General features: G+C 31.7%; 5 protein-coding genes and 1 long non-coding RNA gene across 29 annotated transcripts; all 6 read left to right on the top strand.

Moving 5' to 3' along the window:
* The first annotated feature begins 2,942 nt into the window (after positions 1-2,942).
* LOC141451348 (venom protease-like) lies at positions 2,943-8,532 on the top strand. 2 transcript variants are annotated; one of them, XM_074122655.1, is made up of 8 exons: positions 2,943-3,087; positions 3,194-3,580; positions 3,830-4,066; positions 4,212-4,333; positions 5,033-5,142; positions 5,745-6,004; positions 6,162-6,328; positions 8,094-8,532. In XM_074122655.1, the coding sequence occupies exons 2-8, from the start codon at positions 3,502-3,504 to the stop codon at positions 8,259-8,261; spliced, it is 1,143 nt and encodes a 380-aa protein (XP_073978756.1). In that variant the 5' UTR covers positions 2,943-3,087; positions 3,194-3,501; the 3' UTR covers positions 8,262-8,532. The 2 variants fall into 2 exon arrangements, with proteins under 2 accessions (XP_073978756.1, XP_073978755.1); XM_074122654.1 differs by having other exon boundaries at positions 2,969-3,580.
* Positions 8,533-10,987: 2,455 nt separating this feature from the next.
* LOC141451344 (venom protease-like) lies at positions 10,988-22,499 on the top strand. Of its 4 annotated transcripts, none has more exons than XM_074122644.1 (7): positions 10,989-11,177; positions 14,643-14,849; positions 18,148-18,263; positions 19,410-19,519; positions 19,595-19,854; positions 20,796-20,962; positions 22,100-22,499. In XM_074122644.1, exons 1-7 carry the CDS (start codon positions 11,096-11,098, stop codon positions 22,265-22,267), a joined length of 1,110 nt encoding a protein of 369 aa, XP_073978745.1. In that variant the 5' UTR covers positions 10,989-11,095; the 3' UTR covers positions 22,268-22,499. The 4 variants fall into 4 exon arrangements, with proteins under 4 accessions (XP_073978746.1, XP_073978745.1, XP_073978744.1 ...); XM_074122643.1 differs by lacking the exon at positions 18,148-18,263 and adding an exon at positions 16,306-16,427; XM_074122642.1 differs by lacking the exon at positions 18,148-18,263 and adding an exon at positions 16,751-16,965 and having other exon boundaries at positions 10,990-11,177.
* A 1,604-nt stretch (positions 22,500-24,103) lies between these two features.
* Positions 24,104-47,599, top strand: LOC141451346 (serine protease snk-like). 8 transcript variants are annotated; one of them, XM_074122648.1, is made up of 7 exons: positions 24,104-24,241; positions 24,747-24,947; positions 34,163-34,281; positions 36,596-36,705; positions 41,403-41,662; positions 44,569-44,735; positions 46,308-47,599. In XM_074122648.1, the coding sequence occupies exons 1-7, from the start codon at positions 24,160-24,162 to the stop codon at positions 46,476-46,478; spliced, it is 1,110 nt and encodes a 369-aa protein (XP_073978749.1). In that variant the 5' UTR covers positions 24,104-24,159; the 3' UTR covers positions 46,479-47,599. The 8 variants fall into 8 exon arrangements, with proteins under 8 accessions (XP_073978749.1, XP_073978752.1, XP_073978751.1 ...); XM_074122651.1 differs by lacking the exon at positions 34,163-34,281 and adding an exon at positions 32,250-32,359; XM_074122650.1 differs by lacking the exon at positions 34,163-34,281 and adding an exon at positions 30,920-31,035.
* A 3,124-nt stretch (positions 47,600-50,723) lies between these two features.
* On the top strand, positions 50,724-72,289 carry LOC141451343 (odorant receptor 82a-like). 2 transcript variants are annotated; one of them, XR_012456698.1, is made up of 8 exons: positions 50,724-55,723; positions 56,917-57,208; positions 58,856-59,054; positions 63,344-63,443; positions 66,703-66,807; positions 68,438-68,593; positions 69,322-70,760; positions 70,837-72,289. XR_012456698.1 is itself a non-coding variant. In XM_074122641.1 (7 exons), exons 1-7 carry the CDS (start codon positions 55,457-55,459, stop codon positions 69,385-69,387), a joined length of 1,185 nt encoding a protein of 394 aa, XP_073978742.1. In that variant the 5' UTR covers positions 50,724-55,456; the 3' UTR covers positions 69,388-72,289. The 2 variants fall into 2 exon arrangements, 1 of the variants encoding a protein (XP_073978742.1); XM_074122641.1 differs by having other exon boundaries at positions 69,322-72,289.
* A 2,574-nt stretch (positions 72,290-74,863) lies between these two features.
* On the top strand, positions 74,864-76,287 carry LOC141450620 (uncharacterized). Its single transcript, XR_012456193.1, has 3 exons — positions 74,864-75,394; positions 75,534-75,661; positions 75,729-76,287. It is a non-coding gene; the product is annotated as an uncharacterized lncRNA (long non-coding RNA).
* A 5,044-nt stretch (positions 76,288-81,331) lies between these two features.
* On the top strand, positions 81,332-123,070 carry LOC141451340 (venom protease-like). 12 transcript variants are annotated; one of them, XM_074122630.1, is made up of 13 exons: positions 90,448-90,731; positions 90,816-90,916; positions 91,019-91,287; positions 92,625-92,849; positions 94,907-95,032; positions 102,165-102,383; positions 105,803-105,886; positions 108,897-109,178; positions 109,707-109,810; positions 111,651-111,760; positions 114,839-115,098; positions 119,816-119,982; positions 120,379-123,070. In XM_074122630.1, exons 6-13 carry the CDS (start codon positions 102,194-102,196, stop codon positions 120,538-120,540), a joined length of 1,359 nt encoding a protein of 452 aa, XP_073978731.1. In that variant the 5' UTR covers positions 90,448-90,731; positions 90,816-90,916; positions 91,019-91,287; positions 92,625-92,849; positions 94,907-95,032; positions 102,165-102,193; the 3' UTR covers positions 120,541-123,070. The 12 variants fall into 12 exon arrangements, with proteins under 12 accessions (XP_073978739.1, XP_073978730.1, XP_073978741.1 ...); XM_074122632.1 differs by having other exon boundaries at positions 90,810-90,916; XM_074122634.1 differs by having other exon boundaries at positions 90,802-90,916.
* Positions 123,071-136,973: the final 13,903 nt, after the last annotated feature.

Genomic DNA, 136,973 nt, shown 5'->3' with positions numbered 1-136,973 from the left:
TTTAGTAAGCTAGGAAGGTTGGAACAGTAATTTTGTGTGGTGGGGCAGTGCACAGAACCCTGGTAATGGGATATTTTTTACTTTTATAAAGAAGATACTACATTTTTGTGACCGGTCTGGTAAATAGAGCGGTGCATTAGAAGGGACTTTGACTTTCGTGACAACCTTATTTGTCGGTTCTTTAAATGTTAAGGTATTAAAGGAATCTTCTGAACAAAATAAAAGAGAAAAAATTAAAAGATCGCGATCTTCTCCTGAATTTGGTTAGATAATATTAAAATAAGAAAACGCTCTGTTAGTAAAATACTTTATAATACGGAAAGTGAACTGGATGTTGGTAAAATTACCTTGTGTAAATTATTGGCAGAATTTAGTGCTAAGATTGATGGTAAGAGGCTTATATTAGCAATTCGCATTCCGCCTTCCAAACAACCAGTCAACCAGAAAAATAGAAAACAATAAGGGAAACAACAGGCAACCCTGTCTGACACCAATAGATATCCGAAAAATCTCAGAGACCCCATTATTCCCTCTTATGGCAGATACAGTTTCAGCGTACAAGGATTTCAGAATAGTAAACATATTAGTGGACACGCCTAAATTATATAACTTCAAAAATAATGCCCTACGGTTAACACGATCAAAGGCAGCCGAAAAGTAAACAAAAAAGCTAAACACCTTTTGATCTCGTTTTAAAAATTTTAATTTGTCAATACTAGAGAGAACAAACACAAATAAAGGGAACACATTAGTTCTACTAAATGAAGGGAGGTTACACCAGTTTGATAAATATAATTAAGGTATGACAGTAGGCTCTCAAACAAAACATCAGGGGCATTTTTAGAATTTCGAGGCAATACGATCAAAACTAGGATCTTTTTCTATAGTTCTACTACTGCCATCATTTATAAAAAAAAAAAAAAATACAAATAAAAAATAGCCTAGAGTGTGTTTTAATTTTGTGACAAATGTGTAAAGTCGAGAAGTTCGGATTTATTTACCGCCCTCTGGGAAATCAAACTAAGTCTGAATGTTTTTTGTTATTTGTTTTCCCTATTTTTCCCCATTTAATTCTTATTTTCATTGTACATAAATTTACATGCACAAATAGATATTTGCAAATAGATTAAGGAATTATTGTGATAAATTCGGTATTAAATCTACTAATCATAAAGAATAATCATTGTATAATGATTCCCATCCATGATAATTTACATCAAAAGGAGCTAGAACTTTCGAACATTAGATTTGTGTACATTACTTTGGTAAAATTAGAAATGTAAGTACACATACAGACGTTATGAAATTAATCCAAATGATTTGAGGTTAGTCAAATGATTCGTAGATGGTCTGCAAGCAATGAACTTCGCACAGTTTTAATAATTAGATACAGCCTTAAAGTTTTACTAAGTAAAGCTATTGAAGCCATTAATAAATGATCATGCAATGACCTTCAATTTATCCAAGCTACAGTTCCCAATATTGAATTTTTGAAACCAACATTGAACAGAACTCTATCATATCATGTTTCTCAAGCCAAAGTAACTAATACTAGTTTGAAATCGTGGTATAATGAAGTCTCTCAAAACTTGAATGAAGAAGGAATTGCAGATTCCTTAAAGGTTTGGACGTAATTAAAATTCTCCGGTAGGACAGATGTATAAGGGTTGATCGTAAAACACTTCATGAAAAAGCCTAATTTTGAAAAACATTACATTATTTAGGAATGCCAATTTAAAAACCGATTGCAAGACTGATTTTTGTTATAAATCAAATTGGAGAAGTGATTTAGATATTTTTAATCATACCTAATGTCGTTTCGTCAATATACTTGTTTGACTTGTTTTACACAGAGTACCCCCAAAAATTTGATGTCAATCTCCGGGTCACTGACTTACTACAAAAAAATCATTTTTGGTTTACATAAAGATCGACTTTACTGCTATTTAAATATTAATAATTCATAATACATCCTCGAATTCTTTCTTAAACTGTCAATTACCGGTCCCTTCAGCCTACAATATTGAACTGTAAAGCATAAAGATTCATTTATAAGTAAAGATGAAAATGATTTTGGGCTGCTAGGTTAGTTCGAGAAGAGTAATGCGGTCATTTATACGCGTAGAATATGAACCGAGATTGAAAGTTGTGGGAAGTACCTCCCGGGAAATCAGCAATACATTCATGGTATGTATATTCAACTCACTCTCAGTTAGATACTCATCCATTGCTACCTCCTTTCTCATACTGGGTTTGTGGTCCATGTTCTTATACCACATACTCACACTAATTACACTATATTTATTGTTGGAAACAGTTCGTGATTAGGTCTAGTTTCTTAATGAAGATTCAAAATGTCTGATTCTCAAACCAACTTTATTTAAAAAATAAAAACCTTTCAATAAAGAAATCTAGGTTGATAATATAGCAAGGATAAATTAGATAAAAACTAAACTTTCATGTATCGATACTTGTAAGACAGATGTACTTTTACTATCAGAAGTGTGCTGCAAGAATGGTATGAAGAGTTTATGTAGGAGATATGTACTAGGAGACTTGAAGAAGACATATATTCTACTCTTATCACAATTGATGGTGATACCTTTGAAGAATCCAAACTAAAATGGGTCGAAATACCTTTTACCTCAGGCAACTCATAACCTTCAATGATAGTGTTCAAGGACATAAAAGACTCATTGGCACAAGCTTACAAAAGGTTTTGGATCTTAAATTTATATTTAAAAGCAAAATGAGCACCCATCTAAATGTCTGATTTTCGAAGCTTGTCTGCCTGATGGAGCCTAAATCTGGGATCTGTCGAGAATTAAAAATTGACTTGAAGCAATTAAGCGTTCGATTGATCGATTTTGGCCAAAGTTTATTGTCACTTTTTTAATTTTTCCACTATCTGTTATTTCCCGTTTTTGGGATATTATGCTGACTGCATGTACAAATTTGTAAAAACTGCTTTTCGAATGCGACAAAAACATGTACTTCCCTACATCGGGAAGTTGTGATTAGAAGAATTATAAATAAGGTCATTTTTAAACGTAAAGAGTAATTAATCACAGATAGTCAACAAGGAAGGTGGGGCAATATTACTAGCTTAGTAGTGCTTGGAAATGGTGAAACGAGGTATTTCAACTTATTCAAACAAGTCGAAGAGTAATTGACAAAATGTACTTTTTTTTAGCTAAAAAAAATGGGAACACACTGATATCATGTGGTATAAGTGATGTAAAGACAGTTGGTATTTTATGTTTCACATTCAAAGGATTCCCTGAAAATATTTATCTAACAAATGATCATCGCTAGAAGAGTAATTATCTCAAAAGAGTGGGACCTGTGAATAACTGGGAATAAAACTGGAGATGACTCCTGTGTACTTCCAAATGGCTTCCCAGATGACTCCAACCTCTGTAATATAATATAAGAAAGTGGTAACCTTATATTCTATATCATCAGTTGCCTCACTGGCGCCGTGAAGTTGCATCAGATACAATGTTGCTTCTAATCTGTTTTATTCTAATACATATGGTCACCCTTATTAATAGCCAGTCAACTCTGGGACTTGGAAAAGGTACGTCATGTTAATGTTAATTTTCTTCTAATGTTCAAACAAATTTTACGCTGTTATTCACAATCTTTTTCAATAAGTTAAACTGTAAAACAATATTTTTCTTCAGTTAATGCCATGTTTTATTTGGGTTGCTCAAAAAACTATGAATTAAATATCCAATTTATTGTTATTTACTGAGTTTGAAAAAGAACAGTCAGTTTTTAAACCTAGAAAATTATTGATTTTCTAATAATGCTATCCTACTTTCAGGTGCCGTATGCAAAGGTCGAGGAAAGAACGCTTGGAAATGTAAACTTACATTGGATTGTCCACAAATTGGAGATTTTAAAAAGAAAAACCATAGTATTTGCAATTTTGAAGGTATAGATCCGATTATCTGTTGTCCGCCGCCTTCTCGAAATTTTAATAAACGTAAACAGAATAAAAATTCTAGAAAAAATCGCAATAAAGCGTTAAAAATTGTTTCCAATGGAAATGCTAAAATCAGTAAGTATACACTTTTAAATTAGTGATTCTTCTCAGTTTGCTGCCAACAGTTCAGAGTTGTTGAACAATTCAGAAATGATGTTGCGAGTATTTCCTAGATACCGCGATTAATTATGGTGAAAATACATGTAAATTGCTTGTTTAGAGTGTCTACTGTATAACAGGAATCATTGTGGAAATTACTTAAGAGTTCGCAGAAGTATCTGGAGGTCCATACCTGTAGTAGTCGGCGGTAGAACAGCAAAACCTAAAGAACACAAAGCAATGGTATGTCTGAGCAAGTTATGTTTTTTACATAAAAAAAAATTTGTTTCTATTCCCAGCAAGATTGAAAGTATAGCGTTGAAATTGTGTATGCCTCTTATTGGTACTTCTTCAGGCGCTACATATCTCATGTTCGAATGTTCTAATTTCAAAAAGTCTAAAATTTATTCACTTTGACTGAAGATCATCTGTACCTACCTACCTGCCTGCCGCTTATTTATTACGTACAATCTATTCGGAGTTAGAGTAAGCTGTTCAGGGGAAAGAAACTGCTAAGGAGTCTGCCTTTTTGGTTATTCTGCCACATGATCGTTTATTTCCCGAACTGACTCGCTCTTCAAGAAGAAAATTAGAGTATATGAGAATTTATTGATTGACAGCTTCACTTAACATACAATAAATTTGAAATTAAAGTACTAATAAATACATGTGAGTATTAAAAGTGCTGCAGGAATAATAATATAAATATAAACAGACTTTAAAGCATACTCTTGATTAGACACAGGCACTTAAACTGTTATGTTGAAAAATAAATAGAATTTAGGGAGTCGTTTATTACTTCCATTAAAACTGTAAACCTTGTAGTTCGTCTGTTTGATTATTGAATTAATTTCGTAGTTTATATCTTGTGCTCTTCTCAATACAAATATTTAAAATGAAACAATTTATAATGATCACGTTATTTATTTTATTTTTTTCTAGGTAGTGATAGGTTATGGCAGTGCGATATCCAAAAGTTGGGATTGTGGTGGAAGTTTGATTGCTGAGAGATGGGTATTGAGTGCTGCGCATTGTGCACAATCACAGACACAGTTAGTTTCTTTTAGATTTTCTAAACTTTTTAACTTTATGTTGTTAACAACGAAAACATTCCCAGGCTATTATAGTCTTCTTCTTACTTTTGGCAATAGGAAATATTGTGATCGTGTTTTACTAGAAACGTATGTAATAAGGTGCGCTGAATTTTTATAAAATGGACTGTTGTGCTCGAAATGACACAAAAATTCAAATAAATCGCTGAGAACCTATTTTAAAACCATTAGGTTAAAACCGAGACGCCGTCCCCTACACATCAAGCAAACTTTCATTTGAAAGCACCAGCTTATTCAGTGGATTTGTTTCAAGCTATTATCGTATGTGATTCCTACGATTTCCTTTAATCATTGCTATTCTTTACATCCATAACTTGTATTTCAAACATTTATACCAGGAAAATTTAATAAGAAAGTTGCGACGGGTATTTTGTACTTGTTTTTAAAGTGCTATGCATGGTATGGTACTAACGAACAGTTTCATTTTAGTACTAAGTTTTACAAGGAAATCAAACTTTTTGGAAATATATAAAATACCTGGGCATTGTAGTAAAAGAAGTTTGTGTATACATCATACCAATTTAATTTTTTTTTTTTTTCAGAGGACCAGCTAGATGGGCTAGAGTTGGCGATTTAGATATATCCAGTACAAATGAAGATGCCCGTCCGCAAGAGAAAATAATTATGGATAGAATAATACATCCAAATTATAAAGAACCGGCCGTTTATAATGACATAGCTCTGTTCAAACTGAATTCAGATGTTTTATTTAATGATTGGGTAGCACCAATTTGTTTGCATACTGAAACGAATATTAATGCACCTAAAGCAATCGTTACTGGCTGGGGTAGATTAGATTTTGGTAAGATTTTATCACTGTTCCAAAGGACTAAATTATTTTACACAAATCTTTTTTGTCATAGAAAGAAAACACTAAATCTATTTTTAAAAGTTTTTAGAGCAAAGATTGCAAATTTTAAGAAAAGGATAATATAAGTTTTTATTTATCTTTCTTAAAGCTGGCGATGTAAGTGCTAAGTTGCAAGAGGTACAGATTACACTAGTCAATGGATCAGAATGCAAACGATTATACTCCAGCAGCCATGACAGGAAAATTCCTCGCGGTATTAACATAGAGAGTATGATATGCGCTGGGGAAAAGGAAGGTGGAAAAGATGCTTGTTCTGTAAGTATTTCTTATTCTAATGTTTTATCAAATAGAAATCTAAACTAATAGACAATTAAAATAAAGTTATCAAAGTTTTTTTCTCATTTTTAATGCAAGGCAGCGATATCAATTTTAAATTTTAAAAAACAAAGAAGACCAATTCTTTGCACAAGGTGCTACTACAACTAAAAGAAAAGCGCATAAAAAAAACTAATATCGATATAAGAGGTCTAAAATTGATTAGATCTAAAGTAGATTGTGGAACCGATTTTTTGTTTGGAAAACTTTTTAAAGGTTCTTAACTTAATCGATTCTCTGGTAGTATCGCCCGGCAATATTCTTTGACAGCACTGTAGACGGAAAAATCTTGGAGTAGAATTTCTTTGTGATGATACAATGAGGTCCAGTAACAGTATATTTCAAAAAAAGAATTTGTTGAAATACTGGAAGATTCTTTTAGGCCAGCTCGTGAAAAGAATTGAATTCCTCTAAAAGGCGTGTTCTACCCCTTCACTACTTTAGTTTAATAAATTGCTCGAAGAGCATGAGACTTTTACAAGACAATTGATAAGAACTTCGAAGGTTCTTCAAATGATTCTCTAAAGTGTATTTTAATACTTTTCTTTTCCCATATATTTCTGAACTGAGACCTTACAAGCTTAGTAAATAGTTCAGTGTGGAATAAAATCCTAAATAGAAAGAGAGGGCCAAAAGACCCCACAGTTACCTCGAACCAAATAAAAGAGCCCAGCAGAAATAAATGGAATAGGTGTATACTTAATTGCCCCGAAATTCGAGGATGCATTATCACTCTTCTTTTAATAGAGATTCAGTACTTGCAAGAGCACTGCTTATTTCTTTGCTAAATGGAACGTGTAGTTGTCGACCTCTCATTAAATATGCTCGCCATGCCTGGTCTTATCGTTATCAGCTGGTTCAAGAAGTTAATTTTTAATAATTTATAATTCTGTTATGTATCGGTTATTTCGTTTTATTTCTAGTTCAGATATTTATTTTTATTTTTTACTTTTCTTTTTTTTCTTTCTGTATGTATACGTATTATATTTTTGTAGAAACATCAATTCCGGCTGACGGATTTTCCAAGCCGTACAATATTTGCATTTTGTAATTTGTGTTTTCTAAGAACAATAAATATTATTATTATTATTTTTTTGCGCATCAACAGCTGAGGTTATTAGCGCCCGGAGCTTTTTCCAGTGTACTGCCGGCCTCCGGGCAGTGTTCTCTCGTTACAGACAACACTGTCCATCACCGGACAGTGAGCTGTAAGAAGCTCCTAGGAAGAGAAAATCTAAGGGTCAGCTGCTGGATTCGAACCCGGGACCTCCGCGTGGGAGTCCAGTATGCTAACCTCATAGCTAATCCCTTCCCTTATTTTTTTTTTTTTTTTTTTTTTTTTTTTTTTTTTTTTTTTTTTTTTTGGCGCATCAACAGCTGAGGTCATTAGCGCCCGGAGCTTTTTCCAGTGCACTGCCGGCCTCCGGACAGTGTTCTCTCGTTACAGACAACACTGTCCATCACCGGACAGTGAGCTGTAAGAAGCTCCTAGGAAGAGAAAATCTAAGGGTCAGCTGCTGGATTCGAACCCGGGACCTCCGCGTGGGAGTCCAGTATGCTAACCTCATAGCTAATCCCTTCCCTATCCCTTCCCTTATTATTATTAGTTCTCAGGCTGGTCGATTTAACTACAATTTATATGAACTAATTTTAAAGAGTTTATTAAATGTTCACTAAAATAACATCTAAATAATGTTCTTTACAGGGAGACTCTGGAGGTCCATTAGTGATAGAAGTACTTGGGAATTGTCTTAAAACACAAATCGGAATAACTTCTTTTGGCAAAGAATGTGGATTGCCAAACACACCTGGAGTGTACACGATGGTATCGCATTTTATACCATGGATTGAATCTATTGTTTGGCCAAACTAATATATTTTTTATATATTTTTTACTGAAAAAGTCTGTTTAAGTAAATATTATCTAGCATTAATTAGTAGTTCTGTTTTGTTAAATTATACAGATAGCATTTAAAAATTATTTCTAAGTTTGTTGAGATTTAATATTGAAAGGAAATTTCATCTTTATACACTTTAAATTTTAACAGTAATTTTAAAATTATTTCATTTATCTGAATGTGTTTGTATTTGTTTTTTACAGAGTAAATTTTTATTAATTTTTTTTCTTTATTCTATAAAGTTCTAATACAACATTTATTTACCTTCTTACTACTAGATTATCATTTTGTTTTTGTTCACGTTTTGAGATTCCCTGAGCAAAAAAGGTTTTTCAAATTTCTTTTGCCTATCGTTTAGGATGTGTGTGTACGGGGGTCGTTTGAAAAGTGCGTGCAAAAATAAAAACTATTTAATTTTTTGGGGTGAACCTTTTTTATTTTTCAACATAGTCTCCTTTTAGGCTTATACACTTCGTCCAACGCTGCTCTAGTTTGTTGATCCCTTCCGAATAATAGGATTTGTCCAAGTCTGAAAAATAGCCATTCGTTTCTGCAATCACCTCCTCGTTTGAATAAAATCTTTTTCCCGCCAGCCATTTCTTCATATTGGGGAACAAATAGTAGTCCGAGGGAGCCAAGTCTGGAGAATAGGGGGGATGTGAAACGAGTTGGAACCCTATTTCCATTAATTTTGCGACCACAACTGCTGAGGTGTCAGCTGGTGCGTTGTCGTGATGGAAAAGGACTTTTTGTGGGCCAATCGTGGGCGTTTTTCTTGCAGCTCGGTTTTCAAACGGTCCAATAACGATGAATAATATGCACCTGTAATAGTTTTACCCTTTTCCAGATAGTCGATGAGGATTATTCCTTGCGAATCCCAAAAGACAGTCGCCATAATCTTTCCGGCCGAAGGAACGGTCTTCGCCTTTTTTGGCGCAGATTCCCCCTTGGTAACCAATTGTTTAGATTGTTCTTTGGTCTCAGGAGTGTAGTGATGTATCCATGTTTCATCCACAGTGACGAAACGACGCTTAAAGTCCTGCGGATTCTTCTGGAACAGCTGCAAACCGTCCTTGCAACACTTCACACGATTTCGTTTTTGGTCAAGCGTGTGCAATCGCGGCACCCATCTTGCGGATAGCTTTGTCATGTCCAAATGTTGATGCAAAATATTATGTACCCGTTCATTCGAGATGCCCACAGCACTAGCAATCTCACGCACCTTCACTTTTCTGTCATCCATCACCATATCATGGATTTTATCAATGATTTCTGGAGTAGTAACCTCAACAGGGCGTCCAGAACGTTCAGCGTCACTTGTGCCCATATGGCCACTCCGAAAATTTTGAAACCACTTATAAACTGTTCTAATCGAAGGTGCAGAGTCACCATAATGTTTATCAAGCTTCTCTTTAGTCTCCTGAGGCGTTTTGCCTTTCATAAAGTAGTGTTTAATCAACACACGAAATTCTTTTTCGTCCATTTTTTGAAAATCACTCGACTTCCTCGATTCAAACGAATGCTAAACACAAAGAAATAGACCGATCTGGCTGAAACTTGGTGTGTGTTCTTCCAAGAGATGCTACTAACTAAACATAACCTCGATACGCGCCAGTGGTGCTATCTCTCTGACTTTGCACGGACTTTTCAAACGACCCTCGTATTAATGTAGATATCTCAAAAACGAAAAGTCTGCCCATTCACGTTGTATTAAAATGTTAATCAGACAATCTAACCAATAATTACTTTCTTTAATACCTGTAATTTACTCACCTAAGTACTTTTCATATTTTTATTTTTAAAAGGTTTCTCCAGAAAAATATTTTTTTGAGTTTTAACTTCAAGCTCGTCCGCTAAACATGCATATCATGTCAACCGTCTGTAGTATTAAGTAATTGTTGTTCATTCTTTTTGGTGACTGATTCATAGTTTCAATGGGATTGAAAAAAATAACTGCCATTTCAGTCTAGTAAAATTTATTTTGCCGAGCTTTCGACCTAGGAACTAGGTCATCTTCAGGGCTAGTTTAGAAAGTAATACTATTACATTTCAGGTTTGGTGTGTCTTCTGTCTTGTCTGTTCATGGACCGAATTCATTCATAGAATTCATACTTTAAGAAAAAGTAACTAGCTAAAAGTTAACTTAAAAAAATCCATGTTGAATCTGTCACTGAATGCTGGAAAACAAAGAAAGTATTTTCTGTAATAGTATATTGATGGAACATATTGACCGGTTTCAGATTTTCAGTTGTCATCAGATAGTATCAGTTCTGTGTAGAGAATTTCGACTTCCATTTATGTTAAGTTTCTGTCACTTGTCATAGTAATTGACTGTCTGAGCTGCCCAGATCTAAAACACGTTAAGAGGATTAAAATATTTGCTCCGAAAAATTTATGTTTTTAGATTATATTTGTACGTTATAATTATTATTTTTAGATCGTGAAGTATTGTATATGTAACCCTACACAAAGAAATGAGAAATAAAACTAATAAATGCTCCTCAAGAAGAAAAAATAATATTTGAAATAAAGATTATTATTATTATTATTTTCAAGAAGTCATTCATTAGAATGTTATATAATTCTTCGCAACATTGGTATTCCCAAACAAATTTGTTTGAGTAAAAATTGGAGAGTCCGCCGCGTAATTAATGCATAACCCCTTCCTTGTGTGTAGGTGCTTGTTAGAGTGGCAGATCGCTGTAGTTTACATTATGACTGGTTAGTTAGGCAGGCGGTTGTGAAGTGGATTGGAGAGATGTTAACCTTTTACTAAAGACCAGTTCTTAGCAAGTGTTCAGCGCATTTAATGATGTTGCTACAAGTATTTTTTGTGTTGATCTTTACCATCTCTTTTATAAATGGTCAATCAACTCTTGGCCTAAGACAAGGTATTTTTAATTAAATAAATATTTAAATTTTTAAAAATATTTTGTACAAGTTTTTCTCTGCTCTAATTTTTTCTTTAAGCTCTTTGCATATGAGTTGTTTGTGAGAGAAAAAGATAAAATTGAATTTAGCGCAGATTTGGTAAGCTAATAGCTACTACGCTCTCTCTACGAGCTTTGAAAAGTTATTTTCTGTATTGAGTTCTCACTCCATTAGAAAATGTGGTTTTCAGAAAATGATGAGAGTGCTTAGTTATGTATTCGAACGCTCAAGTTCAAAATGGGAAAATCGCAGTAAGCTCAAACCATTTCAAGTTTTGTTTGTTAACTTTTGTTGGACAACTCTTATGAACAAAATCCCACAACTGGCAATAATATTAACTTAAAACTTGAAAGGCTCATGAGCACGCATGCAGATCTAAATTGTTTTTTGATATTTTTTTTTTTAGAGAAAAATACGATTTCCAGCTCTTTTGAAGCAGGGGTAGCATTTAAATTTTATTATAATAATATTTATTTTTGCTTCTTTCTGGTAAGCTCGCATATTTCAATGGAATGAATCTCTGCAATCTTCACCAAGAGTGGAAGGATATTTAACCAGAATTTTTTGGTGCTAAACTTACCATCTTACTCCAGCTAGAGGTCTGAATTCAGAACCCCCAACTTTGCCTTTTGTAGAGATACATATATCCATCAGCGTTTATCACTAAACCTTGGTAGTCGAATGTGAAGCAACATTTCATAACTTTATCTAGATATTTTAACTTTTAGATTTCATTTAATGTAAACTGCAATAAGTTTTCTTATCATGTATTTTATATCGTCTGTACACCATATCGTCCCTCTATGAAAAATAGAACTGGTCATCGCAACTGGATCATATAACCACCATTCAATTTTATTTCTGTCTTTTTATTGTTATGAAGTAAAAGCCCCACTAAGAATTTACAAAAGCTAAAAACTTCATTAAATTATAGAACATTTGTTGTTAAAATGTTCAGCATTTAAACTTGTATTTAAAAGTAGGCATACAATTATACCTATGTACAAAAAGTACAGAATTACCATACAATTCGGATTAAATTTATTTGTGTCCAAATCACATTGAAATCAACTAGTGTGAAATCATTAGTCGGTACAAAAACATGTGATTTCCATTAAAGCTGAGTATAAAGTAATTAAAATTGAAATAGAGGACACCTGTGACTCGGTTTAACAGTTGATGGCAGTAAGTTTTGAACTTTTTAGTCAGATAATTTAAATATTGTATTTATAATAAATTCAAATTTTTTACTTTTTGTTTTTTGAATGTGCTGTGAAAGATTAACTCAAAAGTTTCGCATCTCTCTCCAACATTCATTCCCATATTTTGTCATTTTTGAAAAAAAGTTTTTTACCCAGATTTGATGATGATTTAAGCTGATGTAAATCTTAATCCTCTTATCACAGATCATTTAAAGGGGCTCTCTTTTAGATAGCCTTTGACTCCCAATTCCTAAACCTCTTACAAAATGCTCCTTACGAGTATTCAACTCTAGAATCTATTGTACAGAGCTTGCTTGAACTAGATTAAGGTATACCGTTTCCTTCGCTCCTTCTTTGCAGTAAAAATATCAATTTAAAAAAAATAATTAGGAAAGAAAAAGAGGAACCATTATGATTTCTTGCAAGCCAATACTCTTAACACACCTGCGATCAAATGAACCATGATTTTTACTTCCAATTTTAAATGAAAACGAAATAAAAATTATATTTAGACCCGCAAATGGACCTTCTGAGATCAGTTTTCATTTCTCAGTCAGCTAGCAGAAATTTTCATGCTATTGTATTGGCCAATTATGGAAATTTTCCCCAGAAAAGTGCTTTTAAATTGGTTGGATGAATTTATCTCGGTACAACGAACTGAGTGAAGTGTGAAAGCCAGTTTGAGAGGTATTAGTCTGTTACTAGATAACCTGCAATCTACCGCCAATATTATTGAGAGTATAACATATCGTTTGTGTTCGGTTATTTTGTTTAGTGTTAATTTAGGTATAATCACATCAACGTTCTATAGATAAAATTACTATTTTGTCGTTCATTGATTCTCATTGATTTTCTACATTTTGTGATGCTTTCTTTAAATTTTGACGTCTACATGTTAATTGAACAAAATTATTATTGGACGTTTCCAACCACTCTATTTTTCTGTTTCATACTTTTTTAAACTCTACTTTTTACTTTTCTTTTTTCAATTTTCTACTTTTCCTAGAAGCTCAGCGTTCAGTTATTCTGATGTTCGAATAACTTTAAAAACTCAAAAAGACCCATTCACCTAGCCTCAAATCTTCTAAGCGTCTTAAAAGAAAGATCTCTTCTACTTAGTACAGTTATGTGGAGGAAACATCTGGTCTTTCTTGTAACTGTTCTAAAAACTTTAATTCTTCTGTTCGTCCCATCCTGACAATCCTCCACGTCGTCTAAAGCGGCGTTGGCCACGTGACCTCATTGCCTCCTAAACCCCAACAAGTTCCTAGAGAGTTCCAGCGCTGGCTGGTTTCTCTCATCCCGTCATCCTGGTTGTGGCACTGAGCCCGCTCTGTGACACAATCAAATGTTTATCTGTAAATACACATTTGCTAGATGTATATTTTGTACAGTTGCAAATAAATAAATAAAAAAAAATTCTTCTGTTGTTGATGCTATTCCATATCCATTCGCAATCAAAAGGAAATATCCATTACAAGTGTTTTCTTGGAATTTAATTTGAATATGGAAACTCACTGAAAATTTACATTGGAGTTTGGAGAGAAAAGGTTAAACTGCTTACTATTAAGAGAATTGCGAGAAATATTTACTCCTGCAGTAAATTTTGGTGAGTGTATGTTGAGAAGAATGATAGCATTATGTAACTATGTATGTTCTAATATCACGGTAGAATGTTTGTTGGATGGTGAATGCATGAATGAAGTGGCAACTTCTATGTAAATAATCGAGTGCCACTTAATTAAGACTGGAGGGCCTGAGTCGAGATTGGAACCCCGGTGAATGAAGATTAAGTTAGTGTATGTAGTGTTTGTAACACTGAAAACACACCTATCCTTACTTCTTGCACCTTTAGGTTATTAGATTGAACATTAACTATTAATTTTTTTAAACTTTTCAAAAAAAAAAAACAAAAGTACAATTTTTTGCTACAAATTGAGTACAAAAAATGTGATATTGATTTCTGGTAAGAACAAATTTTGAAATAAGGACTAGAGCTATTGGGAAACCTTGAGCTTGAACAAAATTTATCTATTTGGAAGAGGCTGTAAATACTCATGAACGTATTAGACAACTTCAGACTTTTTGATGTGTTACTAATTTAAGATATCTTTAATTTAAAAAAGTATTAAGAAAACAAATCCAAACAAATAATTCGTCAAGATATTACGGCTGTTATCTGAACTAATAATTCTCAATAATATTATATGTTTCTGCATTTAGGAGATACTTGCAAAGGCGTGGGTCAGAAAGCATGGAAGTGCGAATTCATACCAAACTGTCCACAAATTGGAGATTTTAAGAGGAATAGACCTTCTATTTGCAGCTTTCAAGGCATTGATCCAATTGTTTGCTGCCCACCACCTCTGCCAAATATTGATAATAATAATGCAGGTCCGGTGATTGTTTCGAAAGGTCGCGCTGAAGAAGGTAAGAGTTTTAAAATTACAATTTAGAATTAATCATGTTTTTACGTTGAAAACAACATTAGAAGTAGATACTTCAACTTATTTCTTGTTTGTATGAATTCACCTTAATATGGCGTTTCTCGAAAGAGAACTGGAAAAAAAATAGTACCATATTAAATCAAAACCAATTGTTGAAACTATTTATTACCACGCTAATTTAAAATACATTTTAAAAATAATCAAAATGAGCAAACTGTGGCTACAAATGGACGTTGCATAGCCAACGTTCAATGGCATTTAATTGAAACTAAACAGTAACTAGAAAATTTATTAAAACCATAATTAAGTTAAGCCATAATGGAATGAATTTCGCCGAAATTTCGATGTATTTTATTTCTCTTCATTAGCGCTAAAAAATAACGATTATTGTACTATAAAATGATTTTCCTCTTGGGTAACAGGCTTTTGCATTAATTTATGTAAAAATTTTATATTGTAGTCCATATTATAAACCTTATTTCTGCCAGTTGTTGGATCCATATTATATAGTACGTATACCATTTTTGGCTAATAATTAAAAAAAAAAAAAATCTTGTACAGATTATTAAATTTTCTCCCGTTTTGGAAATATATTATTAACCAAATGGGGGTGGTCAATAATCCTGGACCGAAAGCTTGGCAAAAAATAATAAACAAATTATGTCTGAAATTGGTGATAATTTTTCTTCGTGTTTTAAATGTGATTGGTCGGTTCGAGTCCGCATGCAATGACTAAAATTTGAACCAGTTGTAAGAGGATAATTTGCTTTCTCCCTACGAACAAATAACAACATTTGCAATCGAAGTATTTAATATTAAAAAATTAAAACATAACAAATTAAATTTATAAAATAAAGGCGCAAAATGAATCGTCTGTTCAATACTTATAAATAAAAATTCAATGATAATAATTCTTTGATTCTTGTTGCAAATTTCCTTGACCTGCTGAGACAAAGATAGCTAATTGTTTCCTAGTAAAACATATATTAACTCAGCTAATTCTTTATCACCGTACCACAAATCCAACGACCTACTTTCAAAATTTAAGTTTTAATCGTTTTCTAACGCAAAACTTAAACCTTTATATAAAATAAAAACATGAATCTTAAATTTTTTTATTTATTTTGTGGGTTTTTCTTTTTACGTTTTTATCTTTCAATTTTACATTTACGTGATCTATTCTTGATTTAGAGTTTTCCACCTATTTACTGTATGTCTAATGGCTAAATACGTTTTTTCTTAACTTTACGTTTTCTACACTGAAGTTTACTGTTTGATGTAATTCCTGTAAAAATTAATAAATAAACTGCGATTTGTAGGGGGAAAAAAATTTGTATTAACATTTGTTTAGGTTTTTGTCGTTTTTAAAGTATACTTCTGTAAAATGGACTATGTTCACTATGTTTCCAAATATTAAAAACAAAATCGGATTATTATAGTTTGCAGAATCATGGTGAAAAATATATGTTACCTAAATATAACTGTGGACGTGCAAACTGAAGTTCCTATCTTCGCTGTTTACGGTGGGAAAGCTGCACTTCCAAGAATGCACAAATACATGGTAATGAGAGTGAAACAATTGTTATGGAATGAATGATGCCATCAGCTTCATTTTACAAAGAACACTTAAACTTTTGGTGAAGGTATTTTCGATTAATGCGATCAAGCTTTCTATAATTATTCTTTCTTCTTTTATTTTCAAGAGTTTCTAGTTTCTACTATTTGACCAAATTATAATCAGACTCCAAAATTCAGTTCTAGCTTCCGAAGGAGAAATTGTGGCAAAAGAATGGCTATCAAGTGATTCTTTAATTTTTGTAAAATTAACGTAATATAAAATAAAAAGTGGGAAAGAATATTGTTAAAGCTAATTACACATTACAGTGTGCAGAAATAACATAATCACAAAGTGTACATCATACACTGGTCCTATATACGTAACGGTTTCAAATCAAACAATTACACAACTAAATAGAACACGTCGTGATGATTTGAGCTCAACTCTGGAACGGTTAAAGGAGCAGCCAGAAGAAGATAAGCAATTTGGTATAACAGTTGTTGGAGGAAAACCATCAGCACCAAAGGAGCATAAATACATGGTAAAGTAAATCTAAAATTGAAAAATCATTCTGAAACTTCAGTGTTGGATTGGATGCCTTTTTAAAATCTTTTAAAATGACGGTTAAAAAATTATTTCTGGTATAGAATATTTCCTGTGTCTTTCTAGCATTGCTCATTCACGCAATTCTAATCCATAAATTTTGCTTTTATGTAAGTGGCTTTCACTATACTAAACAATTTAGTTGCTAATTTCTTTTCTAGTTAGTTGCTGGAATCCCTTTGTTAAATATCATAGCTCTTCTGGGCTTGTTCTAAGTTAATTATTTTGGGCAAATGTTTTGTTTTTATAAAAGTTATAGATTTTCTCGTACGCGTACGTGGAACTAAGTTTACAAAAATTCGTCAGAGCTGTTTACACAAATTTCAGAAATGAGAAAAATCCGCTCCCTAAAATGGTACTTTCGACTGAGAAATTTTGTTCGCTCAGAACTAGGTTCCATGTAGAACACAAACATAAATACACTGTGCAAAATTTTTTACTCTTTCAAGACTGCCATTTTCTAAAAACCCGTTCTTATAGACTCAAGAGAACATTAAACTCGATATTGGAATTTAGATATAATCGCAGTACATCCTCTCACCTGCAGTAAGAGAAATTTAAAAAATTAGAATAATGGAAAAAGATTTACAGAAATTGTTCGTTCAATTACTTATTAAATATTTTATATTGTGTACAATTTTCAATAGTCTATTTTACTTACAGCATTGTTTTTTCTTTTCTTTTTTTAAAAAAAACAATTATCACATGAAATAAAATTGAAGGCCGACCGAAAATCGTGAATCCACCTCCACAACACATCTTAGCTAAAGATGTATTTTGCGCTGCCAAACCTCGGATGATGTAGCGCCATAACTATGTGCTTATTTGTATTGAGTGCCTGGGATCTCCATCTAAAAAATTATAATTATTTTTGTTTAATAGAAACATGTCCCATTTCTTCATGAACTTTCAAGACTACATTATAATAAACGCAGCTTAATTGTCTTTGTAGAAAAAAAAGTTATGTTTTGTACAACTACAGATATTGGTAGATTTTTTTTTTTTAATTAAAAAGATAAAAAAGTAGATTCATGCGAAAATAAAAATGTTGGATATTTGTGGAACAACATAACTGATTGAAACTTAACTGAGAAGAATTATGAACACCTTGTTTGTTCAGTTTGTCGCCAGTATAGTATGCAAAATTGCAAACAAATCATCAGACGTAGAAGAGAACTTTTTAAACCTGAAGTTGCTGGGGGTATACCATCTAAACCTAGAAAGCACAGAGCAATGGTAAGTGTTTTTGGTACGGTGAAATGATTTTCCAACTTAGCATTGATTTTAACAAAGTAGTGCTTTAAGCTTATTACGTTCTAGTTGCTGATTTCTCTATTATTATCTAACCATTTGTTATCCTATCTTTATCATCCCCTCCTTGCGCTAGTCATAATTTCTTATTAAACTACGTCCAAAAATATCAACGGAATTTCATCCAATGAAATAACATAAATGTTAATCAAAATTACATTATTTGATTAGACAATTGCTACTTTCTGCTGTCTTAGAAATCAATATTGCTTATATTAATATTCAGAAAAGCAGATGAAAACTTCTTTTTCAAATGAGAGAGAGGTTTTGAAAGATTAATAATTATTTATAGGCTAATTACCAACATCTTGCCTCGGCTAAAAAAATTAAAGTAATTGCATATTTTTTTCAGGCGGGCTTTACGTCTAACTAACAATTTGGTGTTGTGGACGGAGGCGACTAGCAAACATACTTTACTGTAAACTTCTTTTATTAACCATTAAATAAAATCCAAGGCCCTAAGGCCGGGAATCGAACCCAGTACCACAAAATACATGTTAGCTTTACAGGTCTCGCCTCTAACCGCTCGGCTACCGTGGCGCCTGCCTCGGCTAAGTTTTAGGTTTGTGCACCGTTAGTTGTGCGGTGACATGCTGAGAGAAGCAATACTTCTTTTGACACCGAAATTAGCAGTAAACTAAAGTTAAAAAAGAGCTGAAGTGAATTTGAATTTTTTGTGTACAATTAAATTTATTAATTATGAACGCTATAAACTCCAATAAAGTGAAAATTAGATATCTCTCAACCAATTTTGTTTGGCAGTAACCTAGTAACTCCTGCAGGCTTGAATTTCTAATCTCTTGGGACAAACATAAAGAAATCAGCTGAAGTGATCTTTTACGTTCTCAAAATGAAATACCGGAGAAATTTCAAAATAAAAAATTCACGATGTTGCTATTTCTCTTTAAAAATAAAAAATAAATAAATAAAATAATCCTTCAATATCTTCTTTTTGTAGAATTTTAATTTGAGAGTAACAAGCTTTGCTGATTATTCCGAAATTTGCCATTTTTTTTAAAGAGCAAGAGTTGAAAGTTAAATTCATTTTGTACTGATGCTATTGTTGATTAGGTACAGATTGGCTATGGCAGTGTGGAGAGGAAAAGTTGGGAATGTGGTGGAAGTTTATTAACCGAAAGATGGGTACTCAGTGCTGCGCATTGTGCTAAGTCATATTTTCTGTAAGTTCTGTGTTACTTGAATTCAATTTACTTTATGAACAACTTTTAGGAAAGCCGTTTTTACTATTATTACAGAGGCCCAGCAAGATGGGCAAGAGTTGGCGATTTAGATATATCCACCAGCAACGATGATGCCCGTCCACAAGAGAAAAGGATTATAGAAAGAATTCTACATCCAGATTACAAAGAGCCGGCCGTTTATAATGATATAGCTCTATTCAAACTGGATTCTAATGTTTTATTAAATGAGTGGGTAGCGCCAATTTGTTTACATACTAAAGAAGAAATCAGTGTAGCCAAAGCAACTGTTACCGGCTGGGGTAGATTAGATTTTGGTAAGAATTGACAACATTCATGTTTCTAAATGTTCCCAAGTAGGATATTGCTAAATGTGATGTACAACTTTATCTTTTCAGTATGCTAAACAATTCGCAACTGACATTCAATCAAAGTCGATTACTAATTTATCCAATATTTTATTTTTATTAAATATTCTAGGCAGCAAGGATTTACTCTTAAAAAACTTAAATTGAATTAGTTTTTTTTACATGGATGGTTATTGTGATAATAATTTATAAAGTACTTACGAAAGAGCAGGGATTTCTTATTTCAAAATTCAGCATTCCCTTTGTTTTTAGAACGTGCTATTTTATGTGCTTATTTAAAATATAATAAAGCCAAAAGGGGATAAGCTATCTGCAACGCTGTAGAAGGTTTAAATAATTTTAAAAGAGATAAATAACTTTTGAGTTATTAGAGTTTATCTAGTTAGCTAGATGAGTAGAAGTTCTGATTTTATTATCTCTTGTGGAAATTTGAATGACCAACAAATTTTTTAATTCTTAAGAAAAGTGGATTTTTCCTTATATAAATCCGGGAGAAAATTTTCACAGTATTTAATAAAAACTTATTTACAGTTAAACGCTAAAAAAAAAAATGTTCAGAAAATTGAATCCATACAAAGTTTAAGCTTGTTGTGTGGACGTTATTAGTTTTATTCAACCATGGCTTCGCTTAAGCAGTTAATAAAGCAATTTTATGAAGTATAAAGTTATAAATCATCTCCAGTTACAGCTTTCCAAGTTTTCATTCCTCCCTTGATTAAATAACTAATTTAATTTGCTTTTAAATTATATAATATTCTTAAACAAAATAAATAAGTAATAGAAGATTCTATGACCTTTGACCCTATTAGAGAGTCTAAAAGTTTTCTTAGAAGCATCATAGAATTTAAATAAGGCTATTTAAACAACTTTTCTTTCCTTTTTTTTTTAAGCTGGCGATGTAAGCGTTAAACTTCAGGAAGCGGAGGTCACCTTAGTTAATGGAACTGAATGCAGACGATTATATTCTCAGGATGTTGGCAGCAAAATTCCTAATGGCATTAACGTGCAGAGTATGATTTGCGCTGGTGAACGAGAAGGTGGAAAAGATGCTTGTTCAGTAAGTTTTTTTTTTTTTTATAAATCTTCATTTATTCATTAAAGCTGCATGTTCTTTCATTAAAAATAAAAGTGTAATAAAGAATAAAGTAAAATAAAGGCAAGTTGATATGATTAACACAAAAGCTGTCCATTAACATTTCTGGCAAAATAGAGATCACGATGATTATGTACCAGATTAAACGTAACAATAAAAAAGAGTGCTGGATGTTGTCTAGCTAAAAGAAGGCGAGCGTGATATAATAAAGAAGCAGTTACAGCAAATGAAACAAGTAATATACGTCTTGAAGTTTTGAAGGATTTCACTAAATATACCTACATTAACTCGAAGCAGGGCAACAAATGAATCTCCATTTAAAATGTGAAATTTTGAGTAAATTACTTGTTAAATTTTTTGTAATGTAAGTGAATTCTCCTCTGAACTTAGGAAATTCTGATTTCTCTTCTAAACTCAAATTTAATTTTTTTTTTTTTTTAAATTGAAGGTGCTTCATCATCTGAGGTTATTGGCGCCCTGAGCTTTTTTTAATTTTAGTGTTGTTCTCTTATTACAGACAATTCTGTCCATTACCGGACAGTGAGCTGTGTGGAGCTCCTAGGAAGAGAAAATCTAAGGGCCAGCAGCTGGATTCGAACCCATGATCTCCGCGTTGTATTCGCTAACCACTCAGCTAATCCATTCTCTCACAAATGCTATTTTTCTTATTTTTATTCAGCTTGGTTAGGATATAAATTTAGCAATCCTCCCGAAATCCATCAAATGTCGAGTAAAATTGTTCAAGACAGAAAAACACATCACTCCTCAAGCTTATGTATTGTGTTTCTCCGTGTAACGTTTAAATACGATTGCCAAGATTCAAGTAGATATATTCTGTTAAAGGGTGACTAATTGCCGGCCATTCATGGATAGTAATTAGACCTTTCGAAAATAATTGAAGGTAATGAACGAGGGGTTGCTAAAGGTACTGACAGATGGTTATCACTTAGCGACTATCCTTCCTCGCTACTGATTTAATCTCATAAACATTTACATTTCAAGTGTGTCCGTATTGTTCTTACAGATATCTTTCTCCAGGAAACTGGGAAAAGAATCTTCAAAATTAAATGAACGTATTAACTTAAAAAGTATTCTTTTCAGGGAGATTCTGGAGGACCTTTAGTAATCGAAGTACCAGGTAATTGCCTCAAAGTTCAGGTTGGAGTGACTTCTTTTGGTAAAGAATGTGGACTAGCGAATTCACCTGGGGTATATACCAAGGTGTCAAATTATATTCCATGGATTGAAAACATTGTTTGGCCTTACTGAAGATAGTAATTAAAGAAAAAAAGTTAATAAATTAGTAGAAAGTACAAAATGTTCATTATGTGTTTAAATGCAATAATTTCTAGACATAGACTATCTAAAAGTGAATTTTGAAACTATCGCATGGAATACGGTATTTTTTTTGTGGATTTATAATTGAAAAATTGTGATATACTAAAAAAAATAACTAAAGAGTTTTTCAAAATTTATTAATAAAACAGTTTTGTACCTGATATTTAATACTCTTATTTTTTTAAATTTAAAACCTGAATTTCTTTATTCTTTATTGATAACTGATTTAATTGAATATCTTAGAGAGAACAGGAAGAATATAAATACGTGAAAATATCTTAAGATTGCCTACGCTCTAGGATTTGATCAAAATTTGAGAAGAAAAAGACTGACTGGTTTTGCTCATAGAACTAATATGAAACTCTTTTTAGTTTCTGGACTTATCGGGATAGAAGGCAATGAGAAGTAGGCGAATTGGCTTACATGGCCCAACATGGGTTCCTGCCCACTGGGTCGTAGTGGCGTAGGGTTTCCGATCAACTACCATGTAATGTCATAGCTTGGAATAATTAATGTGAGATCCTCTACACAATTCTGAAGTCCTTAACAACCAGTATTGTGATAAAATAAGGTAATTAGTTAGAACAATAAGTAAGATTAAATACCAGTACACGCTTTTGCGAACAATTCCCGCAAGCAGTTATTTTCAGTTTGTCTTGCAGCTATAAATCCAGTTTATGCTTGACAAACCAAGACTCAGAGCAAATATAGAGAATGGCACCGGAGAAATTTGTTCAAGATTGTGAACGCACACATCATGCAACCAAATTATCAAGAAGTTTCATTAAATAAAGAAGTGCAATAGGTTGGTTCAGTTTCTGAGTCTTTATATCCAAATGATGACATTTTTGTGCAAACGGACCCCAAAAATCTTGTTTTGCCTACATCTTTGAAGTGCTTCAAAGGGATGTTTCTAAGGGGTTGAACTCCAATCCCCGAAAATATAAAACAAAATAAACGTTTTTCTACAAAATACTGTAAAAAAAAAAAGTATTTGTAACGGAGACTACATTACGTTATTTTAGAAATTCCTGCTCTAAGACAACGGTAATTGGCTTAACTCTCCTAAGTCTGTATAGAAAGATGAATCTATCTGAGCCTCAATTTAAATATAATTCCATAATCTAAAAATTAACCAAACCCACTTCTACCTGTTCCAAACCTATCCAGTCTTGTCTCGTACATTTAGATGTCTAGAGAGAATTTTCCGGACTTGAAAAAAACTGGAAAGAGTTTTTCTTTTTCAAACTTTCAACTGAACATTCTTTTCACTCTTTCAAACTCAACATATACTGGACAATTTCTTTTTCATTCCGTTAATTCTGTAAAGGCTATTCGTTGACATGCCCATGCGTTGCATGTGTTTACTTAGCGGTATACAACGATCTTCTAATTGCCTCCCGGCCTTGTTGGAGTAGTGCTATAGTGAACATACTCAAGAGGAAATATTGGAATTTTTCTTCTGCCTCAGTACATATTATTGAAATTAATATGTATTAATATAATCTAAACATTAGTAAAATTACATATCCAAACACTTCCCAACTGTGTAAATTTATTGAATCGAATCAAGATTTCTCATCAATCGGTGACTCACTCAAAAGATTTGTAAAATGTATACTAAGTAAAAGAATAATAATACATAAAATATAAAGTAAATTTAGCAAATAAACATGAGTATAAAACATTGTGACCTCCTATTGGATGACGTAGGTGAATAGAAGGCGACTCTTGACTTCAAGGACCTTGGTGTTTGCAGACACATTAATACAAACAGTCGTGACTCTTCAGGAAATCAGTAGTGATCAGACGTTTCCACAGCCATGTTTGCCATTCAGTGTATAGTATATTTAATTTCCATATTTATTAATGTACAAGGACAAAGAATGCTCAATCTAGTACTTGGTTGGTACATTTTATTATCTTTCTTTCTCTCTCCCCATATATTTATTTTTATATCAATTTTGAACGATCAAGAGGTTGCATTTGTACGTCTGCTTGAAAACGTACTGGATATTTTCTTTTCAAAATTCAGGGCGCGACATATCTTAAATCGTTGGCTCCCTTAACTCTCTCAGTTCAAAACCTACTCCCTGACTCCCTTTTTTTTGCTATAGATATTCAATTGTTGGATATGTGGTGGTGCATAGACTCTTTAAAAGATTAGTTATTTTCAATATTTTCTTTAATTACGAATATACTCTCCTGTGCTCTCTTCCTCGGCAATCATCCTCTGCCGCGTTAGAATTAAGTCGATTAGAATTAAGTTAAATCGATTAAGTACTTGTATTCGATGTTTTACACAGCCATTATGTAGGAAATGTTTAAGGTATTTGTGGAGAAAATAAATAAAGTTAAAAAAAAACTCATTTTTGAATTCAATATTTTAAAATAAGATATTTATGAATAGGTGATAATTGCAACAGTACGGGTGCCACAGCATGGAAATGTCAACATTTAAAGGATTGTCCACAAATTGGAGATTTTAGGAGCAATCGTCCATCAATTTGCACTTTCCAAGGTATTGACCCAATCATCTGTTGTCCACCAGCACCAATCCGGCGCAATGATGATCGTGCTCTTCTTGTCACTAATGGGAACGCTGCCAAGAGTAAGTATTAGTAGAGTTTATTTCTTAATTGTAAGTATTGTCATCGTTAATTCATTTTCTTGTTCAAACTTTTATCAACAAAAAAACGAAAGAAGATTTCACCTATTGAGACATGAAGGAAAGACTAACAAAAAGAAAATCGTAAATATTAAAAATAAAAAGGGATAACCGCGAGTATATGCAGCAAACTTTTGATAACATAGTGATGGGTAATTCAATAATAGCAAATTATAGGCAGTAGATAAGCGAATCTAGGTTAGATAAATACTGACAACATATTGAATACAAAATTAGAATAGCAATATTTATAAAGAACTAAGAGTATCCTTTGAAAGTTGATTCGAGTTACTGGTTTTGAAATGAATAGTTTCTAGCCCTCTTTACTTGCTTGCCGTAATTTGGGTACTAAAATATAAACAACAGCACCTCTCGGCTAAGAAGATGATTCGTTTTTTAATCTTATTTATCAACCGAAGGTTTCTATAGAATATCGTTTAATTCGTTATTAATGTTGTTCACTAATTAAAATAAGTTACATAAACATAAAATATTAGGATCAACATTGTAAAGGAGCAAAAAACTTAGAAAAGTCTAAGATGAAAGCCAAGTTGGAGCTAGGAGATTAGAATGCTTTTCGAGATCTAAACATTTCTTAACAGTTTCTAAAGTTCAGACTTCAGTTCAAACAAAGAAGAAAAACACGTTTCTCATCAAATGTGTTGTCTGTCTATAAAATCAAGATATCTTAAGGGTTGGCGTCCATCAAAATTTCTTTATAGCAAGAGAAAGAGATGCTTGAATAATTTTAATAATGAATAGAAAACAAATTATTTTATTATTGCAAAATTATATAAGTATTGATTAATAATTAAATTCAAAAGGTAAAAGAATCGAAAATGAATTATATGACATTCTTTCAGAGTGTGCGATTATGATTTCGTGGAAATGTAATACTATCCGAAGTTCGTTTGGTAGACCACGTATTACATATTTAGTGAGAGGTGGAAAGGTTTCAAAACCACGTGTACACGTCTACATGGTAATGGTTTACGATCGTACACTTTGGTGTTGGAGTAGTTTCATTGGCTTGGACTAAATTTGCTTCAATAATTTTTATGTGTTTCAATATTTTAAGAACAGATTGTAAAATACTGAAGTTCAAAGTAACAAGAAATGTAGGTAATTAGCATTTATAGTTCATAATAATGCATGCGCTGCATTGAAGTCGAGTTGGTGCCCTACTTATTACAGATTTTGTCTATAACTTTACTGTAAATAGCAATTCGAACTGCGAAATTTCGTCCACTAGGCATTTACTACAGCTTTTATATTGATGCATCTAAGTGAGAGTTCTACCTTTGAGTTTATAAACTCGAAGAATTTGATGTTAATGTTCTAATGAAAGTTAGTTTACATATATTTATTTAGTTAATGAAAATAAGCGTTTGCCATTTCTAAACGGTGTTCACTTATTCTCTCAAATATTTCCTAGAAATTCCCATGATGTCTTCACATAATTTTGTTTTTGAAGACAAACAATTTTCTGGCTGAAGATCTTTGGAAATGTTTACGAACCGTACATCTCCAGAGAGCTTCGCGTGCTATACGTTTTAGAGTGCGCGAATTGGTGCCCTTTCTAAGATAGGTAGAAGTTGTACCTGTAACTTTTCATGATTATGTACTGCTTTAAAAGAAGGAAGGTTTGCTTTCCTGCTAAATTTGGAAATTTGTTTCACAGAAAATTAAAGAGAGAGCCTTTTCTTGTTGGTTATTGTTTTAAAATGCTTGACCAATCGAAAGTTGATTTCGAAATGTTTTTGAAAAGTTTCGTGATTAAACCCTGGAATACATTAAACCCTTTAGGTTCTAATTCTTACAAGAATTTTGAGATTTTCTCAAAAAAGGTTTTTTTTTTTTATGGGCAACTACTAGTTCCATGATTCACCCATTTACAGATATTTTTACAATGTATAAAATTCGGTTAAATATTCATAAATCAATCCTGTCGATAATTGATTAACGTTAATTTAATGTTAATTTTGTGCAGTGAGTTCAGAAACAGTACTTTAGAAATTTGTACTCATTAAAGCTTTTTATTTTTGGATTACAATCTAAGTTTAAATACAAGCACTGATCAGCCTGGTATTCACAAGAACCAAGCTCTGGAGGTTTCAATCTTTGTTTTTTTTAAAATATAAATTCATTTTTTAATATTTTCACTATTTGAAGCAATTAAAATTTTTGTTTTTATAGAGTGATCAAATTTCGGTACTTCACAAAATGATTACATAATTCTTTTCTATCTTTTGGGTTATCTTGAGGCCAATTAATCTAGTGACCGAACGACCTGTTTCAGTTTTAATATTATTGTTTTTAATCTGAGTGTAAATAAAATATAAAATATTGCCATTTAAATAAATTGATTATGAATTTAGTGCCCTCAATAATAATTTTCAACGTGAGATTAATTATCAGTCACACTGCAATTCTTTTACAATTATATCTTCTTTTTATTAAAAATTTAATATAAAATATGAAATTTGATTACTTGTATTGAATAGTTTGCAGCAAGCAGTCGGTTAACTTGTGTCCTTGGTATTCCTTGGATATACCGCCTCCTCCGGTGGTCGGTGGAAGGCCAGCTTCTGCAAGAAAACATAAGTTTATGGTAATTCTTTTAAGGGGAACAATGGGGTTTTTGTTTTTGCTTAGTTAATTGCATGTAAGGATAAATAGCTGGAAAATTTCTTCAGTGTAACTTTCTTTCAATGCACCTAAATTTTATAAACAATTCATTATTCTTTATCTAACATTTTAATCACAATAGGTGACCGTAAACTTTTATTTGAACTGCTCGGATGAAGTGGTTGCGTTGATTGATGATAGATTATTGGCTCCAGTTTGTTATTGAATTTTTATAATTGTGTTAGTCAAGTTTTTAGATTTCTGTTTTCCATTTGGATCATTTTATGGGCCCAAAGTGGCTTGGTATCTTTTAAAGTGAGCCTTCTCACGGACGATCAGTAAAATTGTATAATTATATGGGTAGTTTAAATATTTTGGAAAAATAGCTTTCTTGTTCGGTCAAAGGAATCGTAAATCTAGAGATTGTTAAATGTGATTATTCACTTGAAGAGAAAATCGAGTGAAATCGAAAGGGGACCTCTGAATTTCCCCAAATCCAAATCTTGTTTAGTTACTTGACAGGCGACATCCTGAGGTTAGACTCGCAGGCCCGGGACTAGAGTTCCACTCTAGATTCGGTTAGTTTCTGTTGTTTGTTTTTTGAGGTAGTTTTCTTATGGGCTTGGAGTGCTTTTAAATAGCGTAGGATTTCCTTCCCAAGTGACAAATAGTAATAATATGAGACTCGATGACGGATTAATTAATCATTTAAATTTCTTTACCAAAATAAGACTCGGCCAGCGGATTAAAGCATTCTTATTTTTAAGACTTTCCTCTCTCACTAAATGATATTTTGTTTGTTGTTAGATAAGAGTGTCTATATTTTTCTGTTAACATAACCAACACTTATTTTTTTATACTTGTTCTAATTAAATTTATCATCTTTCATTAAATTTCATAAAACTTATTGTACAGAATGTCTTTACTTTGACGCCTCTAACTGTTTATCATTATTAAAAAAAAGATCACCAGACACCATAAATAATGACATTGGTGAATCAAAAGTCTTCGGCGGACGAAATGCTAAGGCCAAAGAGCATAAACACATGGTAAGAAATAGTTGAGCATAAAAACATTGCAGGCATGTTCTTAGTTCAGTTGGATTAGTGAAGGTTCCTTTTGTTTGTTTATTACTCGATTCTAAATCTGGTTAATAATAAAATATAACACAATTAAAAAAACATAAGAAAACATGGTAACCATTTGTTATAGTTAATTATATACATACTTCTGTTATAGTTTTCGTTTTTTACCTGTGAAATCAAATGTGTACAGTTACCGTTGTTTGATTTTTTTTGGCCATACATTATCGAATGCTCTATGGTGTCATGTATATTTTAATATTTCAATATGCAACTAAACCCTGTACACAGATTGCGAAGAGTATTTGGGCGTAATCTGCTGGCTGGCCGTTCGTGAGGCACGGGATGTTAGCACGCAGAAAAAAGTTACTCCAGAAATTAAATACGTAATGGGTGGAAATGACGCATTGCCACAAGTACATAGACATATGGTGAGAGATCTCTGGCATGGTTCTAGTTTTTAAATATATTTCCGTTTAATTAATTCATTCAATAATTTGATTTTTTTTTTTGTATCTTGTAAATTTATACTTTATATGAATACAAGTATAACACAAAGAAATATAAATTTTGGGTTTCTCAAGGGCGTTTTATGAGAAAAAAAAGATTCAATTATTTGTAACATTGTTTGGAAATGCAGGGAATTTAAAATGAATTCGGCTGTTGTAAAATAAGTTACTAATTTGGGTTTATTCATATTGGTTCAGCTTAAAATGGTATCCTCGATGTTAAGCCCTGATACACTTTGTATACTAATCCTTAATTCTTATTAACCTACTGTTGCATCCCCTTCATTCGAGGATAGAGTGTTAAGATGTGTTTTATCCCGTTACACAAGTTAAGCAAAACAGTGGTTACAACTTATTTTCATTTCAGCACAAATTGATTTTAATGACGTTCTGGTACAGCTGTGTCGTCAGTATTCTTTCAATAAATTGATAATGATTTTATTACAATAAACTTGTACAGTATTGAACTTAAACTTCTGTAATAAAAAGTGCGTGTTCAACAATTTTACTTTATTTTTCGCTACTTACGGAAAAAGGCTATTTTTATTTATATTTTTTCGTATGTTTATACAAATCAGTACTATTTGGAAAACGTTTAATAACTCAACTTTATCACACATGTCTACTAGGTTGTCCAGGTTATACATTTTAAAAAGTACTGTGAAGAATTGTTGTGAAGATCGTTGAAAAGGGATCGTAAAAACGAAAATGATGCTATCTAAAAGATTTATTTAGGCTCCTTAAAGAGTGACCGTTTGCTTATTCTGTCAAAATTACAACATGTAAATAGGAATGAAAAGTAAAGTAAAGTAAAAAAACAAGTAGTAATGCCTATTTTTTCAGGAGAACTAATTAATTTATTTATATTAACCATTAAATAAAATTCAAGGCTTAGATCGGAAAGCGAACCCAGTGCCACAATACATATCTTGTGAGCCGCGTCTCTAATCTTAAATCTATCATGGGTGCTTTGTAAATAGGAATGAGTGCGTGATATCTCGTTGACGGATTATTAATCATTTAAATTTCTTTACTAAAATAAGGCTCAATCAGCGCAGCAAAGCATTCTTATCTTTAATATTTTCCTCGATCACTAAATGCTATTTTGTTTGTTGTTAAATAAGAATTGCTTCTATTATAACTAACGACCATTTTTTGAACTTGTCCTAATTAAATTTAGCATCTTTCAGAAAATTACATGAAACTTATTGTACAGTATGTCTTTAATTTGATGCCTCAGCTAGAGCATGCCCGTGAGTTGGCTAACTCTAAGAGTTAAACACATCATCTACCTCGGCAGGCACTATTACAGTTTCTTGTAATATATCTTATATAATTAATATACATATAAATAAATTACATCTTCTGCACAAACAATCTTTGTGCCTGCAAAGCGAAATTTGATGCTCCTAAGTTTTGACAGCAGAATCCTCTAAAACAAATTTGTGGGTGAACTAGTTTCAGAACCGAGAAGGGTACTTGTTTTACCCAAAAACTCATGCAACGTTTTTGATTAAAAAAAAAAAGAAGATTATTTCTCATTACTGAAAATTAAAAACTTACTCCTTCAAAATTACTGATATTCTTGCATGCCATTTTATCCAATTTATAAGCGGACAAAACTAAAGTCTTGTTCTTTTCTTATTTATTATGAATTAATTAGTTATATTTTGGGATAACTACTAACATTTATCAGGATGCAAGAGGTGGGTGGCAGTGCGATGTAAACCAAGAAGAATTATGCAAAGGCTGAGAAGAACTATTATTGTTGTAGGCGGAGAAGATGCACCTTCAAGAATTTTTACTTACATGGTGAGACATTCCCCTGCAAGCCAACCTCTTCAATAACTATTTTGCCATAAATAACCCAGGGATGTAAGTTTCTCCTTTGCATGAAATTTTATTTTTCCATTTAGCCTATCATCTGTTAAAAAAGGAAAACTGTACTTTGAGAAGCCCCAATCGCCAATCGGGTGTCTTCTAAGACTGTATTAAAGAAACTAAATCCATCGTTCAGTTTGTAGACTACTTTTTTTTCCAAAACACTTACTCTATCATCTATTTATAACGCTTAGTGCTAGTAACATTGTACAGAATATAATTTTTAAGCACTGTCAAAGTTTAAACGTTTGTCTATTAAAAAATTTCTTCAGAACGTTAAAAAAAGCGGCTCTTCCACAAAAAATAGAACTTTTTTTTGAGAGAGAGAGGGCGAAATTGTAACTATTTTATAAAGGCGTATATTTGAACGATTGTAGCAAGTATCTTTCAGCCTTCATGACAAAGAGAGCATTTTCACAAAAAAAAATTTCAAGGCAATGCAAACATGATTGAAGTTAGATATACTCATCACATTAATACTAGACCGCTTAGTATAGGAAAAAAAAGAAGAAATTAATGGTTTTTTTGGTTTCACGTTACGAAAACAACAAAATAGAATGGTATCTTGAAAGTTTTATTACAACATTCTGTGCGTTTTTCCCTTTACAAATAAAATAAGGTTTGCACTGCTAACCAGAAATACTAACCATATCTATATCTTAAACTATCTTCTGTATCTTAAACCACTTCAAAACTCACAGTTTGGTGTCATTGCTTTACTTTATTTTACTACGTAAAAACTTGGCTATGGAATAGAACTGTTGGTATTTGGAGGGCTGAAAGCTGCGGTAAGAGCAAAACTCAAAATTTAAACCTAGAAGTAGGTTAAGTTTTATTTGCAGCCTGAACATGTGAGAAGGCTTCTTTTTTTTTTCTCTCGGTTTTCGAAAGAGGGATATTTGTTTCTCTTCGAAGATTTCGAAGCCCAGTACAAGGATCATTTGTTCTAAACTGACGAAATAAATCTTTTTTTCATTGTAACAATTCAAAATCACTTGACTTTGAAGAATTATTTTACAAAATTGCTTTAAAAATTGTTTATGCATCCTAAATTTTTTTTGGGCAGACCAAACCAGAATTTATTTATTTATTTACTATTATTTGCAAACTTGGTGTATTTTGGAATAACTACTAATATTTATCAGGGTGCAAGAGTTTATTAGACGTTCAATGTGGGCCAGGAAGAAGGCAAATCAGACCTCCTAGCCTTGTACTAGGCGGAGAAGATGCACCTCCAAGAATTTTTACTTATATGGTGAGGATATCTCTTAATGCCATCTTCCACAACTATTAACCAACAACCAAACTTTGCGAAAGTAAGCGTTTGCATGAAGTTTGTTCACTGCTTAGCTTTTCTTCTATAAAAATTATGATTTTTTCAGCAAATGCTACAAAGAAGTTAAATAAATTAAGTGAAGCATTTAATTTGCACATTTCTTGTCCTCTAGCAATTATTTTGTAATTTATTTCCACAAGCTAACTTCTATTCAAAAAAGAATGTAGTATTATCACTTACAACATCTTTCTCACAGTTTATGCGAAGAATTTTTTTTAAAATAGCGACATTAAGTATGAGTACTTTAATTGCACTAGAATGTAGGTCTAACCCTGAAGAGTATTAGGAAGCGTTTTTATGAGAAATATTTTAAAATAGCCTTTATAGATTTTCATATATGCAATGAGCAAATCAAGTTTTATAAAAAAATCCGGTTTGAACCGTTTTCGAGAAAATTAAAAAAAACAAAAAAAAACTCAAAATCGGTTCAGAAAAATTAACACTTCCTTTAGCTGATTTTCTCCAAAAATCCAGATCCTAAGATGGCATTGATTCGAAATGAAAAAATTGAATAACTGTGATTTTTCCGATCTGAGTAATGCTTGAACACAGCCATACGATTTTATAAAAACCATTCTTGCTGACTCAGGAGACCTCGGAAAGGAAATTTCCAAATTGAAAATCTATACGATGACAATAAGCACTCGTACCAATCAGTAGAAAGAGAATACAGAAATCTGTAGGGTCATAACTCCAAAATTCTGTTTTTGGCGCAACTATTCGTATTGGAAAAATTAGAAATGTTTTTCGTGAATGCAAGCATCATCACAAAGTTGCTATAAATGTTTTAAGGATTCAGAAGGAAGGTGAACACAAAAAATAGGAAGAAGAAGATATCTTCCATCCTTTTCAGTATCAGGAGCATGGAAATTGCCAAATCTCCCTATTTTTAACTCCTAATTTATTAATTTTTGGCTAGTAGAAAAGTTAGGCCTTGGATTGGAAGAAATGGTGACCAGAGTGCCAAATGAAGAAGCCCACTGGTCAGCTATAGAGGCTTCTGGTTCAGATATTCAGGATTTTGGCACCATATATCAGCTTGTTTTTCTCCAATCTCTGATATTTTGATATTGAATCATTACAAACAAAAATGCATAGTCAACTAAAGGAAGATCCTTGCAATATATCGATCAACCTTAGCCAAATAATCTTCCTTCAAGGAAGAAAATTGATCGATCTACTAATGATAATAATAAAAGTAAGAATACAACAAACGAAAAGTGGTAACTTATACATCACTAGATAGAGGGTATAATAATTACTATCATCACAATGTTGTCCAATGAGCGAAGAAGCCACAGAGTATCCTATATTTTCTTTTACAAAAATAGTAAAGTTTTCTTCGACTCCAATTCTTATAGGTGTACCCCTACCCAAATTGTTGAACTTCATACTACTTCAACATTTATGGGTTGGCCATACATCAGTGTCCAGAAATATCAATACTTTTAATTGCATCCGACTCACGAATAGAAGAATTCTGTACCTCTTAATCTGGGATTTCTACAGTACCCTTCCAGTGATACCTGCAATAAATTCCCTTCCATTCCAATTTGTAATTTTCTGTTGGAGAATTGTTTCAGCACTGTTTACCATTGGCTCATCAGCAAGTGAAATATCCGCTAATAATTCACTGTGTCTCCAATAATGGACTTCCACTTCCCATATATTCTTTCTCTAAAGATCTAGTATAAACAAAAACATGTTTGTTTATTTGTTCAGAATGCATGAACTACCTGTTCACAAATTGCTTGTCATCAGTACGAGTGAAACGGCGTTTTAATATGGCTCCACTTGTAGTTGGAGGTACGGCTGCTAAACCTAAAACGCACAGAGCAATGGTAAGTATTTTAGGTCATCGGTAAAAGAGTTTGAGGCAAATCAATTACCTAAATAATTTAATTCTGTTTTTAAATAAAGTTTCTAAAAAAAAACGAAGGAACAAAAACAAGTGTTTACCATGTTTCTTTTTCTTGATCTTTAACTTCATAATGTTATTTTTGTTATTTTAATATTCGGGTTTGCTAAGTTATTGTGTTATCTAATATATTGTTAGTTTAATTGTTATTATTAATTTATTATTATTCAAAAGGCTTCATTAAAAAACAAATAATAAAAATACCAGGTCAAACAGGCTCACGATTAAAGCCTACATGTCCGGAAGCAAACTGTTCATCAAATTTTAGAGCCTTAGACTCCAGTTAAGGATGTGCTATTAGCTTTGGCGAAAGTCCTCGAATAAATACTAGAACCAGACTAGATAAAACGAATTTGTTAATTTTTTACCTTTTTTGGTTTTTAATGGCGATTTTACGGAGATGGCTAAGAATATGTTTAGGTGTTTGATTTTCTTCTTATTCTGTTCATTTTGAATATATTCTCTTTCGATCTAAAGAGGTTTGTATTCTTCACAACCTTTGGGTTGATCTATAATTTTGGTCGGTGAATTCAATCTTTTAATGTTCCAAATTTCAAGAACTTACTATGAGAGAAATTCACTAAGAAGATAAAAACGGGTTTATATCCTTGTTGCTGTAATTCTGCTAAGTGAATCCTCATTTTAGATCTACATTGCGATAGTATTTCCTAAGATGGCGGTACGCTGACTGCGGTTATGCATTAGTTCTAATTTCCTCTCTAATACAATATTCTGTTTTCTCCAGAAAGAATTGCGCTAGCCTCGCAATGCTTCCTTCCATAGTGTAGGGTATGTTACGTCAGAAACGATTTACAAATGCCTCTGTATAATATAACTTGCAGTTGAATAAGAGATACCTAAAAAGAGCATCAACCTCTTCCTTCACTACTTTTTCAGCCCTCTTCATTGCCCTTATGTTCAACTTATAGCCATTATGTCATAGATTGTAAGACCAATTTTTTGTGGTATTCTATTATCAATTTGACTCAACATTGGCAGCCATAGCATTATTTTAATAAAACCTAATTATCAGTAAAAGTACCTTTCTTCAGCGCCCTTTACAATTTAGAACAGTGAAACCTTCATACGGAAAAATTATATATAATTTATTCTGAAATATATGTATATGTGTATTAGATTGTAATTTTTATCACATAAAAGAGGGATCCATACGGAACTGTTGTAACCTCTGGTTAAGTATTTAAGTGGTTAACTATTTAAGCGCATACTCTAGCATACCTATGTTCAAGAGCAGAGTCTAAAACCTTTACTGGGTGGTATTTATTAAAAGCACTAGGCTTAAAAAATTGGTTTGAACCACATGCACTAGAGTATTGGTTAAGTTACACTGCCCTTGGAAGCCTCAAAGATCTTGGCCAATGAAAGGATTGTGTAAACCTTCCTGGACCAGTTTGCTCGCATTCTCTTGCTCACCCAAATCGGAAACAAAGAAACGTATCTATTAATCGCTATCCAAAATGGAAATGAGAAGCACTAACAACGGATCTTGCATGAGAAAACTAACAAATCATTTGATTTAACACTTTAAAAATATAATGTATCTTTAATTAATTTCCAGCGAGTCTTTTGTATGGAATGAGTTCTAATAGAAGCGTGTTATTACTAATTATAGCTAAATATTACAATTGCAGATTTCATTTAAACTAATTAACATTCTTGCGGGAAGAAACACAATTAATAAGCTGTCCGGGAAATTAGCATAATCAGTCCATTAAATGTAAAATGAATATTTTCCTTGATGAAATTCCAGAAAAGTTTGTGTTTTAATAATAACCAGCATGGAATACATCTATGTAGTATGAAATTATTTAAAAAGCACTTTAATCTTAGGGTATGACTTTTTAGCATTAAATTAACCATGTTAATTATTTATTAATTTTGAAACGCTACATTTACTTTGTTTTTATTCTAAACATATTTCTGATTTTGCCTTTAATTTTTTTGTATAATATAAATTTCATTGTAAAAATATCATTTTAATTAATTTTGGAAATGCAAGTTAATTTTCCCATTTTTCATTGAATTATTTTAATAAAAATGAATGTAGCGGAAACCACAAATTGATTCTGTTTGGGGGGGAATGTTTTATATTTTAATTTTATATTTTATAATTTTATATTTTATTTATAATTTTCTATTTTTATTTTCAATTTAATTAATTTGATGTAACACACAAAAATTTTCTTCTTTAATAAGAAAATTGTCTGTTTCTGTAGGTTTTAATTGGATATGGAAGTGCGGGAGCTAAAAGTTGGCAATGCGGAGGGAGTTTGATATCTGAAAAATGGGTTCTCAGCGCTGCACATTGTGCATCTCCGACGGGACAGTAAGTTGTCATTTTCTTTTAGCTATCTATGAAGCCTTAAATAACTTCACATTATAGTTTTTTAACTAGTTTAGTTTTAAGGTTTGACAATATTCATTAGCAACTTTATTTGCTTTTATTTGGGGGATAATCACCTTTAAATGGTTGCAACTAAAGAAGAAGGTGATAATATATTTTAATGGGGTAAATCAAGAAATATATTTTGATGAATTAGTAAAACCTAAACTGCAATTTAAATAGATCCCTTGGGAGAACAAGGGCAACTGTAATAATAATAATAAAGAAATGCTGTATACGAGTACAATTGCCATTTGCGATGAAGCACTGTTCGCGATTAAAATTCTGATTCTATCCAAGTAAATATTGCTAAATTCCTAGATATGTAAGTGTAAATTAGATACATAGTGAATGAACTATATAGAAATGAAACAAAAAAAGTTTGAAGCTTATTATTTCATTAATTTGATTCATTATATCAACAAAGTATTTATATTCTACGTTGGTTGCTTAGTACTGAATTCAATTATCTTAACTGATTGTGAAGCGCTATTTCAAAAAAGGCTTTACAGAAGTATCTGCTAGATATACTGGATATCTGCTAAGAAATGGGTAATGGAACAGAAAGAACCGCGTTTCCCACTTCCTCAGATTGAAGACAAAAACAGGAAATAAACAAGCTGGCCACGTCTAACTTCCTCCTTTCACCCATTGACTGCTCACCAATTTCAGTAGTAATTTTATTGAGTGAATATTTTATAACGAACTGCTTTTTTCCTATCAGGCAAATTAAGTCGAGATTTGTGTTAAACATTGTTCAGTATACCCCAGATTATATTGCAATTCCTGTCAGTACCAATGTATGTCATGCAGTGACAATCGACTATATAATTATTGCTGATGGAGGAAGTGTTTGGAGTAATAATGCGATTCCACATTTTATCTTTTCTATTTTTGAGTTAAATTGAAAGAAGTAAACTTTTCGACTTCTGAGTGTACTTGAATAAGAAGTAGGATGGATTTTTACTTTATTGCAAAGCATTTCATTCAAGTTCAAAAAAATAAAAAAAAGCATTATTAGAAAAATTTGTTGAAACCATTTCATTTAAACCACTATGGAATTATATCCAAGCAAATCCAAGGTAGATCAGCTGGCAAATTAAGGTTATCTAAGCAGAGAGTCTTTTTTTCATTTATTTTCAACCATAATGAACAATAATAAAACGTAATTAGTGCCTTTTTATTATATTAGTTAATATAAAAGACATATTCATATTACGTTATTAAAAATTACCCATTAGGTCTCCGAGATATCCTAAACAACACAAAAATATTATTAAACAAAAAATTAAAGTTTAATAAAATTAACGAGTGTATAGAAATTTTCTTGTTTTCCTTCTACTGAGAAGGGTAAAGGATAAATGGTTCTTTGGCCCCCTAGGGATTTTGCCAATTTAATTATGTATGTAAATATTTACTCCTTTCTCTCATTTTCTTATCTTATCCATCAGGAATCTATATATATTTCTGTTTTGTTTTTTCTTTTTTGTGAGCACTATAGTTGCTTCATTTATTTACCATCGTTGTTTTTAAGTTTGTTCATCTAACATTATAATTTACATGATTTGATTTTTTATTAATAATTACAAACTGTTCGGAAGGACAGTTGTATAAGGCTTGATCGTCTAAAACTATATGAGAAAAACGTATCGTTGGAAAACAATGATAGGTTATTTCTCTTTTTCAATAAAAAATAAAACTCGCAAATTTTCCTTATAATATAGGGCAAATACTCCTTTATAACCCGTAATTTTTTGCAACAACCCAAATCTAATAGATTTCAAGTAAAAAGATGCCGAAAATTCAACTTGTAATTGATTAAAAAAAAAGATTAAAGACAACTTAAAAAAGGTTTATACACTAATTCATGAAAACAATGAATGCTAGTTTTGTTCTTAAAGTAGATTAAAAAGAGAAGATTAGAAATTCATTCCAAAAAACAAATTCGGGAATAATAAATGCTAATTTGAACTAATGATCGATTAAAAAAAAAAAAAATAATAATGAACAAAAACATTAAAAATGTTTAGTAAACAATATGAGGAACCAAAGAATGCTAATTTGGAACTTTTAGTCAACAAAAAAAGAGAAAAGAACACATTAAAAAAAGTAAAAAATCAATACCAAAATCAACTTAAGGAAACCTACAACGCTAGTTTTGAACTTATAATCAATTAAAGCGTAAAAATCAAAAAATACATCAACAATTAAGCTTAAACGAGTACTATAATAGTACATATTTTCGCAAAGATAACACCAATAGAACAAGTGCTACATCAATTCAAAATATGAGGGAAATGCAAAACTCCCAAACTATCACTTTATATTAATATATAAGATTGGTTAAGCAATAATTAATTGATTAAATGTTATGTGCATGCAAGAATGATTATTATGAGATAATAAAGTCTTACCTTGTTTAAAGAATATCCAAGTTCATCAGCATATCAATAGAACACTAGTCCAATAGCACTTGACACTTGACACTTTTTAAAATAATTCACAACACTATTTGCAATAAAACTTTATATCACGCACTAAGTATAACTTAAACACATTTTATAAAGTATAACTTCACTTTAACACTCACGAATATTTACTTAAAAAATCATGTTAACTTAATGACTTAAAAATGGCCGCCCGTAACTGGCCAGGTAGATCAGCTGGCAAATTAAGGTTATCTAAGCAGAGTCTTTTTTTCATTTATTTTCAACCATAATGAACAATAATAAAACGTAATTAGTGCCTTTTTATTATAAAATTTAAAATTAAAAGAAAATTTAAGTCGGGTGGTTGTTCACACGAGAACCTTAATTTACCAGCTGATCAACCTGGCCAGTTACGGGCGGCCATTTTTAAGTCATTATTAAGTTAACATTATTTTTTAAGTCAATATTCTTGAGTGTTAAAGTGAAGTTATATTTTATAAAATTTGTTTAAGTTATACTTAGCGCGTGTTATAAAGCTTTATTGCAAGTAGTGTTGTGAATTATTTTAAAAAGTGTCAAGTGTCAAGTGCAATTGGACTGGTGTTCTATTGAGGTGCTGATGAACTTGGATATTCTTTAAACAAGGTAAGACTTTATTATCTCATTAATCATTCTTGCATGCAAATAACATGTTGTCATAAGGGTTATTAGTTTCGATTTGTGCACTGTTTCCCAGTTTGTTGTTGGGTCCTAAGCGCGGTTTTAAGTCGTAGTTTGTGGCTATTGTGCGAATGATGTTGAGTTGTAACTCATAGTTGGTCATTACGAGAGGTTTAGTTTTCAATCTGTCAGGTGTCTGCGAGCGACTAGTTTAGGTTAAATAGGATGGTAGGAACTGTTATGTATATTATAATAGTGTCAGCGGACGTGGGCTTTCTGAATATTATGATTCCTTAGTTGTTGTCTTTTCCAGAAAGGGTGATATCCAGGAAGTTTAGAGTTTTATCGTTCTCATATTAGTGAGTGGAATTTACGTTGGGGTTAAGGCTGTTTAGGTAAGACAATAGCATATAAAGCCAAGATATGTTTGAGTGAGTCGTCTAAATAACGTACACCGAATTTTCCCTTCAATTGTGGAACACACGTTCATGTTGCTTAAATATTTCAGAAAATATTGCCAATAGGGAGTGTCTGTCCCATTTCTAATTTGTCATCAGCAAGGCAAAAGTTATTGTTAAATTTAAAGTAATTTTGTTTGAAGGTAGTTTCGGTTTGGGTTAGAGCTTTTAGTTGGTCAGTGTACTGTAGTGTGTTTTCGTATTTTAGTTTCTGTTTTATAATATTTAAAGAGTCTGTGACAGAGTTGAAGTTTAAAGGTTTGTAAAGGGTTTGTGTACCTATTGTCGTTTAGTCAACCCTTATACTTAAGTTTTTAAAGTCAAGTTTTTATTTAGGAGTTTCCTAAAAGTGTTGTTTTAAATGAATGTACGCATTAGTATTATTAAGGTGTGTATTTCATAAATGATTAGCTATTATGGTATTTGTTAAAATCTTTCACCTACATTTGGAAATAAATAAAAGTTATTATAAATGTCAAAATTACACCTATGCCTTTATAGGTACACATATCTTGTGTTTTTTCTCTCTAATTACGATGAAATTATCTGAATTGATTATTTATTCAGTTTTTCAGGTTATTGTTTAACCAAATTAGAATTACTTACCGCTGCTCATTAATACTAAGTATTTACCCATCACTTTTAAATAAATTATCAATGTATGGCTAAAGGCAATATCCACTCGTCCAGTTTCGTTCCTTAAACTATATAAATAGAATATAGGTGCCTGTAAAAGTTTATAATGTAAGTTTAATATGTATGTGATGAGCTGATTAACTTTGGGTCCGCAAAACAGTTGCACACATCAGCTATTTCTATAGGCCCTTTGTCTTAGTGTTTGAAGGGTCAGTGTAATTGTTTTTTTAGTTAAGTGCCCCTTAAACAAACTAGCTGATTCCCTTTTCCCTACTAGTCTGAACAATATAAGATATGCTACTTATAATTAAAGTTTACTATTGGCAACTTTTATGAGTGGATATTTGGAAGTGCAACACTAGATAATATGGATGATTTCATCAGTCCACTGCATTCATCAGCTTTGTTTTCACTTTCATTTAACCTTAATAATTATTTATTTCTTTTTTTTTTCCAGAGGACCTGCTAGATGGGCTAGAGTTGGCGATTTAGATATATCCAGTACAAATGAAGATGCCCGTCCACAAGAGAAAATAATTGTTGATAGAATAATACATCCAAATTATAAAGAACCGGCCGTATATCATGATATAGCTCTATTTAAATTAGATTCAGATATTTTATTTAATGATTGGGTTGCACCAATTTGTTTGCACACTGTAAATGAGATCAACGCTCCTAAAGCTACTATTACAGGCTGGGGTAGATTAGATTTTGGTTAGTTGATTTTGTTGAGTTTCATTTGCAATATAAATTATTTTTTAAATTTTTAATTATAAAAAAAAAGTTCAGTAAATATCAGTGCCTCATTACTTAGAGTAGGCTACCTTCGTCCGAAAGAAAGAACCGAGCAATATCAGTGATTGTTCTTAGAACTTAGTCCTTAGTGTAAAACGAGTTAGTAGTATCCTTTGCTTGAAATGAATATTTCGGGGGAAGTTACGAATTCTTCTAGTGCTCGCTAAACCCAAGTAGAAGTACACATTGACAAAGTATCTATTTTGTTGGGAATGATAAAGGTTAGGAAATTAAAGAGAAAAACTGAAAAAAAAAAATGAACATGACTGAAATATGAAACATCTGTTTTATTTAGTTGTGTATTTATTTACTTCAGGAGCAAAATGGTTACGAGTTAGAGGGAGATGTAGGTTTGGGGATGGTGGAGAAGGATGTCTTTTTGCTTTGGGAAGCCAATTTGCCCAAAGACTGATACCTTTCTGTTCAGTGGACTTGGCTTTACCGGTTTTTAATATTTCAAAAATCTATTTCTACCACTTCTTGTTGGTGTTTCATTGTAACGGTTCAGGCCTCAGGTGCGTAAAAAATGTATGGTCACGTTAATTGTGTGGAAGATTCGTTTTTTGCACCTGAGAGATAGTGCATACTGCATAGTTCCAAAGTACCGAATGCAGCTTTAGCAATGTTCTTCCTTGTCTCTTTTAGCAAGGATTGCTCCTTTTTTAAAAAATCTTTGTTGTCTAATATGACATTTTGGTCTCTAGTCTCTAATCCTTACTCTAAATTCCTTCCAACTACTTATGTATTCTGTTTTATCATAATTTATGTGTAGCCCCATTTCTAGTATTCATCCTTTTAATTTCCTAATCATTAATTCTAGGTTCTCTTTATTTAGAGCAATCACCCTTTTATATCCGTCATCTATTGGTACTCCCATTCTTTCACACTTCTTATTCAAATCCTGTAAAACTTGCTCAGGTAGATTTTGAAACAGCGTCGATGCTTCAAACCGTTTGAGACTTTGCTAGAAAAATATAATACGCAGAAACGACTGATTTAAAAACGCTGGACCTTGCAAAAAAAATTAAAGAACTTTTACTTAACTTCTTCAAAGGTGGGTAAAAAAGTCTCTTTTGACTTCAATGCCTGGGGAACAGGATCCGCCCTATATTCTAATCTAATCTTTCCTCATTAAAACTGGACAAATTATTGCGTTTCGCCCCTTTTTATATACATTTATATTTTATAGTTACAGGTTTGAGACCTGCGCATTACTTTCATCAATGTTTTTTTTTTGACCGCTAAAAAAATTCTGCTGACACTCAGTTATTATTTGAGGGTTGCAGGAGTCAGTTTTGTGTTGTTAGGTTAAAAAAAATCCTGCGCAGCTCATTTAATTATTTATTTATATAAAATTATATATATTTTTTAAATAAGCTTTAAATGCTGAAGTGGACTAGTGTATTTTTATGGAAGGTCTTATCTCAAAAATATTTCTCCAAATAATGACAACTAAATAATGGCTTGAATATAGAAGCGAAATGTTTGAAATAAATATAGAACATTACATTTATTCAGCAAACAGCGTGAAATATAACATTTTTTTTTTTTTTTTGTGCAACCCTGTTTAAAATGTTGAACTGCATAAATAATGATTTGACCTAACACTGCTGCAATGCTGCATAATAAATAACCTGAAATTTTAATTCTAATTAAGTCTCATTTAGAGTTCATAAATAAATAACAGGAATGTTGCATTAGTGCAATGGGAATAATCAGTTACTGTTAAATGCATTGATACACTTATACCTGCTATTTTGTCATCCAGTTTAATGGAGAAGGCATTTTAGAAATATGTTAACAAGTAACTATTAAACTTACTTCTCTAACTGGTGGGAGAAGATCAAATATCTTTAATAATTGATTAATTTAAATATTACTCAGTTTGAGCATTAGTATTCCTCAAGGCCTTTTTAAATGGCAAGAGAAACTTTTATTTAAAATTATTTGCAATATTTTGTATAAAATTCATAATTTATGGCAGTAATATTTAAATTTATGAAAATCTATTTATTTTTAGGGAATCACTTGCTTAAAGTTCTGATCAGATCAGTGGTCATTTTTATAATTTCAAATTTTTGTCTCATCAAAATATTTACTGAGAAATCCATGGTCAATAAATCTTCCTCATCTTCACAATTCATTTACAACTGAAACAGAATTACCGGCTTATTGTGCGTTTTCCACCAATTTATATTCATTATGAGTGAGATAAGGCATGTGATGATTAATTTTTTTCTAACTAATCGCATTCAAATCGCATAACAGTTCAACTTAAAAAAGTAGGACTAAATATTTATCACTGATTTCATCCAGACTGCGGACCTGACATTTTCAACAGTTCAGCTTTTCAAGCCAAGTTGCTAAATTTATTTTACAACCTTTCTTACAGAGTTTTATAAACTATTCAACTATTGCTGACATACTTTTCGCTACTTATAAGTTTTTATGTGATTTACGTGCTTCATCTGAGTAATTGTTTGATGAGTGACTCTTTAACATCATAGCCAACCTTTCTTTTGTTGTTCTTTTTTCTCAGGAGATAACGCTTCTCATTTCTAATTCTTCCGCTTAAAGTAAATTCTTTTATTGAGTAATTAGTCCGCCTCAATCTGTTAAATGTCCAAATTTTATTTCATGATTAACTGAGTCACACTTATCACTTTCCCTATTATTTTTTGATAGGTTTAAAATCCCAAAAACGTTAAACTTTGTTTTTATCTGTTCCACCTTTCGCCCACAATTTCATAGAAAGATGTTAACAACATCTCCTCAATTCATCATTATAAATGAAAAATTATAGTTTTTTTTATTTTAATTTTTAGTCGGAGATATAAGTCTAAAACTGCAAGAAGTAAACATTACTTTGGTTAATGGTACAGAATGTAGAAGACTGTATGAAAACGATGTGGATAGTAAAATACCTCAAGGTATTAATCCAAACATTATGATCTGCGCCGGCGAGAGAGAGGGTGGAAAGGATGCATGTTCGGTGAGCTATGATTTTTCTTTTGTTGTTTTTAAATAGTTAAGTTTAGAAATTTGTATACAAATATTCTGTGATTTTCCTTTGAAATACAGAAAACAATACGGATATGGTAGTAAATGTTCTGGTAGAAGTTTAGTTATAAAGTTTGTAGGATAATAAACATATATTGGTGTGTTTATAAGCATGGCGAGTTTAAGTAGCATACATCATATAATATAATATAATCATGTAGTATAATATTCATATTACGAAATCCTAATTGTCAAAGAATTTAGAACCGATTCTTGAGGAAGTTTACATAGACTAGTGTTCAGTGGTAAGTAACTACCTGAATTTTCCTTGATTATTCTTTATAAAACCACCCTTTTCAAAATAAAGAATTATTTGAACGGTTCTAAGCGATTGGAATGATAATTATGAGCTGGATTTTCGCTAGATCTTAGTAACTGCTCACGTTAGTGGTAATAAAAATACGTAAATAACAAACAGCTGACGTGGCTCCTACATTAATATTTATGCTTTTAAGAGTACGTTGGGAATGACAGGAGTAGCCTAGACTGACTTGTTAGAGGATAGCGAAAAGACAAACTGGAAGTATCATTTTAAGGCTCGCCAATTGCTACAAACTTATATTTTAAAAACAGAAAAAAACAAAAATGTATAAAAACCGTTTCCTAAAATGATAGGAATAAATTTTTTAAAACAAACTTGATATTCGCAAAAAATTCAAGTGTAGACGCATATCCAGAGATAAATATTTGTTTCAACAAAATGAGGACTCAACTAAGTTCACTTTCTTTAATTGAAGATTTCGCACAACATTCCTCTATGAGATGTTGAATATGTAGGGTATAAAAATCGCAAGAAAAAAAAAAAAAAACATGACGCATTGGTGAAAAAAGTATGAAGTCAAGACGGTGTAAATTGAGATAAAAAGCAAAAATTAAAATTAAATCTGAAAAAAACAATTTTATCGTTACTTCAATGATTTAATCGATCTATTGATTTAAAATTTAGTACCATTGTTACATTTTAAATAATTCGATGACTCATTAGTAGTTTATTTTTCATTTCGAAAAACAGTAGTGCCTTTTCCTCCATTTTCTAGTTTTAAATATCATGAATTATTATGGTGCGTCGCCAAGAACCGTCATTCTTCTAGCTTAATATTTGGAATTTTGTTTTTCAGAACGGAATAACTGGAGCATTTAAATAAGGGCGAGGGCTTATATTTGCATTAAACTGAAGCAGACCCTTAATTTGTACAAAAACTTTAAAGGCATTCTTAAAAAAGTAAAGTTATAAGAATAAATATAAGCTGCAATTCGTCTCTATAGTTTAGTTAACTGATTCTTTTTGTTAGACCACATTAATTTATACTGCGTCACAATACATTATTTGCTTGATAAGGGACTGTTCGCATGGTTAACTTCAACTTCAATATTCTTAAATAAACCATTTGTAATGCGCCGGTAAAAGAGTTATAGAATCTTTTATTTTTGTTAGTTCACGATACAGGTTGTTAATTTATTAATGATTACAAACATTTTTAATTGTTTATGTTAATTTTTACAGGGTGATTCTGGCGGACCTATGGCGATTCAGCTCGCGAGTCGCTGTCTGAAGACTCAAATTGGAATAACTTCATTCGGTAGAGATTGTGGACTACCGAATACTCCGGGGGTTTACACAAGGGTTTCCTATTACGTACCATGGATTGAATCAATAGTTTGGCCGACATCCTAATTATTGATCAATAATTATATAATTTTGGTTGACATTTCCAATTCGATTTTATTTCTTCCAAAAATATTTACAATTTATAAAGTTTTTCGGAGAAGTATCAATAATTGAAATTTACATGTTTTATTTATATTCATTTTTCAAAAGAAAAAAAAAATTGTTGCATAATTAAGACCATTTAATTTCAAGATTCTGCCTGTGGGGTGCATAGATGGTGAAATAATGTGGTAGCATTATTCTTTTCTGCTGGATCATTTTCGTGAATCATCAGCGGATAAAGTTATCTTTCATGACCCAAAGAAACGATTCCTATTGATCCTGCCAAGAGTCGTAGCGGTAGCATTCTTTAGGCTCATCACTGGTCAGAAATTTAACCAGCATTCTCTTTTAAAGAATTGGTATAGCTGATTTGCCCAAAAGTTCTTTTTGCAGTATAGATGATCATCTTTGTGGATGTTTTTCTATAAAATATATTTATCATGACGACAGCCTTTTTAGGGGTAATGCGTTTTAATGGCAGAAACGCTTTCAGTGCCTTTAGGGAAATACAATTAATTTAATGGATCATAAAACAATCACGCCCTCCCTAAGGGGCACGCCCTACAGTTTGGAAAACGTTGGCTTAATGGATCACTATCAAGATATTATTATCACTTTTCGGAGAAAAACAAGTATTGGAGAATCCATAGTTTAAAAAGTCAAACGTGTGCTCACCTTACACATCTAATTTGGTAATTCAAGGTAAAGCTGGCCAGAAAAATTAGGCGAGACTTTACTAGAGACAAATCGCTGAGATAGTAATAACTTTGGATCTGTTTAAAGTGGTGATAAAAAACTCCAACAATAAAAAAAAAACTATCAGTGCATCCAAAATGGTGTGAAGCTGAAATCAGTACAAGGGAGGGATAATCGCAGAATAAAGCAATTATTTTTATTAAAAGTATGAAGAAAGAAACTACTAGATGAATACTTTGTTTTTAAAATAATATAATTACTATTTAATAATTAATAATACTATTTAATTAAAAAGTTGAAGAAGAAATGTCAGTAACATTATAACAGTTGTAAAGCAACCGAAGAGGATTGTAAAATGTTAAATAAACATATTTTATTTTTGTATTATATTTAAACAATAGTTCTATAATTGTGTTACTAGTATCTATTCTGAAATTTCGACGAGCAAGAAAGAGGGCAAATGTAACAGTATCGATCTAGTCGTCAACATTCTATTTTCAAAATATAGTAGCGCTGTTTAAAGTGGGCAGCCTTTGTGTCCCTGGTTCGTTTGGCTATTAATTGACCCATTAGAGGGACGGTCCAGTTAATAGAGTAATAAATCCAGAATAAATATCTCTAGCCTGTACTGAACCGCTTATATAATGTGCACAATGACCTCCTATAACGGCCACTTTTAACAAATTTACTAAACTGATCGCCAAAGAGAAAAAATTTGAGTCAGAGCAAGTGATGATATAATTAAAGTAATGATTAAAAGGATATTTATCTACTCGCTGAAGGCTGTCTCTTATTATTATATTTATAAAAATGAAAGAATTAGTCTGGTGAAGGATTATTATATGAGCGCAAGTCCCTAACAGCAAATTTCTGTATTAATATTATTTTCTATATGATTTCGGATGAAACTTAAAACATTTCACAACCAATCTCATTTAAGCTTCTGGATAAAATATCAAAAATTAATCATCTACCATACTTAAGTTTAGATGTGGGTGCTTCTTTGTATATATTTATGGGGAAAAAACAAAAAAAAAAACATTTTTATGACGAAATTATAAGAAATTGCACCCAAAAAATATAAAAATTAAATAACCTAAAAAATGGATTATCTAAAATAGAGTCAGTGAAAGAAAGAGAGAAATTACATTCTGCAATTATATTAAAACTGTCCGGTAGGACAGTTGTATAAGGGTTGACCATCAAAAACTGCACGAAAAAGTGTAACGTTGAAAAACACCCAACTTTGACAATTTTTTTCTCTTTTTCTATAAAAAAAAAAATTCCCAAATTTTCTTTAAATTATAGGGCAAATCCTCCTTAATGACTGTAATTTTTTTGCAACAACCTAGATCTAATAGGTTTCGAGAAAAAAGTTGCCAAAAATGAGCAAAAACCGCTTTTTCAAAAAATGTTCTTGTTCTTGTTCTTCTTCTTCTTGTTGTTCTTGTTGTTCTTGTTGTTCTTGTTGTTACCTTTTTTGTAAACAACGTAGCGCCTAAACGCGCAAACCGATTTTCATGAATGAGGTGTCATTCGATTCAGTATTTTATGTAGATGTGCCTTTTGGGGGTCCCGACGCTGTACATCGAATGGGAGAGGAGTTAGCCCCCTTTATGTAAGGCCCCCTCCAAAATTATTATTACTAATAACTCTGTAAATCTTGGCCCGATTTTGATAGAATTTGGTAGGATGATAGGGTTAGGGCTCCCCTACGTAGTAACAATAAAGCGACGATCTGCTCTTACACTTGTTAAGGGGAAGTATAGCAATCGTTTCAAATTATCGACACGTGAACCGATTTGCATGAATGAAGGGTCATTCGAATCGAAATTTTGTACAGATTTGCACTTTAAAAGTCTCGACGCCGTGCCTCATAAGGAGGGGAGTTTGCCCCACCCAAATTTTAAACTTTCTAAAACTATTATTACCAATATTTCTATAACGCTTAGTCCGATTGTGATAAAATTCAGCTCGAATAAGTGGTTAAAGCTCCTCTACGTTGCTGATGCTCTTGCACCTACTAAGAGGAAGTACTGCAATCATTTAAATTATCAATGAGTGAACCGATTTAAATCAATGAATTGTCGTTCGATTAAAAGATCTTTGCCTCTTTGCCTTTTAGGAAGAAGTTCTGCAATCGTAGTTTATTTTTCTTACTCCTCTTAAAAGGAAGTACTGAAATCGCAGTTTAATTTTGCTATTTACGTACAAATACCTTCCTATGTTATTCAAAACGCTTTTTCAAAAAAATTGTTATTGAGGATGGTTTGGGGGAACGCAACTATAATCATTCTTTAAAAAGATCTCTCCATTGGTAGTTACGGTTCCGACTTAACACCTTATCAGATTATAATGATAGAATTGTTTATTCCAAATTTTAAAAAAATCTGTAAAGAACATATGTAACTTTGTAAAATAAACAAAAAGGAAAATCTACCCAAAAGGTACAAAAATCTCCTTAACAAAAACTTACAGTTTAAAATGTTAAGTATAAGGGTTGATTAAACGCCAAAAGGTACACAAATCAGCGAGTACTCAACATTTCATTAATTCTTCATTAATAGTTAAGGAATTCTACTGCATTAATTTTCATTAATAAGTTATTTTTTAGAATTTATTAGATGTCACAGACCCTTATGCTGGCCACTTCATTTATAATATTTTTTTGTTATAATTATGATAAATCACATAAATATGTACATGCATGTTAAAGTAGAAAAAGACAAAGAGTAGGCTACTGTCTTGAATTCGTCTTACCGAAATATTCGTGAGCACAAATAACACAGTTAATAACAAGTAGATTATTCAACAACAATTATTCATTTCTCAATTGTAATTTAATTTAGTCCCCCTAATTTTACTTATAGTAAAATACTGGAATAATTAGCTGCCCTAAAAATATGCATATCTTATTTAGATACTTTATATTACATATATACAACATTGTGGGATGAATACCTAGATTGAGAATGTAATTGAAGAAAACTATATTATTTGCGATAAAGCCAGATAATTATTACCTATTTTTATAAACGTTTGACTACTTCATACAATAACAATTACTTTAATCGAAGAATGAACTTAAACCGACGATTTTTATTTAAAAATAAAAATAAATAAATAAAATAAACAAAATCATTGGTGTAAGTTTTTTATAAAAAAAAGGTTTTGAAATTTTTAGCCTCATAATTTTTTTATATTTTTTATAACGTTTTTCTTTTTAACCTGTAATTAATAGTTTCATTATTATAGATAACTAGATATTACAGTCAATCTACAGTGCTACTTGAACATATATTTTGTAGACGAAAATGGCCAGCATAAGGGTCTGTGACATCTAATAAATTCTAAAAAATAACTTATTAATGAAAATTAATGCAGTAGAATTCCTTAACTATTAATGAAGAATTAATGAAATGTTGAGTACTCGCTGATTTGTGTACCTTTTGGCGTTTAATCAACCCTTATACTTAACATTTTAAACTGTAAGTTTTTGTTAAGGAGATATATTCTATATCACAGATAGATAAAATACATATGAATGTAGGTTGGTTTCTAAAAGCAAAAATTATTTTAAGATTTTCTCGAATCTATTCCTAGTAATTTGTTAAAATTCAATATCATCCGCTAGTTACTTTGTTCTGTTGATAGGGAATTAAAGTCAAGTTAGGAGAACCTATAGTTTTCAAAAGAAGACTTTAGATAATCAATGTCTGCCATTGATCTCTTCTGTAAAAATTAATAAATGCTTAATTTTGTTTAAAATGAATAAATACACAGAGGGGCATGTAGTGCATTGATGCAGAATACGTTACTGGAATGTACGTAAGAGATAATACATTAAATATTAGAGTTAAGTAAGTTAGTAAGTCTGCCCTAAAACTACTTATTACTCTAGCAACAGTAATAAATTACGGAATATGTAAAAGCACGCGGCCTTACACGCTAGCTTAATGTTTCCGAAAATTCTTCAGTGCTATGGGATTAGTTGCTCATGCACATAAATCAGCCAGCTACGCGGAGTACTGCTCCACCCTGTCTTATTTTTGGTAAAAATACAGGAAGAGAACAATCTAGAATGGAAGCTGTTAATATTCTTATAAATTTGCTTAATAAATTATTGGTTGTTAACCAGATTATAGGTTTGGCTGAAATTCAAATACCTCAATACTTGCAAAAATTCTTAATACCATTTAGGATCATCGACGGTTGAACTTATATTTTTCTCGTTTATGCTTAGAAATCCTATTTTTGGGATACTTTTTTCGAATTGAAAGGGAGCATCTATATTTTACCTGGGAAAAATCAATCCAGCAAATATGACATGTGCATAAAATTCTCTCATATTGCAGTAATATTCAGTATATTTAGTAGCAGAACTGAAAGAAAACCAATCGACTGTCAAGAATGTATATTACCAGAACCCTTTATTAGCCCTTGTACACTTTTAGCAAATGCTAGACATGAACAACATTCAGTAATCAATTATTTAAATTAGATCCAATTAAAACAAATATATTCTAGTGCACTTCTTATAATTAGGTTTTTACACTCTTATTAAACTTTCAAACAAGTTAACTTTAAACTTAAATTAAACTTAGAAATTGAATTAAAAAGTAAGTTTTCAATAAATTTGTGTATCCCACCAAATTAATTTTGAGCTTAAATCGAAGAGATAAGGAATTAAATTGATGCTGAATTAGTAATTTGTGTTTTTTTTTTTAATTTTTAAATTGCAATTATATTTTTTCCCCTTGATCTTAATTAACAAGAAATTCAACAGGAATATAAATATTCGTTTAACAAATAAATACAACTTAATTAAGTTAGAAGTTAATAAAATGGAAAGAAAACATTTAACAGAAGAGAAAATTAAAGCCAGTCCACTTATATTACGGTATCCTTTAATAAATTAATCATAAAAAAGATGGTTTAATAAACTGTTAATTTTGTATCTTCCATTAAATCTTGACAGGATCATTTGGAATTAGTTATTCATGATCTAAATGTTTTATGTCTTGTTGGTTTTATTTCTGACGTAACATATAAAATGATAATAGAAAAACTTTGAGAGAGCTAGCAAAGAGATGAGAAAAATAGAAATAAATACAACGTTATATATGGAAGTAACGAGGCATAAAATTACAAGGATTTCGTCTCAATTCTCAGAGGATTTCCGCTAGGAGTATACAGGAGCATATAGCTTTGTATAATATGCCAGTAAAGGATATAGAACAATCTGACAAAATGAAATTTCAGTTTACTGTCATAATTGATTATTTTTCTACTCTTTTTCTCCTCTGACAATCTGCTATTACTTCTCCGATTTAAAAATAAATAAGCAATTGAACTGTTATTTTACTACTATTTTACTTTCTCTTGCTTTTCGGTAGAGAACATATAGTAGTCGTACCTGAACAAAGTGCTTTAGAAGCCATAAATAATTTAGGTCTAAAGAACCAACATTAGTTTATTAACAAAATACTGATTTGTATAAAGAAACAACAAAAAAAAAAAATTTCATTCAGTTCAAAGACTTTTGAACGTTGTCGAAGATTCCGAAAAAGAAAGTTTTCAATTACATCTCCTCCTTAGATTCTGTGGAATATTTGTGTTATTTATTGGCATTTTATTGGTAGCTGATCTCTTAATATACACAAAAAAAAAAAAAAATTGTATGTGGCCCTTTCACGTACATCGTACAATTTCTGTACAACACTTTTACTTAAATAAACGAATTATAACATCATTATTAGTCGAAATACTTTTTGAAGAAAAAGAACGTACCTCAGTTAGTATATTACTTACGGACACAGCAATCTTACATTAAAGAAGTTTCTGAAAAAGGCAATTTACAGTCTCGTAGATAAAATTGAATATATAAGTTAAAGTGTAATAAAATAAGTTTCCGAGTTTTTAAGATCCAAATGTTAACGAGGGAATATAAATTCGGCCTTTTATCAATGGGTTCATATTTTACTTAAGACGGAAAAATACTAATAATAAAGAAGTATTTTTTAAATATTTATTTTTAAATGTATTCGTGATAAAACGGCGTGAAATATTAACAAGTGAACAACCATTTGTTATAATTAATTATTAAATAGTTCGTGCGACCAAAAAAAAAAACAAAAACACATTAGCATTACACTTTGTATTCAACTTCTGAATTAATAACCAGTTCACGAAAATAAGATTAGTTATTGTTAATTATTTATTATCTCATTTTGTTAAATTCATTGAGCTGATCTGTCTAGTTTAGTAAGCTTGCTTTGTTGCTGGAAAAATATGCTTAACTTACACTGGTAACAACATCACAAAGATCATTCCAGACTGATCTCCAAATACACTTTTGCTAAGCGTCGCTATATCTCTGATAAATAAGTACGGTTTCTATAAAGGGTTCAGGAAACTATTCCAGTTATCATACAATCCTTTTTCAAATGATAATTTTAATCAAAGGATCATTAATATCCTTGTGACTGGACTACAAGAAGCCCAAAGTAACGTCAATTATCTTAGGAAAGCGGACACTTTAATTCTTAAACGATAAGTACCCGAACTGAAAATGGATCAGTCAGTCTGTTAAAGTTTACCCAGCTAACGCGACAACGATCGATCGCCAGCTAAAATGGTATCAACTTGCTCCATAGTTATTTCACTTGGAAGTTTTCAATGGGCAGTGATCATGATGGATTCTTTCCAATTATGTGGACAGAAGAAGACTGTTATGATCACTGGCACTCTTATACAATTTTAAGTTTTGTTTTTTTTTCCAACGTCGAATCGTTTTACTGAATAAAACTCCTTTTAGAGTTTACAGGCTCCTTAAAATCAATATTCATGAAAATATCTTCAAACAAAAGCGATAACTCTTTACACTATGTTACATTTATGCTGGAAAAATTCATGAATCTAGACGAGCGTTTTTCTTCATATTCAAAACGTTAGCAACGTATTAAATTTTTAATAAAAATTTCACAGTGATAACTCTGCACAATTCTGTTGAATGCCAATGCCCTATGGAGGGAACCTTATTTACACATCCCTCTCACAAATTGTACTAAAACAAAATATCTAGTAAAAGTTACGTACACTAAATGGCTACTTGTAGCATTTTACATTTTGATTAATTTACCGGGTTTAAAGACATTTAGAGAGTTTTTTTGGGGGGGGATATTCGCGGATAACATGCCCTAAACTTCAAAATTAGGCAAATTAATATTTTGATAGTGATAGTGACATACATGACCCAAAAATTGTACTAACCCAAAAGTGCCCTTAAACAAATTTTATAAATTGCTGAGTGCTATTGTCTATTTCCTTTGCACGGCTTTTCCATCATGGTGCTTCATCAATATTTAGAAGCAATATTTGCTTGGATCAAGTAACTACCTTATCGTAACCGATTATGGGAACATAACTCTGAAAAAGAAGGTTGTGTCACTTGACCGAAAAAATTCAATCTCCTAGGTATCGGAGATGTACATGTACAATTAAAGAAGCAATTCTTTTGTCCAAAGAGTGGAAGAACAAGGTATTTTAACTGCCCAACTAACTTGCCAAGTATATAGTCCGAGAAGTTGGACATCAGTCTGCAAAGCTGACTATTAAGCTAACTATTTCTATACATTTTGAAAACCTGTAGAACGGTGAGCAGACATCAATGATCTCTGTTCGTTTGGAATACTACCATTTGATTAATTTACATGAGTGCCGTTGAACTTAGAGAAACTAATATTGCTCTACTTATAACATAAGTTCAGTTTAATAAGTACCTTCCAAGGTTTTTAAAGTTGAAAAAAATATTTCTTTCAACCTTATTTAGCTCCCGTGAAATGCAATGTGCCATCAATTTTTTTTTAAAAAAAAGAGAAAACAAAATGTACAACGCAAATAATTGTCAAAAAAATGCAACAAAACTAAAGAAGTTAATTAAAAAGAGAGTTAAGCAAGAAAAAATTACCACCTTTCGAAGACGGCAGGGATTTTGAAACTATTTAACACCTTCAATGGCTTTTTGCGTGACAGATAACTCCTCTTTTCTTAGATTATTTTTCTTAGTAGCATGTTGATTTAACCTTGACAAATGAAGACATTTGATTATTAAATCTAGCCAATGGTATTCAAAATATCCCAATGTTGCTTACGTGTTAGAAATCATTACATTAGTAATAATTTATGATAACGATGTTTAATGATTTGTATTTTACTTATAGGTCATAATCCGTTGACCAATTGTTATGGAGCATTACTTCAAAATCGTATTCTGGTTCAGTAGAAGAGTCGGCGGAGATAAAAAGTTGGAAGCTTTCACATTGCAGAGAGCTTTATTCAAGTTATTGGGTTTCTATTGGTGGGACCGTGGGTCGAGTGTGCCACTGCCTGATTTATTTAAAATATGGATCTATCCAGTCCTTTATCCAATATTGCTATTAGTTGTGAGCTATTTGACGATAAAAGCTGTCACTCAAATGGACATCATCGATGACTACGATTATGTTAGAAAGGTATGCTTCTTAAGATTTTTACTTTATCAATATAATTCTCTTCAATAAACCATTTCATTTTATTCTTTTAAAAAATAAGTACCTTCCTATGCTAAATTAGGAAAGTTAGTTACGTACAAAGTCACTTCTTTGACGGTATGGGGTGCTTTTGTTAATATACCCAAGCCAAATAACAATAGTTTATTATTCCTCGAATTCATATAATTTATAGCCCACGTCTAGCAATCTTATTCTGTTTCTCCACTCGGAGAACTTAACTGCTTAATTGGGTTTCATTAATTGGCATCAAGTTTATGAATGAAGAGGAATTTCCAGATTTTGGTTTCTATGAATTAATTTTAAATTAGATAATAAAGTAGAAAAGAAGTATTCACAACGTTATTCGACCTTCGCTTATTTCCTTTCATCATACGGAATAGAATAGAGTTCTTTAACAAGCAATCTGGAGTACAGAGGCTTGATAAAAAGGTCCGTGATTTTTTTTAAAATAAGTAATTTATAAAACCAACTTATTCATCCTTGGTGGAAGGAGTTAGAAGTGGTTATCCCTAACTGCTAAATTTATAAAAATGCGTGTAAAAACTGAGAACATTTTTTTTGCTGCCAAAAACGGGATGAAATATATATTATGATGTATTGCGGTTAGAATAGAAAGAGGTCGCGAAACTCTGATAGAATACCGTATATAAGAAGGCTCTGCAAAAAGAGTAGGGTTACCTCCTCAGTTAGGCCTATTTAAAGCAAGTTTTTACAGTCAAAGCTTTTGGCTTTAATTACTTTTTCAAGTTATTACGAAGAAGTATTATTAAAATTTTATCGCCATTTAACTTGATCGTCGTTCTAAAATTTTTCGGAAGTATTATTCAAACCCAATAAAGTTTTTGAAGAGGAATTGAAAGGCAGAGCAAAGGGAGTAAGCTAAGTAAGTCACTTTTGGTGTGCTAAATGTAGAGAGATGAAACACAGAAACCAAACCTGAGTTTTAATAGGTCTTTTTAAGTATTATTGGGTTTGATAGACCTAAAAATACTGAACAACCGTGAAGTTGAAGATCTACTAAATTCTTTGTAAGGTTTCTGCAGACTAGAAAGCTTCTAATTAATAGATTTAAACAATTAATCGACTAATTTACAACTTCTTTATTACTTTTAGACATTGATTGTTTCCGTTCTTAGTAATTTATTAATTTTCAGGTCAACGGATTCGTTGTTAGCATGACGTTTATTGCATCAGCTTTAAAATGTTTCTATTTGCGATTTATTGGCGAAGATATAAGATATTTAATTCAAATGACTGAAGATATAGGTGAAGTTAACACCACAAACGAACCATTAGCTGGCGCTTTAAGGACATGTGTAAATTATTTAAGTCTCTTATTTTGCAACGCTGGAACTTGGACATTATATTATCTAATTACATATCAAGATGTCCCATTTCCAACAGATTATCCATGGAATCAGCAATATACACTTGGCTGGTTTATAGGTATTGCTTTTCAAAAATAAAATAAAATCGTATGAAATCTATGTGGGTGTCAGGAGTTTTTATTTAAGAAGTTAATTTTAACTTTTTCATTTTAAAACTATAATTTCATTTAGAAAACATTCACTTTCTTCTTAATGAGATGTTATTGAGAATAAATTTACTTAGGGATGTAGGCAAATGATCTCTTTTCTGCTATGAAATAAGCATAATAATTGACAGTTATTCATAATCACCCAGTTATTTAAATTTATACTCTCGTGAGGTTCTCAGATGGTTCCAGGACAGAAGGGGTAGCCAGGAAGTACCGCACTATTCTAAGTATTTAATAAATCGGAATCTAAGAGAACTAGCTTTTCAGACAGACCTAGTTGCTACAATTTTGTGATGTATTTTTAAGAGAAGGATAATTCACTCCAGAGGAGTAATTTTTTTAGACATCCTGTTGACTGTCCTGAATATAAAGATCTACGAAGTTAATTCAAGAAGTTTGAGTCTGCCAGGATGGATATTCTGATGAGAATTGGTGTACATAATGTATGGAGGCATGGGCATTCTGGATAAAAAAACGTAATAAGAAGGCAGTTTATCTGGCCTGGGGAACCCTTGCAGTGGTCGATCACACTGTCGATCTACCATTTACGGCGAAGAAAAATGCCGATGTTGTGCAACCAATAAAGCGTTGAATTGAGGCAAATAGTCACAATAGGTTGGTGAATATCTCTTGCCAGAGATGAAAAGTTCATCATTAGCCACTCGCACGATAATTGGCTTCTTGAGAACCACTTAAACCGGGAAAAAACATGTATTGCAAAGCCTGTGTATGTTTGACAGAAAGAAGAAGGAACTTCGTATTTTTCTGGATGTATGATGTGCGTTCGAGCTAGAAAATCGTACCTTCAAGTTTTACCAAGAAGTCCCTCTCAAGACCCTTACGTCTAATCAAATTGATATGTCTGAAGAGATGTTCCAACCAAAGAGGGCCACAACAAATTCCTAGCTCGCGGTGGAGTAGAATGTGAATCCAATCCCCACGAAATACGAAATATAATCTACCTAAACCTAAGTTCAATTTTTAGATTAAAGAATATATTAAGAAGGGAAACATGGAAGATCCATGTTTTCATTCAGATGTAGAAGATTTGAGTTATTTAATCCTGTATTAGATTTGGAATTTTCTAAGTATTGTATATAGTATACAATACATTTATTTTTTTTATATCATTCTTTAGAAAACAAGTAATTTTCTTGTATGTTCAAACGGGTTTGACCCCTAAAACGCTCCTTGGCTGGGTCTACTGTGTGGATAAATTTCATAGATCTAAGGATATCCACATACGTCGGTATTCATTGATGAAACACTGCTTCCTCTGTCCTATTACATCTACGCCAACAACATAAAAAATGCCATTAAATAAGTATAACATTTTTCTCTTGAACTAAACAGATTTTGCCACCATTAATCAGGTAAAACCAGTATCAGTATAATACACTCACTTCCTTGATCTCGAAACAAGTGAAGTTCTCCTAATTGCATCTTAACATACTTTGCCCCAAGATTCAAAGATCAAAGATTGTTGATGAAAAAGGAAATATTTTAATCACAGAATATTTACATCATTAAAATATATTTAATAATTTCTCTTTCAGCATTCTGTTTAACATTTCTGTGCGCACTGTTTTGTGCTACGATACATACATTGGTGGACACGATATATCCAATGAGCGTTGAGGTAATAACTATTCATATTGAAAGAATCAGGATCCATCTTTCTTTCATTGGTTCTGGTAAATGGTCAGACCAGACTAGATTATATCAAGCAGTAGAAACACACGTAGTTTTACTCAGGTAATTAACAAATAACAAATATTATTTTATTCTTTGTTTTTTCTGTGACTGATTCATCAATCAATTGGAAGAAAGAATAATGCTAATTTTAGTCATGATTTTTTAATTTTTGCCAAACTCTCGACCAAGGAACCAAGGTCACCTTCAGGGCTATGGAACATATTTAACATTAGAGATAATGTACATTAATCTGTTTTTCATAGCCCTGAAGATGATTCCTAGTCCCTAGGTCTGAAGTTCGGCAAAAATAAAAAAAATTATGACTGAAATTGGTATTATTCTTTCTTCCTACTAAATATTTCCTAAAATTTCTAATTTCAATTGATAGTTTTAAATCTTATTCAGTTGACTACGAAGGCAATGTAGTTGGGTTAATTTAAACAAAAACATTGAGCTGACCTTGTTCCTACCTCCGCTTGTCTGAAGTTAATAACAATAAAAAAGAAAGTAAATGAGTCTTAACTGTTGTTGCGGTTTATAGGCTCTAGGGAGAGCTGAACTTGAGATTTGTTTTTGAAAACGAGTACTGGCGATGTACAAGTATTCTGCCTGGACCAGTATATCTGACCAACAGATGTGCACGTGACTGCTTTTTGGCTCTTTACAACACTTCAGTGATGTTACTGGAACTTCATGCTGCTCTCTTTGTTCTCTCTAGTTTGGTCATAGGCCAAGCCTAGTTTCTTCTTATTCTCGTAGTGGGATACTGGATAGTTCACCGTTCAGAGTAGACCCACTCTGGCAAATTTAGCAAGTGGCCCTTGTCCTTCTCAAGCTAGCTTTTTAGCCTGAGTAATATCACTTGAATTGAAATGATCTGAAGTATTTTGTTAGTTTAAAAGATATTGAAGGTATTGGGTGGTTCAAGCATACATTTAAGATGATTTGACCGGGGTAAGGTAGGGTTCTTAGTATCAAAAGTTTATAATATGGCGAACGATTTGGTTAGGATAATTTGGAGACGGTACAGATGAGAATGTGGCCACAGCTTCGGCTGACTTAAATATTATGTATTCAAATGTATAATGTTTAATAAATGGCAACTTTAACTTTAACTTTAACAGATGAGAATGCTTAGCGGTTACATCTGAAGAGATATACATCATTCATTGTTCATTGATAATTCAGAACGGTCATCAAGCAACTGGAGTTATTGATCTCAATTCACAACATGTTTAACGGTTCCACAGAAATGAATGAGTTGAATGGGATTTTCGGATTTTATTATTAGAATAAACACCTTAACTGGTTTTAAATATAAAAAAAAGGAGCTAGAACACTGCTGAAGATGTTTCATTCATTTCAAATTAAAACTTTAATTTAAAAAAATATATTATTGCAATTTTGTTTTCAATTTTATATACTTGAGCAAAGAAACAAATTTAAATGTGAGAAACATAAAGTGTGGCAACAAAAGTACGGAAAAATTTAATTCCAATTCTTGATAAAAGTTGGATGTACATTTTAGATAATTCCGTTTCGGATTAAAAGGTAGATAAGTTGTAATCAAGAAAGTTTAATCCTGTATTAAAGACGTCCAATTTAGTTAATAAAGTTGAGCAATTAATTTGATCAGACATTAAAGGGAGTAAGTGTCCCACTCTGTTGTGGAAAATGAAGTTAGCAAACATCATGGTAGGAAAATAATTTCATAATTCAAGAACACTCAGTGAAGTTTTCTGAATTGGTGCATTAGTTAATGATATTTAGTAAGGTCTGCTAAATTAAAAGTTTTTAAAACATTTTAGTAGGGGGATGTTTGTAGGGGGGAAAATCAAATAAAAGACAGTTTTAAAACAAATATCAACTCGGTGAATAATTTCAAACCGTAGGCACTTAAGGTAACTAAAAGTAAGTGGCAACTTTAAGCTACTATCATTAATAACTCTATTTGGTTTTGTTTTTAATCTTTTCACTGGCCTTCTCAATGCCGGATTATTTGACAGGCCCTGATTATCAGGGATTCGCAATCTTGACATTTGGTACCAGACATTACAACTGATAGCTTTTGTGAAAGTTCATTACTTCCTTAGGGTAGCTTACTTAGGGTGCGTTCCACTTGGCGACCACAACGACCACGACCACGACCGCGATTTTGGCCGTTCCACTTGCTTGTGGGCGTTGCGATCGAAAACCCAAGTGGAACGGACTGTGGGCGTTTTAACCGTTCATGTAAACATTACATATGGCGGCTTCGAAAATAAGTTAGAAGCTTGAAGAGGTTATTTATTAATTTAAACCCCATTTATAAGCAGTTATAATAAACTTTATTAATTATTGGTAAAGTTGACTTATATTAAAAGAATATATATAATTCAATTTTTTATATTACATTTTAGTGGAGTATTTATAAAATTTACGTTTAAATAAAATTAAAATGTCTTTTGGGGCAACAGTTTGATATTTATTAATAATGCTTTAGAAAGTTCTTTATCTAGTTCCGATTAGAGTGGAATGAAATTTTACAAAATCGCAATGATAAAAAGCGAAAACTTAGGCCACGTATTATTAGCTATCAGAGTAATTGATCTTTATTCAAATGAAGAATTTAAAAGTTATTTCAGGTAAATGATTTTGTTATTCAGTGATTTAGTATGTAAAGGGATAAGTAATTATTTATTTATTTATTTATTGTAGACTTTCGAGAAACACATTCTATTATTTACATGAAATAATACTTTCATTTACATGAGATAATTTTTTCGGTCGCCATATTTTGTTTTAAAAATTGCGCCAACTCTGAACGCCCACTTCGACCCAGCTTTTAAGGTGGGGCGTTGTGGTCGTTGTGTGGGCGAAAATAGTGACGTCATTAGTGACGTTTTCGCCACGACCACAACGACCGCGGTCGCCAAGTGGAACGCCTGAAAGTATGTTTTGGTCGTTGTGGTCGCCAAGTGGAACGCAAAGTAATAAAAAGAACCTTCAGCCATAATGGCTGTTGCTATAAATCAAGATAAGTCCAAGCACATTGTTGTAGGAAGTGAATTATCCCATACCTCATAGAAAACAATATACAAATTTGTTCTTGCACATCCCAAAGCACACTAGAATTTACCTGAATTAATTCCCTAGACATCTCCTCCAATTCGCCACAGATCAGTGGAAAGTTTATTTTTATTTTAGAAAATTATTTAACAAAAGGTAAATATTTTATTTCATTTATAGCAGTTAGGAGATTAACGTGAAAAGTAAAGTTCAGAGCAGACTATCCCAGTGAATAGCTTTATTTTGATCTGAATGAAAACCCAGAAGAGAATTACAGGAAACTACCTACACTGTAGTGTTAATGAAATTAAGCAAATGCTTCAGACTCTAACAGAATGTTACAGTTTAGAGATGTTCTACTAATTGATTTTTTTTTTTTTGTTGCTTGTGTCTACCCACGTGCTAAATAAAGTTTGCTGAATTCTATTTTAATCAAAAGCAGGGCTTGTGCAAGCTTTTTTTTTTCTTGATCTCTTTTTTGAGTGCTAGTTTTGCTTGTAGGTTGATCTAAATTATTATATTTATTTTTAAACGTTTTATTTATAAACGTTTAAAAAAATATAATTGCTTATTAATTTTAATTAGATTAACTTTTTTCTTCCTTTTCCTGCTCGAGTGAGAATTATTTGTGATATTTTTATTATTTTTTTTAATCGAATTTTCACCAAAAATATTTGAGATTCTCTATTTTTTATTTTTAAAGAATAGTAATTTGTGTGCCTATTGCGGAAATGATTGTGAATATTTGTGGATGCCAGTCGAAGTGGTAACCAACTACACACTAAGTGTCTTCAAGAATATGAAGAGTTCAATGTATAAATAACTAATAACCAGTGTATATGACTATATTTTGCATTCGGTTCGTTAAACTCAGGTTGTTTTCATATCAACTGTCTCGGCAGATATGTCGTCTCTACGTTGAATGCAAGTGTGTAGAGACATGGATAGTTTGTCCAGTAGATCCATTTGTCTTTGCTCAAATTAACCTGCCATACTCTTAAAGAAGCGGCTCATCTATTCCCTCGTAAAGAATTTTAAATGAACAAGTGGTGTTTAAATCAAGAGTAGTGTATACAAGGTGATGAAAAAGTTACTCCCTAGAAGTCATGCACATGAACTGTTTCCTGGGCCCCCCCCCCCAAGTTGTTCATGCTTACAATTTAGGTAAAACAAAGATACCCGCAAAGAACGCCATGGTAAGTAATTGGTTTATTACCGAAGCAGGATTGCGTTCATTCTACTTTTATTATTTTCCTCATTGGATTTGTCAGTATTGAGATATGATTTTTTTATTTGTTTAGAGTTCACAAACAAATGAAGAAGTGTTTTGGAATGCTATTTGTTGCGCAAGCAGTCTATACAGTTCTACACGCATGTGTGCTGATTTTTGCTGTGGTTAACGTAAGTTTAATTTGTTTAGCTAGAAAATTGATTAATTCTATTAATCCAGTGCCACGTTTCAAGCCACTTCTGCTAGGGCTAAAGCAGACTAGAATTGGCTTAATTTGGCTGGAAATTTCTCTAGAAGTTGCAAGGTTTCTGGCTACATTTCGAGCCACTTCTGTTAGTGCTAAAATGGACTAGAATTGGCTTAATTTGGCTGGAGTTACAAGGATTCTGAATATTGCGAACATAGAAACCCTAATAATCTTGTGTAAGTTACAGTTTAAATGCGGAAATGTAATTTTATACAATAAGCTTATACCTCTCATTTCGCAAACTTAATTTGGTGGTTATTAGTCAATATCTGGCTGAAAAATAGACTTTTACATTACTAGCTTTATTTTCTTCAAGATTTTTCTCTCATCCTTTGCTCTTATCATCTTTGCTACCTCTACCCCCTAGACAACAGTAATTACTGCGCACAGTACAACATACGGGCAACCTTTCCTCTTCCTGAAAAGTTCCTTTTCTTTCGATCTGTTCCAAAAACAGGATCACCCTGTACTTATTTCCTTATATCTACCGTAGCTGCATTTTTTCTGGTTAAACTTACACCCTAATGTAAGTGAGCTATTCGTCCTTAAAAACGAATTGTTCTTCACCGAGACATCTAATATCTTCTCTTCCTTTTTGTGGTCATCACATTTTTGTTTTTGTTTTGCTGCTTATTCTGCTTACTAACAAAATGCTTCTAATAGCATTTTTAAGTCTTAGAAGAATTTCTAGACTGCTACCCTTCCAAAATAGAAATTATATTAATAGTTAAAATCTGCAAAGGCTAGATGTTATTAGATTCTATTAATTCTAATGTATTATTTACTAATTCTAATAATTTCTAATTTTAATATTCTATTTACTTAAACTTGTTTTGTGTCCTCAACAAACTTAGATTTTCCATTTAAACCTCATTTCCATAAGTTTTTACTTGACCTCGTTACATACTCTTTACAAAAGGCTATCAAATATCACAGTTCTTTGGTAGAAATAAACATTTTTTATTATTATTATTTAGCGTTATCTATAAATAAATGCAGATGCCTGCTAAACTCATAAAAGGTGAAAGAATTTTGCTCACAATAAAGTAGAGTTACAAAAGAAAAGTTTTGAAAAGAAATCTCTAAGTTGTAAGACGCTATCTCTTATAAAAGTTTAAAAACACTGAAGATTTAATCTTACTAAAGTAAAACTCTTATCAACCAACTCCATTTTATTTTACAAAAAAAAAAAATCATCGGCATTTTTAATAACAACAATTGCATTCTACTTAAACATTAAAAATGATTATTGATTATGTATTGAAAATATTCTATTCAATAAATGTAGTTTAAGATGTTTCTGTCCAAAGCGTCTTAAGAAAAATTCTACAACAATCTTGAAAGACTATTTTCCCTTAAAGTGGATTCCTGCTAGATAAACTTTGATCAGTTTTATTTTAAAATAGGAAAACATTGCATTTGTAGCATTATTTGATTGGTTCATTGAGCTAACCGTTATGATCTCCAAAATAAGTCGTCATAATTCTATCTAAACACACTGGAAATTTGAACCAGGTAAAACAGAACAAAACGGAACGAGAAAAATAAGAAGAAAAACTGAAACAGTAATAACACAGGACTGTGAGACAAAAAAAAAACCAGTAAATGAAATGCCTATATAAAAAATATAAAAAAGAAATTTAATGACTGCAGGTGGCGACAAAAATCTCAGTTTATCTTCTTTTGTTTAATATTCCTATATAATTATTGCTACTTATTTCTGAAGTTCTAGACCTCTTTATTTCTGACTTCTAAGATATCTTTAACGGCAATCGTTTTGAATTATCATTGTCAAGATGAAATAATGCGATTAAAGTGGATAACTTTATAGCAATTTGCAATCATAGATATCTGTTATTGAAAATTTCAAAATCATTCCATTTTCTAACAAGTTCAAAGAAGTGATCTTCCTACTTACTGGGTCCTTTAATGTAAGTTGAACCTAAATTATGTGAGGTTTCAAGGAAGAAATATTATTGTCCATCAGGAAAGAATTTCATAGAATTTGATTTCAGAATAAGCTAGCCATTAGGACTAGTGCTCGAACCCTTTTCTTTATTTTTATTTCTCACGATAAACTGTTATTGGAAGCCTGGAACGAGTTTTAAATCGGGAAAAACCTAGTCTGTACAGGGTTCAGGACTTCTTATGGGATCAAGGCGCCCCCGCGTGTATCCCAGCTATCAAACAGCACAATAATTACTATTGAATATAGAATAATATTCTATTAAATATTAAATTATTGAATACTATTAAATAACAAAGAATGGAAATAGTTGATGTGTGCTAAAAGCTATTAACAAGACAAACTCCTGATCACCATCAAAACCCATATACACAGGGTTCATCGTGTTGCTTTTGTCTCAAAACCGGAACCTCCGCGATATTACTGAGCTAATCCTTTTCCGTCAAATTAATATTAATTTCAGTAATGTAAATACATTTTTTAGTATTGCGTTGAGTTTAAACAAATAAAATCTTGAAGCAAAGATAGAAATGCCACTATTAATACGAAGTAAGCAAACAAATAAAAAGAATCAATAAGTATTATTCAATTAAGTTGAATAACCTACTATTTGAAAAGTATCTTCAAAACTGCTGATTAATAATGTTCTTTGTTTATCATCACTCCTTTAAGTTGAAATTTACAATGTAAATAGAAATTGAGGTAATCTGTAAATAGCGTTAGTCAATGTTGAACATTATGAATGTTTACAAATTCATAACGATTACTGGCATGAAAACTTAATCAATTCAAGCAACTTAAATTACTTACTACTAAACTTCCTTACCTGACTGACTCTTTACGGAACAGATAAGAGCAATCGCTAGACCTGAAATCTAAATACACGTCTTAAACTTCAATAACTAAAAAAAGCTATAACGTACTGCTAGATTTATTCATTTCAATCAAATAGATCGCAGATGTAATTAATTTCGCAGATGTAGCTATTTGGGTTTAACTAACTCTTAACTTACTAGATCAATATTTTATAACATTCGAATGGATTAGCTTTGAAAGTCGACTGAGGTTTTTTGATAATTAACGAAAGGCTAGGTCCTATCATCTTTTAGTCGAAAATACTAAGTATAATATGTAGCTTGAGGATAAAGCACTATTGTTTAAGAGATTACTTTGAATCTTTAGCTATAATAGTTTTGATAAAAGTTTCTTATTACAGACGAATGATGTAATTGCACCATTGATGAGTGCGTTACCCATGCTTTCAGCAGCTTATGTACAATTATTTATGTATTGCTACTATGGACAGAAATTAAACTCTCAGGTGAGCATCAATTCTTATTTATTACTGTTTAGAACAACTATTACATTATTTTAATTGTTTCACAAAATCGCTTATCATCAGAAAAACATATTAACCTTTGTTTACAGAATCAAATTCATCAGATAATGTTTTTATTGACTATACTTCATTCAGGATTTTGTATTCATAAGAGTCTTTCTGCTAAACCATTTATATATTATATAATATACACATAATAATAAGCATCACTAAAATCAAGCAAATGACTAAAAACACTTCAAAATAGGAAATACAAACTGTTACAGAAACTTCAATATGTTTGCAATCAAAACATTAGTTAGGCAAGAAGTGCAATATTTCCAAGTGCAGTATTCAAGCTGCAACTCAACTAACAATTTAAATGAAGCATTAATGTCTTACTTTATGCCATTGTAACTACAAAGTTATATGGAATGCGGAGAGACTGTGTAAAGTTCATGCAGTTTCAACTTAAGTTAATAACGTAAAGGACTTAGAACATTACTCCTATAAGTCGAGTAATAAATCTGAACCTGCATCAAGTCAAACAAAGTTATTCAACTAAAACAAGCGCGTTAGAACTTGACGCTGAATTTAATATGCAGATATAAATATATATACATTTTATTTCTTAATCCTGATTTCAGATTTAAAAACGTTACTACAACAATTATTAATAATATTTTTAGCGCTAATAAAATAATATGATAAGTGATTTAAATTTATTACATCCGATTGTGAATATGTTAACTGGCTTGAAATATCTGGCTCCCCAAATTATTTGTGAAATTCAAGTTCTTTCTTGAACTTTTATTCCAGAGAAGATTTTAAAAATTTTATTCTTAGAATTTGATGGTTAGAGAATAATTATGTGTAGTATATTCGGTATGGTTAGAGAAAATAAACCCACTTTAAATGGCGAACATCCTTATCCCTAAAATAGAAGCAAATTATAAATAAATAGTTGATTCTAGTTTGAAAAAAATTACTACTAATAATATTAAGTTGTTTTAAGAAAGGTATTAGCTCAGTAAATAGCGAATACTGGATTCCAATACTGGTTCGAATCTAGCTGATGGCCCTTAGATTTTCTTTTTGTAGGAGCTACTTACAACTCACTGTTCGATGATGGACAGTGTTGTCTGTAACGAGAGAATACTGTTCGGAGCCCGTTTTTTATTGATTATAATATTTCCTTTACTTTGGCACCTACAGTCGATCATATTTTTCTCAGTTGTGGTGATTATAATTCGGCCAAAATGTATAGAATTCCGTGCAATAGAATTCGTGATCTTAGGACTCAAAGTTTACTTAATTTTACATGCTTATATTTCCTTTATTATGGTATCTACAATCACCATATTTTGGTCAAAAGTTCCGTGCGTCAATAACCTCTGATGTTGATACGCCTTGAATGAAAATATGTATATAATTAGTTCATACACACCCCAAAATCTGCCGGAGTGTACCCAATAGATAATTAAAAAAGAAGTTGTAAATCTTTAAAAAGATTAGCGAAGGTTTAATTTTTGTTTTTCTAACAAGAAGATGTAATCGTTAATCTAGATCTTTAGTAAATATTAGCATTAAATATAAACATTATCTGACCCTTATTTGGATTTATATTTTACAGTTTAATTCATTGAGTTTTGCTATGTACGATAATGCTTGGTACAATTGTAATCCCTCAACAAGGAAAGTGTTATTACTTTTTGGAGAAGCATGCAAAAAGCAAGCTTACTTAGAAGGATTTGGTACTGTAAGAGCTGCGTTACCTACATATTTACGAGTAAGTACTCTTGATTAATTCTTTGATATATATAGTTTGGTATAAATTTATTAGAAGTTTAGTTATAAAGTACAGTGCTGTTCTTTTTAGTAAAAGTTCTTAAGCTAGTTGTTTTATACAGGAAATCAGTGGTTTACAAAGTGTGTTTCACGGAACATTGCTGGTCCTTACCTTCTTTTCTTATTGCCCAAAACTCCGAAGAATATTTACCTTTGGAATAAATGTTACGATCAAATCATTGGGCCAATTGTCACCGGTTAAAGTAGCTTCTTCTTCGCCATGAAACAACCTGACCACTGCATTTAACCTTTTATTTATTTCTCTTTCTTTTTATCCATTTTCGAAGAGATTGCGCTCCAGATAAGTGTATATCTTTGAGCAATTGTCTAACTATATTTTTTCTACGTCGAGTTTCCCCATCAAAGATAAAACAGCCAAAATTCATCAAAAAATTCTCCTTTCTTTATTAAGGATCTAATTATTCCAAGCGTTTGTTCCGACAAGACAATTATTTTATAATTGCTGAAAATATTTTAGATATTATAGAATTAGACAAAATATAATTATAACTTAAAATGAAGCGAAAATGCTTCTATCAAATATATTACTAATACCTGCTGGGTTTAGTTGTTTTCTGTTTTGTATTCAATTGACTTTCTCCATTTGCTGCTATATTTTTTTATCTCGATATTTTATTTCTACGATTAATAAATATTGTATTTTTACAGAGTCTTCAGGAATCCATTTCTTACTTTCTCGTACTGAAAACCGTGACATCTGAAGCGGAGCGATAAAATTGTAGCAGAAGTAATCACTTCCATCTTGATTTTAAATTGTAATTTTGTTAGCGTTGTGTAAGTTAAATAGTGATACAGATGAAGTTTAAGTTACGTATAGTATCAATTCTTATTGAAACAGAAAACAATAACTATAAATGAAAAATTTAACTAAAAACTTCTGATGTGAAACGAAATTTTCCTTTGAGCTGATATTAAATATTATCACTGAATTCAGAAATTAAAACTTGTTGACTGAATGATTGAATAATTTTTGTAAATTTACTTAAACAATTAATTACTTATACAGGTTTTCATTTCTGTTGTTTCTATAATCAAGCTGTTAATTTTGTAATGATAATTCTTCTCTCTTTGAATATGATGGTGGTAAATTCCGACAAGACAAATGCTTAACTGTGATCAAAGAACAAAACGAATCTGAAGATGAGATAATTATTCGTGGTTTTGAATTAATTAAGCTTTCGGATCCTAAGGAAAGCAAACAAAAATCGTGACAACTAAAACGTTTATATAGCACAAAATGGGGAAACCATTTCTCATTTATTTTGACACCCTCATTTGTTTACTTCTAATACCAAAATATTAATATATTCTGGTCAGGCTTCATGTACATATCGTCTGAAAAAGTCTAAATGCAACACATAAAACGCTCTCCAATTAATTTTGTTGGATATATTTTAATAAAATAATTCTAGTAGCTGCGGCAGATCTCTTTAAAGCCAAAAGACAAGGTGATGGCCAGAAATATAGTTAAATCATGTCTTTTTTTTTTGGTTTCTTAACTCCATTGTAATTACTATAACTAAAGCTTCTTTTCCCTTAAAAATCTCTTAAGAGAGAGCTTTTTGGGAAGGATTCAAATCGTAAAGGCACAATGTTAATTCTAGCAAAGTGGAGAAGTACAAATGGGAAGGAAAAATAGATTATGAATCGTGTGAATTAAAAACTTTGGCACGATATACTATTTTTCATTAACATAAAAATCAAAAACAAAAAATCAACTAAAACAACGTTAATTCTATTTTGATCTATTTTGATTATTGTAGTTATCGAACCAATAGCAACACAATAAATATTTATATCCAAATGTGCGCTGGCGTTATTTTATTTGTGGCTTTTAGATTTTTTTTTTAAAGTAAATTTTAGCAATGATCTAGGCACGTAGAGATGAGGAGCAAAAAATAAAATGAATAAAAAGGAAAATGGGAAAAAAATAAGGGCTTGGGAAAATGGCGCAGTAGGAAAAATTCAGTGAAGGAAAGGGTAGCTGCGGCTAACATTATTTAGTGCCAGTTTCCGTTCTCAGATGATATAAATCAAAACGGTAGTGGATTCAAGCGGATGTACCATGGCACACCTCCACAGTTCCGGTAATGTGCAATGAATTTATGTGTACTATATTTGGTAATATTTAGACGCTTACTAAGTTGAACTTAAACCTTGCAGGTGAGAGAATGTTAACGCCTCATCATTCTTATAGAAGTAATCACATCGGATATTTTGTTTTATTATTTCTATGATTAGCAGTATCCAGGAAATCGGTCTAAAATCAAATCTAGTGAATTCGCTAAACTCATAAAGTTGGCTTTCAACAACTATTGCAATCTATCACTAAAAGCCACGAGTGAGTTGATTAAATTAGACAATTATAATTTTAATAAAACCTTATTAATTTTTAATGTTACTGAAGTTATATCATTGATTACAAATTTGTATAATGGATCGTTAATCCGTTTTTCGTTTTAAAAATAAAATAATAGTGTATCAGACTCCACATTTAAACAGGTCAATTTTAAAAAATGGTTTAACTTTTCTACAATTAACGAACTGAGTCTGTAGTGTATTAATTAGTTGTTTAAATTTTCTTTGTGGGTTTCCCGGCCTTTGAAATGTTAATTAAGGTTTGGAAATGTAAATCCGATATGTTGTTTTAGTTGACAGCTAAAAAACATCCGACTACATCCTAGAAATATACCAAACTAATTAAATTTATATATTTAAGGTAATAATGGTAGGAGTAGATGCATTATTAAAATGCTTCTAATTAATGTGGTAAGGTAAATAAGGGCTCATGTTAGTACATAATTATTTGTGATAGAAGCAGCTCAGTAAAGAAACACAGTAAAGTAGGTTTTTCTTAGCATAATTTCATTTTAAGATCCCCAGATGAATTTTCTTGAGTTATCTGATCCTTTTATGATGCGCTAGTCTCTTCCATCAACTTAATGACGCTGTGTAAAATTTCTTTTAATCTTTTTACTGATATTTAATTATTACAAAATTGTAACCTTAATTTACCCATAATTTGATTCATAATCAGTTTTGGCTTTTCGACTACATCTTAACACTATTCATCATTATCAACAGAGTAATGGACGCCATAGCTACTTCTCTGGAACGGAAACAATATTGCTGCAGGGCCTTTCTCGACGTGGTTCAGGCCTTTGATCGAGTCTGGTATCTAGGATTGTTGTCGAAGACAAAGCGAAGTCTTCCATCAATCTATTACTTAATCTATTGATTATTGACTGTTTATTTTCCAGATTTCTTGTGGATCACTCTACTCCGACTACTCAGTGATAGCGAACCAATGATCCGCGGGTCAGACACTGACCCACAATTTCTAGGCAACCATTTGTTTGTTTACGCGGGTTGATTTAGATTTTATAATTGTGTGGATAATTTATATTCTATCTGTATTTTTTTCAATCACGCATTGACACAAAAGCAATTTAAATGCTATCTATAACCTTTAGTTTGATCATTACAGTTCTAAAACGCAAATGACGACAAATGCTTTTTGTAGTATTTGAAATAAAGCAAAAGTGTTTACAAAATATCAAATAAAATATATAATTTTACCCATATTTCGTTTGTTAAAAAATTTGACAACCCAAAGCAAATAACCATATTTAGATTTTTCTTCAGATAAAACACACTTTTGTAAGGTTTTGTTCAGTTATGTTTGTAAAAAGAGACTTCCATAGCACTTGTTTCGTCCCGTTTTACCCGTTAAGCCAACTGAATTTTAAAGATGTTTAGTTTTGAAAATATTCAGTTTAAAATTTTTAATCTTAACTCTTGTGCAAATGGGCATTAGTGATCCAAGAGCTAGTACTAAAAAAAAATGAACAAAATTTGACCCACGTCTCAAAAAGGTTCGCCATCCCTGCACTAACTCATTAGTTGGGCTGGTGTACCGCTAGGTAGTATTCTCTGATCTCTTCTCTATGCTGTATCTGCATCTGATTTACTTCTCTGCATCTGACCTACAAACTGACTCAAACACTCAGCTCTGCATTTACAGTTTCGATAATGCCACTCTTTATCTTCAAGTTCGGACATAGCAATAATTTCTTCTTCAATAAACTAGAGCCATAGGCCAAAATATAGTGTTAAAAATTAATTTTTTAAACATATATACACCTTTTTCTAATGACAATTACTCTTATTTACTCTTACGACTTAATCTTTTTTATAGAGTAACAGAAATAAATGTCATTAACAAAACAAAGTGCCGAGAAAGTAAATAAAAAAAAAAAGAAGAAACAATTGTGATTCTCGCAAATTGACAAACGAAATTGAGGTTAGTGCGGAGTGATGATGATCAATATTTACCTGGGCAAGAAACCAAAAGAATTTTGAAGGAAGAGGCGAAGTGGCCGCAGTCACGGCTGTTGGTGTTTGCATATCATTGTATTTATAATCGCGAAACATTGCTTGCTATTACAGGCGGCAAAACCCATTATTCTATTCACATTTAAATTTAAATATTAACTAAAAAAATAAAGATTGAAAGTGTATATGATTTTTGACATTATTTGTTATTATCATCCATTATAATTAAGGAATATCAATACTTCGTTTAATAAAATATGAAATCTAAAAATTGGGTAAGAAAAGTAGATATGTGGTAACAGAGAAACAAATATAGCAATGCAAGAAACTTATTCAAGCATTCAAGCATTAGAAATATTTAAACTTGAGCACGATATAAACTGAAGGACCCTCTTCTAAAATACACAGTGCCTTGAAGGAGTTATACCAAGGGAAGCACTAGAGAGCGTGGACTTCACTGCTCTCACGTACGAACATCAGTGTTTACTAATGGAGTACATGATTCTCTCTAGGTTAACTTCTCAGACTGGAACTGGAGCACAACTTTGGATCGTTTAATACTGTCCCAATTGAGAGATTATTAGTAATATTTGGATTTCTCTTTATTTACACCAGAATTGATTGTCAGTATGTTTTATTTCTTTTCTATTACTAGCTGAACTTCTTAGTAAAAAAACAAAAAGTATTGAAATCATGTAAACTTTAAAAAGTCACTCCTAGTTTTTCCAATGAAAATTCATTTTATAGTAGTTAGGTGGAGGATTAGGTGTTCTGGATTTTCTTTTAAAGTACCATTCCACTGAAGTACAGTATTACCATTTCTGAAATATTAATCACAAATATATTACCTATAAGAATACCTTTGGCCTGAAATATGAATCTCTTGGACTATTTCTTTTCAATTTTTATACTCCTTCTTCCTCGTTAATACCTAAATTCGTTTAAGATTATCTTCATAGAAATTGCTATTAAGAAAAGGTTTTGGGAAGTCATATTTCCTCCGAAAATCCTTTTCTTTTAGTAAATTATAAATTGCAGCTAACTTTTTGTAGTAAAAATTTGAAATTTAAAGATATTTTGGGTTTGGTGAAAGAAAATCTCGTATTAAATGTTTTAATCATTGTTTTCAATTTATTATTTATTTTGTTTGAAATTAAATTTTGGAAAAACTAAACTTATTTTCTATGTGAGTTATTTGACACGGATTACTTCGTATTTTTTTAGATAAGGAATAATCGTGTTGAATGATTACTGAATATCTTCCATTTGTATGAAATAAGTTTACCATTGCATGATTTCGAAATGGATAATTGGAAAGTGAGCTTTATTAATCCTAGAGCCGTATTGGTCTAGACTAGACTAAGTGAAGTGAGATAGCATTAGTCACTTCACTGGAAACGATTAGTGAGAGGTATCCCATTGTGCACTGGCTGCACATACGATTATATATACTCACGGCTCAGACATGGGAATGGTGGCGCCAGTCTGAAAAAAAAGGTAATTTAGAGTTCCTGAGTACCTGAATATCTCCCTTATTGCATCCTGGTGATCCACACTCTCGTTTTGCGCAGCGAAGTGTGGCCGTGTTTTAAGCTTAGGGGTGCATCTCCATGGAATTGGAGTAGCAGATAGTTCTGAGTTGGTTTTGAGTGGTTCATGAGGTATATAATTATGGTACTCTAGTTTGGTGAAATATTCATAATAATGTTGAAACATTTAAAATTCAATTCTTTAATTTAGGTTATTTTATATTAATGCATTTTTAAACAATGATCAACAAATAAACAATAATAAACCTGACTTACTTCACGGCTACGCTAATTCGTACTTGAACATATGCTAATCAAACAAATAATAACTTACGCAGTTTTTGTTGTCTTATTTTTTTCATATTGGCAGTTATCGTAGGTCATATTATTTTTAAGTTTTTTTATTTTAATAAAAACTTTTATGTAATCAAAATGAACCTTCGAGAAGCCAATTGTTTGTAATTTTTTATTAATTTCATTCAGATTTCTATCCAATGTTATAAATTCTTGACCTTCAAGAAGGTTCACTTCTCTAAAATGATCATTCAAATATTTTAAAGTAGTCACCTTATCCTTCTGCAGATCCTCGAGAGATTGTGTTGGCGTATTGCAGTGTCAGTGAAATTAATTATTGTTGTTGGTGATGTATAAGACTGGGATTCCACTATGGATACCAACTAGTACATCAAGAAAATTGTGGCTAGCTCACTTCTGCCTGTAGGAATGATCTTTGTAACTGAAGATAAAAATATAAAAAAAATACTTCATCCAGGAAGGTTAAATCACTGTAAATTGTTTTTGGGAAAAATTTTGGGCATCCAGAAGTACCAGATTTTAGGATTCATTATTTAGTAATTGTGAGTGCCATTTCAGTAAATCGAAACGGTTGTAATATTTATTTTAATTTTAACTATTGCTTACAAATAGTTTAATGCATTGTGTTAGTTTAGTTTTTCATTTTTAATGAACTTTTAAGAGAAATTTTTATTTTTGAAGGCTGGTTTTTAGATGAGCGGTACCTAAGGCTCTCACTAAGGAATATAATATTTCAAGGCTAAGAAGTTAGACGATATGAAAGAATTTAGAAATGTCACGGCTAATAATTTTAAAACCAACAATTACAGGTAATATATTTAATTTTATTATTAACAATTTCTATTTATTCATTATTTATTTTATATTTTTTTATAGACTCAACAGCGCATCCACAACTAGACAATTAACTACTATTGATAATTCTCGTGGTTGAAAGAGTTACTCTGTTAAAAATGCAGATTGTTTGTTAAAGAGTTATGTAGCACATTCAGTCGATAATTTCCTTTTTTTTGATGTGATAAAATCCATTTGGCTGGCCAGTGATCCATAGCTTATAGCTTGTATGATGAGGCCGCCACTGAGGTCAACACTTTGTAGCCGCAAGGGCTCTGCCCTCACTGTGGTTTCTACCGTTCACTCAAATTTACAATGGAAATATCCAGTACAGAGCAAACCTTACCTGTAACTATATGATAATTTTTGATAGTATATATTTCTTTTTCTATCTTAAAAGTAAATCGCTATTACCTTACAAGTTACAGGAGACAATCAAATCAATGCTTTTTGGTCTGAGTTTCAATAGCTCACTGAGTGACCAATTTTACTTTCAACTATGAGCTATTCCAAATTTGCAATTGCAATATTGCAATTTTAATTTGTAAATCAGTATCATTACTCTATTTAAAATTCGAATTGTAATTATAGCAGATCACTGAATTCAGTATTTTGGAGTAATTATTTTTAATACAATTGTTGTATCTTTACATTCATTTATTAAATACGTTTAATGGATTTGTTATTAAATTTATTTTGTGAAATTTGGACTTTCTTTATTTAAACAAGCTGAACTTGAAAACACAACATATCCTTCTGTTCCTCTAACTTGGTCCTCTCCAACCCTACAGTTCTTCAACATCTCCCAGGAATATTAGAGGATCTTACTCCATTTCTTCTTGCTGTACTTCATGTCTGCAACAGGCATAGAATTATGTTTCTAGAAGACAATTCTTTGGTTCAAACTGTTTAAGTACAAAAAGGTAAAAGTGTTTTATTGAAATAAATTTAAAAGGTTAATTCTTATCCATAAAAAACTTAACGCATAGAACAGGAGAACATATGAATTATTTCCTGTCCAAAGTTGCCATGTATAAACATATGTATGCATGTAATATATAAAGAAACAACATAGAATTTCCACGGCCAGAAGTTGGGCGTAGAGGAGCATGTTATTTGGAAGTTCTAGCAAAGTAACCGGCACTCTTACACGCGTATGCACGCTGTTTCACACTGTAGGTTACATATTTTTATTTGTATTACAAACCCCATTCTGCCTCTTACATAACATCTCATCACTATCATTCACAAACATGTTGCTGACTTCACAAACACACACACATCAATTAACGAGTGCGTGTTACTTTGTGTACAAAACTTGATAAAAGAAAAGCATGTTATTTATTACATACATTATTTTTATATGTAAACAATATTGTTAATGATTAGAGTCGAAACCATTTTAAGAATCTACATATTAGTTTTGCTTGACGTAAAGCTGTTATAAAATTACTTGCTGGAGCTTGTGAAATACTTAAGTAAGCCACACTTCTTTCAGTTTTCTGCTTTGAAGATAAAAAAAAAAAACAAAAAAAAAGCGCTTGAGTACATCTTACTGAATATTTAAACATTATTTCATAAAGAAATCGTTAAAACAAATGAATAAAAAAATGATATTTTTAGATTGTGGTGTCAGTTGTTTAAACGTTTAGCAAATTTTCCATGTTTCCCTAATTTTAATTTTGTTTAAAGCCGTAAACGGGGCAGCTGCCCCCCTTTCTGATGGGTTCATGTAGAAAGCACTGTCAGATTCTTTATTTTAAGGAAGAAACAGACTGATTTATAGAAGACCAGGTAAATTTAATAATGTTAACACTAACATTACTAAATATTTTTTCAAGAGCGGTCCATATATTTGCTAAAATAATAAATGTTAACTGGCTCAAGAAAGGAATTTACTCCTTGCAAAGGAGCAAAAGAGTAAAAGACTGTATTATCTTATTACCTTTTTATTGAAATCTAATAACATTTTTCATTGAAAAAAATAAACATAAAAAGTAATCCCTAACATCATTGGTGTTATATGTCCTTAATGGTAGAATTAAGATTACTTGATATTTGAAGACCAACGTTGTTGTACTTTCACTGCTCACTGAGCATGCATTTATAATAAGATTTTATTTAATTTATTAATATGTAAAAATTTATGCTAAATAATTCCTATAATTATTGGTAACCTTTAATTATATCAGATTTTAATTCAATAGAACCATATAATTATGATTCAACTCAGAGATAAGCAAGGTTTTCCATTTTATTTTATGTATATGACACAAATTCCTAAATACACAGTAACATATAAATAATAACAATTTTACCTTGAAATTTATCTTAAACAATTTTAATATTATAAGTTTAAATTTTTATAATAATTGAAAACCCGTAATAAGGCGCCTTAGAAAACTTTAATAATTTTTAAGGGCATTTTCTCATCTCATACTCCCATCCATTATCTTTTCATTTCTCCTAATATTCCCTAATTTCAGACCTCAGTTCCAATAGATAAAATTATTAGATAAAAACGACAATTAAATCATCAGGTCTACCTAGAATGATGAGTATACCGAACTCTTTTATTGAAGATATCTTCATTTTCCTCTTTAAATGTTTTACACAAAAATTTCACAACTTTTTTTGGTGTCTCCTATTCGCTACTCATTCGCTTACCCAGTATAATTAATGCGTAGTAACTAATTTTACGTTTGTACCTACGTCATACATGTTTACCAGTATTTTATGTTTTGTTATTAACAATAAATATTTCGTGTTTATCTTTAGTTCAAATCAATTTTGTCGTGGGCTAAACTAAACTTATTTTCTATGTGAGTTATTTGTCAAGAATTACTTTGCTTTTTTCCCCCTATTTATTCTATATAAATAAATGCATAGACGTGTGCATTTCTTCAAATCTGTTGCATTTTTTAGGCTAACTTCAAATGGTTTTTGGCTGACTAAACTTTCATTGATATCTGATGTGTGATGTTTGTCTTTGCAGATACCGCTGCAATACTTCCTCAATACTTATCAAATAAAGTCAATAATAAATAGAGGAAGAAACAAACCAGGACGAATTTGAAGAATACATACGCAAAGACTTAGGAAAATGATAAACTCTTACCTGAAAGAAGTTGATGTAAATTTGGTGACTAATACAAAATGGAAGAACCAATTAATCCCAGAATTAATATTTCGCAATAACAAGACGACAATTAGAGGAAGATGGAGGAAAAGTGAAGTGGTAAATTAGTAATCTCAGAGAATAAGAATAAATACAGACGACGTGTGATTAAGTTATTATAATTAAGTTTACATTATGAGATAGGAATAGGAACGAAAATGCTCTTGTCGCTGCAGATGTGGTTTAAAGTAAGAAATATAACTAACGACAGGGTAAATTGTGAAGTTACTATCGATTGTCTCTTCTCAAATCAAGGCAATTAATAGAATTCTCTATAGAAATCGAGATTATCTTGATATCGTAATTATTAACATAGACAATTTTTCTTCTCTTCTGCTTGGTTAGATTCTCTAATGCAACTGCATATAGTCTAATACATCCTGCTTTTTGTTGCACTCCTGCATTATCAATCTAGATAATAAAAAGAAGAGTGCGTTATCCTCTTTTACTTCAACTGTTCTTAAGAATTCACATGTGAATTCGGCAGATTTTGAAAAATTATTCTTTTTAGAAGTACTATGATCACGTTCTTATGTCAAATACACTTTTGTAGAACATTAAAGCACGGGAATAGCCCTGTAGTGTATATGATTGATTTCGAGCTTATTTATGTAAGCGCAATTGAGCGGTTCTATGAGCTTCTGAAGAGAATAGCTGAGATGAATTGAATTTTTTTTTTTTTTTTTTAGCCAAAGGTGTGTCCATTATATTTTTTGTGCGCAATGGTTTGAGCTAGAAAAAGTTGATTATATAATGGGGGATGAAGTTGATCGCCTGCTCGCGGTGCCCCCTGAATGGTTCAGGCCATCAGGCTGTCTCAGGAAGTAGGAGTTTTAACCCTCTTTAAAACTCTGAACGTGCTTAGGGCAAGCCTAAAGCCCCAAAGAAGGAAATTCCTCCATTACTCTAGGGTGTAAAGTGGGCGAATCCCTCACATCTCCGAAATAATTCAGATTAAAAGAAACAAGAAAAGAAAAACCGGACTCTTTTTTATGGCAGCGACTTGGCGAGGCCCCTATCTACACCGCAAGGTAGATGAAGCGAGGACTAAGTACGCAACATTATATAATTATAATTATTCGCCATTTGCAAAATTTATTTGTAAATAGATGCTAATTCAAAAAAAAAAAAAATGATTTCAAAACCCTCAATCTTAATTTGAGAGTTCTTATTTGCTTGCTTTTTGAGACAATATCTTGCGGAACAGCTTTCTTCCAGATTCTGTTCATACACAGAAAATCGGAAACCCAGTAGTAGAGCTTGAGTTTTTACTATCTTGAAAAACTCATCAAAAATTTTAACAGTTATAATGATCTCTGTTTTATAAACCACAATTGGTTAGCACTCTTAATCGCACAGTAGAATTAAGATTAATTTAACAGATACACTAGGTGACCTTCTTTGTTTGATTAGAGCTAACGGATGAGAAGCTTGGATGAGATATGTCATCAAAACAAAATTACTATTCTTATGAATACTATCGGAGATATATTTTGATAATTACATTCATTACGAAATGTTTTTATAATTTTCATAAATATTTCGTTGTATTCATTTTTATCGGCGAATGTTCTCATTCGTAGTTTTAAAAAGTTAATAAATCAGGGTAAACCGCTATCTATTTACGATTGTAACAAGTACATTACATTATCTGTTTACATTTCGCATAATTCGAAAAATTGGTCGATAGATCTCAAATTGAATCATGAGAACTGTTTTGTTTCTGGTAATTTCGTGTAAATTAAGTTTTGTTTGATTGCATTTTCATATTTTCAAATTGTGTATGAGGGAGATTGCCAAAAGGCGAAAGATAAAAGTTTTTAGAGATTATTTACCCTTATGGATTATTCCATTCTCCCTCTTTATAAATGTTTATCTGAAGAACAATCAAACGGAGAATGGAGAACAAGAATATCTGTTTGGGTATTTCCAAAAAAGATCTGACATCATGGGTTTGTACAGAAAGAATAATAAGACCATAACTAAAAAGGTTCAGAAGTGGTAATTTACTTGAATGTTAGTTTTTAGTTCTGTTATTGTGAATGTTGTCAGAATTAGCTCCATTGGATGACTTTGGTTAACCAACCTGTAGTTGCTACATATTTTTTTAAGATCGTAACTTTTATTTAAACATTTTTTTCAACTTTAGCTGATTTTCGGAAAATAGTCAATTTTGTTTCTTTCTGACTATGGTGTTATAAGCAACAGATCAGTATTTCCATACCTAGTCTTCAGCCCGGAGACTTCATTTGCCACCGGTATTAAAGCTACGTTTCACCAATCATACTTCTGGCTAGTTTGTAATATCTCAGTTGCGATTCCAATCGCAGGGCTCTTGTCAGAAACATGGAGATTAGTCTTCCAAAACAAAAGAAGATCGCCAGTTATTCTCCAGTGTGAACTTTTACTTTCATTTCGGTGTAAGTCACGGCCAAATCACTGGAAAGTACCAATAATAAATTATAACTGTTCACCAACACATCAACGGCACGTTTTGAAGGAGTAACAAGAGGTGGGGCTACACATTCATTTCTGCAGCCCAATCCAAGCTCCCCACCACATTATATATTCTTTTTTTTTCCATTAATTTACTACAAACTATTGCTGTTTTCCAACAATACGTAACTTGCACTCATCTAACCGCTCACGATGTTAAGTCATTCAATTAGTAGCCAGTTAAATAGAAGTTACCGGTGTTTCCTAAACTAGTCTGTGCGTGTGTTCAATGCAGTTTTAAAGTGAACTTGTATCTATGACGTCATGTTTTACAGATTATTCATATTTTGTTTATTGTATGTGACAGAAACGTTATGTGGTCATTCATTTTTGGATCCGGATTTCTTTCATGGACGTAAGTTTTTTATATTAGTCTGCATAAAAAAAAAAATTAAGAATTCTAGTTACTTATTATTCGCTTTCAAAGTACTGTTTTATCAATCAAGAGTGATGATGATGCTATTCTATTAAAGGAAATGTGATAATTTTTTGTATTCATGAAGCATTTCCTGCACCTAAACAATTCCGCCTTTTTTGTTTTGTGTTTTTATTATGTTTAATTTACAAGCGGAAATCTTTAAAAAATTCTGAATTAAGTATTTCCTTTAAATATTCCGCTTTTATATTTTCATTTTCTCCATTTTTATCAGTCTACCTAATTAAATAAAGAATAAATAAATAAATAAGACAAAAGATATTGATATTTATATTTCTTAGAAATATTTTCTCTCGTTTAATTTAGTTTTAGAGCTGCAATTTAAATCAAAAAGAATTTTTTTACTTCTATAAATGGACTCATGCACAACAACTGCTAGACAATATCAATGATTTCATTTAATATATTTCAATTCTTTGTTAGGTTTTTACTAATTATTCAAAGTAGAGCTGCCCTATTCCTATGAATCGTCTACCATTGGCCATAATGTTAACTATCAAATACAGACTCAGCAGCATTCTAATCAAATTAGAAGACAATTCGCTATTTTTGCGATGGTTTTTACATCCTATTCTTCAAATCAGATCGACCCTAAATGTACTATCTAACATTATCCTTAATATTAACTACTGAATACAGAAACACAGCATTTTAGTCAAATTAGAAGACAATTCTTACTTTTTCCAATGGTTTTTAAATCTTATTCTTAAAATTAGATTGACCCTAAATGTACTACCTAGCATTGGCCTTAATATTAACTATCAAATACAGACTCAGCAGCATTCTAGTCAAATTAGAAGATAATTCGCTATTTTTGCGATGGTTTTTACATCTTGTTTTTCAAAATAGAAAGACCCTACTTATACAATCTAGCATTGGCCTTAATATTAACTGTCAAATACAGAATCAGAAGCATTCTAATTAAATTAGAAGACAATTCTTACATTTTCCAATGGTTTTTACATCCTATTCTTCAAATTAGATCGACCCTAAATGTACTATCTAACACTGTCCTTAATATTAACTACTGAATACAGAAACGCAGCATTCTAGTCAAATTAGAAGGCAATTCTTACTTTTTCCAATGGTTTTTACATCTTATTCTTAAAATTAGATCGACCCTAAATGTACTACCTAGCAATGGCCTTAATATTGACTATCAAATACAGAATCAGCAGCATTCTAGTCAAATTAGAAAGACAATTCTTACTTTTTCCAATGGTTTTTACATCTTATTCTTAAAATTAGATCGACCCTAAATGTACGAGACATTATACTGATGAATTGCCAGAGCCTTTATGACTGGAATTACAAAAGAAAAGAATAAAAACCTGGTTGACCTATCTATGAAGTTGATAAAAAGCTCTTACATTATACATTAAATTACAATATGGTTCCATCAGTTTATTATGAACATAAGAATTTCAATGTCAAAAGTAACTGTTTTAAATTTAAAAAATTATAGGATGAAAAGTCTATTTTCCAGGATGTTTCGGACTGGTAGTTTTTGTTTTTCATTTAGCCAACACAGCTTTGATGAATCTGCTTTAATTGGGTCAGTACATTTCTCTTGGTTAGTCTAGTGAAAATTTGAATATGATTTGGTCACAGTGAAGTAACTATGCGAAAGGATTTTCGATAAAGAACGAACTATAGTATAATTTTAAGTGTTGAATGCTCTCCTCCAGGACGTAGTAGATAATTTAATAAGTGATGAAAATTAATTAAAGAGGACAAAATGGAAGATAGATCAAAACTTAGTTTTCATTTAAATAATTATTTAGGCATTACTGAATCTATCCTATTCACCCGCACACAATTGACCATGTGCTACAAACATATTTTATCGCATCCCGCATAGCGCGAACCTTGCAATACACTAAACATATCGCTTATTCGCTACCTTTCGAGTCTATATGTGGGATAAATTTGACTTTTTGAATTTATATTTTCAAATCATGGTCAAATGAAAAGACAAAAAGATGAATTATTTTCTTTTCAACAAACAGTAAAATAAAATAAATATTGGTTGCCTTGATTTAATAACAGTAGAGCTTGTTGAAGGTTAATCCATTAATTAGGCAACAATAATACGTTAAAATATTTGGTTTTTAAAATAGATTCTCACAAGAGATATTCACTAACAGCCAGGCAACATCTTTATTATTTCAAATAATACATAGAATTGCTTCAGATTTAGCAAAAGATATCTAACTAAATTTTATAATTATGCACTTTTAAATTTAATAATATTCAATTTCAAAGACTAGTAATAAGATAGATTTTGTTAAAGAAATAACTTTCAGTAATAATTTTAAGATGACTTACAAACTCATAGCTGAAAAAGATAAACTGTAATTTTAATCTTTGAGGTAGTTTATCTTTTAAATTTTTGTCCAACCTTGAAGAATTCATTCTGTTCAATTGGCGTGGTCGAAACAGTTTTTCTAAAATAAGTTTATTCAAAATTTGAGCTTTTAAAGGATTATTTATGGTAAAATGATGAAAATAGAAATAAGTATTTTGAAGAAATTTTTCGTAACGATTAATTGTTGTGCATGAGTTAAATTTCAATTACATTTCAATTTCAAAATTACGTCCTCTAAATTTTAACATCCTACATCATGTATTCTGTTATATAGTCTATTGTAGATATGCCACTTAATTGTGGTGTCAGTGGAAGCCTTTCAACAAAATTTCATCGAGCTTTGGAAATTACAAAGCGAGATATTGTGGCACAAACGATTTGAGTAATTTTCTCAAATTTTAACATCCTGTATCATGTAAAATATTGTAACTGTGTCGTTGGGTATCTGATTGATTTTATATCTAAAATGATTAAATTAACTGGAGTTCATTTCTTTTTAGAAGCTGCTTTCTTGGTCTTTAGATTAAATGGTACTGCTTGCTTCGTTGCTGCCGGCGATGATTTGGCCTTTTTTGGCTTAGTTAGTTTGTAAGCGTTTTCGTTTTATTTGCTTTCAGTGTAGGTGTTTTCTTCTTCGGTGTTAGCATCTCATTAGTGAAAGGGTGGAGTAATTGTGAGTAATACTCACTTTTGTATTGAGCGACATTTTTTTTTTTTAATTCTGAACATAGTATGAAACGAGATATTACCCTTTCAAATTTGGTAAGAGAAGGGTGGTACTTCGTCCTGTTAAATCGTACACTATTGTATCTTGATCGCTGGCATACATTTATATACATATGTGGTTACTGCATAACCAGGAAACCGGAAAGACTTTAGAGATATGAGTAAAAACTTCGTTAAGCGCATAACACAGCGCAATAATTTTTAACGACCTTGCTACCTCTACTGTGTCAGTGACACCATTAAGCAAGAAGCTTTATAACTTCCTTATTTGTATCCACACGTACGTGTAACTCTCCTTTGAGCATACCTAAGCTATATTGCACATTGTGGAATGACGATATATTTATAGAGAGTGTTCCTTTGCTTTCCTATACTTTTCTAACTCAAGAGGACCAATGTTCACACTTTTTTCTAAAAAGTAATTTTCAAATACTCTAAATTAAAATTTTAACAATCCCAAATCCAAATCTTTATGCGTTTCATGAAAGCTAGACCTTTCTTTCAGTTCATTAATGCCTTGATGAACTAGAGAGAATTAATGAATTTACTTTTTTTGTGGGTGTCAAATAATAATTGAAGCACGTTCATTTCCTGCATTTAAAGGTCTCCAGACTTTTTAAGCAAAGGTGCAACATAATCAGATCTTGATCTTAGAAAAAATTTTATAGAGTCTTGAAAATACGAAGCAAGTTTTAGCCGCACAAAGTTTGAGAGATGATTAAATTTCTAAATTCTTATCTCCTTTTATTTCTAATGTTGATATTTCTCTCAACTTTAAGTTTTAGAAGTGATCTTTGATGGAGGAAAATTTCTTCCATGGATAGAATTACAAAGCAAGAGTGTGTGTCTCAAAAGTTTGAGTGTGACGTGGAACTATTATTATATTTAATAGACATCAGTAGTCAAATTTCAACCAGAATCTTGTTACTGAGACCAACCGTTATTAAATTCTAATTCTCTGAGATTATTTAGTCTTGGTATTTTATTCATAATTTCCCATTAAACTTAATTTTGAAAAAAAAATTGACTATCGTTGTACTTCTTCTGATACAACCGTAAGAAAAGATAAATCATACTTCGATCTGTCTGAGACGTAATTCGGGGGCAAAAATTATCCGCTGATGCGATAATGCTCAATCATTAGGCTTTAGAAAGATGCTGTTTGTCAATAACTGCATTTTACACAATAACAGCTAATTGAAACTTGTATAATAGTATTTTTTATTGAATACTTTTACTAAAATAAAATAGAAAACTTTTGAAATGCACATTAAAAATTCCAAGCATAAAACTTAATTTCCTATTTCATGAGATTTATAGCTTTTTGATATGTTATCTAAAGTCACTGGACGAGAAAAAGGAGATCTAGAAGGAGAAGAAAATATCGTTGCTATGAGAATGATACTGAAAATCTTCTAAATGAATTTCGTGCTCCCTAATCTGGAAATTATTACTCTAGAGTTTCCATTATATTACGTAGTTTTAATGTAACTCACCTAGTTTTATGTTTTCAGGGTCATTATTACAGTATCGAAAGTCTGTTTTATTTTTTAATTAAATAGAATATTATTTAACTTTTTCTTTAAATAATAAATAATAAGGAAACTCGTTTTGGTTATTCCAGTTGCTCTAACGGCTTTTGTTCGAAATACAGGTGGACACAAAATAACTCTGGCAACAGTAATTTTCCGTGACGTCCTGGAATAAAGTTCTATATTGCGGTTTTCCTAACAAACTATTCAAGTTAATGTTATAAAGATAGGTTCTGCATACGAATATAAAGAACAATATCATTTTAGTATTCTAAAATGTCTAAGTTAGAAAAACTGGTTTTTAACCAATTTGTGTGTGTTAGTGATCAGCAAGACAAAGGGAAAATCACCATTAATTTTAATTTTATATTACAAACCGAACTCGGGGACTATTCCCGTCCTGCGCGGCTCTAACAAGATTGCAAAGCTTTGGAATTTCTTTAAGGTCCAGGAAGTATAAGAGCGTACACATACTTATTGCTGCCTCAGGTACAAAGTCATTTGTCGAGATTGCAAATTGAGATTATCTTTATTGTTCCATGTTGCATGTTCTTCTGCTAAAACTTGATATGTACATTTAATCATTTCGGCTCAGGTTTTGTGGATATTATCAATGTTTCAGCGAATGTTTCTTGTCTGAGTTAGCAAAAGAATGGACACAAAGAAGCTCTAATTAAGTTCAGTTTAAAGACAATTAATATTTCAAAGATTAATATGAAAAGCTCTTAATGGGAAAACCACTTATTTGAGTTTTTTCTTCTGGTTTGTTTTCCCAGATTTCCTTCACACTTTTCATACTTCTTCAGATTCTTATTACTCCCGATCGCTTTGATATACTATTTCAACTATTGGAAGTTCAAGAAGATACTAAATTTTCAGTTGCCCACATTCAAAAATCGAATGTTCCTTATGAAACGCACTGACCAAATAATTGTCACTCTAGTTTTTCGTACACAAATTTGTTTCTCAATTAATTGTGTGAGGCTGTGCTGTTTGATAATCCACTCGTTTTTTGGTGTTAAATGGTTTTACTTCATTTAAGCGGTCCATTTTTAAGTATATGACCAGCTTTATTAAGCTAGGAGCCTTTAAGCTAGGATTTTAATACTACCAGCTTGTTTCATTGAAATTAGATTCTTCCGCTAAAGAGGGAAGTCGAAGAAAAGCTTACAATTCAGTCAAACAGAGTATACTTATTTTCTATTATTATTATTTTCAGATCTTTAGTTAATACGCAATAAAAGTGAGAGTTAGTGAGGAACCAATAGCATTCACTCACACATACACGGGAACAAACAATACAATTTTACAATTTTCTGACAACTTTGAAGAAATTGGATTTCTAATAAAATGAAGATTGGATAATTTAATATAGTGGCAATTCTTCCTGTTAAAATAATGGAACAAAAGTTCAAAGGAGTAATTCAATAGAATGATAATAAAGAGGTTTTTACGCAGTAACTGTAAATAATAATTAATTCAATTTGATCTACTAGATAGTTTAGCATTTATTAAAACATCACTTGGAAAATTTTCTGCATTGTTATCAAGTTAATGGAATTTTTCAGACTTGTTTTTAACAAATTCATCTAGCTCAGCGTTTCCGAACCTTTTTTGGCTCGCGTACCACTCGGTAGTACATCATGCTAAATTGTACCACTTAGTAAAAATGATTGTATTTCGTGAAATTTGTTATTCCGAGTGTGTTATTTTATTATTATTATCTTTATTTGTATAGAGATACAATTTATCTGTATCAAAGGAGTTCAAAGTTCGTGTTTACTTTATAAACTTTGCAAACAGTAAGATCTTAGTTTTAACACTTTTTTTAAATAATTAAAAATTGCGCACATATTTTTCTCTTCAAAATTATTAATTAATTTACAAAATTCTTCTCTAGGATTATTATATTTGTGCCCAATTCTTCTAAATTAATTTCTTTCAAGCATTCAACTACCTGTAAGTACCAATAAAATTTAATGTTACTTGGATAGAGCTTACTCATTACAATCAGTCTCTCTAAGCAGATTTTTTAGTTATCATTTAAGTTCTGTCACACGATAATTCTATTAAATTTTCTTTATTTTTTATTGATAATGATGTAGCTTTTCCTAAATTTTCTTTATAGAAGTGGTTTGAAATCCAATTATCATTTGTGTTTTCGGGTTTTGGAAAATATTCCATGAAAGACAATTTTAATCCTGCTAAATGTGCTATTATATTTTCTCGTATATCTTGAGACAGACCAACCTTATTACTGTACATAATAACAACTTTACTGTATAATATTATTAATTAAAATAATTTTTATGTATTATAGGAAAAAATGTTTCTATGATATTTTTATGATTTAATTTTTTATGTCGCCATTATTGATTATTTTTTGCGTACCACCAACCAGCAACTCGCGTATCACTAGCGGTACGCGTATCACAGGTTGGGAAACGCTGATCTAGCTTATAACGTGAAACGTTCTTTTGAATATTAAACATGTTAGTCTAATAAATCTTTCTTTGATTTATTTTAACAAGTTTGGAAACGTTCCTTTGCCATTAACCAAGTTCTATAAAAAAAGTAAAAAGAATGTAATACGTCACTAATGTGGCATTCTAGTTGGCAGATTTTTTCCAATAGCCTTTATAACCACTTTCCATGTCGACAATGATTCAAAAATTCATTCTGCGATTTTATGGAACTGTTACAATTTAGAAAACTACTCGTTCGCAATATCACCAAATAATTTCAAAATAAAACTAAAAAAACTATCCTTAATTTTGTAATTATTCCGTTAATTGTTGAATGACTTTTACAAAATTGAATGTTTTATAAAACAAAATTAATAATATGGTATCCTCAACATTATGTCCATGATAGTGTATGAGCGTATCATTAAAGGAATAGAGAGGTCTTGTAGAAAGTAAGGATTGGAGTACAAAGGAATTAGGGAGAGAGAAATGGAAGGGCCTCTGCCTAAAAGGTTTAGAAAATGAATTAAGCAGGAAATCTCTAAGTATTACTTCCTTAGTAAGACAGAAAAGTGAATTTTCGAGGAAAAAATATGTCAAACAAACATTGATGGCTTTCATGTAGGGGGCAATGTGAAGAAATTTTATCTTATTTGAGTAGACTGGCCCGTGATAACTCTCCTAATAAAATTTACGGTAAAACTTCTAAGAGACTTACTTGAATAGTTGACACTTGAAAACAACATTGTTTGTTGGCTGACAGTAATTTAGTGCGACACTACCTTTGGTAAATTTCCAAATTGAATTGTTAAATATAAATTACCATATCGCTTTCTTAAAGAAAGGTTGGCTTTAGATATTTTTTTGAGTTTAAATTTTTTTCTGACAAAAACTTACTGATAAGAAAGTCAACAGAGAATATTGTGAGGTTTTTTTTCCATACAAAATTACCTTTGTGGTATGATACGGGCACCTCGCCTTTCTAAAGGCTAGCCTTTGTATACTCTTTGAACAGTTCATTTAACTGGAGGCTTTGATGGCAAACACCCTTTAAAGTAGTTTAGTGAACATTTGGACTTGGTTTAAATTCAGAGCTTGCGATTCAAAATTAACCATCTGAAAGAGAGGGTGCCCTTTTGTTCCAAAAAAAAGTTGTAGTAAAAATTTATGAAAGCTATGTTTTTGTTTAAAAATATATTTTCTTAGCCTTAGAACTAAAAAAAGGAAGTCCGTAAAAATCAGAAATTTTTCTGGCAATCAACTGGTATTTGTAGTTTGTTCATGGCCAAAGTTTAATTGCTTGCTATCTAAACTATACATTGAGGTTGAACTTTCTGAGGTGTAATTTTGGCTGGCTCATGCACACCACCTTTACAATCATTCTAAAAATAGTTGTTTTCAAGATAGTCCTAAATAAATTACTTTACCGACATGTCCTAAATAATGAACTGATGAGCTATCTATTGGAAATCTATGGTACAAATCAATAAGGGTCTATAACCCTACCTAGTGGTTCCTCATCGAACTTTGTTCTGTTATTAGAACCATTCTTAGCTGAAGCTAACTTGAACAGTCTGCCAGCTGACTTTATATCAATGTTGTGTCCATTGTTCCACTTCTTGTGATTGTCATAATTCTAAATTAGAAAAAAAATCACTTATTAATGCAAGTATCTGGGAGAAATTTGGAATGAATAGTACAGATATTTTAAATCTTAAGTTCTCTTCGTTAACTGTATCTGATAGTTTGTAATGCAATATAAACGCTTGTATTTTCTACCAACGCATTATTTTGGAAACCTGGGAAGTTAATGACATTTACATGCTACTGAACCTCAATTACTAGTAAGTAATTAAAATGGTTAACGTTGAATGCAACTTCTCTTGTAATTGCGTTGTTATTAGTTTTACATAGGTATTAAGTTACAGGTTAACTAAAATTTAATGGATTTCAAATAAATGTGTTCTCTGCCACAAGCTGAACTGAAGGCGGTTGCACTTACTTTTAGCATGAATTACAATAGTACAAAGTAAGTACAAATTATTATCAATGCAGTATGGTAAGGGAAGAAGGGCACATAATATGCTTATAATATTGAGTCTATATGTCAATGAATAGAGTTTTTCTCTAGGTACGTTCAATCGAGATATTATCACCATCAACAAACTCAGCAAACCTTGTGTGCAGTGAGTGAATGTAGGAATTATTCGGTAGTTTACACGTTAGATGTATAGATGTTGCTGTGCAGGTTTATAAATAAATAAATAAATATCAAGCTAACAGTGATAAAAAAAACTCGTTATTGGAACTTATATCATTTCGCCATAGATTTTAAAGTGTCAATAACGCTTATCTTGCTAAACAAAATCTACCTGTTTATCTAGCAGGCTTCATTGCAAGGTATTTCACCTCCATTTATTCTATAAAAAATAAATCAATCTTGACAATTTTGTAATCGTATGGAATTTATTAAATATCTTAAATAATTAATGCCTCCATAACATTAATCTTTAAATGACGTGGAAAACATAATAAATAAACTGTTTTTGAAAATGTTGTTTATAAGATAAAAGTTTCAAGTACATGGTAGACAGTTTTTAGACGGTATATTAGTGAACACCATCTTGTTGTTTGTCTTAACTATTAAATCTAACAAACTACTACAACTACTTTGGATGGCGGGTTTTGCTCTAACAACTCCAACGACATCTTGTTAACTGGCAAACTGCAACCACAAACTGTGCAGCGTTCTACTCAATCTCTTCTTAATTTAGTTAAACTACTGCAATTTAAATTAATTAATAGATGTTTATTTATTTTTTACAAAAAAGAGAAAGGAAATCTCGATAATCTTCTAACTCATTACTAATTAGGAGCACTCTTGATTAAGAGTGACCCACATCCAAAATGATTAAAATAAAGTCCGAGATCTCATTCAAGAAAAAAAGAAGAAGAAGCACCTGATAGTTGCTGATTTGTATTAGTTAGGGTGTGGATATACAGGGTAATTCCTACGACTTAGTGTTACTAAGTGTCAAGAGTTTGTCCAGAGACTCTAGATGAATGTAAAGCGTACATTGTGAAAGTGTGTGGAGGTTAGAGACGCTAATCTTAAGTAACTTTACTCATCAACAACTTCTGAAGACTTAAAGTTCACAGTGAGGGTGTAAATTACAGAGTCAAGTTGCCCCAGCTGGACACCCCTGAAGAAGAGGGCCCTTATTCAGAAAAGTATAAAAATGGAAAAAATTACGAGTGAATAGAACTGAAACTTAATTTTGATTTTACAAAATCTTGTAAAAATCTTTTACAAAATGAAAAAGTAAATTTGTTCCACAAATGTTCTTGTGCCGTTTAATAGCGCGAGAGAAGAAACCAAAAACAAAAGGATTTTTATCAGTTACTTTCATTATCAACTCTAAAATTAAAGCAAAACATAACAAGAAAAAGCAATTACATATCTTTTGCCACTTGGTTCATCTTGCGAATTTATCTTTACTGCTAAACATTTTCCTTCTAGAAATGTAAATTAAACCAGTTTAATTATGTAAATATTGAACCTGGCTAATACTGTCAGACTGTCTTTATAAAATATGCTTCTTTCTGCTAACCCATTTCAAGGTATTGTTCAGGTTTTTGAAGTAGAAGAACCCATTTCCTTCTGATAGCCCTCTAAGTACATGTTAAGAAAGAGGTTTCAGATTTTATTAGAATTAACTTTTACAATTTTGTTATAGATAATTAATTATTGGTCTTCAAGTTTGTTATCAAACTTTGGCCACAACAATGCTGATCCTGTGTGCAGCAGTGAAAACGTTGAGAACAATGCTGGCGTCGTCCTTGGAAGTTTTGTTTGCTTTTAAGCCCTCTGCAGTTCTCTGTTTTCGAGAGGCAATGAAGGCCTATCTCAGTATGAGATGTAAAAGAAAATGATCTGAAGTATTCCGAGGAATTCATCAAAAGTGAGTATAAGAAGCTGCATGGAAATCAATATTTGCTCACCAGAACATAAGTGAGGAATGAGAAATTGGATTTTCGAGTGGCGCTATGAAGCTTTAGTCTTTTAGAGGAACTTATCCACCATAAATTAGAGGAGAAGGGTGAATGTAATTTCGAAATAAAGTGTGAAATTCTCTCAGTAAACTGATTACATCACAACTCGGAATTTAGCGATTCGTGCAATCATCCTTAATGCATGTGATAGATTACATATTACATTAGTCATTATCATTTTAGAATAGCTCTTTAAAAAGAAGCCAGCAGGGAAGTTCAAGCATGAAATTATCAAATGACTCAATGGTAGGTGAATTCAGTTCAGGAAAATGGATAGAATGAGAAGAAAACGTCGAACTAGCAGATCTAAGAAACAAACTGTATCACCAAATTGTTAAGACTAGTCCATTTTGTTTAATCACTTTAAAACTTGGAGAAATAAATAGAAGTAAATTGTTGTTAGAAGCATGCAATGAATTCTCATGCAATAAATACTCAGATCTTTGAAGGTCATATAATGAACAAGAGGGAGAAGGTGGTATAAGATAATATTCGTCTGCAGATTTGTTGATTTTATTTACTCTTAGTTTTAATTATCATTAAGTTAGGTGGTGACTCAGAGAATAAAGTCAACGTGTACAAATAACCACAAGTCTGCTCATTGAGGAATAAGTATTTGTTTAATACGTCGTGAGATGTGGTTCGCCCAACAGGGTAAGACAAAAAGAAATAGTATTCCGACTATCTATCAGACATCAGTTGTCTTTCATTGTTATTTTACTTCAATTTCTTAGCGTAATAGTCGCAATAATTTCCTGAGTAATCACGGCCACTCTCTTGTTTTTAAACAAACCACAACAATAAGAGAACATTCGTAATTCACCTCAGACAATTTTTTTGGGGGAGCTCCAGAATTGCATCGTAAAAACTTATTTAACTAATCATATTTGTTAAACGTCCATTTAGATTTCGATTAAATTATGTTTGCCCTTAAAGAAGATGTTCTGGAAATGGTTACTCCTTCACTCCTAGTCATAAGATATATGGCCGATTCAAAAGGGTTTGCTCATTAAGTATCTCAAAGAGGTATGACAAGGATGAGTCCTGAAAATAATGAAGAAATGATTAGACCATTGCTATCATGTATGATGTTCAGAAAATTTGGGCAATTCATGTGAAACTGAGCTAGACACATGTCAAGATTGAGACCAGAAAACTGGATCAAAACGCTGCCAGAATAGTATCCTGTCCTCAGAAGACGCCGATCAATGGACATCAAGATGGAAGGTTGACTTTTAAAGAGATCTACGAAGGATAGATGATCATGGAAAAAGTTGGAAGTAGTCTATGTCCAGTGGAGTATGTGCTGAGAGATGTAGTGCTTTTTTATTTTATTTGATATATTTTTATCAATCAGCGAATGCATTAAATAATTAATGTAAGAATATATTATTATTATTAGGATAGAACTGGAGGTATTTTAAGCTCGCCTCTAATTTTATATTTAGCTAAAAATCCAACACTAGCATTCTCAATGTTTTTAACTTATTCCCGCTGCATTGCCCCTAAAATGGCGATTCCTAATAATTAAAAATGAAAATGATAATATAAGGGTGATTAGAAAATTGAATTGTGAATTAAGGGTTAATTTTTCTTGCTCATAGAAAACGCACTCTTTTTTCTTTATGTAACTTTTATATGAAACGGAAGTTCGTATCTAATAATGTTCAACATTGAAAAATAAAATTGCCTGAAAATGATACCATATATTTTTTTTAACGGAAACATAATTATAGTTAAACGTACATTTGGTTTACGCATAGTTTATTCCCTGCAAGGTCATTTAATAAAATAATTTCAAGGTATCTTTGAATGTTGGTTCATTAGGATTTCACCTTAAAGAATGCAATGTTAATTGTTTAAAGTATCAAATATAGTAACGTTACTGATCTCGAAAACCAATTAAATAATTAAAAATCAGATTCCCTGATTTGCACATTGAGTTGGGTTATCTTTTGTTGGCCAGATTCAAGAAGTGCATTTAGTAGTTCTTGCTGATGAATTATTAAACTTTGAAGAGCCATACGTACATCAGGGGAATTGAAGAGCTATACTTCAGAGAAATCTATTTCTAATTGCCCAACAGGAATAGGTTAGTTTGGGTGCTTCAATTCTACTTTTATGTATTCTTTTATATAAGTCAGGCTCACAGAAGCTTGTATCATTAAAAAGATGCATTTTTTCCTAAATTCAAATTTTCCCGCTTTTTTTTTTTTTAATTAAGAGTTCAAAGAATAATTTTGGAGTACCTTACATGTAGGTGACTAAAAAATTCACTTTAAAATAAAATTTTTGTAGTAGCGAATTACGTTTTAAAAATTCATAACGTTAAACAAAATCGTGAATGTTCGGCCCATATACATCGTATATATATATATATTTTTTTTATTCCAATTAATCCATATTCAGAGATTAAATGGATTGAATCATCCAGGTTTATGTATATAATTAAACTAATTAAAGTTTCTTTCACTTGTCACTGGATAATCTGACAGCAAGTCAGCAGATGATATGCGTTTGTTAGCAAAAAACTGGCCAGAGAGTATATGATCTGGAGTTGCCTTGGACATTTGTTAGGTGCCTCATTTGGCTTCAAAACAAAACATTTCAGTATATTTGTTTATTTTGTTCTTATTAAATAAACATATATTACCTCTATTATGAAATTTCCATTACCATCAGTGGTTGAGCTCCATTAATTTAACTGAACTCTACTCGTACTTATAAATTTTGCAAGCAAAAGTAATAAAATCAAAAATTGGTTCGAGTTATGCCAATTTAGTTTGCAGGAATTATAAAACTTTGTAATGACAATTTTATTACGTCTATATATATTAATAATTAATTATATTTACTCATTTCATAAATTGTTTTTGCTTTAAGATTGTAAAATGTACTTTTATTTATGATGTAATTATTAATAGGAATGAAGCTTAGTTTTCAGTTTATTATTGCAATAATTTTCTTAGAGTCGACAAAGTAATTATTTTATGAGAGAATAGGTCCTAGTAAATTAGAACAAGTTATTACCTCTTTACAATGTTATCTTCTAATGGGAATTGTTAATTTCATTTTATTTTCATTTTGACTGGTAATACATTATCTCCATTGTTTTTTTGTTTTTTTCCTGCAGCCTGCATTGTAGTGTAAACTCCACAAAACCATTTTTCCCTTTTAATTGAAGAAGGAGAATTATATGACGAAATGATCATTTATAAAGTTGTTACTAATCATGGAATCCAGAGTAACAAAAAGGCTGATGAGGTAATGAAGGTGAATTCTCTTTCAACGCTTTGAAGGCTCAATTTCTGGTAGCTATTGGTCTGCTTGGATCAAAATGAGGGAACTAAAAGAAATGGACATGGGATGGTTCCAACTTAACTTTTGTGCCCAATTGAAAAGATGTATCAAGTCTAATTTTAGTATTTTTACGAGATCATTAAGTGGAGCAGGTATGATCTAACATTGTATGCACATGCACCGGTGGCTTACCAAGCTGACAACTGGAGTCATCTAAGGACAGCCAAATCTATAATTTGGAAATGATTTATTGCTGAATAACTTGAGCTTGAAACAATTTTTTCTGAGGAATTGATTTTTGCAGTTTGGTTTGAAAGAAAGCTTTAACTTCAGGCTCCTCTAAAACGATGCGTCCAAATTCTGTCAATGGACGCCAGAAAGGAAAAGTTTTAATTTTATTTAATGATCGAACCGTTTATTTAAATAATTTCAGCATCCATTAAATAAATATTTACATTTTATTTATTTATCTATATCCAAAATTTTTATATCTAATCTAATTTTTGATTTCATTAAAGATATTCTGCTGTAAGTGAGAATAATAATAATAATAATGAGCGATATTAGAGGGAATTTCCCAAGGTCAGCCAGTCAACTGGAACTCTACTATTGGGAGTGCAACATCCGACCTTCCATCATCGGCCACATTATAACTGTTATACCCTCACCAGTCTGTCTGAATAACAATGCCTTATCTCTTATACTCTGTGAGGATGTTGCAAAAATATTTAATATTCCTTTTTAACTATATTGAATATGTGTAGTTTTTTAACCTCTAGTAAAAGGAAGTTTTGCGATATTAATTTTCAATTTTCGAAATGAAGTTTCCACTTAAAATGGAGACCGTAAAACGCCTATTATTTTTGATTTGGAAGTTTTGTTTTCCCAGCGAAATGCAAACCAAGGCATCTCTCTAAGGTGCCAATGCAGTAAGGTGTATGATTCTGACAGCTTTAAAGATTAAAGAATGATTAAAACTAGCACAGATGATAAGATTTAATCCTGGATTAGATAACTGTCCGAATGTTGAAATGTGTGCCGTATTTTATGAAAGACGAACTGGTAAGTTAATTTAGCAGCAACAATATAGTAAGGAAGAAGAGCTGTCCGCCTGTTACATTAACTGTTTTAGAATCTGGGACTCTCTGCAGAGAATAATAAAGGTTATTTACTCAGCTGTCGTTATGAGTACAGATTATTAGACATAATTGCTTACTGAAGCTGCGGATATGAAAGTTAAAGGTGAAGGAGATGGATTTCTGGAGATGAAGAACTTACTTGCCTCTCAAAGCTTGAAATGCTAAGTAATGAACACATCAGAAAAAAAACTGGTGTCACCCGTGGTATAGTTGATGGAGAAGAAGAAGTAGTAACCGGTAACGGCTGATTAGAAACTGTCTCCTAGTACCAAGTGGCTATAACAGAGAGATCTGGCGATCTTGGATTGGAGGAGGCAACCAAATTATTGGGAAATTAGTGTTCCGTTGAGGAAGAAAAGTTTGTACAAGAGTGAGGTGAAGTGAACTGCGCTATACGTAGTGAACCCTGTCAGACATCTTGCGCAGAAGAAGAACAACTATCCTTTCAACGATATTTGCAAGGTGTATACTTCAACGTTTTTAAGAAAAGTGTATATTAAAGATTTGTAGTGTTTGTAGAACTGTTAGTCGTGTTATTTTCATTCTATATTTTATTTAAATTATAACTTTTATTCCAGTAGCTCTACTTAATCGGTTAAAAGCATTCTTAAACTCACAATGTCCATGCGTACTAAAATTAAGAAACCCGTTCGCTGAAATTAAAACCACTAGATTAAGGTGTGCAGCGGCGTAGATCACGGATCTAATGGGACAGAGGAGCAAGAGGGCTCAGCCTCTTAGCTGAATGCAAGGAATACGATGTGAATGATGCGATGTAATTTCAAAATAAAAACTTTTAGAAATAAGTTATTGTTTTTTTAAGTAGAGTACGCTTTTTTATGCAGTTTTAGACAATCAACCATTTATAATATACCTGTCCTACCGTTCGGTCTTAACTGTCTTATTCACATTAACTAATTTCTAACGACCATGTAAATAATTTCCCATTTAATCATAACCACTCGCACCCTTCGTAGAGAAATTGATTTAACAAATAAGAGGAAGCAGATAGGAGTAAATAATATTATTTATTATGGAGATAAATTAAGGCAGAGGTTAAAGTGTGTAACATGAAGTACTTAGATAGATTGAGGGTGTGTGTGTATTTAGAAGGAGCTCCACGAAGGAAGAAGGAATTTGCAAGTTTCCAGAGAGGTAAATTGCAAGTAACCACCACACCACTTCTTGTCATGTTGACTTCTCCTATCTCTCCATCCGGGGCTAGAAGCGAGCATGGTTGTGATTCTTCACTAGATGTACCGCGTCTGGAATAATGACTGTGATTAGCGGCGCTCTCTTCACTTCTCCTATTTCTTCACGATCCATCCAACAATTTCTAAACCTTTTTACTCATTCACTAAGCCAGGCAGACAGACTGTGAAATCCTTCCAGCACATTTCTTCAATCCATTTTGAAAATGTGTGCCTTTTCTACTTCTGAAATGATTGTCTGCTGTTTTTCATTATTTAACTATGTTAAAGAAGTTCAAAGTTTAAGATTAAGTTTTGTAATTCATCCATGTCTGGATTGCTTTTAATGGTGAGGAAATGAGTTATATTTTGTGTTAATCAAGGCAGAAAATTTAGAGCTTTTAAGTAATTTGTTGGTGACATTTGAGCTCAGGCATCTATCAGCTGACTAAGTACTTAGTTCACACCAATCTTGTCATTTACGCAAATTATATGGAAAATTGTCTAAATAACTTTTTTACTAATTAAATAAGCACCTGCTTACTGATCATTTAAAGTCATTGAACATGAATTATAAATTCGTGTAAAATTAAACTGAAACCTCATTCTGTATTAAAATAATTCAATCAGCAAAGTTATTATAAAAAACATACTTAAAGTTAGTTTTGTACTCACGAATTCCTCTCTCCATTTTAGCATGAAATAAATTGTAAAACTCCGGCCAATATAGAAAGTTGTATGTCTTAAAGTTTCGGACACTAAACGTGATACATCGTCAATAAAAAATTTTCACTTGGATTCATTTCCTTTCATCAGATTTAGCGTCTATAAGTTTAACTACTAAATTATCCGAAACAAAAAGAAGTTACCAGTAGGTGAAACAAGAAAAATAAAATGTGTAAATTTGATCAAAAAGGTCATAAGTTAAAACTCTTTTCCATCTGAGTATGTGTGAACAAAATATTTTTAAAAACACGTACAGCTTTTGTTTTTTGTTTTATATATTTTCACGGCATTACAATTCTGCAACAAGTAAAGCTGATACATAGTATAAATACATGAGTAGCATGAGGATAGAATTCACCCATTGGTGAAACTCCTAATGAAGAGTGCTTGGTAATAAATTCAAAGAAATCAGCCAAAATGGTTTTCGAGAAAATCAAGAAAAATTGAAAGATTCCTAGGAAGAATCCCCACTTCAGATCACATAACTTTATCGAAGCTTGGAATTTAAGAACTCATTTAATTATCAAGTGATACTGCTATACATTCCTCTGAAATGGCACATTGAAGGTTGGCCTAACTACAACACTCCACTAGAAGTATCCTTAATCACTTTTTTATAAATAATTTTTTCAATTAAAAGTTTTAATTTTAGATAACAGCCAAAGAGTATGACAGAACATTGTTGGAGTTGTTTTCAACAAAATAAAAAAAAAAATTCAACTGTTGGATGATTTTGCTAGCGATGATTTTCTGTCTGATATTCAAACAAATATAGAGTTTATATTTGAATTCAGGAAATTTAAAAAATGTTTAATTCCAGCAAAAATGAATTAGGAAAATTGGATACCATGGCAAAAGTTCTGCTGATGAGGGTAATGATAAACTTTTTACTTTTTTTGTTTAAAAAAGATCCTGTTTTGCTGGGGAAAGAAGATTCTGCATCATTTATTTTTTATCTGCATTGAATCTACATCATTCCTAGGAAATTAATTTAAGAATTAACTAATTCTTATCTTATAGAAAAGATAATTATCTTTAATTGACTTTCAAACATTAATAACGTGAAATCAATATCATCTATAATGTGAAATATGTGTTTTGTATGCTAGAAACTGCTAATCAGCTAATTTATTTAGTGTGATTTAAACAAATATTGGAAAAAATGGAAACCATTTCAAAAAGTTAATAATTAATTCTTGAAAATATATAAAAAGACAAAATGTATAACAAGGGCACTGATTTAGACTTGTTTTTGTGTTTTTTTCTTTTTCAAGTCTTGCTTGTACAATCATGCCAATTATTTTGAAATGGATTAAGATAACTTTTTTTTTTAATAAAAAAGATGTATCAGTGTTGTTTCGTTTTTATAATTAACCAATATGGTTTGTTTTAAAAGCCCAAAACAGTGTATTGACAAAATTCTACTGTTGGCTTCAATTGTCAATATTTTACTGAAAACAAAACAAAACTAGACAGATCTTTTTTTTGTTTTTTAATGTAATGTGCCCTTTTATCGAGCACAATTTGTTATTAAAAGTTGTTTACGTATTTGTTTATTTAAAAAAAAAAAAAATAACAGGTAGCTAATGGAATTTGATAATTATGTTTAAAATATTGAAAATATGGTATGGACCACAGTGATGGATAAAATCAATAATATTTAAAATAACTTTCAAAATTTGCTACTAATTAATTCTTAATGTACATTTAGAAAAAAACCCTTTTGACAGATTTGGGAAACCAAACAGAACTCTGAATGTGCTTTTTGTGTAGAAACTGTTGAAAGTTACAACTAAGTTCCTTATCACTTTGAAATATAGAATTTCCATTTACCTGGCCACTAAAATCTTCTTGACCCTCAAACAAGAAGTTTTTTTCCATTAAAAGTTCTGGCTAGTCCAAGTCATAGTTTACTGATATTGTTGGTTTTGCTTTTGTCATAAACTTTCCTCTAAAGGTAAATAAAGGTTGTATTAAATTTCTAAAATTTAATTTGATTAATCATTTTATAGTTTCTATAAAAATAATTTTTTAACCAAAATTTGCGTTTCTTTTCAATCAGCATTCAAACCATTAATTTTCAATTATTCAAGTATTATCACTTCAAAAAAAAATACTAACTTATTCACTTATATAAAACTGAGATAATTATTATTTGTTATAATAATACAAAATTATGTACGATATAAGAGCAATTTGAAGGACTAAAGCTTATCAGAAGGGAGTGAATGTAGAGCTTATTGTAAACATAACGCACTCTCATTTAGTATTGATGCTTTCCCAGGTCCGATTAAGACTCCACTTCGCCCTAAGAGGCAGTCAAGGATGCTTGTCCTCCATGGAAGTAGAACACTACGCGTATCTCTCATTATTAAGGCTATCTTTTGGCCTACACTTTAACTACTTTTCCTTTTCCCCAGAGATGGTTAGAGATTTCCACAAGTCATTTTGGTCTTGTCTCTTCAACGATTCCTTTCACATGACCTTACCGTTTCTGGACTTTTCTTCCATTCTAGCAGTTTTTGCCTCTGATAGAAAGAAATTTGGCCTCAAGATCACTGACCTACTTGTATTTCAGTATTCCGGATCATATTACACCTTATGGTATACCACAATCTACCCTCAAGACGCTTAGGTTTTTTTTCCTTAAAAGGATTGGAAATATTCTTCCTTTTTTCATCAGACGAAAGTCATCGCTGATAAGTGGCTCGCTTTCCACATGCCTTCAAAATATTACAAAGAAACTAAATTTAGCATTAAGTTGAACCAGATTTCGATATTATTATTATTATTATTATTATGCTAATCTATTAATACAAATCCGGGAGGATATTGTGGCTAATGTATTGTATAAATCCAATTGAAACAGGCCAAGAACATTCAGCAGGACATTACGGCATGCACGAGCAAGGACTTCGTGAAACTTATACCACCACCAGTCCAACTGTGCAGTCTAACAGACGACGGAATGTCCGTCTACCAGAATCTACGGCTACAAGTGACCCGAGGGATGAAGCCCATAGATTATCTAACTATCTGCCTCCGCTTACAACCACAAAAAAACCTTTTTCATTTTTCATGACTTTTGGTGCGTTATTATTTACTTATTGTTTGTTAATACTCATATTTTTTTTTCTCTTAAATAGAGTTCACTGTTAGAGAACTCTTTCTCAGTCAAAACTAATTTGATAACCAAAAGGCACATCTACATAAAATTCCGAATCCAATGACACCTCATTCATGAAAATCGGTTCACGCGTTTAGGCGGTACGCAGTTTACAAAAAAGGTAACAACAACAAGAAGAAGAAGAAGAAGAACAACAACAATTTTTGAAAATGCCGTTTTTGCTCATTTTCGGCAACTTTTTTCTCGAAACCTATTAGATCTGGGTTGTTGCAAAAAAATTTCAGTTGTAAAGGAGGGTTTGTCCTATAATTTAAAGAAAATTTGGGAATTTTATCTTTTAAAGAAAAAGAGAAAAAAATTGTCACAGTTGGGTGTTTTTCAACGTTACACTTTTTCGTGCAGTTTTTGACGATCAACCCTTATACAACTGTCCTACCGGACAGTTTTAATTAGGACATTAAGATGCTTTTACAGAACATTTATTGATTTAAGTGAATTACATATCCGTATAAATTTATTTTATTTATTACTTTCATTTATATTTACTTATTTATTTTAAAGACTTTCATTGGTTTCGTACAACTGTAAAAGGCTGGCCGTTTAACTTGTCCGTGTCAATAATCTCTTTATCAAATCGTACGTACCAAATTATTAGTTTGCCAATTTTTATGTAACGGAAATTATTTTTAAATAATGAATTAGCTTTTATTGATTGAAAAATGGTTAGAAACTTTTCTGTATAAACTTCACGACCTTTTAATGAGATGTGTACTGTTGCACATTAATTGTCACATGGGTTCGAATTTTGTCTCTTTGTAGAACTAGATTCAGAAGTAAACCATTTGACAAACTTCTTTCGTAGTAGTATAAACGTGGCCAATTAACTTTTTTTTAGAGTTTTCTTTAGGGGCATTTCAAGCCATTAAATTTCATATTCAGCATTCTTTTCAGTTTCATTTAGTCAACACATTTCTAGATTCCAAATGGAACTAATTGGTTCAGAAAATCGTTTAATTGCTTTTCTATCAATCTTTTAAGGTACCACAATTTATTAGACTATTACTTACGTAGTATCAATCCAAAGTAGTATCAAGACCAAAGGTTTTACTAAAATTCTGAGTTTGAATGAAAGAAAATCTAAGTGCTAGCAGCAGAACATAGAACTTGAACTCTTGAACTCCGCGAGGGAAACCAGTGCCCTAACCTTTCAACTAATACCGTCTCTTGTTTCAGAGCAGTTCCATCACTTTTATTGGACACTCCAGCTAATTACTTTTTTACTTAGCCTAGAACATAAGGCGGCTCTTAGTCCTAAAGGCATACTAATATTGCTTTTACATAGTTGAAGTCCTTATTCATATGAAAGGCCATAACGATTTCCGGGACAAAACACTTACCTCTATTCATTGCAATAAATATAAATTGAAATCAACTCAGAGCAAATTCTAAATTTGAAGGAAGTTTTAAGAATTTTGATAAAAGAAAATTGGAGAGTTTTCTCATATATTTAGTTGTAATAAAATCCATTTAAAAACGTTTTCTCACCAAAACAATCACAATCTCAACTTAGCACATACCAAGTCTTTTCTAAAGCCGTATGCGTCAAGTTGTGATTCTCTTGTAACTCATCAGATAATTGCTGATGTGAGATTAGAGATATGGCTATAGGTTTGGCTGTGGAATACCTGTTCTGCGTGAACTGGTGGACAGAATAACGAGGATGCTAACTGATGAAAAATAGTTTCTATGGGATGAGCACCTTAAAAAAGAACTCAACCTTCCAGCAGGGACTGAATATATTAAAACAATATTGACAACTTTTGTATAATATCACTAATGTTCAAATAATGATCTTATCTCCGATATTGGCTCAAATCACTAGAAGACCATAGACTGGGCTGGTCCACAATCTAGATTGGGTTAATTTGTTTTATTAATATTCATTTATTTTGTCCTGGTATATCTAACCAAGTAAAGTAGAAATTTGCTGGTTTGGTAGTACATTAAATTGAATAAAGGGATTATAGAGCAAAAATCGTCCAGTTCATTTTTAATATCAGCATTCTAAAAAGAATAGTTTGAAATGAGAAAATTCTTATTTTGTACAGCGTAAAATAATACCCTGCTTTATTTCATTTTTATATATTTCTCTGTCTAAACGTAAATAAATACATTAAATGTAATGGAAGAAGTAAAGAAAAATACCTCTCTATAATACAGTGCAAGTTAAACCATAGAGTTAATCGGAAAATTTAGAGTGTTATAAAGTAAAAATAATAGAGAAAGGAAAGTGGAAAAACAGTTCTGTTAGTAACACGCGCGCCGAAGTAACACAGTTTGCTAGAGTTTGGTTTGGGTACCACTCCGCACTTCTGGGTACACTGCGACCAAAGCTACATCTCCCAATATCAGGTTATATATATATATATATATATATAGAGAGAGAGAGAGAGAGGGTGATGAAGGAGTGTATCCCAATAATAACCGCAATGTTTTATTGAACTCTTTCCTAAATACAATCGTATACAGACGTGTCTGACTGTATCCTGTTCTTGAACAAATACGAGTTAAGAGAGCTTTTACTGCGAACAATTTCTATACATGTATCATACCCATTACAATGCTTTATGTTCTTTCAAGTAATTTAATTGGTTAAACGTTCACAAGGCTAACCAAGGGAGGTTATATAAAATAAAACAAACAAGGCTAAAAGTTGCTTGTAATAAAATTTGTACGTTGTTAATTGTTCACAATAATTATAAGATATTATAAAGGATATGATGATAATCAAATTCAAGTCATTATTTCACAAATTGTTCAATCACGAATTTCAGGTAAATATGATGAGATGAAGAAATATGCTGGGCAACATTCACCATTATCTTCAATAGGTGATAGAACTGTACAATTCCTGGATATGGCACTTCAGAACAATGACTAAACACTCATCACTAGCCTTAGAAAACTTCATCAAATACTTTTCCACGAATTAAAGTTTAAAAAAGCTGATTTTAATAGATTTTCCGAGCAGAAAACTGTTTAAAAACAACAAATAAAACTAGCAGAAAGTTGGCCATTCCAGAACTACTGTTCAAACTCAGAACTTTAGCCACTAATTTGTTTAAAATTAATATTCTATGGTGATATAATTAGAAATTAGAAGTTTTCCAATCCTAGAAGTACCTTTAATAAAATTGTTATTTTGTTGAGCGTTTTTTCTCACTAAAATCAGAGAGAAAAAAAACTTTGACTCAACGTGTTTTGATATGGGCCACCCAATCAGGGTGTACAAGTACGACGGCTGAGTAAACTCAACTTTACTTTCTCACTTTATTTATATTTCATTCTATTCAAATAAATCTTGAAACAAATTTTCTTAGGATCTAATGACATGACAAATATTTTCGATCCCAAGAGGAAAACTGAAGAGGAAAAATTTAGTGAAGAGAAAAGAAGTACAACAGGTAATTTTCAATTAAAAAACTTTTTAACAATAAAGATGAAATTAATCTCAATTTGGCGGAAAATTATTTAACCTAACTTACTAATACACACAATAGTGGAGTTCCTTTTTAAATTAATGATTTTGTGCGTTTTTGTTTGTTTGTTTTTAAGTGAACATTTTTCTTCCATGTCCTTTGTCTCTGAGCTTTAAAAGAGCTTTGTAGGGAAGGTTCCACTCGTCCAGAACTTTTATCAGATGCTTTTTTACCACTTCATTCTTAATCCCACTTCCTAAATGTCCCGTTTACGTCATCCTCCCACGTTCTACAAGTTCATTTCCTTAATTTCCTTCTTTCCATTATTGTTTTCGAAGGTGACTTTCCTTTTCCTCAGACTCGACATCCAAACTACATGTCCGAATCGCCTTAAGACGATCACTGCTGCAGTAGATCTTGTTCGCCAAGTTGCGAATTTTATCCATTCTTATGTCCATTTTTCTCACGAATCCCGCCTGCATAGTGAGGAGTTGCTCCTGTAAATTTCGCATAATATCCATTATTTTCAAGTAGATTGCAATTTATGTGGATTAGGAGATTTCCTGCTTATCGGGAAACCCAAATTTTAAGCTAAAAGAAAAAAGGCTTCCTCTGAAAAAATATCTAGTCCTTTCTTTTGCTCGATTGTACGGTCTATCACTATTGTACCAAGGTACTTGAAGCTTCTATTCTTGTCTAATGCATAGATTGCTTCTCTTCTTGTCTCCATGTTAACGTCTGCATCGGGGTGGTTAAATAATAATAAATAGATCATATTAAATATAAATTATAATTATTGTAGAACTTTTAAAAGTTTAAGTCTCATCTTTCTGTTCTAACTTCAGGAAATCTTAAGTATATGAGCCAAGTTATCTGCTAACCACTCGATCAAAGAAAGAAAAGGCGGATCCATTGTGTTTGTCTTTTTCTAAGTGCACTTCAAGATCTAAGGTCTTGGATCTCAGAAAGCGGGTTAGGAAGAATTACTTCAAAAAAATGTATCTTTGAAGAATGAAATACTTCTCCGAATGTTCCATTGCATTGTTTTATTTGTTTGTGTTTGTGTATTGGTATTGATTGTACATTAACCATTCCTTTTTAAGAAATATCCGCTAAATTGTGTCCGCTTCGCGTTAATCAGGGTTTCCGTTTTATGATCACTTTCTACTGAAGACATTATCATTCACCACACGTTTACCTAATCGTGCACGTAATTCATACCACATCAATCCACAAAATCTCATTCTAAATCAAACATAGCTCAGCTTTTGCAATTATATACAACATTATAACATTGTAATTAAATAGTGTTCATTTATATTGTATTTATATTGACATTAGTTTGAAATGTTCTCTTCATGAAATTCACGAATAAACATTTATTGAGGGAAGTTGTTGCTGCCAACAATATTCATGGAAATCTCTAACAAACATTAATTATGTGATGTTTATTGAATCGATTTTGAGTGACAATTGTAAATATAGCATTGAATTATTTCTGAAATAAAGCTGCTTCTTTTTCGTCATTCACAAGGATTTTAAAGCTTTCTCTAATATTTCTCAATGCATGGATACTTTGTAAAAAGTTTGGGAATGTGCAATATTAATTACTTCATAAATAATTAGCTTTCTAGACATATAAGGTTGCTTATTAAGGTGTTATAATAGCAAAACTAAAATGCAATGTATTCCTGGTCTAGAACTTGGATTTTAATTAATGATTAATATGAGAACTTTATAGTAAAGTACCTTTGCTAGTCGTCTTCGTCCGCGAATTAAGTAAGTAAAGTAATGCTTATTTTTCCAGGCGGGCTTCTTGTCAAACTACTAAATTAGATGTCGACACGTGTTGGACGTAAAGCGTATAAAAAAATAAGCATTACTTTTCAAAGTTTACTTATCTGTGCGAACAAAAATTCTAGCCGAACTAAGTACTCATATTCATGTTTTAATCCCGAAGTTTTTCCAATTTGTAGATAATTGCCAGAATTAGAGATTTTCGAATTCAGCATAGTCTGGTGTCTGAAGAAAAAAATATAAAATGAATCAGTTTTCAGATCTAACAGTCTATTCACGGTAAAAAGCTGGTTTTAGTTTGAAAATTCCGCCTAGTTTAACTGCTGTTATATCTATTTTACTAATTATTAAAGTACTTGGAAATAAAATCTCTGGACTGCTGCAACTACTTCGATAGCCTTTCGTAATCGTAGGTAATATTAGGAAATCCACTATACTTCGGAGGAATTACTAAATAGAATAACAGAGACTTAAGACATCCTGACTCTGAAAAAGCTAAATTAGAGCAAATTTGGGCTCCATCTTCAACAGATATTTCTTTGCAGAATCGTCTTATCTATTCTAATAAATAGCTTTAAAAAGAATCTTAGCTCCACTCCGGAGTACAAAATACATTGAATACTATTAGCTCTTATGCTGACACCTAGGAGATGAACTAGTTCAACTACCCGAAGTAATACATGCGTAATTTACGACGCTGCATTCTACGAATAAACCTGCCTAACTGTTTCATCCATATTGTCTTCTTTTAGATATTTTAGGATCAGATATAAAGTCAAAATCCATCTCATTGTCGCATCATAACCAAGCTCACTTAAAAGTAGCATACTTAGCTGTAGGATTGCATCCTGCGCTTCGTTCTATTTAAAGGTCGTGGATCATCCTAAACACAGAGTCAATAATTGACCTACCTCTCATACTAACATTGACTACAAATTTCTAATATAACAACAGCCCAATAATCCTATGGCTGTATCCAGTTTGTTTTAATAATTTGAAGATTAAACTGTAACAAAATATTCGTTATCTCAACGAAACGATTATGTTTATTAATAATAATAAAGTAAATTTATCAAATTTGCATGAAATAATATGTGCTTAAACTAATAATAATAATAATAATGATAATAATAATATAATAAACCTAACACTTAACTTAATTTAAAAACCTAATCAAAATCTATATTGTTTGTTCCAGACGGAGGAGGGCTGTACGATATTCGAGAACCATGCGATTATCCTCATGCCACATCAAAATTTCCATTTGGTGGATTGAATTTTGGTGACACCAATTTACACAATCCATTCATACCGTCTAAAGATAGTAAAGACGATAGTTTTAACAATTTCTTCAAAAATAAGGAAGATAATCCATTGCTACGTGGTGGAATAGTAATTGGTTCCATGCCTTTTGGCTCAACAACCACCGAAAAATATGAGAAGAAAACTACGGAAAAACCGGTTAATAAGGCGAAATATTGTGAGTAAAATATTTTTACTATCTATGTATGTATTTAATAAATTAATCAGATTGTTTTTTAAAGGGCCTTGCGACAATAGATCCAAAACCACTTTGAGTGTTGGTGGCAGATGATTAAAAAGTATACAATGTGAAGAAGAGTGAACGAGTGTTAGATAGTGTTTGTCTGTGGGTTTGCTAAACTGAAGAAGATGTCGTCATCAACTTCTTCTTCAAGAATTGAGAGTACTTGAAGGTGAAGGCAATGCTAGATTGGAATTCCAAGATCCCAGGAGTTCGTTTGGAACATTTAGAGAATTTGAATCCTACAATCTTTGCATGAATCTAGAATGAGCACTTGAGCAAAGGTCTTGTTTCCCGAGCGATGCAGTCAAAAGATCTAGTTCATTCTTTTAGAAGCAAGTGAACATTATTAAATAAACATTGCTGAGAGAAGTTTTAGCTTCGAAATAATGTTCTAAGACCCCATTTCAGTGTTTTGTTTTACTAAAATCAGAAAGTAATTTAAATGAACTTTTGTACGAATAGGGTGCACGAAGTATCAGGCAGCTTGCAATGAAAATGACGATTCTGAACTTAAACCGCGAATCATTGGAGGAAAACCGGCTTCACCAAGAAAACATACACATATGGTTAGTTACCTAATTAAGTTATTTCCATTCTTTGGTCGGTTATTAAATCTTAGTGCTGAACATTGTTCTTTTCCTTCTGGCAGCCATTTCACTCATCTCGAAAGGTATTCCAAATTATGTTAATCAATATTTCCAAATGTTTTTCTAAATATAAACAATGAAAAAATTACATTCTATTTTTCTTGGTAATAATTGTTGAGGCACAAAAGTTTTGTAAGAAGGGTGTTCTTGGCACTGACCAAAGAAAGTCTTTTTATTGGTGTTCTACGTTTCAGGTGCAATTCCATCAGGAGCTTTTTGAGAGTTTAGGAGCCTATGAATATGTACCAAAGCACAAAACTAAAATGATCTATTGACCTAGTTTTGAATGATATTTGAGTTCTACCGAAGAAAGAACCCTAATGATAAGTTTTTGTTAAAAGACTTACCCTGGATGTTGCAGAACATTATTCTTGTTTTATTTTCTGTTCCGATTAAGTTTGTGAGTTTCAAGGTCTTAATTTGGGAGTTCCGAAATGAATATTATTGAGTTCTTCATATATTTTTAATCTCTCGTGTGTTTGTATGCGAAACAATTTGCACTATTTGAAATCAACTTAATAGGAACATTAAAAATTCTAGAAGTAGAGGAAAACCTTAAAGAAACTGAGGAAAACAATTATCTCAAATCGAAAAAATCCGTAATGGAATTTTCTAATTGTTTATTTCATTCACGTCTCGCATCTTTAGTTAGTCAAAATTTTTTTTTAAATACATTACTTTATTAATTTAGTTATTTATAAGGATTTTATCCGTCCTAGCATACTTTTTTTTTTGGGAGGGGGATTCTTGAACGGTTTGGATTTTCATCCATCATCAGAGAATAGATTCTTAATCAGTTTGATGGAGAGAATTTGACTTTAAGTAAGTTTCCGTCTCAGACTACACTTGCTGAGGCAGCCCTGCCGTCACAGTATTATTAACTGTTTGGAAAGATTGCATTTTAATCTAAAATTAAAATTTAGAGCTAATTTAACTTCAAAGCTCCATTTAAATTCTCTAAATTTAATTTTCTCTTAGGATTAATAAAATGGTTCTCTATAAATTATGCTCCTTAATGCTTTTAGTATGTTAATAAAATTTTATGATAAATTGGATAAGCTTTCAGGAGATCCCTAAGAATTCCAGGGGTAATTCCAGTAAACCTATTCGCTAGGAATGTCTTTATATTGTCTCAAAGTTGTTCAGACATTCTACAATATTTCTTCAACTATCCAACTTATTGTTCATTCATGGGTTTTATACATAAAAAGGTTCTAAAATTTTAAATCTTAGAACCTTGAAAATTCTAGTTTGGAAATTTAAAACAATTTCAATAAATAAAAAAATTTGGGTTTAGAAATTTGGCTTTCAAAACTTTTACTTCTTTATAAGTAGAAGGCAAATTTCTCTCTACAAATCGATAGCACGAATTGATGAAAAACCAAACTGGTAAACCATTATACAGAAGAACTGTGATGGATAAATTCATCGATAAAATGCAAAAATTTGACATTTAACCGTTATTAAATGTAACGAAAATTTATTTTAAATGAAAACAAAATTAATGACCTTCATTGGAATATCAATTAAATTACAAATTAACTGATCCAATACAAATACTGATATTTTCCATTTCACCCCCTCTCTATAAGTGAGATGGTTAATTTGATGACCAATTTCATTTAAAAGTATTCACGGATTTGTTGTCAGAAAATTCAATATTGTTTGAAATAATGGTGCAGTCAAAATGGTTGATGAATTAGTTAATTATAAATACGCTGCTAAATGTCATCCTGACAAACAATAATTTATTTTCCAGGTGATGATAGGTTATGGCGGTGCAGATGACAAACATTGGCTTTGCGGAGGCAGTCTGATTAGCACCAATTATGTACTTAGTGCAGCTCATTGTACAACTACTGGTAAATGGTACTTATTTTTTTATATACATAATATATTGCGTCATAATGTATTAAACTTTATGTCTCAGTTAAACTTTTTATGTAATATTATTTGATAATAAAAGTAAGCACCCTGTCAATGCTCTTCAAGCGTTTGTAAATTTGGAATCAAATCTTTATGATTCGAATCAAGAATATGATTTCCTAGATTAGATTATTAAAAAAAAATGTAAATATATGTTGATAAGGAAAAAATAATTTAGGAATACGTTCGAGTAATAACGTTAGTTGATAACGTTTAGTTCCTAGAGAATTCTCCTTCTCAGTCTCATAGATTTCGTGCAGCTTAATCCGCAGCCAGACCATACAACCAATAGTCCTATTAAGGCCTATCGCCTATTGAGGCAAATCTACTTGGCAAAGCCTTTTACATTTTTCCTCTTTTAGAGCCCGATTCTCAACTTTAAAAGGTGTTTTGCGCGTCCAAAATTCGCGCAGTACTATTTTCTTTTCTATCTGATGAATCCTATGTAGGCTTTCCATTGCTAGGCCATGAGCTGCTTGTAATTCCTCAATCTTCAGTTTGCTAATGTAATTGGTAGAGGAAAATGATTTGAGATCCAAAGTAAACGTCGCGTTTAGCTTCTATCATTGTTAGATCTCGAATTAGATGGTAAAAGCGACACTTATAAAAGCGTATTTCTTTTTTCTTGCACCGTAAACTTTGGATATCTTGCCTACAACTTCTCCAACAGACTTATTCCTGAAACAGCTTAAGACTTTTTCTGGTGACTTGTCTATTTCAGATCTAGGGCGTCTCTCATATTCATTTCGTGACACCTCTCCCTTGACTGCCTTAAGATATGTTTCTTCATTAAAACAATTGTAAGGTTTAGTTCCTAGAGAATTGTCCTTCTCAATCTCATAAATTTCGTGCAGCTTAATCCACAGCCAAACCATACAACCCAAAGTCCTATTGAGGCAAATCTATTCGGCAAAGCTTTTAACATTTTTCCACATTTAGAGCCCGATTCTCAGCTTTACAAGATGTTTAGCGCGTCCAAAATTCGCGCAGTACTACGAGAACAATTACAAAAATATATTTAATACGTGAGCTAGGTGACAGCTATCCCATTAAGATCAAATAAAAAGAAGAGGAAAAAACTAAGTTTCATTTATTAAAAACATAAAATAATAATAATATCTTTTTGTTATTTTTATTTTCCTAAGTTAGCATAATGCAATTTGCAATGCGAAAGTACCTTGTGGGCGGGGACAGTCAAATAAAATGCTATTACTCTGAAGAGTTTCAAATTACACTCGACCCAGTTAGATAAAGGTGGAATATTAATGGAATGCTCTCTCTTTATCTATCTGCCGGCAGCCAGTAATGATATATCAAGGGGTTTGGCCGCTCGGCAAGAGGAGGGGAGATTGAAAATTAGTGGCCAAAAGGCCGCTTACAGTTCGTCCTTGCAAGTTTATGTTGGTTCTCTGTTTGGAGGAAGTTGGGCTTCCTCTGATACCAAGTTTGTGATTGAAGATGGCTTCTTCCCTCAACAAAGTGCGTAACCCTTCCTGAAAAAATAAATCAGGACTGCACCTCTTGCAAGATGTAATTTGGAATAATTCCTTTAGTATAGTTTCATGATAATATTCTCTAAAATTATTCATTAGATGGTTACTTGTTTTATACTTCTTACAAAGAAAATTTTTGATTTGATCTTATCATTGGTTAAATCGTTTTTCAACTTCCCAATAAAGTGCAAATGTTTCTCACTCATATCTTTGACACCGTCCGTGTTACGGTCATCTTACGATTCACCTTCCTTGACTTTCTTTATAAATATGTCCCAAGAACTCTTTCTACAATTTGTCTGTTTCAGAATCTGACTCAACGCCCAATTAGAATTCCTCCCATCACACGGAAACTATTGAACAAACCTCTCCATTCAGTTACCATTAATCTGCATTAAGATCTTTTCAATAATCTAACAGACTCAAAATTTAGTAGAAATAAAAATACTCCAGAATTTGATTAATTAATCTTTTACATCTATCCGTACAGGCTAATATAAGTCAATAGGATATCCTATGTATGTTGTATAATTTCGTGGGTTGCCCTTTTTTTGTGAGGATAAAGTTTTGGTCTAGTGAGTATTATTAGGTCGAGTGCCTTTAAAAGCTATTTTCCGGTTTGTCGGGTTAGCTAGTACGTCCAGCTGAGTTTACTCTATAAAGATTTAGGCCTAGAATCTTGATTTATTTGCGACCATTTAGTGCTGTTCCTGCAATGGGGAATAGCCAATACGCTTCTTCTTTTTTTTGTAAAATTTGTTTTTCATGATAATAGAATTATACTCTGAAAAGCGAACGATCTTTAAACAAATAAATTGAAAAATGACTATACTTTTCAGTGTTGTGACAATAAATGTCGAAAAATCTCTAAAGCCTCTAGCGGTCTTTTCTTCCAGTACACTATCTTTCCTAGTTTTTCTTCCTCAGGGATGAAATTTGTCTCTTCTTAAGCTAATCCGATTGAAATATAGTTTGGCATTTCAAAAAGTCTTATGATTTATGACATGGCACGCATAGAAGAGTTTATTCACTAAAAATTCATCCATAAATCCACCAAAATATCTCCCATTTTCAATAGTTTCGCATCTTACACTGCACACGTTATCTGTGGCATAGATGCTGAGATATTTTGTTCATTCCATGTGCTACATAAAGGCCAACGTTCTATAAGTTGACTTTCCCATGAGCGTTACATATCCCTGGGGCTTGTAAATGTTTTGTCATTTTTAGCTCTAGGCAAAACTAGGTAAAAACGAGAAAACGAGAACTAAAACTTCAGTTTGAACTCGGTTTGCTTCCAGAGTGGGCGTTATACTGCAAATGCAGGACCTGGTTACGGTAGGCGTTACCAGACATAGATAAAATGACATTTAAAAATGTAACAGAGTTTGTTAAATTTTATTAAATAAAAATATCTGGTTAAGCAGATTTTTATACAATGTTTTTGTTAGATTATTGCATTTATTTTACTTCAATTTATGTGTAACTGATAAATTATTCGTCATTAATAAATCGAATTATTTTCTAGGGGTAAACCAAAATGGGCCAGAATGGGTGATCTAGACTTATCCACACGAACAGAAGACGCCCGACCACAAGAGCGTATGATTATAGAACATCATAACCATCCGCAATATAGAGAGCCGGCTGTTTACCACGACATCGCCATCTACAAACTGAATAATGATGTATCAATGACTGATTGGGTGTCGCCCATTTGTTTACATACCAGTTCAGAATATCCTGGGTCAGAAGTGATTGTTACTGGCTGGGGAAGAACAGATTTTGGTAAGTTTGTTTTATTTTAGTAGGTAAAATATATCAACAAAAATTAAAATTTACGAAATAGTTATAAATAAATAAAGAGGCTCCTGGTTTTATATATTGTAAGCCGTAATTGTAAGGGGTTACCTGGGTTAGGGCGCAATGGAGAGTGTTCGGAGTCCAGCTTTGCTGCTGTTAGATTTAGAATTTTTACAGCTCACTAATACGAGTAGCGTCCATTATGGAGGCTCTGGCAGACCTCTGAGAAGATTCTGGGCGCTAATGACCTCATACAGACTTTTAAAACATGGAAAAATGTAAATTTAATTGTTTTAAAATAAAGTTATTAGAAAGATGCTTCTTAATTGGCAGAACCAAAAATTAATTAGCTACTTCATCCGTTCTCAATTAAGATAACTCGAACCTCTCATGTTAAGTGCCCTCCAAACACTAATCGGTAGGGTTCAATAATTTTACTCCTACTTGAGAAAGTCAGTATTCTATTGGCCAAAGTACTCTTTGCCTCAATATTTTTTTGTCTTTATCCTCTTTAAAAAATTAAAAAAAAAAAAAGGTTGCTTGTTAGGCCAGCCTGTTGAATATCATTATTATGAAAAAATATTTAGCTAAACTCTCATAGCTTTGTTTCTACTTGCACTCAATAGTTTATCTGTCATTAACTGATTGAAAACGATGCAACACTTTGTCTTGATTTAGTCTAATTTAACTTTTGTTATTTAACTTTAGCTTTGTTTGAGAAATGATCAAAAGTTGTTTCAAAAACATCAAACCAAGGCTAGTTGCCTTGATTTCATCAAAGAAGTATGTTGCAGTCTCTACTCTAGCAACTTCTGCGCATCGTACTTACTGCTTTTAAGGGAAAGAACCCTAAGTAGTTGATCGTAACCGATACACGAATGACTATAGATCTTCTTTTTGTACATTTACACAAGGAAATCATCAGTATGGTACCTCCTTTTGTAGTGAGAGAATATCAGCTTAAATGTACAAATCCTCAGAAAGCTGTCCATATCCTTTGGATTAATCCTTCTCCTTATACTATTAGGTGGACGTACACCCGTTTCTTAAACATTTGAGGACATTGGAGCTTTTTCCAGTGCATTGCTGGCAGGCTTCCTGGCAGTGTTCTTTCGTTACAGATAACACTGTCAATCATCGGTCTGGGAACTGTGAGTAGCTCTAGAAAGAGAAAGTCTAAGTGCTGACAACTGGATTCGAACCCGGGATGCTTTAGAGGGAATACAGTGCTCTAACTACTCAGCTAATCTCTTCTCTTAAACATCAGTTATCATCAAAATTCATTGAACAGAGCATCATTACCATTATTGTTGTTTAAAGCAAAGTATTTTTAAGAATAGCTCAAATATCATTCCTTAGATTATTTTTTTAATCTAATTGTGGGTGAAGATTGTTCAAATAATCAACTAAAACACAACAAAATGTTATTTTCCCGTATATTTCTGCACGTATGAGTGAATAACTACAGCGAAGAGTTAATGAGTTTGCTAGAGATTTCAGTTTAAAAGATAAATCTAAACTGCTACCCCATGGAATTGTTGTAAAATAAACATTAATTTTGTTGGCAACAATTTATTTATCGGTTATGAAAGTGTTTATTTCCGGCAATGGTTATTTTAATCTTAATATTTTTCTTCTTTTATTTTTATTTCTTAGTTTTTTTGTGATGTAAAATCTCGCATTTGAAGAAAATTAAACCAAGAACTACACAAGTTTTTATCTTAGCTAAAAGTTTGGTCCACCAATAGGAGAAAGAGAGATAGAATCTCATCTTCACTATTTTCTCTAATGAAAGTATTTTAATATTTTTAGTCTCTTTTTGCGAAGTTTCACAACTTACAGTTTCATGTTTATCTTTGAGAACCCCTTTTCTTTTGACAAATATTTTTTTTACTCATCTTATCCTCTATTTTCCTTCTTTTCTTAACTTAAAAGACATCATGATATCTTCTGTTTAATACTTTGTGCTGAACGATAGTTTGTTTTGTGACAGATTTTTCTGCAAAGTTGATTTAATACATATATATTTCATATATAGGAAAGAAGTAAGGGATTGTGAATTATATATTCCTGATTGTTTTTGAGGATTAATTGAGAACATAGGATTCGTTAATCAAATCTAATCAATACTATTTTCATCCATCATTTTTCCCGTCAGACTGCTTATCCATCATTAGTCTACAACATTTCTGTACCCTGTTTTATCCTTGGATAGCGCAGACCCTTGTTTCCAAGCTGGAGGTTAAACTAAAGAAGAATAAAGATCTGACGATTCAAGAAAATAAAGAGGAGTTTGGTCTGTAAATGTAACGCACAAATGAAAACAATGATAATTTTTTTAGGATTGTAAATATGAGAATTATTATCCTTTTAAAGATCCGCCCTTCCTCAGTTTTCAGCACCACTGGCCCACGGCCAAAGAAAGAAGTTCATTAGAGGACCTTGACAAAAGCTTGCGCAGTCTAAACAGGAACAAAAGGGAGTTGGACTTACGGTTATGAAGGTTAGAAAAGCAAAGCGTGGTAAACAAGGCTTTTTTTCGGTGCAAGTTTCGTTTGAGTCAGAAAGATAAATTACTCTACGTCCTACGCTCAAGAGCTGAAATGCGGAAATCCTTCTGGCGGCAGTACGGACTCTTTATAATTACCAGGCTTGCTCTGAGGCCAAGTTAAATATCCGTAAACCAAGGAAATATCTTGGTTTGTTAGGTCTAATAGAATCTTTAGGTTTGTGATCACTCTTCTATCTTTTTCTTGAGGGAAGCTCTTCTGTATTGACCTTAAAGTGAAATAGGTACAATCAAATACATTGCTGTATCCAGCAAGAAAATAGATAGCACAATTCAATGACAGGCAAAATTTCCTAGACTTGAAGTAAGTTATTTAAAACTAATTAAACAAAATCAAACATTTGTAGTAAGAAATGTAATTGGGCTGAGGAACAGTTTGCCTGTAGGTTCTCTGGCACTACGTATTGTATATAGAGAATTCGGGGTGTCGTTATTAAATTTTATTTGTGTTTAAGGCTGAAATATCCCCAGGATCCAATATAGCCAAGATCTCTGAATAATTGGCTATTCCACTTATCCCTTAGCGCAAACAAAATCTGCTAAATGCATTAAGACTTAGGAAGCCCCAAATTGGGTTCACTAGAAAGAGTTCATTGTACTGATTGCCTGAAAAAAAATGAAACCGGTCTGAATCTCACGCCATCGCGAATGTCTATGACGTGAAAACTGCTATTTGTCAGTGGAGGAAGGAATAATTAATCAATTTATTCAACATTTATGAAAATAAATTATGAAAACAATGTTCTGTTGCAGCATTGATATATACGGAAGTTTAGAACTAGCTGGTATTGAATTTATCAAACAATACTTTTGCCACAAAACTTCTGTACTACAAATCTCCTTTCGAAGTGATTCAAGAAAATAAGTTTTATATCCGTTATTTTTATTTTATTATTTTTTCATTTTTATTTGTATTACAAAACTTTTTTTATTTAGTTCTATTCAATGGATTCCTTGTTTTGTTTTATTTTGTTTGATATTATGTTCTTAAGCTTTTGTTCAAGTAGAAATGATTTTATTTATCCAGTATTCTTAATCATACATATACATTGTATTATACATTTATTTTTCATTATTTACAATTTAAAATCTTTGCCAACAGTAAATTTACTGAAAGGATAAATTCCATGACCAACTAAAAATAATAACTTGAAGTGCCACTTTACTGGGCAGGTTACTTCAACTCCGTGGAGTTCTCTTGGTAATTGGCATTTCGTAGGTCTGGGAGGATTCCCAGAGGTGGTCAGAAAGGATATGTTAACGATTGTAGATTGTTGAGTAAAGTTCCTAGTGCTAAAACTAAAGACTGCATTCTGGAACGATGTTCATTGACATATGGACCTCTTTCTATTGTATTACTGGTCTCTGGACAGCGTTCTCTACAGTAAATTTTACTCATTACCGGACATTAAGCTGAGAAGTCTCCCAAGAAGAGAAAAAAGAAAAGCGCCAATGGATTTAAACCTGGGCCTTCGGCTTACTTGTCCGTATTTGAAAATCTACTTTAAAGAACAACAAAAACACATAATTATAGGTTTTTACTGGATGCACATTTAAACACAGTTGTACATTTAAATATAAGCTTACTCCAGCTTCTAGGTTACAAATAACTTGCTAACTTGCCACCCTTCACGGATGGTATAGGTAGAAAGGGATCCGACATATTCTGGCTGGCCTCCCAATGACCATGTTTGGTTCTATCGATGTTGAATTTCGGATTGATAAAAAGATGTTTTTTCGAGAAAATAAAATTGCTCAAAAATACGGATTCTAACTTCTATGAGCTTTAATTTCTCGTTTAATTTTGCAAATGGAATACCTTTAATTATTTTTATACAATATCTTGTTATGTAACTATTCGATACGTGGGTACGAACGGTCGCTTCTGTAATGTATAAGGTATTAAATATCTTAATATTTAACTCCCGTATAGTTTTTATGGGAGAAAGATTCAGTCACTTTTTTTATTTTTTATTGCATTAAATTAATTTGTACTGAACTAAAGTACTATCAGTTTCACTAGTAAAACATTTAAAAAAATAAATAATTAACAAAAGCAGTAGATATTCTCTTCTTTCGTAACGCGTAACGCGAATTATTGTTAAATTTATTTTACTGTTTACTTATTAACAGTGAGTGAAACTTCTCCAGTACTGATGGAAGTAGAAATTGGCCTCTATAATGATAGTGAATGTAAGAAGTTGATGGACAAAACTGGTGGAAACAAACTACCTAGAGGAATTGACAGTCGGATAATGATTTGCGCAGGAGTCAGCCAAGGTGGTAAAGATGCTTGTTCTGTGAGTATTCAACTGTCATATAGTGAACACAAAGTTATGGGAAATGATTAAAAAAAAGCTATTGGCCTTTATTGTTTGCATTAGGGCATTTACTCTTGTCGTTCTCTAATCTTGCATGTTAAAGAATGATTTAATGAACTGATTATGTCATTAACTATTCAAATGCCAAATAAAATCCAATTATGTACCTTCTAAAGTTTAGTTCAAGAATGATGCCTTTTTAAAAATACGTTAAGTTTTAATAAGAATTCTCGAGATGTGAAATTTATGGGTCCATTAAGTGGAAAATAAAGCCACAATAACTTACTACTTAATTGTTTACGGTACCACTTGAGCCATAGAAATATCATCCTTCTCAATTTAACTGTTAAAATAATTGTTATTTTTGTTTTACAGGGTGATTCAGGTGGACCGCTGATAATACAAACATCAAAATGTTCCAAATTACAAATCGGAATTACGTCTATTGGACGAGATTGCGGGCTGCCTAATTCTCCAGGAGTTTATACCAGAATCTCTCACTATATACCATGGATTGAATCAGTTGTTTGGTCTTAAAATCAGTGTACCCCAACGACTTCACTATTATTTTTCTTCTTATTACTCAGATTGCATTTTAAAGGATAAATGAACTGAATTATACCAAAAAGACAGAAGAATGAATTCAGAAATAAATTTGTTCTCAGTCCCAAAGATAAAAAACCTTGTAATATTAATAATTTATTCTTAAAATCGATTTTAGAAAATAATTTATTGTAGTATAGATTTTGAACAAAGTTTATTTTGTACATTTTATTTAAATACGGGTTATTTTTTTTTGGAATTTGAATGATTAAAAAGAGATATTTTTCCTTCTTTTTTTTTAACTCATCTGCATTGTTGATGATGATGCAATGCGATGGAAAATAAATAAATAAGCAATTAAAAAGTAAGTCAAGAAACAGATACTGCGAAAATCTTACTGAATAATTTTATTTATTTATTCTCTCACATATTAATGTAAAAATGAAATTTATGTTGCCCTATGATGTACATACGTAGGTAGCGATCTTAGTCGACAGCTTAAAATTTAAATGAGTTCTATGAAACTTAATAAATAATAATTTAATTAAAACTAGACTGGCTTGATACTAAATCATTCCTTTGTTATTTTAGATTTAAACAGTGTTAAAACTCTTGTTCGTAAAACAAATAACCAGAATCCGTCTTCTTATTCATTATGTTCAACAATTAAACAACTTGTCCTATGTTTACATTTACATATATTTAAAATTACATCGTAGTATCTGCAATATTCGCTCTTTGTTGAATAAACATGTAAACAGTACTCTAATAGTGCTAAATAACTTTTTCTGCTTATACTATATTCTCTCATTAATGTGTTCATGCTTATCTGTGTTCACTTTGTCCTGTAGCAATGTTGTCTGAATTCATAGCAAGAAGTCAAACAATCAGAACGCTGCATTGCTTGGAATGATTTCCATCAATATTCATTCAAGTTGAAATTATGAAAAATATTTCCATTTTTTTTAATTTTATTTATGAAATTTATCCCAGATAAAATATTTTGTGAGGCGATACTGTATTCATTTTTTTTTTTTTTTTTTGAATATTTAATCTTTCGAACAATACATAATTCAGTGGATAACAACATAGCCCAACAGAATACACATACCGTGAAGGTGTTCATGAAAATGAATCAACAAACCGGTGTAAACAGAGTATTGTAGAGTATCCAACCATGTTATATGATAATCAGCTATACAAACTCACATATTTCATTCCAGTACTAGGGCATTCAAAATATCCAGATATGTAATGTATGTTAATCAATATTTCGTGTACAAAACTCTTGACGTTATTATCTTGTGACCATATTTTGTGAACCCAAGTTAGATTCCATATTAATACCAAACTGCTAAGAAATGTAATGTAAAAAAGATGATTTGTAAAATGCCTTTTTAAAAACTGTCCAGCTTAGTTTCTTTCTGTAAACGCTAAGTAAAATCATGAGAGATGTTAGGATTAACGGTTAAAGTCAGAGCCAGTCGAAAATTTTATGGCTTCCAACTTCAAGGCTTGCAGGACTAAAGTTCTTATAAGGAAGAGTTTCCTCAGAAAAAAAGCATCAGCAACCAGGTTTATGGGCGCCAAAATTCCAAACGGTAATTTTTGACTTAAAAAGTAGGAATCCCAAGCGACGGATCAAACATTCCAAGATAAATCGATAGGAATATTAAGTTGGGTCAAGATACGGAATATTCCCTTTAGGAAAAGTCTAAAATCAGGTGAACTGAGGGTGTCTTTGAGGACAATTAAGTAAATTGGTACCGGCACCATACTTCGAATGGAACTAGCGATGAAAGTTCCCAAACCTGGATAGGGAAGGTTAAAGATTATTTGGGAAGAAAGAATAAGAGAAGCGTTAATCAAGAGAGACCTCGATGTTTTTAAAGAAAAATCCTGTACAAGACCCAGTATTGTTCTCAAAGTTTCGAAGAAGCCACACACCGCCCTGCGGGGTACGTGATGAGCAGGGCCGGATTTAGATGAAAAGAGGCCCTAGGCTAGTCCACTTATGAGGTTCTTTCACCTCCCATTTTTAAGTTTGTAATGCATTTTTATGTTTGTTTATTAGTCATATGCGTAGCATTTCTCCTTATTTTCGGTTGAGTGTTTTAGTGTTCACTGTTTTTAGAACAGTGTAATTTTAATTTTGCTATCAATTTGAATGTAGGCCCCTTTTGATCTTGAGGCCCTAGGATGGAACCCTTATAACGATAAGCTGAAGAAAAAAGAAGTCCCTTAAAGACACCTTAAAAATCTGAGATTAATGCAATCATCCAAGTATGGCAAAAATTTCAAAAAATCCGTCCAATCAACGGCTCATTCTTAGATAGAGAACGTGAATGATAATGCTCGAATACGTTCCTCGAGTACTTGTCTTTCTACCCCTTGCTTCGAAGCTTTTGCATAGGCAATGCATGGAAAAAAGTACCGGTGTAGCTAATTACCTCAGAAGTACACGTGCTTCAAATATAACCAAAGAAGTGTAGAATGTCTTACAAGTTGTGTTCAGTAAAATGAATTTTTCTAAAAAAGATCTATAAAGTTAAAGGGCTAATTAAGTAATTATTAAAATAAAAATACAATTTGAAATTGGTTAGTTTAATCCGTAAGAAATTTAATATTTATTCAATTAATTTAAAACAAAATAATCAAGTTGAAACATTAACTAGTGACATCAGATTTAGTGATATGTTACGATTGTACTTATGTGAAGCTTCTCTCGTAGTTTATTTTTTAGTACGATTAAGTTGAATTAGGTACCAAAGAAAGCAAAATGTATCTTTATAAATTATTTTTTAGAAAACTGATAATGTATATTTATAATTAATATTTAAAAGTATTTTGTAAATATATAAATTTAAAAAAAGAATATTTTGCTTTGTTTCTAAATTTGAAATTGTGAGGCTATTAGAATAGGCAGGAATTGGCAGTGGTAGGTACTTGCTCCACTTCTTTTTCTATTCCCTACTATAAAACGTATCCAGGAAAGTATTCTCTCTCAGTCTCTCTGTCTGCCTTTAATTAATTAAGAAGAGTAGATGTCTGCCTTCATTGGCGTCAGTGCATCCTCAAGTAGCGTACTTATGACTTTCAGCAGTATCATTTTAAGGACACCATTCTCTGTTACCAAGTAATGATAATGCATTTTAATTAAATGCTCTTCGACAATTAGATCTTTGGTATCTCAAAATATTTACTGGATTGCAATCATTACTCCTTTATGAGCAAGAGAGAACAAGAGATGCAGAAAGAGATGAGCGGAGCTCTCCACAAATGCCTCTCATTCTAATTACTACCCTCCTAACATACGAATTATCTTATCTAAAGTTATAGGCGCTTATTCTGTAAATTAAGTTGGTGGGGATAGATTTAAAATAAATTATTGAAAATGATAAATAATTGGGAGCACTTAATAATGGCTTCTACTCTCTTATATCCAAAATCTCTTTCTCTGGTCAAAATCGAACTCTCAGGTCCACAGATATAAATTTTTAAGAAAATTTTTTTAAAATAAATAATAACTGTGCTCTTAGTATCTAATCCATTTTAATAATGAAAAGCGGTTAGCCATTTTTCTATAAATTAAAATAAAAAAAATCCTAAAACTAAGATTCCATCTGGTAAAGTTACTCTTGGCAATGTAAAACAGTCGTAGATTCTTCTTTTTTCTTTGTTTAGCTTTTAAATCAAAAGTGTGGTACGCCTTTAACTGCCTTCGTGTATGAAGTATGAAGAAAATCATTTGGTCCATTTACAAAATAATCTTTAAAAGAACTAAAATGTTACAATAATCTATAAAAAAACGTCTCATCAAACTTGGATTTTCAGAGCTCAGATTTTTGCCGACATTTTAGCAACGGAAGCGATACTAGTCTCAACAATGAATGCGAAGTTAGAGTTCTCAACAGTCTCTCCTTAAGGTCTGAGAAAAAGTACAATTTTATAGTTTTTTGTAGTACTATTTTTACGTATAAATCCTACTTCAATGAATGATTTACTGTGATGTGTTTTCCCCTGTTGTAGTCGTCTATCCCACATATTCTAATGTAATTTCCACATTAGAAAAGTAATATATAAGGAAAGAGAGTCTCTGTAAAAGCTTTTGACCTAATTTCCCATTTCTGTATGGGAAAATTTCAACTAGGTAGCCTGCGGGTGACTCACCTTCAACTGGATAGTCATTAAAGCGGTAATGGCTTTGTTTCCCTTGACAAGACCTTGGTTATATAAGTGTTTGAATACTTTAAAATACATTCGTTAAATAATAGCAGAAAATAATCTTCTTCCAAGTCAGCCGATAGTAAAGCTCGCTTGGGAAAAAAAGAGCTATTAAGATAATGGGTACTCTAGTCCATTTATCTGGCATTTAATGATCATCCATTCAATTGTTTTTCTACTTCAGCTCAGCTTACGTTTGGGAAACCCTTCTCCCAATTTGAGAAATTCCTTCAGTAAAAGCTGCATTACCTGGAAAGTTATGGCCATGCCTGATCGCAGCTCCATGTTTGGATGTTTGGCCAATTAGGATCATTTTCATTAATGGGCATGTTATAGATATGAACATTTCGGAAAAACTTTTACTATGGCAGTGAGACTTTTTGTTGCAGAGTTTTGCGAAAGCTTGATTTAATTTCACAGCAATTGCAAGTAGTGCAAGCAATAAAGGTGTTAGCTCAGTGCCAGGTGCGAAGTATTCAACGTAGTGATTAATCAGATTTACCTGCAAGAAGAACATTAGCGGATTCACATACTCGGTTGTTTGTATGATATGATTATGTGAACCACTGTAGTAATATTACTTCAGAACAGGGGGTTATAAATGAAACACTAAAAGTAGTGGAGGTTTGTTGGTGTCCTTTTAACCAAATGGTCCTGAAGATTGAAAAAAGCTTCACACTCCCAATGAATAGAGTCGTTGCCTTAAGTCTAGCCAATTAGTGAGAAACAAATAAGAAAGTGAAAAGCGAATATTGTGGTTTTAATGTAGATTTCGTCCAGGAAACTTTCAAAATCCAAGATATCCAGGATATTATGTCATAGCATGTGTTCTGCTGAAAACTATTAAGTCGAATTGATGGGCAAGTAGGTACAATATTAGGAATAGACTGCATTATATTTACAAAGTCAAAACCCTACAAAACTATGGATTTTACGAGCCTACCAAATTAGTCACTCCAACCACTTGTGCCCTCAGTTAATTTTTTCAGGTGATGCCTTGTTTTTCCCAGTAAAAAGGAAAAAAAACTGGTGACCAAAACAGATGTTTCTCTAGCGATAAAACATATGTAGCGTAGCTTGTTGCCGAGGAGTCCAAAACAAAACTATCTACACTTTCTATCTGTCCAAGTAATATATACGCTTCCTAGAATTGGACTATGGCCAATGGAGATGGAAGTAACCATTTTGTTTACGAAGGCTCTTGCACTAAATGAAGTGTTAAAACTGTGTGGCTTCTGCAGTCAAATAAACCCCATTACGTTAGGCTTTTTTATTTGTTTGTCAAAATTGTACTACTTACGACTGGGGCTATAAATTGACGAAGTAAAAAAAAACCTGTATAAAATAGGAATTTTTTGGATGTAAATTGTAACAATTTTTAGCAGAGCAAAGCCTCTTCAATTACTGAACAAAATCAAGCTAAAACGTTTATTTAATTTTACCCAGTAATTGAACACAACTCAAAATAAACTTCTTTACTTATTATTCCAGGCTTCTCTATCTTTTGCTGTGGCCCAACATCCACAACCCGTTCTTGATGCTTTCTCGTCTCTCCATCAAACTGACTTCTGTCTACCATTTCTTCTCCTTAGAATAAGTCCACTCTGAACTGGTTATCCCATCTTTTACATTGTACTATCAAAAAGCTCTAGCTCTAAAGTGCAATGTTACAATTAAGATTTTAAAAAAAACTTTGTTACTTAACTTTTAAATTGTTTTAGACTTAATTTATAAGATATTGAATTTGGTTTGAAATTGGGTGGTTCACATCTTCATTCTAACTCTAATTCACGAACTCTCTAGACTCGTCGGTATTCATTGGTTTAATAACTGAACAACAAGGATTAGCCAAACAGTAAACCTTCATATTTTAGTTAGTATCCTGCTGAAATTAATCTTGCCAACTTTTAATTATTAAATTAATTTAAAAATTGAGTACCATTTTGAGAACAAAATGAAAAATTAATTGAATTTTTTAAATATTTGCAAGGTGCACAAAAAATGTAGAAAAGCTTTATTGGCGAACCGCCACGTGCTCTAATTTCTTGTTGATTTATAGGTTTTCACCTTTTATTATCAACCCTGCTCATTTATTATTTTCTATTTCATGTCCAGAAATCTTCCAAAAAGAGTTAGGAACAATTTCTGGTTGTTTTATTTGTGAAATAGCGTACATTACAGTTTTCTTTAGTTCGTATTTAAAAACTAAACCTGAGTACAGGCCTTAGCTTTCATTTCTTTAACCCGACTAATTTTGATTCGCTTTAGAAGTGTCTACTTCATAAAATTGCACTTTTTCAAGCTCAAAAATCTTCATGACAGAATCATCTTTATGACCAGCAAGAAGAGAAATTATTAAATAAAAACCGTGATTGTCTGGAACAAAATGAAACGCTAACTTTGCTGCTGGTGATGTAAAGTTAATGGTAATAATGATCTTTATTCTTCTAGTGCCCTAGCATAATTTTTGATAAAAACATGTAAAATGATACTTTTGGATTAAAGAAAATATTGCTTTCATCACTGAATAATGTTTAGAACTTTCTTGAATTCATAAACAGTCTGCTCTCTTTGAATTGGACAACGTTTCTTCGGGGATCATGCCCTGTATGATAACAAATGCAAAGAAATGTTTAATGGCTTATTAGAGCAAGATGAAGGCAGCATACCCCAAGCATTGAAGCCGAAAGGTTTATTATACTAAATCTTTTTACTTCTAATAGCAGAAATCTTTCCTTTCAACAAGATCATCGGTTTTCCATTATTAATTTTTGATTTCCAAATATTCTAGTGCACAAATGTCAGTGATTTCGCGACGCAAAGTAACATTTGCTAATCAGATATAGTGCCAGGACTTGTTTCTTCTCGCTCTGTTACAGTTTGCGTAGGCATGGAGTTGAAAGATACAAAAATAAAAACTCTGTCATTGACTAGCATCATTTATCAATATGATTCAACAAATAATTAATCCAAAGACCTCTATGAGGATGCAGCAAATGAGAACGGAAATGGACAAAAACTAAGTTTACCATCTGGACTTTTGTCGGCCTCATTAATAAACCTGAATGTGGATATTATATGAAGAAAATGGTTCTATAAAAGAAAAGTATGATGCAATTATGAAAGTTTTCTGTTATGAGAAGACGGAAGTAGAGAATGGATAACCCGCTGCCAATCCTGGCGATGACAACCGCCAGTACTAGCAATAGAACAGAACTCTTCTCCGTTGAAGATAAATGACAGTTTGAACTGTGCCTGATCGATTAATGATTTGGGAAATTTTTGCCATTCACAATGCCCCTAACAACAAAAGTTGGGCTGTTAACTTTACCAAGGACTGAATTTAAAAAAAAAAAATCTCTTCATCAAAAAACAAGTATTCACATATCCGTAAATCGCTGCTTTCAACAATTAACTAGTTTCTTTAGATAATGGTCTAAAATTATCATAAAAATTTTTTAATACTATTTTTAAGACAACATACACAGATGCTGGACTAGATTTTAGATATACTTCGGTACAAATTCAAGACTAACAAGCACTCTGTTAACACCAAACAGTTGCCGAAAATACTTGAGGTACACACAATTAGTAATAAATTAAATAAATTACTCTTATCAAACAGTGACTCATCTCTTTTAAATAGTTTGATTTTCAAAGTTTTACAAAACACTAACCAAAACTGTTTAGAAACTTAAACTGATAGAAAAGTTGTTCTTTGAACTAATTCAGTGAGATGCACACTTGTAATCTCACTGAAAAGATATAATTCTCATCAACAAAGTTTTTGATAATCAGATATTACCATTCTTTAGAAGCATTAACTTTATGTATATTAAGATTATTATCTTCTGTTTTCTTCTTTTGAGAAAAGATGAGACTGCAAATGACTTGGCTTCTTAATTTTCTTTAGGAAATTCTCTAGAGATTTTACTTAGTAAAGTGAAATTGCATAGATATTCAAAGATAGCTAGATTTTCCTTTTTTAATTTGTTTAAGACTGTTCTATGTATAGAGGAGATCTAGAGTTGGTATTTTATGTCTAAATAAAGTTCTCTATTCGTAATAGTGATCTCTTAATTGATCAGAAGGGTCTGGACCTCCAGCATCATCACCAGCAAATTTCTTAGAACTTTGTCTTTAGGGTGATAGCCTTACTATTATAAACTGGCTTTGAAGCAAAAGGTGCGAGTAGTAGTATAAACATACTTTATTTACTTTACTTTTATTTGGTTGAATTTTCTAAATTTACAAGGGTTACTGAGTGGTTACATAAATTGATTATAATATACAATCTGCAACAAAAAATGAAACATTTTATTTAAAAGAAATAAAAAATAAAATATTTAAGCGATAATATATTATATTATAATATGAAGTGAATTTATAAATTTACAATTCACTTCCTAAATATTTAAATGTACATCAATGGTCCGACCAAATGGAAACATTGAAGATCTAAAAAAACATTTTTTGGCAAATTTCCTTGGCACAATTGAAAATGATTAACTGCCCCAACAATGTTAAAATATGGAACCATTAAATCGAACATGATTCAACCAATTGGACAGAATTTGCAATAATTTCTTGCAAATGGCTATAAATAATGAATATGGCCGTTCAGTTTTTTTTAATTTTGGACATAAAAGTTTTACTGAAAAATTTTCAATTGTTTATGAATTGACTAAAACCCAAGAGGTTACGGGCGCCAATGTTTTCAAAAGTTACAAGCTTTAATTCTAAAAATAATAAAATAAATATAAAAATGAACGAATTCCTAAACCATATTTTTTTGACAATAGCCATTTTTCGTCCTATATTTCAAATATATTTTTTACAGAAATCACACTGTTCTGGAATGCTACTAAATAAGTTAATATCTTTAATTCTTAATAATATTTTGTTGTTTTCTTTCATCTTAAATAAATGTAATTCTTTAATTCTTAATTTTTAATAACTTTATTTCTTATGAAAGATATGAATTTTATTTCTTCTTAAAACTGATTGCCTGAAACTTTACTCTACTGAAAACTTGACTTACAATCACGTATTTGGTAACCGAACCGACTGTAAACATTCAGGAATATGTAAGCAGATGTTGTTAGTTCGTGAGTGATATTTGTTTGAGGTGATGAACAGTTACCCATGGGTTGGCTAAACCCAAACGATTGTACACATGGAATACATCGTTAGTCTCGATGAGAGTTAGTACTGATAATATTAGCTTAGACGGGCTTATTAGTCTGAGCAATCCATAGTGACATTTGGTTTTACTGGAAAGATAGTTAAGCCAGTTTCCATCAGAGTATTTTGATGTTAGCAATGTTTTCAACTTGAAGTCACTTCTGAAAATATTGTAGAAATTTTGATTATAACTTTTTAAACCTTGTATTATATTTGGACTTTTTTAAAGAAAAAAAATTATACTTTTACATTAACAATCCTTTTTATTTTTTAAGATGAATTGCTACCACTTCTTGTCTTACCTTTCAGAGCCTCTCTTCCGTAGCCAAACATTCTTCATTCAGTTCATGACCGTAGTGATGTTTGAAAAAGGTAGCAGACATTAGTTTTTAGAGCTAGGTTCCTACTCTAGGATGCCGCCTATCTATATTTGCGTCATTTTTGGGGTTAGGCTTACAGCACTGTGTATGCCTATTATCAGGCTATTATTCCGAACCATTTCTCCTACAAGCTATTTTAAAACCCACGGATTGCTTGTCAAAGAAGAAAATAGTAATCATATAAATGTGCTAATTGGGTGGGTATTTTAATTTTTTGAAGATAAACATATTTTATTGTATTAAAATCATAAGAAATTTCAATAGGCCACTAAGCGATAGAATCTTTTAATTTTTAAGGTACTAGATATTTGTAGACGGACAGCATACTATTGGTCGCCCAATATTGTCTAAAATAGTGCCAGCCCAATATAAGTGCTATGTGCTTATCTGCAGAGTTATATAAGCATGAGTGTAGTGCGTCATTACTGAAGAACCAATAGCAACTACTTTGTATCTGCCAGCATGTCTTTACAGATTCACACAGACTCATTCCACTTTACTATCATTGAAGATTTATGTCAACATCAATTCCTTTTAACCTTGGATCATTTAAATAATATACATAAACACAGATTCACACCGATCTGTATGGTCAATACTCTATCTCACGTAGACAAGCACAATTCATGAGTCCAGTAATCGATGTTGTAACCGTGAAACTAAATTCAGATTAATTTACTACTCTCGTACAGATAAGGACATAAATTTGTCTTCATGGACGCCCGAGGTGATAGTGCTTAGTGCTTAGTTCGATGTGATAAGAGTCCCCAGTCGCTACAGTCTGTATTTTTTCCCCCTAACTTTGGTTATCGCTCACCTCCCTCACCACAGAAAGCTCTTTATCATTATGGCCTTCCATTATGATGTTTACATCTAGGCTATTGGCTGATATTTATCTGATACAATGATCACATTTCACCAGAATTACTAACTTCAACATTAAATTCCTATTTTTACTTTCTCCTACCATACAGTGAAAGTGGAGAGTGGCAGTAACAGAAGCGTTATTCAGAAAGCTTCAAGAATGGATGGAGCACCGGAAGAATAGATATAGCCGAAGAAGGAGGTAATATAAGGAATTCTTCTAGCTCTTCAGAAGAATGTCACCGTTTTATTTAACTTTGAAAACAATCTGCTTGTATCATTTTTACACGATTTATTGTTCCGAAATGCTGCAGGAAATGCATGAATAGTTTTAGTTTTCGTAATACTCGTAAGTAACATGCTGAAACAGGCAAGGTTCTTCATCTCATTAAAGTTTCATTCAAATTTAATTAGTAGTTGGTAAGAATAATGGATTGATTCTTAAACGCCAGACATTAGTTTTATTGAATCAAAACCTACATGGAAATCAAGAATGAATATAGTGTTTGATTTTGTGGTTATATTCTCTCTTCTAGCGATGCTGTTAGTATTCGAACGTATTCTTAAAAGCAAAGAAGAGTGGGGAAGTGAGGCAATTATGTTAAGATTCCAATTAGCTTATCATCTCTCTCTAGTGAATCTTTTTAAAAAAACTTTAATAATTTCCATTATTGCGAACTCTAATTTCCATCTTAAAGCATCCAGATTTCTCAAAGGCTTTAATTAGATTATTTAGATACGTACAAGATGACATCAAAAGGATTAAAGATGGCTTCCAGATATTGGATTAGATTAGATTTTCTGCTTGTGAAATGCAGAACCTCTTTGAATAATTTCTTTTTAATATGAATACATTGGAAAGATTGAATGAGGTTTTTGATCTTTATAAAATCATTCTCTGTTCAGTATTGATTAGGGAATTGCACAGTGGGAGATTTCTGTTACTTACTTCCTAGTTATTACTCCTTTTTAATGCTTTTTAGAGAAAATTATTTGGATGGAAATTTTAGAAATTTGAATGAGTTTTAAGGTTTCAAAATAATAAACAACTTGATGGCCCAATCAGTGGATAGATAATGTATTGTTCGTACAGTTCTTTGGCCGAATTTATTAATAAAGTTACTTCTTCATTTTGTGACTGGATGGGGTTTCGAGCTTTTTTTAGAGATCGCCGAGTATACACATCCAGCACACACAGATCCAATAGCGAAGACTTGCTGGCTGTTTGCAGGAACATCCTTCAGCTTGTGGTCTTTGTAGCTTTTCAGCTACAAAGTTATTAATGACCTCCTTGTGAGCTAAGTCCATATTATGGCTGGAGAAGGCAAATTCAAAAACCGCCGGGTGCAGGCTCGACATGGACCAGGCTGACTACCCAGTTTTGACCTTAAGATCTCTCAACTTGTCCAGTTTGCTTTGTATTTTATATATTCTGATCGATTTTATTGGATTTCAAAATTCAAAAGTTATTATTAGAGAGAAGATGTGTTTAGACAGTGCTGGTTATCCACTACTGGGCGGTGATTGTAAAAAGAATGGATAGCTGGCGGAAGCCACGGCCCACATTACGGCACTAGAAAAAAGAATATATAGAAAGCAATATAATGGTAATTTTTAAACAATACCATTAAATATTTAAAACAGAAATAATGATTTTATTGTGAACTTATAATCATACAACACGTCCACATATTGTTGCAGCTAGCTTAAGTAATTATATGAATAATTAAGGACTTTATCCTAATTATTTATTAATTTTTTATTGAAATTACGTCAGCCAATTCGCATTGAAGGTAAAAAACAAAAACAAACGGATTGCCATTAATAATTATTATTAAACGAACAATTGTACATGGAATCTGTATTACATTTTAAAATATTTAAGTATATTTATCTCTTGCAATGTAATAGTTTTAGAGCTTTTTCCAATTTGGAAGCAGGCTATATTTGATTGTGTAAGCAGGTCAGGAAGATATCGATCTTAGCATGCATCTCTCTGTGCAGAAGTAGTCTTGTTAGATCTGCGCAAATTATAATGCGTCCGTTAAGGTTTCACACTTGGAAAAATCATTTGGAGTCCTGGGGAATTTGAATTTATTTGTTTTTATTCCTTTTCCTTCAAGTCAACAAAAAATAAACAACAAATACAAAAACAGTCGACCATCGTTTACTATTAAAAGTAGAATGAAATCTTGATCTACTAGATAGAAATATTTGACTACATATCACACTTAACCTAATTCATGCAGGTTCTGAACGGATAGAGTATGTCAGGGTCGAAGCTCAACGGCAGAGAAATATGCAACAAGTGATGATGAATGCGCCAAGTCTGGCAAGATATATGCCCGACATCAATAATTGTGATTTAAACTCATATGATCTATGGATATACCTTTATATGTACATAACTGCAATACTCAACTTTGTCACTTTTCTGCTATTGTCATATTCCACTGCGATAAAACAGATATATTTCTATGTCAATGTTTGGTTATTTGAATGCCTTTTTCTAGAGCTATCATATCTACCATAATATGTATCTATCAACTTTCGCATCGTTTTCGTCTAAATGTGGCACACAATGTTTTTAGAACAAATGTAAATATAAAATCGATACCATATAAACAATTACATCAAACATTTGAGGGTAATTTTGTGATATTGCAACACGAACAAATTTAGTAAATTCAAGTTTTCATTTTGTGCTAACAGAACTCGAAATTCTTTGGGGTAAAATCTCTAAACTCCGCCCATTTATGTGAGTGAGCGTTTAATTGAAGTGAATATCTCATAATTGGGCATAAACCGAGAAATTATCGCCTTATATTGGCAAATTAATCCGCTCATGTTTCCCTTAACATCCGCAAAATTCTATGCAGTTATTTTAATCCTGTAGCTCTCTACAACCATCTACATCCAAGCTAGCTCTTCTATGTCCCACCCTGACAACCCACTTCTTTGCTTAAAACGGCGATGGCCAAGGTGATCTCCTTGAGTGATCGTGATACTACTTATTTTCTGGAAAATTCCAGCTTTCACTGATGCCTCTTGTCCACGCTTCAGCCATACTTAAAGAGTTCTAACTTGTAAAATTTCTTGGACGACGAGTTCTTATAAAATGTTAGTTGAATTCATCGTTGAATTTAGTTAATAAAGCTTGCATATCCTAGCTTTTTTGGGATTCTTCATAAAATCTAATTTCTTGAAAATGAATAAAAACAATTTTTTGTTTGCAGTTAAGCGAAAAAAGTAAAAGAAATTTACTTGCAGTTAAGCGACTTTCATGGGCTTTTAATAAGTATAATTTCGTTGAAAACTAAAAATCCAAAATCTGGGAAACCTCAGCACTAACTCTTACTTGAGGTAGAAGAAATAAAATATAAAACATAGTTTATTAAAATTATGTAAATGAGTAATTCAATTGAATGCTTTAAAACATGGAATCTGCATTAGTTTTATCTTGTAAATTTATATTGAATTTATTTGAATTAGATTGTAGAGGAAAAGGAAATAGAAATGTTTTTGCAGCGAGTAATAGAGAAAGCACTTCTTTCAATAGAAATTGAAGTAAGAGAAGAGAGGTCTTCGTCGCTCTGTCCACAAGGGGATTGGCCCATATAAACTCTTTGAGAGAAAGAAAGGGCCAATGAGTATCATCTAGAAATATAATGAAATTTCTCTTTTAAGAACGGAACAGGCACATTCCTATTCAAAAGAAGAAGTCCTATTCTCTGACAGATATTCTTAAATGAAGCTAGCAATTTCCTTCGCTTTCGCTTCCTATTTCTTATTTAATTAATGATTACTGTAAGGTTATCACTCCCGGGCTCTCTAGACTACAAAAATTCTTACAGAAATACTGAAGAGAAAAATCTGGTGCTCTTCTGAAGGAAAACCAACCAAAAAAAAAAAAGAAAAAGAAAACGCAATTCTTTCTCGTCAATTCTCACAAATTTTAATTTAAAAAAAAAAATCGTTTTAAAAGATGGAATTTTAATCGACCTCCAGCACTTACAGTTGGTAAAGAAAATAATAGTCTGTAATAGTACTTATTGTAGTCAATAATCATACCCAGGAACCTGATGAACTTGTTCATCAATGTTTCAAAAGAAGCTAGTTAAACTTTAAAGGTTATGTTTGAAATCCTCGAAGGATGTCCTTAAGTGTAAGAACAAGATGCCAAGCTGAAATTCAGGCAGTTCAACTTGGTCGAATCTGAGATTCCAAAGAAAAATGTCATAAGAATCAATGGAAGTGGGAAAAAAAGTCACAGACTTAAAGCATGTGATAATAATGTTAGCTAGAAAATTGTTAAAATGCAGTTGTGTTAAAAAAAATAAATAAAAAAATGAACAACTGGCTAGAATACGGTCAATAGGCCGTTTTATTTTCCTCTCATCTGTTCACACCAATCGATCGAAAGATTATCACGAGTGCACGAAGTAGGGGAAGAATTTGGAGATATTGACTTGTGTGTGTGATTAGAGCATGTATTCGCACCTTTAGAATTATAATTAAAATGTTTCAATATAATACTTTTACAATCTTATGAACTGAATTGGCAGCGCGTTTAAATCAAATTTTTGGAGTTTTTTTTAAACAAAAAAAAAAAGCAAAAGAAAGAAAACAGAAAAGTTGATTGATTTCGACTTTTTTAGGATCCCAAGTTTGCCACCCTAGACGAAACATTAAGTTTAAACTATCTGTGTTATTATACACATAACATCAATTCGAATAAACCATATTTTGGCGATCTACAGACCACAGATGGTTCCCAAAGAAGGTGGTAAATCCGGTAAAAGCTTAACAAAGAAGATGTGTAGCATGTTTGTAAGACTTCTTTTCACCAGAGGTAAGAGAGAGGAATGTATTCATTTTTACTTGTTTATTTTCCTTTGGTAACACCAAAAACTTGTCTTCTTTTCTTTACAGCTACCATATTTTGAATCTTCATTAACAAATATGAGGTTTCTTACTTACTTTACATAATGGAGTAAGAAACTTATCACACTTTAAAAAGAAGAGTCATTTTCACAAATTACTCTGCTATTTATTCAAAATGATTAATTACCCTCAGAGCATATTAATTAGGTAGGCTATCTAGGTAACTAACTGGCATTTTAATTATGAGCAATTAATTAGAGCCACTTACTTTATCTATCTATATTGTATGTACTTAGTTAACTTTAGCAATGAATCAACATTTATTTTGGAAAATGGTTTTAGCAGAAGGAACTCTTCACTTCGGATTGATTGTGAAACATCCGGTATGCTCGTTCATAGGACTTTCTTTTACAGCAGTTTAGAAAGTTAATTTTCTGTTTAAAAACTTAGAATAAACAAAAAAGTTTTAAACCTGCAATTGGACGAGGCAATTACAGTCAAACTCGAAAAAGCCTCCTCCCTGAATTTATGGCATTTCAGAAGGACTCATATTCTTCGGGATTTCGCTTATAATACTTCGAGTATTATTATTGAAAGACAGAATCGTACAATAATCTGAAACTGCACTGTAGGGAATAGCTCAACTAGAATAGAATCTTAGTTGAACTCAAATTCTCTAGAATCTGCAATAAACTGATAATGATATCAAAACTTGTCAGATATTAAAAAAAAAAAAATTGTGACACGACAGAGAAAATCAGCAACATTATCCAGAATTGCAGACCTAATACACATTTACAGACAGCTAGGCTTTTACTTCCAAGTTGCTGAAGGGACAGTTCAGGTCAAAACATATGTTATTACATTAGACCATCTGTCAAATCATCACAC

The sequence above is a fragment of the Rhodnius prolixus genome, unplaced genomic scaffold, assembly GCF_049639745.1.
Source record: "Rhodnius prolixus isolate KJV_2025 unplaced genomic scaffold, Rpr scaffold_8, whole genome shotgun sequence".
Taxonomy (NCBI): Eukaryota; Metazoa; Arthropoda; class Insecta; order Hemiptera; family Reduviidae; genus Rhodnius; species Rhodnius prolixus.
The sequence above is the reverse complement of the archived record's forward strand: the minus strand, read 5'-3'. Positions and strand labels throughout refer to the sequence as shown.

What these genes read in the sequence shown, in the direction of transcription:
- LOC141451348 (XM_074122655.1), top strand. Translation starts at nt 3,502, where the DNA reads ATGTTGCTTCTAATCTGTTTTATTCTAATACATATGGTCACCCTTATT. An exon ending in AACTCTGGGACTTGGAAAAG is followed by an intron (nt 3,581 to 3,829) that starts GTACGTCATGTT and finishes TCCTACTTTCAG; the next exon opens with GTGCCGTATGCAAAGGTCGA. An exon ending in CTGGGGTAGATTAGATTTTG is followed by an intron (nt 6,005 to 6,161) that starts GTAAGATTTTAT and finishes TCTTTCTTAAAG; the next exon opens with CTGGCGATGTAAGTGCTAAG.
- LOC141451344 (XM_074122642.1), top strand. Translation starts at nt 11,096, where the DNA reads ATGATGTTGCTACAAGTATTTTTTGTGTTGATCTTTACCATCTCTTTT. An exon ending in AACTCTTGGCCTAAGACAAG is followed by an intron (nt 11,178 to 14,642) that starts GTATTTTTAATT and finishes TTCTGCATTTAG; the next exon opens with GAGATACTTGCAAAGGCGTG. An exon ending in CAAAGGAGCATAAATACATG is followed by an intron (nt 16,966 to 19,409) that starts GTAAAGTAAATC and finishes ATTGTTGATTAG; the next exon opens with GTACAGATTGGCTATGGCAG.
- LOC141451346 (XM_074122646.1), top strand. Translation starts at nt 24,160, where the DNA reads ATGTTTGCCATTCAGTGTATAGTATATTTAATTTCCATATTTATTAAT. An exon ending in AATGCTCAATCTAGTACTTG is followed by an intron (nt 24,242 to 24,746) that starts GTTGGTACATTT and finishes ATTTATGAATAG; the next exon opens with GTGATAATTGCAACAGTACG. An exon ending in TGTGCATCTCCGACGGGACA is followed by an intron (nt 36,706 to 41,402) that starts GTAAGTTGTCAT and finishes TTTTTTTTCCAG; the next exon opens with AGGACCTGCTAGATGGGCTA.
- LOC141451343 (XM_074122641.1), top strand. Translation starts at nt 55,457, where the DNA reads ATGGAGCATTACTTCAAAATCGTATTCTGGTTCAGTAGAAGAGTCGGC. An exon ending in TGATTTTTGCTGTGGTTAAC is followed by an intron (nt 63,444 to 66,702) that starts GTAAGTTTAATT and finishes TTCTTATTACAG; the next exon opens with ACGAATGATGTAATTGCACC. An exon ending in CGTTACCTACATATTTACGA is followed by an intron (nt 68,594 to 69,321) that starts GTAAGTACTCTT and finishes GTATTTTTACAG; the next exon opens with AGTCTTCAGGAATCCATTTC.
- LOC141451340 (XM_074122629.1), top strand. Translation starts at nt 81,625, where the DNA reads ATGTTTTACAGATTATTCATATTTTGTTTATTGTATGTGACAGAAACG. An exon ending in CAAGAAAACATACACATATG is followed by an intron (nt 109,811 to 111,650) that starts GTTAGTTACCTA and finishes TTTATTTTCCAG; the next exon opens with GTGATGATAGGTTATGGCGG. An exon ending in TGTACAACTACTGGTAAATG is followed by an intron (nt 111,761 to 114,838) that starts GTACTTATTTTT and finishes ATTATTTTCTAG; the next exon opens with GGGTAAACCAAAATGGGCCA.